Genomic DNA, 143,107 nt, shown 5'->3' with positions numbered 1-143,107 from the left:
TCACCCGAGTTCAGGTCGGGTTCGATCAAGTTGAAATCCGGCCGGGTCATGTTGGGTTACTTTTTTATATCAGGTATAGGTCGGGTTTCGGTCGGGTCTATTCCGGTCGGGTACAATTTTGGTTTCGGGTTTTATCAAGTCGGATTTGAGTCGGGCTTGACGCAGTTAATTTCAGGTACGGGTCAAGTTCGTATCGGGTAATTATCGAGTCGGTTTAAATTCAGGTTGGATTCAATTCACTCTCGGATACGGGTTAAGTTCGGGTCCGATAACTATCAGGCTAGTCAAGTTTTTAACCTATAACTATTTTTTTCATATATTGTAAAAACTAATGATTCATTTATTTCAAATTTGAGTTTTATTTAAACCAAATCATCGTATGTTTTTGTCAAGTCAATATATATATATATAAAGTTAATATGGGATTACGAGTCAATAATCGATTTGGTCATCCCTAATATTTTAAAGCGTAAAATGTATAACTATACTATTAATTATACATAGGCGAAACACATCATGTACAATTTTACATATTACGGAGTAAAAAAAAAAAAGTTAAGTTTAGTCAAAATTATATTAAATTGATTTAAGTTACTACTCCCTCCGTATTTTAAAAAGAGATACAATTTCCTTAAACGACCGTACTTTAAAAAGAGATACACTTTCTTTTTTTGACATGTCTTGGTCTCCACTTTCAATTATATTAATATTGTTCTCTTTCTTGTGGTCCCCATACTTACTCACATCATCTTTTCACTATAATAAATAACTAGTTTGTGCCCGTGAAATGCACGAGACTTTTATAAATTAAGGAACAAGTAAAAGAATGCATTACATTTAATAAAATCATTGTGGAGTACTATGTATAATGGGAATGTCAATAAATATAAAATAGGAAACAATTATGAAATTAATAATACATCAAGGATGTATACATTTATATGATAAATAATAGTTTCTCAATGTTGTTAGATAATTAAATTATTGTTAGTTGTCTAAGATAAATTGCCATGATCTAATAATGTTGTAAACGTATTTCATATACTATTGTTGATAAGATACTTTATTGTATTAATGATATTGTATGATTTTATGGTTGTTAGCTAATTTTTCAAAAAGAAATATTTTTCTGATAATGATTGATCATACAAACTATATGTTTATCTGCTATTTGATTGTTTAATACTCCATATATTAATAATTTTTCTTGATATGAAAGAATTGAAAATGTGAATATGCGAGTCTCGATGTAGATAATTGTCTCACTAATGAGACAAAGATTTTAATTTTTTAGATCTCATTCGAGTCTCACCAATCACTAGTAGAAAAATCGACATGTGCTTCTCTTCAAGTGCGGCTCATTTGGTAAATTGGCAGCACTTGAGAGCATAAAAAAAAAATACAATTTTACAAGTGCGGGCTCATTTTAGAAAATTGGCAGCACTTCAGTTCAAGTGCGGGCTTATTTCACTAATGACCCGCACAAAATATTTCTAAAAATGTTTCCCAATTTTATTTCATTTCCCGCTTCTCCACTTCATCTTCTCTGGTTACTGCTTTTCCCTCTTCTCTCCTCCTTTCCTCTTCTCTGGTTTCTCTTCTCCTCCCCCTCTCTGGTTCTCTGGGTGCGAAACTCAAAACTTACATCACTCACATCATACACCAGCACGACTAGTCGCGTCGCCAATGATGTTCCCCAACCGGCGAATTCTTCCTCTTCTCGTCGCGGCCGCAGCACACAGGCGTCGCTCATCCTTATCTCTTTTAGGTTTGTAATTTAAATTTAATTTTTTTTCCCTATAATCTTGTTACTGTAATGACGAATGCCTAATTTTTCAAGGTTTTTCGATTGCGTGCTCGATTTTGCTTCTACCTACTTCCGGATCGATTTAATTCAGGTTTGTTCTTCAATTTTTTCCCCGTTTTTTGGCGATTCGTGTTTCTGATATGATGCTTTGCATTGAAAAGTTCGATTCTAGTGTTTTTTTTTGTAATTATTGTTAATTTCTCTTAACTTTTGATGTTTAGGGTTTTGTTTTGATTTTTTTAACTTTTTTTTATTGTTCGAATTGCGATTGTGTTCACTGGTGATGTATGCTGGGGTTCAGATTGTTTGATTTTGGCATTTGTTGATGGTTTTGGATTTGAATAGGATTTTGTTAGCTATACATGAACTTTAGTTGGATTTGTATTGGCCAGAGTTGTTCCAAAGCTTCTAGCTGGAAAATATTCGATAGACAGGTATTATGTTCAAGTTTGTAAATCTGAAAATTGACTAGCATCGGGGTGTTGCCGTCCAGGGAATAACTTAATAAGTTTGCTAATTACATCCTTAATTGAGAAACTGTTTAGACGTTGAGATCACTAGGAAACTATATACTCTATCTGCTATATCGTGCGTGATCTTGCAATTTCCGAATATTCTAGGAAAATAAAAATGGCAAAAACTAACTTATACCTGATCATGGCTCATCAATCCCACTAATCCCCATGAAATCAGACCACTCAGTATTGCTATTGTTGACGTTGTTGTTAACATCGTCGTTGTTGTTGTTGACTCTGTTGTTAAGATCGTCGTTGTTGATTGGTTTCGACAGAGAAGGCAGCGCAGGCACGCCTCCTGTTTCGGTGCCAATGTTCTATTCTCCGGTTATTGACGACGGAGCAGCAGTCTGAAACAGTAGTCCGTCTACCTGGTTGGACCGTGTATTCGGTACGTTAAAATCTTGTAGCAAACCTCTGTTAGTTCCAAAGGCAAACATCTGATGCTGCCTCATTTGATGCAATGCGACCAAGGTTGCTGATGTGAATAGCCCCGGTCTATGATTCTGATTTCCTAACAGAAAGTTATTACCATTTCCTACAGGAATAACAGGCGGCACAGCAAACAAATGAGGAGGCTTTGTGGCCTGCTGCATCTGTTGTGGCTGCTGACTAGGGGACGAGGAGGCTCTGTGGCCTGCTGCATCTGTTGTGGTTGCTGACTATAGGGGACGCTATGTCTACCTTGGCGCGTTTGTTCTTACGGAATCCTCCACCTAGAATATTCGAAAATATTCAATGGATAGGTATTATATTAAATGAATGTTCTATGTTGGTGTATATATTGTAATAATCAATATGTATTCATTATGGCCTCGGCTAAGCTCGTTTGTGTTTGCTGCTTTCCATGCTGCGATGCTATTCTACTATTCTTCCTACTGCTATTCGGCTATACCTGCTGTGATTCTGATATGCTTCTTCTGTTTGACTTGATCTCCATAATTTTGACTTGATCTTCTGTTTCTGATCTGCTTTTGTTCTACTTCTTCTATTATGATCCTGTGTTTTTGTTATGATATGCTTATGTTTTGCTTCTTTGTGCAACTAGGTGGTCATTTATGGTAAGAGTTGACCACAATTAACTTTCTGGTGTTTGTGTTTTTTTTTGTTTAGCTTGTGGACATTATGTCCTTAAACAATTTATGTGGACATTTCTTTTCCTTAATCTGTATAATAGGAAGACTTGTTTTGTTTAGTGGTGGAGGCGTGGGGAGGCAATAGAGGATTTGATGTACCCCAGTGGGCTTTGTGTTTTTCATGTGTTATTTTTTCTTTTTATTTCAGATACTTGTTGGCTGAAGCAGGTGACACTTTATTTGCTTCCGTCGTCGGGACAAAGCAGTACAAGTATGTCATGTAGACTCTTTTTGTTTGATCTGTTTTGCATACCCTCCTCCACATATTTTGAATATACATGTTGTCCTTGAACAATAGGGATCTGGTGGCCAATGCTAATATATTTCAAGGAGCTTTATTTGATGACGATGACATGGAGATTATGGAAGAAACAGAGATTGTTGAGTCAGATATAGCCGATGGACGAAAGGGATATTTATATTCTCATGCTAAGACAGAAACTAAACCTAAGCAGTTGAAGCACAAGCTGAGACCAGCTGCTCATAGAGTATGATGACAGTATATAACTTTGTTGTTTAATGTTTCTTCGTTATAGCCCCAGAGAAATTGATATCTGTGCTTAGTTTATTAAATCTCTTAATCTGTTTTTATTCCAGGGGTTTATGGCTCGTGCCAAAGGGATACCAGCCTTGGAATTGTACAGACTTGCTCAGAAGAAGAAGTGCAAACTTGTCTTGTGTGGGCATTCTCTTGGTGGAGCTGTGAGTATACTCGCGTACTTTATTTCATCTTTTGTGTGTGTAAATCAGTGCAATAATGAACCTCACAGTCTCATTTTTATCATAGGTAGCAGCACTGGCCACACTAGCCATTTTAAGGGTTATTGCTGTGTCTTCACCGTTTAAAGACAATGAAAAGTTTCAAGTCAAATGTATTACATTCTCCCAGCCCCCTGTTTTCTTAATACTCCCTCCGTTTTCTTTTGTTCTTCCTGTATTCCCCACTCAAATCTCCTAATGTTCTTGTTTTGAATCTTTCCATTTATTTTAGAAGAAAATGCCCGTAGTTTTTTCTTTTGTGTCCTTGGGTTATTCAATGCCTTTTTCCATTTTTAATGGCACTTTCTGCTGTATTTCAGAACTTCTCGGTTTCTTTGTTTTTTACTGGCAAAGATATTTTCAGGTCAAATATGTGTGTTGAACTGAAGGAACGTTTTCAATCGCATTCAATGAGAGCTTACAGATCAAGATTTCAGAGCTATGTTGTGTATCCTTCATCTGTGCCACATGCTGCTGTTGGCTCATGGTTGGTCTCCTCCATCTTTTGTGCACTATTTTTATTGTACTGACCTTGCTATTTTAGTCATATTTTAGTTAGGAGCGAAATAAGCCATTTTAGTTAATATTTGAACTATAATGAACAAACGAGCCTTAAATGTGCATAACATGACCAAAGTAGGTGAGAATGAGTGTTTGAAACATAAAACTAAGTATTAAACATCCAAAAGGTTTAAAATACTTATTTAGGTTCATTGGTTCAAAGTTAGGAGAGAAATAAGCCATTTTTATTATTATAAGGTTCATTATTTCATTATTGTGAGCAAATTATGTCTTAATTTAATGTACCATACAATATTTATAATATAACTAACATGTTTTTTTTTTCTCGATGATCGATCTTCTTTAGGTATTCAACAATCCGAGGGAGCAGCCTTTGACCATTGAGTAGATAAATGAAGTTCGAGAAAAGTTGGCAAAGTTCATTACCATTTATGTCTTTGATATTTTCTTGTAGTGAATCTTAGATTATGGATGCTAGTTTTTCATAGGATTGTAATGTAATCAATTTTTATAATTATAATTATATACTATTCAATTTAATTATTTATATAATTGGATACTTTTTTTATGTGATTTATGGAGGTTAACTAGTGGGCGTGGTCTAATTGTATAATATATGTAACAGGGATATCAGTTATATAAAAAATTTCTAGATCAATTGCGGCTCATTTATATATCAAGTGCGACTCTTTTTAATGCTTGTGTTGCCCATTTTTATGTCAAGTGCGGGCTAATTTCCAAAATTGGCAGCACAAAATTTGTCAAGTGCGGGCTCATTTTCAAAATTGGCAGCACAAACTTTGTCAAGTGCGGGCTCATATTGCAAAATTGGCAGCACCAAATTTGTCAAGTGCGGGCTCTTTTTGTAAATTGGCAGCACTTGATAATCAAGTGCTGCAGCACTTGAGAAACATCAAGTGCGGGCAAGCCATGTGCTGCACATGTAAAAGCCCGCACTTAACCCCTTAAAATGAGCCCGCACTTGAGCTTTTTTCTTCTAGTGAATGATGATAAGTTTAGTTTGATCTTGCTAGATTGATTTTCTTCTTTAAAAAAAAAAAATACAATAAAGGGGTTTGGATCGAGCTCCTATCCTACCTTGAGACACCTTTGCTCGACCAAACCACCTAGAATCCCTATCCAACTACTACAAAATTCTTCTCACCACCGACGAAAATCTTCAAACCAACCCATATATAACCAACTCAAATGTCATCTCCCACCATCAACGAAAAGCATCCAACCCCATCCACGACACCAAAAATTACCCTTGTAAAAACACATGAAAACCATACCCATCCACCCTGAAATCAACTACCACCACCCCCTAAAGTTCACCAAGAATTATGAACTTTGCCTTTAAATTGTCAAATTCGATCGTGAAAACTTTAATTAAATTAAAGATTAATTGTGGATATCAAATTCAACAATGAGAACTATGATTAAGTACATGAGTAATCGTGGAGGTCAAATTCGACCATGAAATATGATTCAAATTAGAAAATAAATACATAGTAATTATGAAAAAAAGTTTTGTTATCTAATTTCTTACATGTTTCTTATAACAATATATATCTTCTCCTACTGGCATGAGCTGATCGAATGTTTTCACAGTGTGTGGTAATATTAATTGGTAATACAATAATACTTTTTTTTTAAAGAGAGAAGGGGTTTTGAATGTTTTTTTTTTAAAAAAATATATCATTTGACTAAAATTTTCCATGTTATAAAATGATAAGAGTAGAATAAGGTAATTGTAGAAATAAAAAAAGAGAGATGATTCTATATTTATTAGTTGATTAAATTTAGCAAGTTTGAGCTATGTTTGAAAAGTTTCAATATCCAAACGTTTTTTGTTATTCAAATTTACACTTTCTACATTTAAAGATAAGTAAATTGGTTTTATTTATTTTTTGCAAAAAGAATTTATTATGTTTCCTAATTTAACCGGAGAATGAAAGTTGAGCGATTGAGGTTTGGATGCCTCTCATTCATCATCACTTTGCTTTAATAATATAGATTCATCCAATACCCCACATAGATCTTATTTTAATAAATACAACTCACTCTCCTAAAACTACATGCCGGTCAAAAGTGTATCTCTTTCTAAAATACGGAGGGAGTATTTGGTTAGGTCAATAACAAGACGGGTTGTCAATAGGTCGGGAAAAATCATGTAACAGGTTGGCACGGGTGGGGTCAATCATAAGTTTCATCGGGTTATAATCGATTTCTGACAACTGGTCGGCTGTTGAATCGGGTCCGGGTCATTGTTCTCCCGGGTCAATTATGTTATCGGTTATATTCTAGTCGGTTGCCGGGACATGCATTAACAAGTCGAAATTGATCGTCGTTTTTAACGGGCCAGATACGGTCGAGTTACAAGTTAATTTCCTATTTTAACAATATTTCGGGTTTCGGTCGGTTTACTGTTCTTACGGAACAAGTCGTTGACAGGCTAAATCGCACTCCTATCAAAGATAAACCTAACGTTCACCAACTAAAAATATAGCAAGGGAAGCAGGGATCGTATCCACAGGGAAACAACGTTCTTCTACTATTAATAAGCTAATCTAGACTACTCGTAACAAGAATTGGATTGGTTTGTATATTAAACTAAAGCAAATAATCAAATCGGAAAATAACAATATTAGAGGAATCTAGGGCAGCGGTTCACCATAAATGCAGACCGGGATTGGACAACGGACAACAACAATCAATTAACAATCATAACTAGGAAAACATGCATCTCTCGAATCTTATGAATTCCTTAGGATAGAACAACTAGCGGGCTCTCGCTACGTACTAGAAATAATTCCTATCTAATAGCCACAGACCAAAAACATCAGATTTATACCTCTCGGCGCATAATCTAAGGTTAATCAAACTCAAATCAAAATAGTCCGGCCGAACAGAATTGACGAGCAATAATATAAAGCTATAGAAATTACAATCAATCAATCAATTAATCAAGTCCACATATAACCCCAATCATGCATTCATGGATCCCCTAAACCCTAGAAATTAAACTACTCACTCATGATAATAAATAACAACGCAATTAACATAATGGAAAACATTATTAAAGCAATGAATTAAATTAGAGCAAGAAATAATACCGAATTAAGGGACAATAGAATAATAAAGCTTGAATCTTTGATTAAAATTAAAACTGAGTGTTTCGAGAAAATAGAGAGAACTAAAAATAAACTAAGTAATTAGAAACTAGAATAATAGACGTCCTCTAAAATAAAAGAGCTAAGTATATATAGTTTTCCTAAATTAATACTAAAAAAAACGGAAATAAAACTCGCGAATATCTGCTGCAGGTTGGCGTCGCCCGATCGGGCGGCGCTTCGCCTGATCGGGCGATTTGCTCGACAGTCGGCCCCATCAGGTCAAATTCCGCCCGATCGGGCGGTTTGCGAAAAGTTGATATCTGCTTCTGATGGGCGGCCGATCCGGACCGGGCGAACTGCGCCCGATCGGGCGCGTGTAGATGGCTTCAATTCTCTTTTAATTCCGCCCGATGGTCACATTTCGCCCTCAGTTCACAAGGCGATTTGCAATCTTTAATATCTTCGCCCATATTACCAAGTCTAACTCTCGGGGCTCAACCATAAGCATCTAAGGCTCCCGAAAGTCGACGATAGAGGTCCCGAACTTCCTCGGGCTCGTGTAGCGGCCTAAATCAACACGAAACGGGTCTAAAAAGACCAATTTCTCATAATCGAACCTGAAACTCAAGGCACACTAAATAACACATATTAGTACTAAAAATGGCTCTTAAGAGCTCATTTGACACAAAAAAGTACTAAGGGACGGGGGTGAAACACTATATAAAACACACATATCAGTCGTTCAGGTGGGGTTCTCGGGTCAGATCATTTTAGACAGCTCTAACCTACGACCCTACGTACATTGCACGACTCATATCCCATAAGCAATGAAACATTAATTAGGGTGATGATAAAGGTCGCAAGTTGCGACAACATTTAGTTGTCGCAATCTTATGTGTCGGAGTTTAATTGGTACATATAGGTGCCACGTATGGTATGCGTCATCAGAATGTTTTTACTATCAATGCAATATTTTTTACTACTTCCTCCGTTTCGGAAATATTGGCACCATTTTTTTACACCATTCACACTATAACTTTGGACATTTGTTGTGATTCATACGTAAGAAAATTTTAGTCATTTGAGGTAATTTAAGATTCATATAGATAACTATTTTCTAAATATTAATTTTTTATAATTTTTACTTGCACATGACTTGAGATATTAACAGTTAAATTAATGGTTAGATGAGTAAAAGTCAACCATGGTGCGATGTTTTCGGAACGGAGGAAGTATGAAAATATGTAAATAAGGTAGTCGATATAAAGAAGGAAACAAATTGAAATATTAAGATTTTTTTACCTTTTCTTGAAACATGTATAATATATTGTAAAAACTAATTATTCATTTAATTTATAAGTTAAATCATGACACATAAGCATGTCATGTCATCCTTGTGACACGGCTTAAAGGTCGCATGTTGCGACCTTTATCATTTTTGCATTATTTATTCTTGAGAAGATTTTCCAAAACACGGTATGACATGTTATTACTATCAGCTAAATATTAAATTAAAAAAACTAATTAATAAAGTGTAAAAAATTAATTGGTATGATCAAAATATTTGGTCAGAACGACTAACATATGAACCACGTACTCTTTGTTCTTATCAAAATTTTAAAATTAACTTCAATTCAGAATTGTAAAAGAATTATACTCCATACAAATTAAAGATTAAAGTCTAAAGACTCCCAAAATTATTTAAAAATAAACTTCCATTTAAGAAACTAGCCAATTTTTAAAGACTCCCAATTCTCTTTAACAAATATTTTTTTGGATGCGATAAGGTACAAGAACAAGAGTAATACTTCGGACTTGTAACCTGTTGCACTCCAATTCTCGAGCTTGTAGAGCAATCTTCACGCTTGAGCAATTGAACATCAACATTTGTCAATTGGTGCTGATTTGTGGGCACAGTCTAAGGTACGTACTGTCACGTTAATTTTCCATTTTGATGTCTTATTAAATTCATGATTATCATCATTAATATTGTGGGTGTCTTAACAAAACCGTCACTTATGATTTTTTTGAATTTTGTTAAACTAATTGAATCTAATGACTTTGATCACACTCTAATTAAAACACCTTTCCAACCCTAACAACACAACATTATCATGCACATTGTTTCTCAACCTTCGAGTTTTACTTCTGATTTCTTTTTTGATAAGAGTTATTGTTATTATTTTATAGAAAAAGCGCAATTTGTACTATACATTCGGGGGCACAATACTCATTGTGCACCCTATTACACATTTATTGTGTTCCGAGTATGGAACCGGAGAGATGCTCTGCCTGGAGATGGAGACCTGTTAGACATAACGAACGTGAGCTAACCTCGGGGGTTTAACCGAGGAAACCCCCTCCGATGCCTAAGTCAACAAATGAGATAATCTTCTTAGAGAGAGAAAGTAGAGAGGGTTAAGAATTGTACTTGTATTGAACGTGTCCGCAAATGAATGGGGACGGTAGTATTTATAGGCGTACTTTTCAGTACTTTGGCCTATTCAGATGCCGCCGCGTGTACGTTGGCGATGTACTTGTTATTTGTCCTTTTGCTTAACGACGTATCTCTGTTGTCGTCTAGTAGGCCGTTGTCTCGCAGACCTATGGGTCTGGCGGTCCCTTGAGCGTTTGCATTGCTTTCACGGATTATCTTTGCGATTGCTCCGATGGAAGGCTTGTCAAGCGATAGACCGCTCTGCTAGGAGATGGATGGTCTGGTAGGTTATCTTTATTCCCGTACATATTGAAAATCTAATGAACATTGAGAATGATTTCAATGTACATGTACTAGTGAAATATTTAAACTATATGTTCTAGGGATTTGAGCTATATGTTCATTGGCTATATGTTCTTTGGGTATGAACAATATGTTCTTTGTATTTGAACTATATGTTCTTTGTAAAACAGGGTGCACAGTGAGCATTGTGCACCCGACTGCATAAAGCATATTTTGTAGAAAAAGTAGATCTGAAAGAAAATAATGAAATAGGAGTATTATTTTATTCAATAATATAGCAGGTGATAGAAGAGAGTGGAGTATTACTAATTCATTTAAAAATTAACAATATGTAAAGTGAACTTAATTTGTGCAAATAATGTTATTGTTTGGTGGGGGTGTACGTGTAGATATACGAAGAAAAGACAAGATCGACTTATACTACATGCTACGTACAATCTAACCGATCAATTACAAAGAATTGTTTAACTACAATTCTTGGTACCATTAAAGTTTTCTAGAATGTCATGTCAATATGTCATATTATCACGATTCACGAGCAGCACGATAGTAGCCACGGCCCTCGGGTATAGCCGTATAGGTGAATGCATACTTGGCCAGTAGTTAGGCCTGTAATTGTATCATCTGCCTGTGCACAATACTCGTTTAAGGTTCATCCGATCCGGATTAGTAGTCTAGATACTTTAGGAGCAGGAGGAGGGAAGTACAAGAGAAAATCCTCCTCTAAAATGCCCCTAGTTAGTGGGCATTGAATCACTAACCTTTATGTTGAACGGTGATCTGCAATCCTTTCACACGAGTAGGTTAAACTTCGCTTGCTATCTTCATATGTATATGAGGTGCGTAACTTAATAGCGCATACCTCATATTTCTGGTGCAAATTTGCGTTGAAGGTGAACTATTCATATGTGTGGTTGGGTAACAACAAGCTAGAAGCCTAGACGTATGATTTTTAAATATTTGAACGAGCCAAAGGAAAAAAAAAAAAATTATGATCTCATAGCTTTTTTTATTGGGTAATGATATATCATATATGCAACCTTTAGCGTTAAAAATAAGAGTTCAATGTATTTTCTAAATTGAAATTAAATTATAAATACACGAGAATATCGCTGTGCGATATTGGTACGTAGTTAATATTTAATATAAATGTTTTCGGCCAAACAGTTTACAGTAATGCCACAGGATTTTGAACAAGTTATTTGAGTCAATTGGATATTCGCCAAAATTTAATCCCACTACAGAAATTAGAGGTGGAATTCAGCCAAACAGTTGCAAATTTGTTCATTATATCTTCTATAATCATTTTTCATGTATTTCTTCTATAATCATTTTTCATGTACTGTCGATTGCTTAGCTCCGTCAAATCTGCAAATGCTTTTAATAAGTAATTATCATGTTCTTGCTTATAATTATCGGTTTTTTCATGAAATGTCCCTGAGGTTTGCAATAATGCACCAAATACACCTGCGCGTTTCAAAATTCATAAAATACCCCTATTTACTCAAAACTGTTCACCAAATACCCTTATTATGACTTTCCGTTAGTCCTCCGTTAAGTCATGTTTAAAATTCATAAAATGCACATAAATATAAAGGTTTTGCATAGTATACACCTATTTGTAAAGTTCTTTGCACCAAATACCCAAACTTCATAATTTGAATCCAACGGCTAGTTTTAATACAATATAGTCGTTATGTTCATGCTGCCTATAAGTAAGGCTGTTGTTCACTTGACTTGCTCCATGTTTAGCCCTCTATTTCCTAAATAGCCATGAGTTCTAATTCAAAAACCGGATCCTCTTCCATCCCAAATTTGTCATACCTAAGAGTTCCAAATAAAAACTGTAATTGTGGGAGAAGATTTGCAATTAGGAGCTCGGAAACGGCTAAAAATCCGCAAAAGCTTTACTACAAGTGTGATCCTTGTGATAATTTCAAGTGGTGCAAAGGTTTTGTTGAGCAGACATTTGATGAAGCTCAACGCAGGGGAAACAGAGCTGATGAAAACAGGGGAATGCAAGAAGAAAACAGGGGAATGCAAGAAGGAAGCAGGGGAATGCATGAAGAGTTGAAGCTATTGAAGAAGAAACTGAAACAACAGAAACAACAAATCAAGTTTGCAATAAAAATTGGTGTAATAATGTTTGCATTTCTAATTTGGATAGCAATGAAGTAGAGTTGTAACAAATTTCAAGCAATAACATGACTTGTTTAAGCATATGAGCTTTATAAAAACTGATTTCTAAGTGGACAAATGCCACTGAAACTGCACAAAAACATCTTGTCTACGCACTTGTGTTCTTTCCCAAAAGTGATACTAACTGTAAATTGCCTAAGCTATTTTAACTTTGTGCACCTACAATTCACCAAAAACTGACTAACTTTTAACTTTGTGCATGGTTAAGTTGCTGTGTTTGCTCTTTTCCTCCCCCTTGGACCCCCTTGTGATGTACTTGCTCCTGCTGCTGCTGAAGTGCTTGGTCCAGTGCTTGGTCCTCCATTCTTACATGTCCTTGAGTTATGACCAAACTCCCTGCACTTTCCACATTTCACATTGCTGTTCCTCTTCCCCTTCCTGGGTTCATTTGGTCCTCTCTTTCTCTTCTTAGCAGGTCTGCCAGCTTGTCTTTTGATGACTGGAGGCTGAATGGTAGGGAGAGAAAAGTTAGGCCACTGTGTTGGGTCTGACATGGGGTGAATGTGGTCTGCATATGTAAGCTTGTATGCAACAGACTTGAAGAATGGGGAGACAAAATCAATGGGGTTCAACCTTTGGTCATAAATCACCCTGAGTGCATGCTTGCAGGGGATTCCAGAAATTTGCCACTTCCCACACCCACATCTTATAGTTGATAACCTGATGGGGAAGTTCACATGTGCATCTCTGACCTCAAATTCCCCCCCACCACAGGCTGTAGCATAGCAGAACCTAAACTCTCCTGTTCTTTCATCCACATCTTTCTTGGCATACTCAGTCAACTGACCATCCTCCATATCAATTGCCATGTCAAATCTTGCCCCAACTCTCTCCATACACCACTTTCTGATTGCTGTACAACAACACAACAACATACAACATTATACACAGAACATCACAAACATCAGAAAATAAAGGAACAGAACATGAAGTGGTGAGCTATACCTTCCAACAATGAGAATACAGGCATGTCTCTGTATGGTTTTGTGCATGCATTGAATGACTCCACAAAGTTTGTTGTGTTGTGATCACAACAAACAGCAGGGTCAAACATATGCCTGGACCACTGCTCCTGGCATGTGTCCAAGTATGCAGCAGCATTTGGATCATGAGCAGTGATCTTCTCTAATGCTTTACCATACACATACTCATTGTGTGCATTTACAGCTATCCAAAACAGTTTGAAGAAAGCAGATCCACTAAATCCATTGTTTTTGCAATTCATGTACAAGTGTTGGCAGCAAACTCTCCTAGTAGCTCTAGGAAAAGTATCTCTCACTGCCAAGTCAACTCCCTATACAGAATATGTTCATTTTAGGCAAATCATATCTGTTGCAATATTATAAAGTTGAAACAAAAAAGGAGCAAAATGAACATATACCTTCATCCTGTCACTGATGAAGGTCCAATCATCTTTGTTGCAACCCTCTTGCTCAAACATCTGCTTCAAGCATCTCATGAAATATGTCCAACTATCACAGCTCTCAGTGTCCACTATCCCATAAGCCAGAACAAATATTTCATTGTTCCCATCAATGCCAACAGCTGTGAGTAGGATTCCCTTGTAAAACCCACTTAGATGAGCCCCATCTATTCCAATTATAGGCCTGCACCCCCTCAAAAACCCCTTGACTTGAGCAGCAAAGGAGAAGAAACAAGCTCTGAACTTGGGGTTCACATCCCCACTTGTAGCACCCCATGAAATCAGTGCATAACTTCCTGGGTTTGTCTGTTTAATCATCTCAGCATACCTAGGAAGCAACTCATAAGCCTCAGCCCAACCACCATGTATCTTCTCTACTGCCATACTCCTTACTTTGTACAACAATCTCTTTTTAACCCTCAATTGAAATGTCTCCTGTGCATACCTTCTCAATGTCTCAACAGGAATTTCAGTGTTGGCCTCAATTAGACTCATCATGTTCTTACATAGCCACTCAGAGGTCACCACAGGGTTCTCCTCCAATCTCCCACAAGTTTTGTGGCACCTACTGATCCCCTTAATAGCCCAACTGACACTGTCAAATATCTTACTTGCATGTATCCTCCAGTCACAAGTTTCTATTGCACACACTGCAGTGTACCTCTTACTGTCAGCCCTCTCAACACTAAGTCCAAACCCCTCTTGTATGCAAAAACTCCTCAAAACATCTAGGAAAGTGGACTTGTCTGAAAAGATCAACCAAGGTTCTAATTTGATGGACCCATATGGTTGATGAGTCCATATCTTTCCATTCTTGTAGGCCTTATCCATCTTACTAGAACCATCCAAACATTCCTCAAACAATAAGTCAGGCACATCATCTGTTATCACCTCAGCCTCCACATCAGAGTCAACCCAATCATCAAGTTTATCCTCCTCTAGTTCAGAGTCTGGTTCAGATTCCTCCCAATCTGAATCCTCACTCTCCTCTTCTGAACCTATATCCTCAACATCAGTGAACACCCTTGCACTCTTTGACCTCCCTGTACCTTTCCTACTTATGCCCTTCCTTTTGGATACCCAAGTTCCAGCTTTCTTGGCAGTCACTTTGTTCACCCTGAACCCTGTAGGTCTAGTTCTGCCCCCCTTCCTTTTAACAGCTTCAGACTGATTCTGTGGTGGTGTTGAATGGGGTGGCTGATCATTTTTGGTGTTCTGTGGTGGTGGGGAATGGGGTGGCTGATCATTTTGGGTGTTCTGTGGTGGTGGGGAATGGGTGGGGTGTGTTTGTGGTGATGGGTTGGGTTGCTGTGGTGGTGGGATGGGCTGCTGTGTTGTTGGGGTGGGTTGCTGTGCTGGTGGGATTGATTGTTCTGGAGTTGGGGTGGGTTGTTGTGGTGTTGAGGTGGGCTTTTTTGTTGTTGGGGTGGGTTTTTTTGCCTTTGGTGTGGCCTGTTTTTGAGTTGGGGTGGGTTGATGTGGTGTGGGAGCTGATGAAGAGGGTCTCCTCTTAGGGGTCAGTTTCTTGGCTTTAGGAACCTTAGGAGCTTTTGGAGTAGTTGACTTGACTTTGGCCTTTTGTTTTGGTTTAGGAGAAGTAGGTTTTTTGGAGGGTGAAGATTCTTGTGTGGGTTGTTGTAATACCCCGAATTTTTAAAACTCGATTAAGTATGCTTAATTATTTTTATTTAGCTAAAATCATTTTAAATCCTAATTTCGAACTTTATTTTAATTAACGAAATTTTATTTCACTTGAATTTTTAATATAGATTACACGATTTATCTTTTAAATTTTAACAATTTAATTTACGAGCTTAAGCTATTCTTTAAATCTTAATTATTTCGTAATTTATTTCGGATTTTGAATAATTTCGGAACGTTCTTATTTTACTCGGAAACTAAATTTATTTTTCATTAACGATATTTTTATATAAAGAATTATTTAAAAACATGATTTTAATTAAATATTTTTATTTCTAACAATTCCTAAAGTAGAAACCAATTTTCAGAAATTTTGGCCTAATCTTGTGAAATGACCAAAATGCCCTCAAAAACAAAATTTCATTTTCTCTTGTTTTCTTGTTCTTCACGTGTACCAGGAAGAAGACTTCCTTCCCCCTCCTCCCTAAAATCAGTCCCCATGCATAGCCAATTCCAAATTTGCTTCTTTTTCTTCTTTCATTTACAAATTCAAACATTTCAGAATTCAATTTCAATATCAAAAACAAAACCCAAATTCAAATTCAATTTCCTTTGTTTCTCTGTAATTCGAAACACCACCTTCCCAGTTACCCGCACCAACCACTACCACCACCGTCTCCCACCACCACTACTGCCCAACCTCACCTCCAACCACCGTCGACCAACATCGCACCCTCTGTCCCCGCTCTCCTCCTCCTTTATCGCAACTCTCCCCCTCCCCTGCTCTTCCCTCTCACGCACTCCCCTGCTCCCTCCTCCCTTTCGCCTGTCGCACCACCAACGCCACGCCCCACCACCTTCTACCATCACCAACACCAGTGCAACCCTGATGCGCCACCCAGACATTCGCCACCGCCCTTTCTCCTCCCCAAAACCGAACGAAAAACCTCCATAAAACTCCCCTATTTTTGCCCAAGTCGCGCCCCTTTCTTCCTCTCTCTCGCCGTTCTGCCGCCACCAAGCAACCACCACCATCGTCGCCTCGCCTACGGCGCTGCGCCAAACCACCGAGCCACCCAGACCGCCGCCTCCCTTCCTCCTCTCCATTCCCTTTTCGTGCTCCCCTGTCTCACCCCACCCTCTGCCTTGATCCTTTCCAGAAACCAAAATCAATTTTGGTTTTGGTTTTTATTCTCCTTAAAACCCACAAATTAGTTGGGCCACTTTCATTTGGGCTTTTGGTAAGTTAGAACCTAAATTGTCATTTTAGATTTTCTAAATCATTGATTTTCATGTTTTAATAAACTTTTATGATATAATTATTAACTAATAAATTGTTTAATATTTTCAGGTTTTATTATCCATTTTAATAAAATAAATTACTAGCTTGATTTAGCAAAAACCGAATTTATATAATATTTTCATGTAAATCGATTTATGAAATATATAAGTATACTTCAATTAAAATTTCGTTTAATAATAATATTTAAATAAAATTCGAAAATTATACTTTTTATAAAAATTCGTTAATTATAAATTCATTACTTATAAATTTATTATTTATAAAATATTGATTTTAGATTTTTATCGTTGTAGTACTAATTCACTAATTTAATATTCTGAAAGAAATCGGACTTGGGGCTCAGGAAGAACGATCCATCACACGGAAAGTATAAAACTACGGTTGAGGTAACGGCTATTGCTAGTACCCGCAATCCCCTTATAAATATGATTTATGAAAATATGACGTTATGATTGAATTTATGAATTAAATGTTTTGACATGTTTTATGGATTGTGGGAATGAATTGTGATTTGTTTTAATTATTCTTTATAATATGATTTGATTGAGTTTTCTCATGAAACGATATTTATGTGATGCCATGAAAGAAATGATATTTTATTGATTCCAGGATCAAAATGATGTTTTTTGAGTTAAATGAGTTATGTTATTTCAACTGAAATACAAGCCAAGGCTGAGTAAAATACATAAAACATGATAAATGAAAGTGAAAGGCATAGTTTGTCTGGCGGTATATAAACTACCATCTTCCTATCTATCGGTCATGCATGCACCACGGACACCTGTCCACCCATGGATTACGAGCCCAGGCTCAGGGCCCAGGCCCATGTTACGATGATGAGCCCAGGCTCTTATGGGCCCAGGCCCAGTGGAGAATTCCTTCACGGTTCGTACTTGCCGACACCTAGCATGTTAATTAAAAGTTTATGAATGACGTTTTCATTAAAAGTTTATGAATGAATTTAATATGATGTTTTATTAAATGTTTTACTTATTCTGTTCTCCCTGTGTTATTAAATAAAATGAGTTGAAATGAATTTACGTTGCTAGGGTAGTCGTTACTGAGTCTTCGGCTCACCGTTTTGTTTTCTGTTTTAGGTACTGCGGGGAACGATGGAAACGAGTAGTGGCAAGGAATTTCACTATAGTATTAATCACCTAGTTTATGCTTAACGTTCTAATAGTTTAATTAAAGACCTTTAGTAAATTATGTACTTGTATTTTGGGAATATAAAGGATTATTATAATAATTTGGGTTTTGATAGCTTATGTTATGATAGTTGCCTTGTAATTTCCAAGAGGGAATTACGGCAGGTAATGTCCCGACCAAGTTAGGTTAATTCCGCTGCTAATTATGCTTTAATAAGTGATTTAGAGGTCGGGGTGTTACAGTTGTGGTTGAGAGGCTCCTGGAAACACCTCATCAGCACCATCCTTGCTTATAATCCTCACATACTCAGTGCTTAAGTCCTCACAATCAACCACATGCACCTCCACAGCTACTGTGTACTCCATTTGTTCCTGAAGTTCCTTTAAAATGTCCTCTCTCTCCTGTTTTTTCCTCATTTCCTCTTCCTCCTTTCTTTGAGCCCTAAGAAGTTCATCTTGTCTCTCTTTGAGCTTTCTCTCACTCTCCTTCCTATGATGCTCAATTGTGGCAACAACATTTCTAAACACCACTCCTGGTTTGTCTGTACCCTCAACCCATATTTCAGCAGTGTCCTTACCCCAATTCCATCCCCACATTAGCTTCATTGTCTTATCATCTACCAACTCAACTCTACCACAGGGAGACTCAATAAACAGGGCAAATGTACTAGGTAAAAACACATCCTGCCTAACAGATTACTCAAAAATATCCAAAAACAACCTCAAAAGACGATACTTTTCCATGTCTGTAACTCTCACATCAAAGCTATGTGATCCATGATGCAATAACAACCACATTGCAGTCATCCTAAAGGGAAAATTTAAGAAAAAAACATGAATTTCGATTCAACCAACAACAATTCATCAATAAACAACCACAATCATGATCACAATGAAATTCAACAGGTCACAATCACAACTTACAACTAACCAAACAATTATTCACAACAAATCCAAGGAATAACTAACTTCTAACCAATCAACTAATCTCAACTGACAATTTCAAAAAATCACTGACAATTTCGCAAAACCCTAACCCTAATCAATTTCGCGAAAAAAATTGTGCTTTACAAGCAAAATAAATCAGCGAAGAAGGGATTATTACCTTGAAGTATATAATCCAACTAGGAAAAGGGCCCTTGTTCGTCCACTGCACCCGAAGCTCTAAATCGCCTCCAAGTTCCCCCCTTTTTGTCGCGAATTCACCAAACGAACACCCACAAACTCGCCAAAAGAGAACGCAACAAATTTCACTAAATTCTTGAAGATCTACCCAGAATTTTGTCAGTTACAGTAGAATTGATGAGGGTTGAAGAACAGGGGAAAGGAGAGAGAAAGAAGAGAAGTTGAGAAGTTTTTTTTTTTTGGAATTTCAGTCACAGTTGTTACCTAAATCGCGCCAAACAACAATTAAGGGCAAATTGGTAAAACATCACTAACGGCAAGCTAACGTCCGTTAAATCCAGGAGCATTTAATGAACAATACGGAACTTTAGGGGTATTTTATGAATTTTGAAACGCGCAGGTGTATTTGGTGCATTATTGCAAACCTCATGGGCATTTCATGAAAAACCCGTATAATTATTTATGTGGTGCAAATACTTTTTTCCATTACCTCGTATTTATTCATTTATGGTAATGAACAATGATATTAGTACCACTTAGAGTTATAAAATAAGCATTTAATAATATTATATCAAAAGCACGCGTGAATCAGTTTAATTAATTTTTAAGCTTATTTTATTTTTAAGCCTTTTATACATAGCCCTCAAGGTTGGAGCGATTTGCGTCAATAATGCTTAAAGATACATTAATTCCTAAAATACGCCACATTATAACTTATTTTCCCCTCTACTGTCCACGTCAGCATTTGAAAGAGATTTTTTTTTTCCGGTTCAATTCTAAACCGCCATTTCAATTGGCGGTTTTTGTCACAAAACCGCGCGGTTTTAAGATTACTATGGCTATCTCAATTGGCGGTTCATTTACCGTACTAACCACTATTTGAGTTGGTGGTTTTGTGGTGACCGATTAAAAAAAATTAGACCGGTTTTCTTGCTGACGTGGACGGTAGAGTACGTGGAAATAACTACAAATGTGACGTATTTTGGGAATTTACGGATCTTCAAGCAATATTGAAGGAAATCGCATTAGTTTTTGCTTGTGGTCGCATTAGTTTTTTTGTGTATGTGCAAATGAGCCATAATAACGATGATGAGAATCGATCCAAGGATCACCTGAAACCGAGAGGGAAGCTCTAACCAACTGAGCTATCCCCCACTCTCTCGTGGTTGTATTAGTACTTGTAATAAGCTCACTTTAATACGAACACTTTTTCTTAAAACTAATTTCTATTTCGAATATGGTTTAGTAGTTAGTACCTAGACAACATCTAACACACAAAACTTGTTCGACGAGAAACATCATGTTAACACCATTAACCTTCACGCTGACATATCGTTAATATTATTGTCTATCAAACAGGCTATTTAACGCTCTATTATATCTATACTAATATATTAAAAGGCGTTGATAAACAAGTCTATGTGCCACGTGGCACTCGCACTAATCTCATTTCAACGTTTCATGTCATACACATTTATCACAATTATTTAAAAATGATAAATGTGTGGTACAAGTCTTGAACCCGTGACCTCTAATTTGTGAACCAAACAATTAACCACTACTCCAAATCATATTATGTCATTTTTTCATAACAAAATATAATAAATGACAATTTAATAATACAAAGTATTGAATTTGTTTAAAAAATTTATATGTGTATCAACCCGGGGCATCGCTCGGGCCCAAATACTAGTTTTATTTTAATCCAAGGAGTATATAATACACTTCATCATGTGCATACTAATCCATATTTAATTCAAGTTTGGTGTTTAAGCAATCAACATACACCAATCTAGTGAGTCAAATGAATAAGAAATCGAAAAAGGCACAAACTTATGATGGAAATTGTGAAATTGTACAACATTCTGTTAATTTGTTATGCCCCTTTACCACTAAAAGTTGCTCACTTGTCTGTTACTGAAAGGTTTTCAACGTGCTCTTCTCAGAACCTACCAAATTTTACCAGTTTTTTTTCCCTTTTTTTTAAAAAAAAATATAATAATAGTAATAAAGATAATAAAAATCCCCATTTTCAAAATTTTACAAGGGTAGATCTTGTTTACTTTCAAAAACAACAAGGGTAGATCTTGTTTTTTTTGGAAGGTAAAGAATAGAGTTTGTGTTTTAGACTTTTAGTATTTAAAGCTGGTTTTTGGCCTCTTCTTTAACCAATTACTCTCTTCTCTCCCTTTCTTTTATCAATCAAGGAAAACCTAAAAACTTTAGGTACATTATTTATCATTATAATCTTTCATCAAATTCCGTTCTTCAATTCTATTGTGTTTTCATATACTACCCGATCACGATATACAATTTGAAATTAGTTGTCACATTACCAGTTCAAATTACACGGTTTAGCGTGACAATTGATTTTGAATTCAGTGAATACCATTTGATTCGATTTTTACTAAAATAAATTTTCATGTGAGTCCGGAGTTTTGTTGTCACGTCACTAGTATATTATTAACGCGACAACTGATTTCGGACAATTCAGTTCAATTCAATTCAATTCAATTTAATTCAGTTCAATTCGATTCAATTGCACGCTAACACAGTTTTTGATATGTGATAAACACAGGAAAGAAGCATAAAAATGGTGAAGATATGCTGCATTGGAGCAGGATATGTAGGGGGCCCAACAATGGCAGTGATAGCCCTAAAATGCCCCTCAGTTAAGGTTGTGGTGGTGGATATCGCGGTGGCGAGGATCAATGCTTGGAATAGTGATCAACTGCCTATTTATGAGCCTGGACTTGATGAAATAGTAAAACAATGCAGGGGAAAGAATCTGTTTTTTAGTACTGAAGTGGAGAAGCATGTAAGGGAGGCTGATATTGTGTTTGTTTCTGTTAATACACCGACTAAAACACGGGGGCTTGGTGCCGGTAAGGCGGCCGACTTGACCTATTGGGAGAGCGCGGCGAGGATGATTGCTGATGTGGCGGTGTCTGATAAGATTGTGGTGGAGAAGTCTACTGTTCCGGTTAAGACTGCTGAGGCTATTGAGAAGATCCTTACTCATAATAGTAAAGGTATGGTTTTTTTTGTTCATTCAAATTCTGGCTGGTTTCGATCATTGTCAGTTTTTAGTTTTTGGTATTATATTTTTCAAAGTCATATGATATAGTTTGAATATGAACTCAAATTTGTTATCCTTGTAATAGTCCTGTTAATTATAAAAGCTGACAACATAAAACTGTTTTGTGTGGTTTTGGTAGTCTGCTTTTAGTTTTCTGAAAAAACAGAAAATTGGAAACAAAAGACTTGTGAAATATTAATGACATTCAGTTTTGATCAGTAAAATCTGATCTTAATAGGTAATTATCGTGTTTTGTACGTGACAAAAATTCTAGTAAATCAGCAAAAGTAGTTTTTGATAAGCAAATAAGAATGAATTTCATATCTAAAATCAATTTCAATTCATAAAAATCAAAAAAAGAAAAGAAAAAGAGTTATGGTTGGAAAAGTTAAGTAAATTTTACTCAATGATCAAGTGGTCTCAACAATAGAGTTAGGTAGTTTCTGCGGCATGTTAGACTTATTGTCATTTGTCTTCCCAAATAACCTAACCTTACCCTTGGTCCCATCCCATGGCATGGAACACATTTAATGTAATAGACGTTTGTGGTTGAAAGTATTAAATTTTACAATATGGAGGAAAGTTGTTGTGGATGTCTGTCAGCTAATTTAGTTGGTAAAGTTTTAGAACATGGCACCTAAAACTTGAGATTGAATCTCGTCTACACCATTATACCCTGTTAGTTTGTAAGTCTTTATACAACAAATTAAAGCTATGGAATATGGTTACTTGATTGGATTAACTTTCTTAAATGTTATGAATGTTATGCAAAGATCATGAAAAGGAGTAAAATTGAATTTTTTGTACTCAATTTGTTAATGTTAACAACATCATGTATTTTTGGCAACAGGAATAAACTTCCAGATTCTGTCAAATCCAGAGTTTTTAGCAGAAGGGACTGCAATCCAAGACCTGTTCAACCCAGACAGAGTCCTCATAGGAGGCAGAGAAACCCCTGAGGGCCAAAAGGCAGTCCAAGCACTCAAAAGTGTGTACGCACAATGGGTACCCGAGGCCCGGATCCTAACCACTAACCTTTGGTCAGCCGAGCTTTCTAAGCTCGCGGCTAATGCCTTTTTAGCCCAAAGGATCTCATCGGTTAATGCAATGTCCGCGCTATGTGAGGCAACGGGGGCTAATGTAACACAAGTCTCCCACGCGGTTGGCAAGGACACAAGAATAGGGTCTAAGTTTTTAAACGCAAGTGTTGGTTTTGGGGGGTCATGTTTCCAAAAAGACATACTCAACTTAGTGTACATTTGTGAGTGTAACGGCCTACATGAAGTTGCTAACTATTGGAAACAAGTGATTAAGATCAATGACTACCAAAAAAGCAGGTTTGTGAACCGTGTTGTTTCCTCAATGTTCAACACTGTGTCTGGTAAAAAGGTGGCAGTACTCGGGTTTGCGTTTAAAAAGGATACAGGGGATACAAGAGAGACCCCGGCTATTGATGTATGTAAGGGTCTGGTGGGTGACAAGGCGTTACTCAGTATATATGATCCTCAAGTAACTGAGGAACAAGTTAAGAGGGATTTGGCTATGAGGAAATTTGATTGGGATCACCCTCCTCATCTTCAGCCTAATATGGGCCCCACTACCGCGACAACAGATGTCACGGTGTGTTTGGACGTGTATGAGGCTACTAAAGAGGCTCATGCTGTTTGTATTTTAACTGAGTGGGATGAGTTTAAGAGTTTGGATTATAAGAAGATATTTGATGGTATGAGGAAGCCTGCATTTGTGTTTGATGGTAGGAATGTTGTTGATGTTGATATGTTGAGGGATATTGGGTTTATTGTGTACTCCATTGGTAAACCTTTGGATCCATGGCTTAAGGATATGCCTGCTTTGGCCTAAGCTATCCAGCTCCAAAGTGAAGGAAGGGAGATGAAGTTGTTGTGTTATTCTTTTTATTTGTTATAATCATGTTTTTGTTATTGTTTGTCATTTAAGCTTTTGGGTCATCTTTGAATGACCTAGAGATTATATCTATTTGAACCATTTTTTGTTATTAATAATAAACGATTCATTTCTATGTTAAGCTTTTGAATTTAATTTGTGTGATTACTTTTTTAATTCACTTATACTTGTACGAGACTACAAGGTAAGTGTCATCTCATTGATTTTTGTTGTGTTTCTTTTATACGAAGTATGTAGTATATTGTATATATGTAAGCAAGTCACGAGAAATATAATGCTAGTTTATAACTATAACGGGTTATGAACGTTTATATAAAATCATTCAAGAGTACATTCCATGCATATAAGGAATAAGTAATTTGTTTATAACTAACTCATGAATCATGATGTCGAATCCTAAATGTTAGCAAACCTTATGAATAATGTGTGTAAGTGAGAGAGAGAGAGAGAGAGAGAGAGAGTTTCAATGCAATTATTTTTAGACCTTGTCACTTTAGTAACTACGCATTTCTCATGAGGGTTGTCAACCTTAAAGATCAACTTAAGCCGTCTTAAAAAATACGTGTACATGGTATTAAAAGATCCTCCTATCAAGTATCAAGTCCAATGGTTACGTAGTGTGAGACTCTATATACAAGACATCAATTGAGTTGGACTCTCTAAACTCGACAACATAAGATAAGAAGTAAGCACCTAGGATCAAGCCACGCATAGCAGGTTATTTTGTAGGTCAATTGTCTAACATAGCTAACCTAAGTACCTAACGTATATTGACGACTATTCTTACATACCGTGTATAGGGGTATAATGGATCGTGTTCTCAAACAATAGCCACCAGCCAACACATACCCGCAAGGCACATGAGAACTCTTTTTTTTTCTTTTGGTGCAAATGAGTTTTGAAGACAATACACAATATTCGATCAATCAAACCTAAGACCTGAGACCTAGACTTAAGCACTGGACCAAGATTGGTACATGGAAACTCTCTATGGCTCTAAGTTCATGAGATGACAGGGGATAAAGAACCTTAAAAACTGGACTGGAGTAGTAGCATACAAAAGTCAGTCAACCAACGAATAAATCAACCAAATATGTTGTAGTACAACCCAACTTGAGGAGAGAGAAAGCAGATTCCCTTAGACGCGGTATTTCCACATTATTAAATCCTCCAACATTTATCAAAAAAAACCCTCTGTATCATCTTCTTCAAAAACCCAGATATTCAACGTTCAATTTTTTCATCTTTTGCTATAAATTAATCATCATCTCAATTTTTCTTTCGATTTTGTCATCTGGGTATTCTTTATTTTTGCTGCAAACTTATTCTTTTGATTTGTTAATGAGATAGAGAAGAGGAAAGGAGGAGAGAGAGATAATGGGGTGTGCTTCCAGTAAAAAAGCGGATTCTAAAGCTAATAGAGTTGCTCGTTGGCGTTCTACTGGCATTGTTGCTCTTCGTGACTCCAAATTAAAGGTCTAATCTTTTAAATTGATTTGAGGAATGCAATTTTTGTTTGGGTTTTTCCAATTTTTCTATTTGGAATGTTTGTTTTTCTGGGAAAATTTGCTTGATTATGTTTTTGTTTATGTTACACTTATTTGATTGAGATAAATGTAAATGATTTTTGTTTGAGTGTAAACCCATTTGTATAATGATATTATTGAATTTTGTTTCCAATTTGGGAACTATGATTCATGTTGTTTCTGTTTGTTTGTTTTGATTACTTGGTTAGTAACATTAGTGGGAGAGATTAGAAGCTGAAATCAGTGAATTGTGAGGAAGTTTTCGATTTTCCGTGTTTAATTTGTGGTGCTAGAATATTGTAATGTTGCTTGTGTTAGGTGTTTGGACTCTCTAAGATTTAGTGGGTTGTTCCTCTAGGATTAAGGAATGATTGGTTGGTTGAATTTTGAAAATGAGACATTTATGATCATTTTTAAGTAATTGTCACTGAAAAATGTTGTTTATGATCACCTAGGTTTATGATTGTACGGTAGATAGCAATAGTAGAATTTTCATTTGTAACTAGATAATTTGTTTACAGTTCATATTACGGAGTAGGAGATAGCTTAAACACTATGCTGCTCCCTCCGTCACCATTTAGTTGTCAATTTGTTGCATTTGTCACATTGTCTCAACCTCTTATAATTAAGATTGACATGCTAGACAGATTGGCATGCTCAAGCCGTACCAGTAGTTGTTAGCCATATTTGTCTCCATCTTCTTCTCTATACTTTTGTATTTGTTACCAGTTGAATATAGATTATAGACAATTTAGGATTTTGTGCACCTGGTAATATGCTCAAATGCTGTGTATTGTTTTGGAAAATGCATGCATGTGATTTTCTTTCTCCTTATCTGCGCTTTTTTGTTAGTGTTTTGACGTTCTTTAGATTCTCATAGTGCAGTATTCTTTATTGGCTTGGCTAATACATAACATCTAGTGAACATTATTTCCATGAGCAGACATTTCCGGATGAAGTTCTTGAGCTTGACAGAGTTGTACGCACTGTGGACTTAACACACAACAAAATAGGTATACTTTATGGTTGGAAAAGTTTATTATTTCTGTGTTTTGTCAATATTGTTAGTCGCAGAAGAGTGTTCTATAGTCATATTAGAGGACTATACATCATTAAGTTGTATATTTCGAAGGAAATAGTGTTTGTTCAAGAATTAGTTCCTATATCTTCCGTGCTATTTTTGTGGCTTTTGTCTATTACCTCATTTGTGTCTTAGGATACTTCTTTAATCAAATTTCATATCATTGCATTTTACGAGTAGAATTTTAAGAGTTATGTTCCCTAGATTGTTAAGAATTTAACGGCATAGATAAAACATAAGTGATAAAGCTGTTGTCTGCTTGAAGTGGTTTGGTGTCAGGCAGTGTGCAATATGTTTGTTATTGGGGGATTACTTTATTCATATCACGGACTTTAGGTTGCGCCATCCTTAGTGTTAACAAACTTTTATCCCTTGTTTAATTGAACTCCATTTCTAACAATTGAACCTTTTCTTTTCTTCTATGCCTTTTGCAGTTGATGTTCCAGTAGAAATCAACAAGTTGATCAACATGCAGCGCCTGGTAAGAATCATTTGCCTTTTTAAACCTGCAAGCTATGTATTTAAAAAAAAAAAAAATTATTGTTGTTGTTGTGTAGCTGTGTATGTAGCGTCTGGTTAATTCTCGTACAGGGAAAGTAGTAACTTTAAAAACTTAAACCTCGATGGATAGCAACAACAATATGTGCTTTATATGGTTTGTACATAAGCTGTTTAACCTAAATTCCTGAGTAATTGTCACTCTGTCCCATGGATGGTCAAGATCCCTATTTGGTTGGACTATTTCGAATGGATTTGAAGGGAGTAAAAGGTTGAGCTTTTTTGCTATGGAACATGAAGCTAGGGGGTTTCTTAATCCACCACAACAACCCCTACAATCTCATACTTCCAGCACCCCCTAAGATTCTAACTCCATTCCACCCTAGAATCCTAGATTCAAACCTTACTTGATACCCAAGAGAAAGAAGAGAGAAACCAAGGTAAATTGGGCAGCAGTTCTTCAGAATCTGACGAGGCTACAAGTCATCGTCTATATTTTTCCTCTTCAGGCAAGTTTTTTAATTATATGTTTTAAAAAAAAAAATGAAAAATGGGTCTGAGTTTTGACTGATAGTTGCCTTTTCGTGTTTTAGATGATGTTTGATTAAAAAAAAATTCAGATTTGGGGTTGCTTTTTTTTTTTCCCAAGCAAAGAATCTTGATTAGTCGATTTTGATCTTGCCTGAAATAGAACAACCCATCAACCGAAAAAATGAAAAAAAAAAAACGAGGATATGGCTGAATTCAAGTTCTGGGTTTCAGGGTTTGATAATCAACTACACTAATCAAGTGATGTGGTTTCAATTTCTATTTAACAAATTTGTCTAGCATGTCAATCTGTTCAGCTTTTTTCCCCCTTTTCAATGCAAGTTTGTCCAGCATTTGATATGGATATATGCTGTTTGGGGAAAAGCTATAATTAACTTGACAAATTCCCAAAAGAAAGGAAATATGGATACATAAACCATACCAAGAGTGGACCAAAGAGTAGGAATAGGAAAAGTAATCCATTCCAAGATTGAAGCAAACAGTTCCATAACAGTAGGAATATGGGTTTTTGAATCCATACCTCCCTGGCATGGGTTTCCCACTAATCCATTTCATAACATTTTCCGTTGGACTTGGGGTGGCTTAGGCAATGAGGCTTTCTTTACCTGGATTTAAAATTTGAAAACGGAGTATTGTTTTTGCCGCTGAGCTTTAGCAAAGCTTCGCATCTTAACCTGGAGTATCGTCTTTTGCATGGGTCCTTTCCAGGGGTTGTTCAATATATTGCATCATGACCTTATGCTATGGTTACTTATGTGGCTGTGTAGATGCTTCTTCCTCTGCTGAGGGGCAGTGCTATTTAGTTCTAGTTTATTTTCCCAATGTAGACATTTATTTCAATTAACTCATGGCTCTCTTCTCAGATTTTATCAGAAAATCTTATCGAATGCCTTCCAATGAACCTGGGGAAACTTCAGTCACTAAAAGTAATGACACTTGACGGGAATCGGCTTTCAGGATTGCCTGATGAATGTAATCTTCTCCTCCCTATCAGTCTAAGATGCTATCTTCTCATTTTTTTGAAATCATGGTGATCGTCTCTGACAAAGTCTGTCTTGTTAGTGGGTCAACTGGTACGGCTTGAGCAGTTGTCAGTATCTCGGAATGTGTTGACATACTTACCAGAGACTTTAGGGAGTCTTAGGAATGTAAGTGACTTAAACTCATGTGGTTTTGCATACTTTCTTGGTTCCATTGTTTTCCCACCTATGTAATTTGTGCGTCCCAAAACATTGTCTTCTCTATAAACTAAATGCACATCCATCCAATCAACATTCTCAATTTCCACTGTACAAACATACAACTTTTCTATGTTAAATACACTCCTGAATATTAGTGAAAAGTTAACATGGATAAATTTAGTTTGGTGGATGGAGAATTTGACCCGAGTTTAAGTGCTGTACTAACATTTTTCCAACTTGCAAGATATAAAATATCAAACAAATCAAGAAAAATAACAAATTTCATTGTTTTGATCTGATGACCGTTTTGGTTTGACATATGATTTTGTGATGCAGTTAAAGCTCTTAAATGCATCAAACAACCAATTAAAATATCTTCCTGAATCAATCGGAAGTTGCTTTTCACTCGAGGAGCTTCAAGCAAATGGTATCTTTAATATCCTTTCTTTTAACTTCCCGATTTATGTGCCAATAAAAAGTAAATACCTTCAACTTCTATACAATCTTATGATGTGTTTTGTCATATAATCTCCATAACATTGTTAGTGTAACCTCTCCTTTTTCTTTTGTATTCATCATAATTTCATAATATGTTAGCCTAGAACATAGCTGAGTTCATTGATATCTTGTTTTAAAGCAGTCTTCTTATGTTTATGAGAATAAAGATGAGTACAGTTGAAGCATTTACTCCTTTGTGGTAAAATTTCTTGCTCTTCTCATGAATGCACTGCAATTCTTGAAGTATCTCTTTGGAGGTCACTTGCATCATTTAGTTTGAGATAGGCATAGCCGCATAGGAAGACTGATTGATTTCTCCCGGATGATCTAGTAGAGAGGATTGTCTACTCTCCTTAAATAACGACGAGCCTTTGTAGGAACTTGTATCATACTGATTGTCCTATGCGTGCTATACACATACTACATGGCTACATGCTGCAAGTTCAACATTATTTCTTATACTCAGTTTGTTATCTGGCTTAATTATATTTCCTCTAGTGCTAAAAGTATGGAATATTTAATGAACTTGCTTATTGCATTTCCAAACTCTTGTTGCAAACATTGATTGGAATCTCATAAGACTGGTGTCAAAACCTTGTTCTTTTCTTCTTCCCCTGGCCCTCTTAAGCATTTTGATTTTTTTGTGGAATATGCGATTGTGATTTTTTTAAAATCATGCTTATACTTGCAGATAATTCCATTGATGATCTTCCTCCTTCAATTTGTAATCTCGTTCACCTGAAATCACTTTCTTTGGATAACAATAAAGTTAAAGAGGTAAATGCTTCTTTTGCTGGTTGGGAACTGGAGCCGTCTCTGCTGTTTACAAAAGTTTTATTAGACTAGAATTTCCTATTGCTTATTGGCCGACTTCTGTCCTCTTGAATCTTTATTTACGTTATTAAATATTTGTTCTCTTTATGTTGCACGATATGCTGGTTTTAGTGGTCATACACAATCTTACTACTAAAGCCTCGAGAAACATATATTCATATCTCGACCTGTTTTGAGATAGGATCTTAGAAATTCGAGTGGGTAACTTGCCTCGCAGTCTTAATACCGGGTCCAGATCCTAAACGATTTTTAAGCCCTGTTAAACTATTCTTGCCCGCTAAGGTTAGGTTGTGTTAGAGCAATGACTTGACATGTCCATTTCGTTCCGTAGTTTGGGGTGGGGGCTGTGATCTATTAGAAATGCAACAATTTTATTTGGCATAGGATTAAGGTTCGAGAGTTTAGAAAATTGGCTGGGTCCTGAACCACTTTCTCAGTTAGTTTTTTATTCCATGGAACTTTAGTTTCGAAATCTTTTCTCATGAGCAGAAAGATTTATTTTATTTTAAGCGTGTATTAAGTAATGCAAGGTCGGATTTAGTGTAATTCACATTAATAATTTCAGTTAGGATAATACATTTGGGTTAGTGATTTGACCTCTAAAGAATTATCAGATTTTAATCTTGAATCTTTTCATCTATTGTTTTTAGATGCCTGCAACTATACTCAGAGACTGCAAAGTTCTGCAGAGTATTTCCTTGCACAACAATCCCATTTCCATGGATCAGTTCGAACAGGCATGTCACTTCTCATTATTCTTATAACTTCAAATATCTTTCTGTATTATACATGAACTCCACTTGAGTTTAGTGGCTTCGGCATCCTAGTTAAGTCGATTTACCCTAATTTGTACTCTTGATGTTGCACATTAGATGGAAGGTTTCCAAGAATTTGAGGCAAGGCGGAGAAAGAAGTTCGACAAACAAATCGACTCAAATGTGATGATGAATTCAAAGGGTATGGATCAGGGAGTTGATACGTGATCCTGTGTATCCTGTACTGAGTTTGATGAAATCTTGGTAAGATCTCCTGTTTAGGCTAATCTGAACTTTTACTTGCTGCACTTTACTTTCTGATCCTATGTCTGGTTTGAGTTCTCACTCGTCTGTGGGATTTTTTATTGTTAATAATAGTAGTTGGTATTTTAATGCAATAGACTATTGTCTTGGAGTTGACTTTTTTATTTATTACAAAGAGTTATTTTACTATGACCCTAACTTTTAGCAGCATAAGCTGCAAAATCTAAGAGGGAGCCTGTGCTTTCGGTGTGAAAAAAGTATGTTTGCCTAACTTGTAAGTTTGCTAACAAGGAACAAAATGCCCTGAAGTCCTGAAACACCCTTAATGAGTAAACTTTAGGTAGACTCAAAGGCTCTATTGACATCTTTTCCCCATGCCTCCGAACTTTTGGGCAATTAGCCGGGTTTAACAGAGGAATGCTAAACCTCAGGTGGCTTGTGTCCATATAGTGACCCAAATACAACCATCTGGAGTACCAACACAGAATACGTCAGTACCAAAAACGTAAAATTGCTAAAAAGTACCAATACAAGTCATTTTGCGTTATTGATAATAACAAATTCTGTATTGGTACTAAAGACGATTGTATTTGAGTCATTTGTGTCCATATGGACACAAAGCCGCTTGAAGCCAGACTTCCTCGGGTTTAACATAGTGGTCTGAATCTGTGTTTTCTTTAGATCAAAATGAATACACACATGAAATACGCAGTTAACCTAGGAATTTATCATACTCGCTGACGGTGCAATTTTCTCTTGTAGGTTGTCAAACAATGTTAAGCTGTGATAAACCTTTGAGGCAAATAAATATGAATGCCTCGGGTTTTATTTCTCCAGTTAAATCTATCCTGTCGCGTCCAGTCATCTGTTACAACGGTGAAATGGCCCCTGTAAATGACAGTAATTTTTTCGGGTAATTTTCATAAAATGATCGTCTTCTGGTGTTCCAACATCGAAAGCTTTATATTGTGCAGGTGTGTATATAACTATAGGGGGACATAGAGAGAGAGGGCCGAGGGGTACCTTCGTAAATTGTTATCGAGTACTTGTAACCACAGGAAGTTTGAATACATTGAGTTTGCATATTGCATGTTTTTGTTTAAAGTGTTAATACAAGTTTTATTGGCGTTCTTTGCATCTATTACAGCAAGTTTTAAGTAATCCTTATAATGTACGGAGTATGCATTAGGAGTATCCCTCGTGAGGAGGATCTCTTGATATTCTTTTTGAGCAATTGAGCCAGCGAGCGAGAATCAACACTATTAACTTATCAATGAAGACAAAGATGATAATAACTTCTCAATTAACACTTTTATAAAACACTAATTACTTAATTTAATTACTTCTTAGAAAGGAATGCTAATTGGCTTATTACTAGCCAAATAGCCCTCGGTAAAAATAATGAACGAGGTAATCTCTATGTTACTTTTACAATGGGTTAAAACTTTAGGGTCCTACGTATTTTGAGCCAATAAAGATGATGGTTGGTCCAGATTTTGGGTTTGAGGTCCAGGAATATGGGGTGGTGCAACAACATTCCCGGTAGTGCACTAGATGGTTATTCAGTGCTCCAGATGGGGTCTTGGGTTTTGGGCATTCTAGCTTGGTTGTTTCTTGAGTGTTCTAGTTTGGGTGAATCTAGAACCTTGCTTGTGTAGATTAGGGTAAAAGTTTCTAGATACCTCCTTGTGCATAGGATGTTCCATTTGAGGAGGGAACAATCTAGAAGCTTGTAGGCTCTTGTATGTAAAGAGTAGTGTAGAATGTTCTAGTATGTAAAGAGTAGTGTAAAATGTTCTAGAGTAAAAGGGACTTGTGTCTATAAATAGGCTACCTATTTATTTGTACATCTAGTAATCAGATTGGGCTATCCTAGTGATATTCTAAGATATAATTAATTGTGTTAAGTTGTTTAGTGGTTTCAGGAAGCTTATTTAGTTTCATAATAGCCCTAATTTTTTTTATTGTATAAATATGTTTTATTTAACCCAAAACTGTAATCGATACCAATTAAAATCATGGCACAAGATGATGAGATCTTAATTATGTAAGTTTCATAAATTCTCACGCGTTCTGTATCGTTATAAATCCATCAAGAAAATAATTCAAATGGATAATTGTAAAATCAAAATTACCCGACCCGCTCACCCGCCGACCCGGCTTTAAAAAACCGGATAGTAAATCCAAATTTCATGAACTAAGCGGGTCGGTACCCGACCCGGTAAATATGCAGTTTGGCGGGTCGGGTCATGGGTCGGTTGTATGTGCCTAACGGGTACCTGCATAGTTGTATTTTTATTTTCACTTTTAAAATTTTTAGTTTCGAATTTGTTCGATCAAATACTAATGGGCTGTGATTCATTACTCACCACCGGAGAAATAAGAAATTCGAAATTTTATTTGGTCACTTACAGATCAATGGAGTTACTTTATCTACAGTAAGTTGATAGTTTAATTCATTTATAGTTTTTTTTTTTTTAATGATTATGCCGGGTACCTGTGACCCGACCCGAGGTAACCGGGTACCCGTTTTATCTGGGTCGGATCACGGGCCGAATTTTCAACTACCCGACAATCCGAGTCCCCGGTAATAAACACCCCTACCTGCAACGGTTAAATAGCCCTTGCAGAAGATTTCAGGAAATAGAATTGAACCTCTGCATTTTGCTACAAGCATATTTGACACGAGTTTGAGATAGTGATTTACCTCATGAAAGCTTATATCAAATATGTTATGATGAACCAAATGACTGCAGCTGATGTTTCAGGGAGGAGGTAGGGACTATTGTTTGCAGCATTCCTTATTGATTAGATGATGTTAGAAAGTACATTGAAGTGAGTTATTGAGACTGAGGTTGTTTGCGGCGTTCTATATTGTTGTTTCAAGGTATGGGTGATGAAAGAGTCCGACAAGGAGGATTCATACCGGAGTATAGCATAATAAAATATCAACGTTATTTTCATGAAATACTTTTTTTTTTTTTGAATGTTCATGAAATACCCCTTAATCCTTAATAATGTCATCAACCCTAATTAACCCACCCATTAATCCATGTTTTGCTTTTTCATTTTTTTTCTTCCCCCTCTCCCCTTCCTTCTCCCTTGCCTTTTCCTCCAAATGCTTTCTCTATCATCCGCAGAAATTCATTCTACTAGTTTGGTACACCACAAGTTGTTCAATTCAAAGGCAAAAATCAAATTGAAGTTTCAAAAAATTGAAAAATCCCCTTTACCTATATAGAAGAATTGGGCGACAACGGAAAACCCAGGAAAACCCCGTCGTCACCACCATCCTCTGCTCCTCCTCCTCTAGTGTTGTTTCACCACCTCGATCAACAAGATCCAACATACAATGACACCACTCAAGATCCGAAAGTTATAGAATATGATCGAGTTGCAATATATAACAAGTGAAAGTTAGTTGCATGTTTAGGTTGTTAAACATAGAATTTGAATGTCAAGGCCTCAATTTAAGTTCCTACTATATGAATCGTTAAGGGTGAATTCAGTTGTGTTAATTGATTTGGTTTATCAGTTAGGTTAGGAGTAAGTCCAAACAATGCATGTTTTCTTCATAATTACAGACGAATCTTTCATGATTAAGTGAGGAGTTCCCTTATCATCCCACATTCCCAATGAGTCTGATTTGTAAAACTGAATGGTACTCCCTCCGTCTCTTTTTGTTCTTTACGTTTGGTATTTTTCACGCGTTTTAACGAATAATTAATTTGCATTGAAATCCCTTTTTTATTTTAACGAGATAAATTACGTTTATTTATAATGTTTTCACTTTTATCAAAATTCTGATATTGGGAAATGAGAAAAATTTAATGTCCCAATGGAAAAGTGTGAGAAACTAAATGACCCAATGAATTTGATTGGTTAAAACAATGATTGGACACAAATTTTGATAGAATACTAAGTTATTTATGTGATAATATAAAAAAAAATTGTAAAGAACATTTTGAAATACCCAAAAAAGAAAACGTAAAAAACAAAAAGAGACGGAAGGAGTAAGACCTTTAAATATATTAGTTTGGAATACAGTCTTGACTTTCAGATTTTGCAAAACATACAAGTTTCTACAACACTTGCACTTGCTTTCAGTGAAGATATGTCTTCTTGTTTTACTTTTTTGGAAAATTAATTCATTAATAAAGAGTCATACGACATGTACAAGAGAAATATAGATCTAACAAATACATCACAAATTAAATCAAATAAAGGTTTCCTTCATCAAAACTACGGTCGTTGAATAGATCTTGCACTGTAGAACGTCGCCCGTATATAACGCTGGAACATGCATCATTTTCAGAGAGAGGGTCTAACGATTTGTTGTAGCCGCGAGGATGATTTCCACTTTATTCATATGAACGTACTCGAAAAATTGATATTTGTTGCGATCCCGCATAAAACTTTACCAACGAACCAGTTTTACATAAATCCACTACGAGTGAACGACAAACCAAACATACTAACCCTAACTCCACCATAGGGAGACTAACGAATAAGGACGAACTCCGCTCATATGGTGAAAATTTATTGAATTTAAAGGCAATAGCTGAATTAAATAAAGAGAAAGAATCAGAAATAGTCTAATTTCCGAAGAAATTAGAGCATTTCCAGTTTTCCACCCTACAATGACCAAAAGAATAAACCCTAGAAAAGGGGAGGGGAAGAGAAGAGGGGAGGGGAGGAGAGCACTTCTTGTTTTACTTTTCAAGCCTTTATTTTGTGAATTTCCAACTTCAATTCCAAGTTGAATTGGATCTGATTTTGTAATGTTATTGACATGGTCTCACAATAGCATACAAAGTGGTCTCACCCATCTACCCAAGTCTAATAATTATTTGCTGAATACTTCTTTAATTGATTAGGTTACTAATATATGTATACTAATTTCATCTTCTAATTAATCAAAACAATTTCTATTGAATTATTTTATTAGCAATTGTTAATTAGGATGGCACTTGTTAAACTCTCCTGAACATTGGACTCGATTTAGCCTAATGGAGTTTATCATAATAGCATCCTGAGACTGGGTCAAATGAGGCTTAAAGTCAAACAAACATACGTCTGTGTCACATACTCAGAGACAAGTACAATATACCCGTTGTATACTAATATTAATAGGATAACAGAAAGAAGGCGTTCGGGCCAATCGGACTGTATTTGGGCTAAGACAATTGCTTAGCACAATCGCCATCATCAATAAAATCGTCTCAACTTATCAAAAAAAAAATACTAATATTAATAGGATAACAGAAAGAAGGCGTTCGGGTTATCTGGCGGTGGCTTCTTGAGCAAACTCTCTATTTCATCATCTTCATTTAATTTGAAATTCAAAAAAAAGATCTTCTAAGAACGTAATCTAAGAATAGAGCCAGATTTGATGTCACGTACCAAATTATAGGTTTCACATAAACTTGATGCTCTATTAAAAAGTACTCCGTACTGCATTTATGAAACCCATCAACGACCAATCTTTTCTACATTTTCGGCATTTTTTGTAGAACACAAACAAACCATTTTGAAAGTTGTTGCATCTCCAACTTTGATTTTCTTATTGACCACAATATAATAACTTCTCTACTTAAACCTATAATTATGCCTAACTATTCAACTTAGTGCCAAATTTTGCCTAATTATATCGTCATATCTATGAAACTTCATCCTTTTTTTAGTTTTTATTTTCCTCCTTGGGAGATAGATACTTCATTTGGATATTTTTTCCAGATTTTCATTTAAGTTCAGTTCAAGGCAAATAAGTTCAGTTCAGGTCAACTTAGTTCGTTTCAGTTTAACACTAAAATAAGTGCAATTCAAGTCTAAGAAACTCATTTTCATTCAGATTCAAGTAGTTCAATTCAGTTCAGTTTTGATTCAGATTCAAGTAGTTCAATTCAGTTCAGTTTTGATTCAAATTCATATGGTCCAACATAATAGGGCACCATTTTTCAATTTGAGTTATGAAAGGTGAAAAAATTTGTTAGATAATGTTATTTTCTCGTATAGATAGTTTCGTAAACCACTTCGTGGTTTAGAAGTAGAAAATAGTGATTTCTCTTAGAATTTATTGTGATCCAATGGTTAGTTTAATCGCATTAACAACTACTTTAACAACTAGTTTTATCGAACAAGACATCTAAGATACACACATCTCCAAAAGACTTTCCCAACTAAAATCAACTCATATTTTCTTGTGTTCACTTAAAGTAGCTTAATCGAATCATGTTGTCTATACCTTGAAGGGTAGTCCTAACTTCTCTTTATCAACCCTTAAAGGTTTTTTTATTAATAAAAAAAAGCTAGCATAAATAACGCCATAAATAAATACTTGAAAGTAACTACCACCGTCCACAAGCAACTAAGCAAGTAGAGCAAGTGAAGCAACCACTTTGCCTACAATTTCCATCAAACTTTGGTAAATTTTTTACTATTCGCACATCTTTGAAACATTAACCTAATCAAGAAATGCTAAAACAAACTAAACTCATTGTAACAAGTAATTACTTATTTACTTATTACTAAATATTGACGCGACCCGATCGAAACTAATAGTTAAAAATTAAAGCCAAAGCTTCCTACCAAATAATGTGATCATGTAACTTGCAATCTAGTACATAGTAAGTAGTAATGTAACTTAGATGAGGAGAGTAATCAATTAAAAGCAAAGAAAAATTAATTATGATGAGTTAAGTTTGATTAGGTGTTAGTTTGTCAACCTCATTTGTAAGTGATTAGAGCTCATAATTATTATTATTTTAAAAAAAAAAAAGTGGTCCTAAAAATATACAAAAAGTAGAGATGTTTCCAATGAGCTTGGTGATTACTAAGAAAACACCTAGCACAAGTTGCATGCCTAAAAGTATAAGAGAGCAAACGAGAGAAGTGAGATGGGTTGTCATGTACATAAGGTAGGTGATGACTACACAACCACCTCTTACCTCTATGCAATGCTCACATGCTATCTTTGTGTACACTACTAAACTACTATTACTAAATGCTTTACTTGTTCTCTTTCTCTCTCCTTTTTCTACTACTATTTCTACTACTCACTTCCATGCCAAGGAAGTATTATTACCTCAAGAAACATCTTTCATTGAACTCGTGATTTCGCCATCCTTTTATAGCTAGTCGAATCTTGAAGTATATACATATATACGTACCTGAAATTGTAAATTTTAGGCGAGATTGTCTCATAATGGTTTGAACTCGTGAGATTGCAACCCTTTTATAGCTAGACGAACTTGAAGTGTATACATACCTGAAACTATAAGCTTTAGGTGAGACTGTCTCATACTGGTTTGAACTCATGAGGTTACAACCCTATTGTTAGTCGAATCTTCAAGTATAGACGTTACCTGATCGCTGTAATTAAATTTTAGGCAAGATTTCATACTGGTTTTTGTCAGACTCTAACTAACTAACTAACTAGATGTTACACTCACAAGTTTGATAAAATTGTCATTAATTTAGTCTCTTTTCACTTGATCATCAAGTACAAAGTCTATTTTGATTGTAAATGAAGAAAAATAAAATAAGTGTAACACTTGGCCATCCTTGATTTTTCTTTTCTATAGTGCAAATGCGTAAACTAAATGAATCAATAGCGAATTGAAACCTGTACACTATTGAATTGAAATCATTAAACAAATATATTGTACTATTATGAATCAATAATCAATAATCAATAATCAATAATCAATAATCAATTGGAGATTAATCCCAAAAGTTGCTCATGCTTGTGGTGAGAGCTTTCAACACACCAATATGGCTTCATGAACCCAACAAGTGAAGTAGTACTACTAGGAGTAGTAGTAGTAGTAACGGTAGTGGTCGTAGTCGTGGTCGTGGTCGTAGTAGTTTCGTCGTGAACCGGGGCAGGAGGGAAGTTAAGATCAAGCAAATCTCTAGTGATTTCTTTGCTTGATAATCTTTCAACCACATCAGCAATCTTTGTTTTAGCATTTTCGCTCCCAGCTATGAACTAACGAACATAAGGACTCATTTTAACCTTTTAAATGATTAATATGATTAATTTTAACTTTCCAAGACTCGATCCGATCTATTTATTCACATTAGAGACTTGTTTGGTCGTTGTGGTTCATATTTATGATAAAATGAGGCATTTTTGCTCCCAACTATGAACTAAAGAACCTAAGAACTCATTTTTAGGCTAATATGACACTTTCGCTCCCAACTTTGAACTAACAAACCTAAACACTCATTTTAATCCTTTTAAATGATTAATATGATTAGTTTTAACTTTCCTAGACTCAATCCAATCAATTTATGCCATTTGAGACTTGTTTGGTCGTTATGGTTCATATTTATGCTAAAATAAGACATTTTCGCTCCCAACTTTGAACTAAAGAACCTAAACACTCATTTTAATCCTATTACATGACTAATATGCATAGTTTTAAGTTTCTAAAACTCATTCCAACCTATTTATGCACATTTAAGGCTCGTTGGGTCGTTAAAGGTCATATATAGAGCTAAAATGACATTTCCGCTCCCAACTTTGAACTAAAGAACCTAAACACTCATTTTAATCCTATTACATGACTAATATGCATAGTTTTAAGTTTCTAAAACTCATTCGAACCTATTTATGCACATTTAAGGCTCGTTGGGTCGTTAAAGGTCATATATAGAGCTAAAATGACATTTTCGCTCCCAACTTTGAACTAAAGAACCTAAACACTCATTTTAATCCTATTACATGACTAATATGCATAGTTTTAAGTTTCTAAAACTCATTCCAACCTATTTATGCACATTTATGGCTCGTTGGGTCGTTATAGGTCATATATAGAGCTAAAATGACATTTTCGCTCCCAACTTTGAACTAAAGAACCTAATGACTCATTTTATTCTTATTACATGACTAATATGCATAGTTTTAAGTTTCTAAAACTCATTCGAACCTATTCATGCACATTTATGGCTCGTTGGGTCGTTATATGTCATATATAGAGCTAAAATGACATTTTCGCTCCCAACTTTGAACTAAAGAACCTAAACACTCATTTTAATCCTTTTAAATGATTAATATGATTAGTTTTAACTTACCTAGACTCAATTCAATCAATTTATGCCATTTGAGACTTGTTTGGTAGTTATGGTTCATATTTATGCTAATTTAGTCAACTAAGGTCAATTTAGGTCAATTTATTCAACTAAGGTCAATTTAAGCCCGCTCGTTTTGATTTAGGTCATTCTAGCTCAAGATTAGGAGACATGTTAATTAGCGCAACACTAGGAGAAAACGCACAACTCACCAAAAGTAAATACGTGCTTTATTTTCCGATTCTGAGAACTTCTGAAAAGACACAAATCACCGAAAGCTTCTGAAAATTTCTGACTCGGGGATCTCAAGTCATCTGCACAGAAAGTTAGAAAACTTTGGTCAGGAACAAAAGTAAGATGTGGAAGTACAGTAAGAATTAAAGAAAGCTAGAAAAGTATAATCATGAACACAATGGAAGTATAAAATAAGAATTAAAGATGTGGAAGTACAAACTACACCTTCCTAAATGCTAGAAAAGATACATTTAATCTGATATTCAGTTAGCTAGAATTACCTATTCCCAGAAGCCAACTCATCTTATTCATTTACGGTTTACAACCCAAATTCCTTCCCTATGATCTGTGCGCATATGATTAGTATTATTTGCATCTTCCTCCTCCGGTAACGGTTGAACAGCCGTTGGTAACAGGGGTGTTTCATCGTACTTGTCATACTCATCTTCATCCACAACATCATCAATACCCAGAATATTTCTCTTGCCTTGGGCAACTGCACGCCATATAGGATCAACATTGTCTACCACATAGAAAATTTGCTTAGCTTGTGATGCTAGAATGAATGGCTCGTCACTATCACTTAATCGATCAAAGTTAACCAATGTTAAACCAGGAAAAATTTCATCTTGTTTCACCCCATTATGGTTGTTGGCCCACTTGCACCGGAATACAGGGATCGTAAATTTGTTGTAATCAAGCTCCCATATTTCTTCGATAACACCATAATATGATTGTGTCGCATCAACCGGTCTTCTATCCTTGGCGCTTGCAAAGACCCTAGATGCTGCAACATGCTTCACTCCACTATTCTGCACCACACTCTTTTCATCTTGTCTTCTAGTGTAGAATGTGAACCCATTGATATCATACCCTTCATAAGACAGAACACATAGTCGAGGACCTCGAGCTAACCACTGGACCATTTCAGAAACATCTAGATTTTTTTTCATTTCCTCGGCTACTTCCTTCTTAAACCAATCAACAAATGTGCGATTATGTTCTTGCATCAACGCTCTTTCCTTCAACTTAGGATTCTTTTGTTGCAATTCTAGCAAATGCTTATCTATGTAAGGATTGACCTCGGTAAGATGCTGCAACACACAAAGATGTGCCTTATTCTTCCTTTCAGATGGAGGCGAGATCACATTTTTACCAATTACCCCATGCCCTTCAAGCCTCCCTGCATGACGAGATTTTGGAAGACCTATTTGCTCAAGCCTTGTTAAGAATTCAGCTACATATTGAGATATCTCTTCCTCAAGGACTCCCCGAATGATACTACCCTCCGGCCTTGCCCGATTCTTTGTTTTGTCCTTTAAATGCCCAAAAAATCTCTCAAAAGGATACATCCATCTTAAGAACACCGGACCACATAACTTGATTTCTCGAACTAAATGGACAATTAAGTGCACCATAATATCAAAGAAAGATGGTGGAAAGTACATTTCAAATCGACACAAAGTTTCAACAATATCATTGTGCAAAGAATCTAATTTCTCCGGATCAATCACTTTAGCACATATAGAATTGAAAAACACACAAAGTTTTGTTATAACATGTCTCACGTGTTTCGGCAATATCCCACGAAGTGCAATTGGCAAAAACACATTAATCATTACATGGCAATCATGAGACTTCATACCAACCAACCTAAGGTCCGAGAGAGATACTAGGCGCTTTACATTCGACGAATATCCCGAGGGAACCTTAATTCCATGTAAGCACTCACAAAACTGCTTCTTCTCCTTTCTTGACATTGTGTAACACGCTGGAGGCAGATAAGTCTTAGTACCACCCGCACCAGATTTTTCAACAGGCCACAAATCTGGTCGAATATTCCTCTTTTTCATATCTTTCCGCACATTCTCATTGTCCTTAGTCTTTCCAGGCATGTTTAGCAAAGTCCCAATGATAGCATCGCACACATTTTTCTCAATGTGCATTACATCGAGACAATGCCTAACCGACAAATCTCTCCAGTAGGGAAGATCCCATAATGGAGATACTTTCTTCCACAAAACACCCTTTTTAGACTTGGACTTGTAGCACTTGCCGTATTTGGTTTCAACATTTTTTATTCGTTCATAAACCTGTGATCCTGTCAAAGGCGTACGAGCTACTCTTTCCTCGGTGAACCCATTGAATTCTTTCTTCTTCTTACGATAAGGGTGATATCGACTGAGGTGCTTCCTGAAATCTGGGTAAACATTTTTCTTGAAATTATGCAACCATGTGGGCTTCATGTCCTCTTCACATATAGGGCATGCTTGTTCTCCTTTGGTTTTGTATCCAGACAAGTTTCCATATGCCGGAAAATCATTTATGGTACAAAAAACCATAGCTCGCAATGTAAAGCTTGAATTGGTGTGTGCATCGAACATTGAAACACCTTCATTCCACAATAATTTCAAATCATCTATGAGTGGAGCCAGGTACACATCTATGTCATTTCCAGGTTGCTTAGGCCCCGAGATGAGGAGTGATAACATGATATGCTTCCGCTTCATACACAGCCATGGAGGAAGATTATAAATTGCTAGAAGAACCGGCCATGTGCTATGTTGACTGCTTAGAGTTCCATATGGATTCACACCATCTGCACATAAAGCAAGCCTTAGATTTCTAACCTCCTTACCAAATTCAGGATATTTCTTATCAATATTTCTCCATTGAACAGAATCTGCAGGATGTCGAAGGAGTCCATCTTTCTTCCTCACTTCCGCATGCCACCTTAAGTTTTTTGCTTGTTTCTTCAATGAAAACATACGCTCAAACCTAGGTATGATTGGAAGATACCACAAAGACTTAGCAGGCGGGCCCCTCTTAGCTGAATTTGCCCCTTTGCGTTTGTAACGAGATGCGCCGCATGTTGGACACTCATCCAAATGTTCATGCTCTTTTCTGTAAAGGATACAATCATTTGGGCAAGCATCTATCTTGTCGACCTCTAAGCCTAAGGGACACATCAATTTCCTGGCATAATAGGTAGAGGTGGGGATATCATTCCCTTCCGGCAAAAATTCACCTACCCACTCCAATAAGGTGTCAAAGTGTTCATCTCTCCAACCACCTTTACATTTGAGGTTGTAAAGTATTGACACACATTCCAACTTGCTGAATTTTGTACAACCGGGATACAATGGAGTTTCAGCAGCCTTTGATACTTGTTCGAACATCTGAGGTCGTTCGTCCAAGTGATCTTTCAGCCCATCCATCATCTCATTTATTTCATCATCTTCTTCCTCATCATCATCCGTCTCATTATTCTCATAAATATCATCATCACTCTCATTACTCTGAACATCAAATTGATGGACACTAGAACTTAGACGATCAGGTATTGTTTCACCATGCCAAAACCAAACATGGTAATCTTGCTTAAACCCACGGCGAAATAAATGATCCTCAATTTCATCAATGTCACCTAACCGCTTGATATTGTTACAATCACGGCAGGGACAATAGATTTTTTCGGCTTTTGTACTCCGTTGGTGTGCTAAAGCACATCTAATGAACTCTGCGACCCCACTCAAGTATTCTGCCGTAGTATGGTCACCATACATCCAACGACGACTCATTACTAATAACAACAACAAAAGGTTCCACACATAAACACATATATTAAGAAGTCACAAAATCATTAAGAAGTTCCGCAAATCTTTGGTTACATCATTTAAGTTTATCAATGCTTCACTGAAGTGATATTAGAAGTCCAAAAACAGTCATAATAAGTAAAACGGAATGGATACTTAAGCATAGAATACTAATGTACACGTTTTATTATTACACTTACTATACTTATCCAAATTTTATTTATCGTAAAAATGATATGCACTTACTGTACTATTGATTTCAACTTTCAAAAGAGGAAAAGAGAAATTTTATGAAGATAATTAGATATATCAATACCTTATGCAATTGTTGAAATTCGAACAAGCACGATGATAGATTATGCTGGCAGTACGATCATCGCCCCTCTCTTCAACCATATGCGTATCTACCCATCTTCACAATTAACTGCAAATAAAAGAAATAATTGAAAAACAGCCAAAAAAATCAAAATAAAAACGAAAATCAAAACGAAAATCAAAACGAAAATCAAAACGAAAATCAAAACGAAAATCAAACGAAAATAGTTCGAGGGCCAAATTCAGATATTTCTCATAGAATGCATGTAACAGGAAATTAACTATCTACCACATCACCACATAGCAATCACATTATTCAAGTTATTGGCATTATCGCAGCATTCAAGTGCGGAACTAAGTGCTTACGTAACCTCGGGGAAGGAAGAAGGGTAATGCCAGAATAAAATCCTGTAACCTCGGGGAAGGAAGAAGGGAACTAAGGGCCTGATACTACTGATCTAAGTGATGTATTCAACACTTTGAGCATACTTGGAAATTAAAAAAATTAAAAAAAAAAAAAGGTAATCCAAAAGCCTCTTGGAAATCAGCAAAATAACATCCAAACAACAGTCTGAAGGGGTGAGTAGCAGTCAGCAACAGCCTTAGCCCATTCCCCATTACTTGGAAACATAGTGGCTGTGTGCTTTTTAAAGAAATAGATCTATACTCGGAAACATAGCAATCCCCATTTACTTCGTTGAGTCGTTAAGTTTCAAAAACGAAAATCAAAACGAAAATCAAAACGAAAATCAAAAACGAAAATCAAAAACAATAATCAAAACGAAAATCAAAAAATAAAATTGAACCCTAATCTGAAAACGAAAATAAAAAACGAAAATAAAAATTGAACACACCATACCACCGGAACCACGACGCCGAGCAACCACCGGAACCACGACGCGACGGGGAGATGCTGAACCACGGAACCAAGACAGCGACGCAGGGCTGAACCACGGAACCACGGAACCAAGACAGCGAAGCAGGGTTGAACCACGACGCGACGGGGAGATGAGCAACCAACGGAACCAAGACAGCGACGCGAGCTGAGCAACTCTTGGGTTCGACGGCGACGCGAGCTGAGTTCGACGGCGACGCGAGCTGAGTTCGACGGCGACCTTGGATAAGCTTGGAGCTATAGCAGAGAAGGAACAGAGATATGATTGAGCGCGGTTTGTACGTACGTTGCAACTAGGAAAGTAAAAATTTTAATTTGAAACGCGGACTTGTTGCAGCGGGCATTAACATGTACGCTGCAATAACTAAGGTTTGTTGCTGCGGGCTTTTATTTTGTACGCTGCAACAAACGCATTTGTTGCGAACAACTAAAATGTACGCTGCGATAACCCTTTAAAGGGTTTGACCCGCGTTGACCGACTGGTTGTTGAAGCGTATTTATACTTGTACGCTGCAACAAGGGGGCTGCAACAGGGGTTTTTTCTACTAGTGGTGGTTGGGGTTGTTTCCGAGGGGTGTCGCCACCAATGTCGGCCTCGGCCTCCAGTTTCAGCAAGGGAGGGGGGGAGCATTTAATTCCTCCCCCATTCTTCTTGTGACTAGCTCTATGCCCACCTAGAGCTTGATAAGAGTGAAACACTTTATTACATGTAGTACATTCGAATTTGCTCCTTTTACTCATACTGCTGTAGAATTCTGAATCAAATACATCAAGATCACTGCTCTTTTGATCATAGGAAGAGATCCCATTTTCCGAAACCTCGAATTCCAACGTTTTTGACGCTTTTTTACCATTCCCAGAAGCTGCAGATTGATCAATAAACTTCCTCTTACTCTCAGGAGTCTGCTTGTTTTGATCATGTGAAGAAATCCCATTTTCTGAAACTTTTTCGAATTCCTTTATTTTCACACCATCTTTGAAAAACCCAGAAGCTGCAGATTCCATTTTTATGATTTTAGACTTGTTTTTCTCATCATTTGACCCAAACCCATTGACTGTAACGTCTATCCCTTTCATTTTTAACTGTTTCTGCAGACACCCAGATGGTACAGATTCATGTTTTTTATCAGCAGCAGAAACAGAGCCATTCCCCTGAACTTTCTCTCTCCTCTTCCTACTCTTACTACTCTTGCTGGTGTTAGAATCAGCAACGGCAGAAGTCTCGGCGGCGGCGGCGGCGGCGGCGAAAGAGTACGAAGCACCTCCCCAGGACCCAACATCGCGAGATAGCATGATCAAACACATTGCAACAACCACCTCCTCTCCTTGTTCATGGTGTTGTTCTGCCTCAACTACCTCAGAAACAGATGACTGAGAATTATTGTTCCTTGATCTTTTACCATGATTCTGATTCATCTGTCTTGGTTTCGGGTTCGGGTTCTCGGTCTCGGCTGAGGATGAAGAGAAGGAAGAGTTGATGATTGTATTGTGATGATAATCTTCTTGATCATGATCATGTTCATGATCATCAGCAGCAGCTACTGATCTCCATGTCTTCTTAGGATTCTCCCTAAGCTCATACCCTGGTTTTGGCAAATGAGACCTTATATGACCTCCTAGTGATCTTCCACATGGGAAACTCTTCTTGCAAAACTTGCATACATGCTTCCTTTTCTGCTGTTCCATTTTATCAAACAACAAAAATGATAAAAAAAAGTAGCAAATTTTGATGGAAATTTGAGCTAAAAAAAGATTGGAATTTGATGTTTGTTGAAGTTAGGAAGAGGAGGAGGTGAAAGTAGGAGAGGGAAGTTGCTGTTTTTGAGCGAGGTTAAGATCTGAACTACTGATGCAAAAAAAGAGGAGCTTTTTTGAGTAAGGAAATAAAAATAAAATAAAATAAATTTAAAACATTTTTGTTTAATTTATTTTCCTTTTTGTCTCTCTCTAGATTTTGAAGTTTCTCTCACTAATTAGCTATTGGGTAGTTGAAATTAGAGAAAAAAAAAAAAAACAATGAAAAATTGAAAAAAGAGTGAGAAAAAAGAGAGGGTAGATTTAGTAAATAGTGTGTGTGTGGGTGTTAGTTGCTGAGCAAGAAATGAAGCTAGTTTGTAGTTGTAGTGAGTACTAAATAAGTAGTGCTATATTTGGTGGGGAGGAGAAATCCATGCATGGAAGCTAACCATCAAAAGAGAAAAGCGGAGAGGAGTATCATGGAAGCTGCACGTGTTCCCTTCTCACTATCCTTCGCCATTTCTCTTAACTAGGATTTTGATCCATTGGTTCAGGAACGGATCCGCTCCGGTTCTTTTTTCCGGTTTTATACAATTGTTATGTTTAGAGGTGACAATTTTGTCGTTTGGATTCGATTCGGATTGACTTAGCCACTTGGGCTATGTTCTCTTTACTTTAATTTTGTTGTGTATTATTCATTTTTGTTAAAATCATACCATATCAGAACATTTAAGAAAATATCAGGTTAGAACATACCAAATCAGACTAAAAACTAGAAATATTAGATCAGCCTAGATGGAGATAACAAAGCATTATTATGGGAAACAAAAAAATCATTGTTTGACACATTGTTAGTCGGGTTGGTCCGGGTCCGGTCAATTTGGGTCGGGAATTAGACATGGTCGACATTTGTCAGATCTGGTTAAAATTCACGTACTGAAACGGGAAATACCAACAATCGAATATAAATCGATTTTCTTTCTTATTTCTACTAGTTTATGGTGTTGTAATCGGGGCATGAAAACTGAAAAGGAGAAATGAAGGGTTGAGTATAGTTGAAAGACGTGAGGAGATATAAATATCCCATGATCTGAATTAGACCTGATCAAAAGTCGGGCTGGGCCGAGAGAATAAAAAACTGCCCATTGTGTCGGGCCGGGCTAAGGTCCGGGCCAATTATGTGTGCCCAAAACCCACTATTTCGGGCAAAAAATAGCGGGCTTTTCGGGCCATTTTCGGGCCGGGCCAACTTTATAACTACAAATGTTGTTTTGCGTTGCCCAAAACCCGAATTTTTTTAAAAAAGTTCGGGCCGGGCCGGAATAGGCTGCCCAAAACCCGCTAATTTTTGGGTCGGGTCGAGCCGGGCCCATGATGATCAGCTCTAATCTGAATTTTATGTCCAGCCATTCATATACAATTTGTGTGCCACTTTCTATCTCCTATGGTTGGCGTCTAGTCGTTTGGAAAGGGTTTGAACAGACTTAGTCACTTGGGCTATGTTCTCTTTAACTTAATTTTATTGCTTATTGCTTATATTTACCAAAATCAGACCATACCAAACCATATAAGAATAGAAAAATTCGGACCAGATCAGACCATAAGCTAGAAAAAATTAGAGTAGCTCAGACACATTGTTAGTTTGGGTGGGGTTAGTTTGGGTCGGGTCAAATTCGGGTCGGGTAATTCGATATGGTCGGCTTTGTCAGTTCTAGTTAAGATTCACTTAAAAAGGAGTACAAAGTATCAAATATGGATCGATTTTCTTTTTATTTATACTAGTTTAGGTGTCGTAATTAGGACATAAAAATGAATAGTAGCAAATTAAAAGTTCAGTATAGAACTATAGATAAAAGACTTTAGGAGACATCCGATGATGACTCTTAAGTCCGATAATTCATGTACCATTTGGGTGCCACTTCCTACCTCCTATGGTTGGAAAACCAACTCAAAACTAACGGTTATGTGGAGTACAATTATTTTACACTTTATTTTGATACTTAAGCAAGCTTATTGTTTAACTATTTCCATTTGCATTTATTGCACCAAAAGGAAAGGGGAAAAATTAATAAGAAAAGCGTTATCATTTCATCATTTGCATTTATTTCTTCTTTAAAATTTTAAGAAGTTGAGTTTTATAGTTGGAAAAGGCTACATGTAGTTTAGTTTCATATAATCGTAATAATTGAAATTGGTTGAGTAATTGATCAAGAAATAGGGTGTCAGCCAATTAATTTCGTGCTTAATTGTTACGATTTCATTCTGAAACTTGCAATTTTTTAATGACATTTTTGTGATTAGGACATAGTAATACAGTAGCCTAGTAGGCCGCCGTAAGTGTTTAAGTGAAAACCCAGTGAGCCCAACCATCCATAACATAAGGGTTTCTATCATCAAATGAAATTGGCATTGTTTTTATATTTATTGTGCGTTGAGAATGGTTGCATATTTTATTAATTAAATCCTCCTAAACTTGAAAGAATACGATACGGGTACTATCTTCGTTTTATAAAGATCTTTACAATTTTCTATTTACACACATAATAAGGCAAAAGTAAAACATTTGGTTGGATATAATAAAATATGGATTAATTAAAAGAAATATGTAAAGAGGTGGGTGGGTGTAAGAAAAAAATGAATAAAGTGACTGGAGAATTAAAAATATTGTGGGGGTAAGAAGGGTAAGGTGATAAATTTTCAAGTCCAAAAATAGAATAAAATAAAGTGTAAAAGACATTAAGAAACGCACTAAAACGGAAATTATAAAGATCGTTTTGAAACGGAGGAGGCAGTATGTTTTAATTTAGAAAAATCACCTCCTTTAATTTAACTTGCTTACATTTGACAAAGTAGCTGCTCCATCTTTGAGGTTAATTTTTGGGTCTTTATACTATGTGGTAGGGGGCACAATTAAGTTTTAAGGAGGCAATAGAGTAGTACTTATTGACTTGGATTATTTAAACAAAATATTTGGCATGCATGAAGGATTGAAGGTAGAGGAATAAGTTAGCTAATAGACTTGCTAAACACTTATTCACACTTATTCTTATTACCAATACAAAGATTATTGCTCAAGGATGGCATCTCAAGCTAAAATTGAATCACTTGTACAATCGGATTAGCCTAATAAATGTTAATTTTCATATTGGCATTAATTAAAGTATGCAATAAGACGATCGTATTCACTCCATATACCGTGCAATATCACCCTTATCGTGCCTAACAGGCCAACGTTTCATCTACTATATGTGAGTTGTGACCATAATGTCCCTTGTAATAATTTCATTTATATTATCTTATCTGAAATTATTAATTACTCCCTTCGTCGCTTTTTGTTTTTTACGTTTTCCTTTTTGGGTATTTTAAAATGTTCTTTACATTTACTTTTATATTATCACATAAATAACTTAGTATTCTATCAAAATTTGTGTCCAATTATTATTTTAACCAATCAAATTCATTGGGTCATTTAATCTCTCCCACTTTTCCATTGGGACATTAATTTTTTTCTCATTTCCCAATATCAGAATTTTGATAAAAGTGAAAACATTATAAATAAACGTAATTTGTCTCGTTTAAATAAAAAAGTTGAGGGATTTCAATACAAATTAATTATTCGTTAAAACGCGTGAAAAATACAAAACGTAAAAAACAAAAAGAGACGGAGGGAATAACATTTATCTTATTTTATCTTAATGTATAAATTAACATTTATCTTAGGATTAATATCTTAATTTAAAGTAGTGAAAAAAAAAGTGAGGAGAATAGAGTCTTACTCAGTGATATCGTATCATATCAGATGAGAGTAATGTTTATTAATTAATAAAAAAAAAGCTTATTGAATTGGTATTTGTTGTGGAATGAAGCTCATGATTAGCATCTTTTGAACACAAAAATCAGGTAGACAAGGTGTCTAATGTTAAGTGGTTTAATTAATTAATAAAATAAGATGGTAATGAAAATAGACATGAACACATGGATGTTAGCTCATTCTCACTGTAAAACTTGTCCGACCAACTTAATTAGCCAAAGCTGCTTCATCTCTCTATACTTTGCTCTCTGGGCCACTGTGACTGCCTTTGTTGAGCTATTTGACCTGGTTCTACTACTTTTTGCATGGACTACAATCGCTACGTCATTCCCCATCGAAGAGAAAAAGAAGTTAAGTGATACGGAGTATGATAAGTTCAGTTAATTATAATCCCTTCTACCTTAAAACGCGTCATTTTAATTTTACATTATTTACCCTAGGATTTTGACCATTTTTTTATAACATATACGGAGTACTTTTGTATGTAAGAAAATTTGTATGGAGTAATTGTGTGGGATCATGTTAGATTCGTATCGATATATATTTTCTAAATATTAATTTTTTATAAGGTTTATTTATACATAATTTGAGCGAAAATGATAAAGGTTGCAACATGCGACCTTTAAGCCGTGTCACAATGATGACATGGCATGCTTATGTGTCATGATTTAAATTGGAAACTACAATATTTAACTTATATAATCTATTATATACCTTTCATAAAAAGGTAGGAAAATCTTAATATTCTAATTTGTTTCCTTCTTTACATTGATTACCTTATTTATATATTTTTATAGTAAAAATATTGAATTGATAGTAAAAATATTCTAATGACGCATAGCCTACGTGGCGCCTATATGTACCAATTAAACTACGACACATAAGATTGCGACAACTAAATGTTGTCGCAACTTGCAACCTTTATCATCACCCTAATTTGAGATATTAAGAGTTAAAGTAACGTATTAAAGGAGTCAAAATCAAACATGATGCAAAATTTAACAAATGTGGAAATTAATATAAGTCCAAACAAAATTAAATAAACTGCATAGAATAAAGTCTAAACTCAACTCATTGATTTACCTGAATTTTACTAAACTGAAGTTCATTTTTACTGATTGGCATTTGTATTTATTTGAAAAAATCACCATATTTTATTTTTATGATGGCATTGTTTTTACTACTATATGTTTAGTAACAATTTTACATTTTGAAAAAACGCTAAACAGAAAAGTGACATTTGATCAGAAAATTAAACAAAGTTCACACATAACAACCATTGTCCCTCTACGCATTAAACAAGATGAAAGAGTGTTTATGCCAAACATGTAGTACAAGGTCCCTAACGAAAATGACATCAAATCGATTGATTTTCTTGCAATTATATCTATCCTAATTAAATTCCTAATCAAAGTACGGAAATTTGGATAAGTTCTTCAAATTAAATTGCGCTACTAGTATTAGTATTGCATTACTACGTACGTAGACTCTCTAAGATAACTCGACTAACGGACTAAGCGACTAAGGGTACATACTCTCTCCCGGATTAATTTGTATAAGATCATCTCCACAGGGGGCTTAAATAGGCGCTCAAAAGAAGAAAAAGGGTTATAAAAAATGATAACAATTTTATTTTCCAAATTGATAAAGGTGGCAACTTGCGATCTTTAAACTGTGTCACAATGATGACATCGTATACTTATGTATCATGATTTAAATTGAAAACTAAAATAATTAATTTATATAACATATTATAATTGTTACAAAAAAGGTAGAAAAATCTTATTATTTCAATTTACAAATTGAATAATGTAATTTTATTTCAAAAAAATATTTTTGATTTGTATAGGAAATATTTGTTTCCTTTTTTGTATCGACTACCTTATTTACATATTTTCATAGTAACACTACAAAATTATGCATCAATTAGAGATGGATTTTGAGACGGATACAATAAACGTCTCAAACTTGAGACGAGTTACTAAAACTTGGTCTCTAAATTAAAATTGAGATGAAATTGTACATAGTGTTTCAAAAATTCCGTCTCAAGTTTGTAAAGGATTCGCAAAAATTCCGTCTCAAATTTTTTTGAGACACCCTCTATAGAGACGCCCTATTTATGTCTCAAATCCGTCTCTAAGCATCATTTTGAGACGGATTTGGACTATATAGAGACGAAATTCCTCGTCTCTATAAAATGATTATTTTGTAGTGTAAAAATATTGCATTTGTAGTAAAAATATTTGATGACGTATGACCTACGTGGCGCTCATATGTACCATTTAGAATCCGACACGTAGAATTGCGAATTTGCGACAACATTGCAACTTTTATCATTACCCTTTTATTTTTGGTAACTTTTCTCAAATGGTTTTTTTCCTCTTCAAAAGAAAGTTAGTGAAAAGAAAAAAAAATCTGAAAAAATAGTAATTTGTTCATTAATAAATAAATGAAAATTTACTTTCTTTGAGTCTGGCCATTGGATAGTCTAAAAAGAATTTCAATAATAAGGAATTGTCATTGTAGAAAAAGAAAAAAAAACGACGGTGACAAATTTTTGAGTCACAAGGGAAAGCTCGGCAATGCTGATGCTCTAATTGATAATTATTCAAGTGATGGAGGGAACAATAAGCACCATCAAGGTGCCCGTCAAATTAATTTTTATTTTTATTTTTTTTATTTCAACTCGAAAAAAATTTAATTATTTACAAAATAGAAGTATCACTAATTAATCAAGGTGATTAGAGAGAACAACATTAAATTGGTGTTAAAGGCCAACATGTTCTCTAAACTACATGTGCAATTGTGCATTCTTGTCTATGTTAGATTAATGGTCTCTCACTGATTATCCAAATTTTAAGCTATACCCTTTTTTAAAGGTATTTTTAAGCTATACCTATAACTAAGTGGATTAATTAACAAGATTTTAAAATAATCATTTCATTAGATTCTTACCATATTAAAATAATTCCCTTATCATTGATCTTCATAAATTGAATATATTCTCTAAAAATAAAAAGAATTGACAATGATATAACTCCATTGGTTTTATAATACGAAATGGGTGAACGTTGTAAATTTGATTAAATTAATCATATAAAATGTTATAAAATAAAAATCTTACACATGTTTTTATTAAGACAAATCTAATAAATAATGTATTTTTACATCATAAATCTATCGTTTTTTATACACAAAGTCAGTAGAAATAGCAAGTTTTGGTTGACAAATTCAAATGCCACATATTATATGGTGATAGCTATATTGTATGTTAAAAAATCATTCCAAAAGAATTAAAAAAAGTTATATGACATGTGTCACTCTCTTTATTTTTTCTTTATTTTTTTTGTGTACAGAGAGCCAAGAAAGGCACAGCATGCAGCAAATGATGTGGACGGGATTATATCTCAAGTCTTGGGTACCACTCTTTGACATAGAATAAGTATACAGAAAGAGAAAGCAAAATAAACAAAACGTAAAACAACTTAAAGCAAGAAATCTAATCGGGCTCTAGTGGTGGACATTAGAAACGATCCCGTCCCTGACAGCAGACTCATCACACATGTGAGCTTGGTGCCCTGTGTTCTCTCCACCTCGTAGACGATGCATTTATGAAACAATTTGCCTCTCAAAACTTTACTAACTAAATTAGTTGGCATCCAAACTCTTATCTTTTGTTGACTTTCAATTTCAAGCAAAGTGCAATCAATTAAAAACTTAGTAATATGGTCCTTGTAAAACTTCCACAATCTCAAGTTTATATGAAGGCCGGTCTTTTGCCACTGATCTAATCATATTACTCCCTACATGTTATTCATCTCTACCCTTTAAAAAAATGGGAGATTAGTTATTGTTCATTATGAACAGTAACTCTCCATATACCAATTATTTATTTTACTTTTTTTTTTTTTAACTAATTAGCTTAATTTGTCAACTATTTTTATTAAGGGCAATAGTGTTATTGAGACTTAATATAAATACTTCACTGCATATTTCTTAGGTACTCACTCAACTCATACTCCTTAATCTAATAATCTTGCTCCTAAGTACTCCCTCCGTATTTATTTAAGGGATACACTTGTCTTTTCCGGCCGTATTTATTTAAGAGATACACTTGCCAGTTTTAGTAACTTATCAACTCCACCATCTAATTAAATAATACATCTAATTTACCTTATCTTACTTCGCCCCAAAGATGAGACTAGGAGAGTTGCGCTTAGAGTTCGGTGCGAGGATCAACTCCGTAACAAAAAGGTGCGTGCCGCACTCACGAGGGAGCATTTTCGGGGCTTAGCTCATATAAAAGCCAAAAATTTCACGTTGAATATCATCTGCAGTTTGAACGCAATCCCCCCAAAACTGACCCACAATCATATTAAACAAATAATTTCATAAACTCATCCCATCTCCCACCCCACCAAAATGACATGGTCCCCACTTGTTTACTTATTAAAATATCTACCCAACCCCACTTGTTTTATTATTTTATTTCATTCAATTCTCCTTCTTAATACCCGTGCCCGGCCAAGTGTATCTCTTAAATAAATACGGAGGGAGTACGAAGTATATTTAGAGCTGGGTACATGTACCAAATGTCTTTTTTGTACTAACTTTATCGGTTTTGTTTATTCACGATTAAGTACAACCGATCAATAAGATAAAAACGATTTTGAGTACACCTAATTATAAACATAGTCGGGAATAAGATAAAAGTTCTCATATACGTTTGCATTTTTTTATTTTATTCAAATGAAATGTAGAACATGTACTGTATATAGTATCGAGTATCCAATTTTAATTTTCAACTCTTTTTGTTGAAAAGGATTCTCATATACGTTTGCATTTCCTTTTTTATTCAAATGAAATGTATAACATGTACTATGTATACTATCGAGTTTCGAGTATCCAATTTTCAACTCTTATTGTTGAAAAGGAAAAATAAATTGAAATTAGGATAGAATTCTATCATTATTATATTCTAATTTATCTAAGGTAATAAAACGTAGAACATATACTACATAGGGTGATAGGGGTATTTAATTTTCGGATATAGGATCTGATCCGATCGATCTGAATTTTTTGGATCGGATTCCCCAAAATCCAAAATCGATCTGAATTCAAAATAAATAAATAAATAAATAGGGTGCTAGAACACCATTGGAGCCAAATTTAAATATCCAGCCACAGTGCGCGCAACGCGCGCGACCATCCACTAGTATATTACAAAAGAAATAAGTAAATAAATAAAACCGACCATGAGGTTCATGCATAAGATTAAAAATGTTATTGATCAAATTACTCGGGACATCGTCCTAACCCAACTTGCTCTAATTGTTATTGATTAGTTTATTACGGAGTATTGGATTTGTTAGTACCAATAATCATTTTGATACTAACAAGCTTTTGAGGTTGTATAGTGGTTGTTCAGATGTCTTTGAAGTTTTAATTAGTGAGTACTTTTGATTTTTGGTAATATATGAATTAAATAGAGGTGTAATTTGAAGGTTGGAAAAATTTAAAAATTATATGTTGAATAAATATTGGATGTTAAAGGGGTGGAGTGGAAGAGACTAATGAGTATATTACACTATTAATAACTTGATGTTGAATAAGGAAAATAGAGCGGAAGAGGCATTAAAAGTTGTAAATCATAGAAACAACAAATAAAAAAATAAAAAAAATAAAATGATGGATGAAAGGAGAGATGCCACATGGCTTCTAATAATCTATGGTGTTCCTTTTTAAATACTAGGTATAGATTAGTAGTATATTGATAAACTAATAACTTACAAATTTATGCCAATAACATAATTGCTCCGTTCTTTTTTTTGTTGGCACACTTTTCTTTTTATGAAATTCTTTTTTAGTTGATACACTTCTTATTTTGGTAAGTTTTTTAATGTAAAATTTCTATTTCACCCTTACATAGATATGTGGGTACATGGGGCAATATGGTTAGTGTGTTAGTGGGTAGCAGTATTATTGTCTATTACTCCCTCCGTTCCTAAATAAGTGTCATGTATTCCTAATCGGGTGTTCCTATTTAAGTGTCTTATTCTATCTTTGGACATACATTTTTCCTACTTTTCTATTAATCATGATTGGCCTTTTCTTACTTATTCTACATATTTTCCACTTTTTCATCTCCATATCCACTTTTATTATACTCTATCGACAAACAATCATCTACTTTTCCTCTTCCCCATAAAAACACTCTCAATCATTGTTTTCTTACCAACTTCTCGCATTTTTTAATACTCGTATTTTTCACCAAATGAGACACTTATTTAGGAACGGATGGAGTGCCTTTATTTGTCACCTTCTCTCCGTACACCCCACATCACCACTAATAAGCATCATGGCATGTTGAAAAAAAAAAAAATCATGTAGCAAGGATTGAACATCTAACTTCATGGATTAAAGTTTCACTTCTTACCATCTTAACTAGCTACAATGTATGTTATATTTTCCAATATAAATGTAAAATGCAATCTTTTAAAAATGGGCATATTTTTACAAGAAGTAAACCCTACTAAAAGTAAAACCCGAAGCAACGCCCGGACCACACACTAGTTTGTGTTCTAAATGAACGGTTGCAGATATCGCTATAGCCAACCCCGCTCCAGTATACCGTATACGTAGTAGGGAAAATGGATAAAGAAAATATTTGACCCCGATTGAAGTGACTAATAATTAATGAAGATTTGATTCGAGTTGACGAGTATACCAAATACCAGTTGACACGTAAAATCTAATGTGGGTCGATTGGAGTTAATATAAATAGACAGGAGCAATGAAGCAAGTAGCAAGCTAGTATTTGCCATATTCGAATACTATAAAACTCGTTTGCACATGTTAAGAGCAGAATTATGCAAAGTTAATGCCGTAATGTGCATACTAACATGCCCAAAGTTGGTCCATTATCGATTGATTGATTGGCTACAGTCTTACAGATACTTCACTTACGAGTAAAGCTTCTTGTTAGGTCGTTACGTCGTCGCAAAACTAAAAGATGCTCCAATTAAACACTAACTACTTGTTAGAATCATATCATCTACTATTCATTTTGAGTGAAGATAGTAGTGGGTCGTATTGGGCTATGTATAATTCATTTCGAGTCTACATGTTTTGAGGCTGGATAAGTCTAGTTCACTAGGTACGCGTAGTGACAGATCTTATTGAGCTGTTTATATTGGGAGAGCGGTAAATAAATTTAAGCAATGTACTCCCTCCGTCCCGGAATACTCGATCCGGTTTGACCGGCACAGAATTTAAGGGACTTGAATTGACTTATTTAATTTAATAGGTAGTAGTTGATAGTGGGGTATTATTTTAATGTAGTTAGTGGGAGGTGGGTTAAGAGGTGGGGTTGGGGGAGAGTAGGGGTTGAATTTTTAATTATTTTTTGTATGGAGTAGGGGGTAGGTGGGTTAATAGGAGTGGAGTGAGAAATAATATAATATTGTTAGAATATTTCCATTTTTAGAAACAGGTCAAGTATTAAGGGACGGCCCAATTAGGAAAACAGGTCAAGTATTCCGGGACGGAGGGAGTAGACATGTAGTGTAGGATATACGGAGTACTCCCTCTGTATTTATTTAAGAGATACACTTGCCTTTTCCGGACGTATTTATTTAAGAGATACACTTGCCATTTTTAGTAACTTATCAACCTCACCATCTAATTAAATAATCTATCTACACCCCATCCCCACCCCCATCCCCTAAAATGACATGGTCTCCACTTGTTTTACTTATTAAAATATCTACCCAACCCCACTTGTTTTATTACTTTATTTCATTTAATTCTTTTTCTTAATACCCGTGCCCGACCAAGTGTATCTCTTAAATAAATACGAAGGGAGTATACAATTATACTCAAGTGTAGGGTACATGAAATAAAATTACATTACAAAATTTTGCGGTTGGGGGGCACCTCAGGTATAGGGAAGGTTCGCCATACACAAACCTATGCTCACATGCGATGTGAAATTTCACTTATTTTTAGTTGATTTGTAGTCTTGAATCGTGTAATGATGTTCTAGCTCTTCAAAATAAAATGTAGCCTTCTATCTGACGTACACAATTTTATGTCGTGTGATATCGGCCTAGTTTGCATTGACATCTTTACTTCAAAGTAAAGATTGGTACAGTCAAATTGCTTTCGTTTTCCAAAATTATAATCAACACAAAGACAAGATACTCACATTTCTACTTTAATTTGGCACTTTTGTTTTGTATTTTTTAATTTAATTTAATTAATATATTTGCATGCTAATCTAGCTTGCTTAAGCACTCAAAGCTCACTTCCTAGTACAAGTATTGTCACCATCCATTATCTAACCTTAGAAGTTAGAACCACATCGTACGGAGTAATGTGTTAATTAATTGTTTTTTAGTTTTTTTTTTTGAATTAATTGTTTTTTAGTTTATTTCATATTAATTGCTTGAATACTACTCCCTCCATTATTTATATACTTGTACTCCCGCCGTCTTTTTTGTTTTGGGTGTCTCATTTTGTTCTTTATATTGAAAAACTTTCCATTTATATTATTACATAAAAATGTCTTAATATTCCGTCAAAAAATATGCCAAAGGATTATTTTAACCAATTAGATTCACTAGGGCAATTCAATCTATCACACCTTTTCATTGAAGAACATTCATATTTTTGATAAAAGTGAAACATCATAATAAACGTAATTTGCATTGTTTAAACGAAAAAATAGAGAAATCTCAATCCGCATTATCTAGTCGTTAAGTCGTGTACTCGTGTAAATGGTACCAAACGTAAATGATGAAAGAGGCGGAGGGAGTATTAATTTACCTAAATTCTTATATGAGACTGTCCTCACCATCAACTGATGGTGAGACCAGTTTACACTTGCGAATTTAGATATGTTACTTCTATAGTTTAGACATGTTACTTTTTTTTTATATATAATTTTAGAGAAGGTACTTTTTTAGTTTAGGTATGTTACTTTTATAGTTAATACATGTTACTTTTTTTATACGGAGTAGTTTTCGGAGAGATACCTTCTTAGTTTAGGTATGTTACTTCTATAGTTTAGACATGTTACTTTTTTTTTTATATAATTTTAAAGGAAATACTTTTTTTTAGTTTAGGTATGTTACTTCTATAGTTTATACATGTTACTTTTTTTATACGGAGTAGTTTTATGGGAGATACCTTCTTAGTTTAGGTATGTTACTTCTATAGTTTAGACATGTTACTTTTTTTTTTAATAATTTTAGAGGAGGTATTTTTTTTAGTTTAGGTATGTTACTTCTATAGTTTAGACATGTTACTTTTTTTTTATATAATTTTAGATGAGGTACTTTTTTAGTTTAGGTATGTTACTTCTATAGTTTAGACATGTTACTTTTTTTTATACGGAATAGTTTTAGGGGAGGTACATTTTTAGTTTAGGTATGTTACTTCTATAGTTTAGACATGTTACTTTTTTTTTATATATAATTTTAGAGGAGGTACTTTTTTAGTTTAGGTATGTTACTTCTATAGTTTAGATCTGTTACTTTTTTTTATATAGTTTTAGGGGAGGTACGCTATTTGTTTCGCGCTCGTCACACCATCAAGTTGATGGTGTGACTGGTCTCACAGAAGACGCGCTGATTAATTTATATGTTTTCTAACTGCTATAAAATTTGTAAATTAAATGGAATCATCTGAATTGTAAAATAATTTATATGTTTGCTAATTGCTACTAAATTGTAAATTAAATGCAATCATCATGAAATAGTAATGGGCTATACAAAATAAATACTGGTCTAGATTAAATACTTTGTGCATCCTTTTTTTCTTGGTCAAATAAGACCGAAAGAGGAATCGTTCTATCAGACTGAAACTCTATATGGATCAACCAGGCTCGAATTAATTAAGCCTTTAAATTAAAGTAAGAGAAGGTAAAGAAGTCTAGTCTCAAGGTGCTCCATCGGATATTAAACACTCAAATCCGTACCTTAAGGTTAGAATGTGCACTCCTTAACCATCAGGCGAAGCTTGTTACTTGTGGCTCCAAAAGTCATGTTTCATGCACCTAAGCAAGCCATAAAAAAATGAGCAATTATGTGGGAGATATAATCTAAGCATATTATTTCCTCTGTCCTTAAAAAATTGTCACATTTCATATTATTTTTAGTAAAATACAACAACAACAACAACAACAACAACAATAAAGCCTTAGTCTCAAAATGATTTGGGGTCGACTAACATGAATCGTCGTAGGAGAAAGTCATTGTCACCAATCAAATCAGAAAGGAGATTATTTTTAGTAAAATAAGGGTAATTTTTAAAGACGGGAGGAAATATAGTTCTCTCTGCCTTTAGCTGTCCCAAAGGACCTTGAAAGAGCTGTTGTCGGAATAGGGCCCAAGAGGAAGACTTTCAACAACCTCAAGGACCCCCAAAGGGGAGGAAAAGCATGTAGACTTCATGTTAAAATTAACCTTGAGTAATTTTAGTAAAACGGGGTAATCTTTGAAGATGGTAGGGAGTATAGTTAAACTGCGACTTTAGGCATGTGAAGACAAGACAGAAGCCTTAAGGCTGTACACGGGTTCGTTTTTTCGCATATCTGATATGTGTGGAAACATACATATCAACTAAAAGACAAATAGGTAAAAGACAAAAAAGGAAGTACCATTCATGTAAAAAAAAGTACCATTTTGTAAAAAAAGTACCATTCTGTTAAAAAAAAGTACCATTTGTGTTAAGAAAAGTACCATTTAATTAATTTTTTGTCCTTTTTACTATTTTGTCTTATATTCTGATATATATTTCCCCATACATATCTGATATGTATTTGTACTTCCTCGGCTGTACACCGGCTTAGAGCAAAAAGAGCATTGTTTTTCCTAACACGCATAATGGAATAATGGATAGCACATCCTACAAAAATACACAAATAAACAACCCTTCTTTTTGTGTATAAAATTAATCTAAAACTTTAAGTTTAGTTGATTGGTTGGTTAGGATTTAGGGAAGCAGGTAATAAGGATTAAAGTCAAATGATTAGCAAGTGGTTTGCATTAATAATAAAGCATACTCTTCACTCTTCACTCTTCATAATAAGCTTTACTCAACACTTGGACTTTGATGTCTTTTTCACTTTATGAGCGTAACTGTGTAACTTATGTTATATTCACCTGATTTTCGCTTATTTAAACTTATTATTTTCTTAAAACAGATAATAATAAGATGAACAGAATATATCTTTAGTTGGGTACATGCAGCGAATCTAAATGGAAATAGGAAAAAGTATTGTCTTAGCTAAGTAGTGACCAGTTACAGCATTTGTGGCAACAATTTACAGAAAATGATGAAGAAATGTACATATATAAATGGAGAAAAGGAAGCAACTACAAAACCACCTTCTCGGTATCTTATACTTTTGGTTCTAATCATAAAGTTGCATGTGTTTCCCACATATGCGTAATTATTCATCATCTATCACTCTCCTATCCTCCCATCTAAAAAGTCAATACACTATACATTTATACTACTACTTCAAGGGCGGTTCTTGAGGTATGCGGGCTGAGCGACAGCACAGGGCCCCAAATTTCAGATATAATTAGTTTTCTAATTAATATTAACAAAGATAAAATTAAAGTAGTAGTTAAATTAAGTTGTTGTATGATTCTCGAGGTCTTGAGTTCAATTCTTAATAATCGGACATGATCCATAATCATGATGTCATCGTATCCCTGACTCTGCTACTACTCCTCCTTGTTGTCCATTAAGTTCAGATAAGTTAAGATAGGGATTACACTCTTAAATAATGTATCCTAAGTGTCTACCCGAATCTTTATACGAAGTATATATTTCGGTAGAACAATACTTTTTTAATATGTTGCACAATGTTTTTGGATATATGGATGAGGGCATGAGGCCACTATGAGGGTAATGGGTTGGGTGAAGTATAATTAGCACGCAGTGCCGGCAGTGGCACTAACTCATAGCCATATCATGCACTCTTTCTTTATAGTGTATATATAGCCAACATATGCATGCACTTGAAATTGTTAAAGGGCCTAATTACTTGTTTTTGTAGTAAAATAGTTTAGGGTCGTTCTTTATCGTATTTTGTTTTAAGTTTTCCGTTTTTCAGAAAACCAAAAACACGAAAATTATAGCCTGGAAACTTTTTTTTTAACTTTTTTTATCAGTTTTAATAACCGGCATGATTATTATAGATATGACTATCTTTAGATCATGATTCAATTTAAACCACGACTTTGAAAAATATAAAACAAAAAACTGAAAAATTAACAATAACATCGAACGTACCCTATCCTTTCATTTTTGTTAAAAAGTTAAACCACACGAGATAGCTTGCTATAGATAAGTTTTCTCTCAAAACCGTAAGCAAACTTATCGATCTAAAAGTAGAAAGTGAGAAAATTTGCATATTCCTTAGATTGTTGCACTTCTTAGTCTAGAATCATGCATGTGGGCATCAAATCAAGAAAAGGATGTGTATCTACATAGCTTTCTTACATCAGTTGGTCCTTTATACTTTGGTAAGGGTTACATTTTCTCAACTAGAAGCAAAGTGAGAGTTCGCCCAATTCAAACCCACCAACAAATTTGTGTGAATAACTAACTAACTAACTAATCCACCTTTGACTTAACATGAAATTAAAGCATGCCTATAGAATTATTATCATGATAATTATGTTTAGCATCAAGTTTACTTAGATCTTAATTAGTTCCACACATGATCTAATTTCACATTGTTTTAGAAATTTATCATAATTGTGTACCACCATCGGACGTTTCTCCCTTTCCAAACCAAGATACTAAGGAGTACAACAATCGTGTCAAATGAGATTATGAAATTGGGTTCGGTTCAAGTTTATTTATTCGAATGGGGTTGTATTTACGTGTTGAGTGACCGGACTATAATAAACAAGATTGTGAATATTATTTGTTTACTTTGATCGGTAACATGATTATTATATGCTCGGGTATCGTTACACTACGTAAGTTAAGTTTTAGTCTTTTAGATGTCTCTTTAAGTCTAAGTCGACTTTCTTGAACTTAGATGTAGTCGATTATTACTCCCTCCGTATTTATTTAAGGGATACATTTGCCTTTTCCGGCCGTATTTATTTAAGAGATACACTTGCCGTTTTTATTAACTTATCAACCCCACCATCTAATTAAATAATCTATTTAAGATATCTTATGTCCCACCACCCTATTAAACAAATAATTTTAGAACTACACCCCACCCCCCACTCCCTAAAATGTCATGGTCCTTACTTGTTTTACTTATTAAAATATCTACCCTACCCCACTCGTTTTATTACTTTATTTCATTCAATTCTTTTTCTTAATACACGTGCCCGGCCAAATGTATCTCTTAAATAAATACGGAGGGAGTATGTGAGATAAATTACTCTCTTTGTTCCTTAATATTCGCACCGTTTTGACTGGACACGCTTGCCAATGTACAACTTTGACCACCAATATATTTAACTGCAATTATAAAAACTTATAAAAATATTAATATTTTGAAAATATATATTACGATGAATCTAACAATATATTATATACTAACATTTATTTTCATACACTAAAATTAAAATATAGTGAAAGTGAATTATGTGAATAGTGCAAAAAGTTAATCCGGTGCGAGTATTAAGGAACAGAGGGAGTATTAACTTGGTTCAGTTGGTTGTGATGTTATTGATTCAGGACTTAGATTAGTTGGATTGGACGGGAAATCCTCTTTTTTGCATGATTTCAATCCAAATACAATACAAGAGTTACATCATAGGGCCTAGGCCAAAAGGCCACTAACTTAAATTAAAAGTATTTGTGTATTTACCAAATATGGAATAATATGTTTTGGGCCCAAATCAATTATGTTCTAGTTCTAGACTGCTAGCTTGGTAGTTTGGTAGTCCCTCCATCTCAAATGATCATTCTTATTTTCCTAAGGAAAAATTGATATTATTGGTCCCAACTATGGCCGATTTACTTTAAAAGGTCCCAACTTTTGATTATCTCAGAGTGGTCCCAACTATAAAGAGTCCTTTCCAAAAATGGTCCCTTAGTTAAAATTAAGTGCTAAATAACTTAATTAAGACTCATATCTCTTGTGCAATAATCATATTTTTTAATTAAATGAAGTAAATGGAATAGTATGATATGCTTAAATCAACTTAATTAACAGTTTAATTAACTAAAGGACCATTCTGGGATAACACACCTTAAAGTTGAGACCACTCTAGAATAATCAAAAGTTAGGACCTTTAAAAGTGAAGTGGCAATAGTTGGGACTGTCAATGTCAATTGTTCCTTTTCCTAATCGAGACATGTTTTTGTTGTTCTTTTTTCTAACTTTAGCCATGTAGTTTTTCACCCAACCATCGCAAATTCACATTTTGTTGTACTTTTCCCTTTAACAACGATTACTTTTTTTTCCTTTCTCAACAAAAGTACGCTCAATAAATTTTTTCATACACATCTTGTTTTTTCTCAATACTCGTATTTTTCTCCAAACAAGGACAACAATATGGAACGGAGGGAGTACATTGTACATGTGTTTTTTTAAAATAATAATATAATAAAATAATATAACAAAGAAATTAGCAAATAGACCTCTTACAAGCTACAAAGTACAACTAAATTGACTCTATGAGGGTGTTTGTTTTGTGGACGTTGGAGCATAGGAATGGGAAATGAATTTCCCACGCTATTCCCATCCCTAAACAAACAAAGGAAATGTAATATTTTCTTGAATTTTCACTCAACAATTTCCAATTCATATTCTACCTTATATTCCCCAGATTTTCATTACCATGTAACAAACGTCCCTATTAGGAAATGAGCCAAATGTATGAACAATCCTATATGGTTTTCGCCTTTCGATCCTCTTATTAATGCAACAATTATTTTGAAATAAAAAGAGCGCATAATCAATTTGAGAAATTTTCACTTTTCTCCTGAAATTTGATACATATCGAGTACGTAAATTTTATTTTGATATCATGTGGTTTCACTATTCCCCTTAGGTGCCTTTGAAGTTTCTTTTCCTTTGGTAACATGTGGTGTGGGTTAGTAATTCCATTGTGGTGCCTCGCGATTTATACCACAATTAATTTCATTTTAGTGCCATGTGATTTAGTAATTATAGAGTCTTTTGGTTCGGCCAGTGATTTAGTAATTATAGGGTCTTTTGTTTCACTTAAATTACCAGTGATTTGGATGATCTCCCGATAAAAATTTAGTGCCCATCCTTAGTCTGCCTCTTGGCTTGTGAAAAAAAATGTGTGTGCTTGTTTGAGGCGTTAGAGGACTTGTCTTGTAATACGCCTGATTAGGTTTCAGAAACATCCCATTGGGAGAGGTGAGAGAGAAGCTTGAAATTTCAAGTATGAGTCGAGTAAGGGATTGGTGTGACATTTTGAGAAGATATCTTCTTGCGCTCGTCGGCATTTGAGCTCCGATTAAGTGATTTTGGAAAGGATTTCGATTTCAAAAGCATGGTATAAATGGAGTTAACTCATGACCCTTTCTCCAATATATAAGCTAACTCTTGAGGATTTGATGTCCCTTATTAAAATATTGTTGTACCCTTACTAACGTATCAAATTAATTCATAAAATATTAGTTTTCACTACTCCATAAAATATAACTCTGACCACCACGTACTCCAACTATATGCTTATGTCAACAAATTAATTAAAACAAATTACGGAGTATATTATTCATGCGTACTAATTTTAAAAGGAAAGTGATATACGCAATCATAAGAGCTACATATAATAAGCTAAAAATGGAGTCATTTATCTTTTAAAACTAAATATTAATTACCCGATCGATGATAATGATTTTTTCGTGCATTCCTAAATTAGTTCAATTTATGAAATGCATTAATCCTAAAAGTTGCATATATCATTTTCCATTTTAAATTCAATGCTCTTATGTTTTAGTAATTACTAATGATGAAGAATTTATGCCCTGTTTGGCAATTAACGGTTAGCTAATTACTGGTTTGACTAACCATTAGATGTTAGTTGTTTGTATTAACTCGTTTGACTAACTGGTTGAATTAGTTGTTTGTATTAACTCGTTTGACTAACTGGTTGAATTAGTTGTTTGTGTAAAGTGTTTGGTAAATTAGTTATTAGATGTTAGTTGTTTAATGTGTAAATTGACTACTCCGTATTGAGGATATTGACATAAAAAGATGTAAGTAGGCAAAGGTTGTAATTTTATTCAATAATAAGAAATTTTGTCATTTTACACCCACCACTTCAAACCCTAATTGAAATAGCTCCTATATTGAGTCTTTTCAAATTAGTTTTTTTTTAAAAAAAAAATTCTCGAAACTCTCTTCCAAACCTTTCCTAACCAACTTTCTCATTAGCTTTTTGAAATAATCAAATATCTAATTCACCTCAAAAAGCTCATTTTTTCTCTCTCAAAACTTCTCATAACCAAATTGACCATGTATTGATGCAGAGTGTCCTTATTCTTTACTAGTCTTATATGCACGCGATGCGTGCGAGATTATATGAAAACTTAAAATTGACTACAACCACTAAATATAAATATTAGATTAAAAAATATTCACAAAGTTCATATTAAAAAAAATTAAAGTTATACAATACGATCATACATCTAAATAGTGAAACAAAGTAATCATGCCTTTATCTCTTGCGATGACTATGCTTTCATCGTATTGTAATCCCTGTTTCTGAAACTCTTGCATCATTAATTGAACCAGAATTCTGTTTCTCAGTTTCAAGCTCCAAAACAATAGTCAAAGAATCTACTTAAGTTTGGAACATCGCCATGTTAGCTTCACCATATACATGTGTATGCTGACGACACACAGGAGTTCTGGAGGTGATATTGCCTTTTCTCATTGAGCTAAAGAATGAGCAATTCAAATCTTTCCAAAATCCTGGAAACAATAAGCAAGATGATAGGCAAAGGAAAAATCTATCAAAACCACATGAGTGTACTCTAGTGAAATTAAAAATAATAATAATAAGCTATAAACTTCGGGTTCATGAAAATTGTTCAACGCTAGTAAGTGGGTTCATCCAAGCATCATCTTAATATCTTGTATTGAAATTTGAAATAAATCAGGTCATAGGCAAGACCTTTCCTAACTTAACTTCCAAGATTGCACAACATAATCAAACTTCACTCGTGTAAAACATATAAAGCATAATTCAAAATCGGATCATCTTCATGTCTTGCTGGCTCAAAAGCTTAATATGGTAAGGGTAACGATATCACTTATTTCAACACTTAAAGAAGATTGACTGCGAAGAAAAATCAGAACCATCAAGTGTACGAACTTTACAGTATTTTGTCTGTAAAAGACCCTCCAAACTGCACAATTCCAATTGAATTTTTCAAATTTATTTTCAGAATTCAGTTTTGTCTAACCCTTAAATTTCCAAACAAAACTCAATTCTTGACTTAAATGAAGTAATAACACACAAAAGTTGAGAATTAATTTTCGACTGTAATTCAAGGAAATATTGTCCTTACTCACACTTGCCCTCATGAGTTCCCTTCCTTGTGGAAACAAAAGAATTAATGCATTGAAACAATTATGAATGCCTAATACAACCATATATTACTCCATACTATTGTAGGAGATGTGACATGGTTTCGAATTCAAAAATAATATTTGTCCTTAATTCGTTTGTATATAAGCTAAGAAAGAAAATACGGGGTGGCAATACTAATAATTCGTTTGTATCATCTCATTGACATCCCACTAAAAAGACCTAATCTTATCTCTATTTTATAAAGGAAATCCCGAAGTCAATTACTAATTGCACTCACAATTGAATTAATTTACCAAATTGGATTAAATTGTTTTGAATCCAAACCTAAACTAAAAAGATTTCCTCTCTTCCCACCATTCAATTGTTCATTATTTTAGTTTATACATCTTTTGAAAAGATCACACGAATTTAAATATGGAAAAGGTAGTTATAATTTGATTAAATGGTAAAAGAAAGTCAAATTAATAAAAAGAATAACATTTCCATAATTTGCTCCCCTTCTGGTGGACGCGTGGATTAGAAGTATCATCAACAGTCAACCCTTTCTCTTTTTCTCTAACGCGGCTTCTCAACACGAATTTTCTTCCCTAATTCACACCATAATTCATTTTCCCCTCTTTTCTCTTTTTCATCCTTCAATATCAACCAAATCCCACTCACCTAGATTCCCAAATCAATCTCACAACCCCATTCTTCAGTTGAAAACCCATCAATGTTGTAGCTTTTTTCTGGGTTTTTAATTTTAACCAAACCCCATCAAAATTTGAATAATTTCTGGTTTTATTCAAAATCAAAATTCCTTCATTTTTTACCAGAAGATATTTTAATTGTAACTTTACTAAAATAAATAATTATAACTTACTACTTCATATTTTTGAGGAAACAACAATTTATAAATGTAACACAATTAAGAGAAGAAATGATATCAAAAACGATAATTAATTTAACAAAATTAAGAGAACTAATAGTCCTAGACTCCTAGTTATTTAAAATTTCAAACATCATGTTCTTACTTCATCACCAGAAACATCGAATTGAAATTAAACACGATAATCAATTTTTTTCAAAGGAAAAATTGAAAATTTCAGAAGAAAACCAAATCAGAATCAAAACCAAATAGATGCAAGGAAAAGCCAGGGGCACAAAAAGTCATTAACTCGGTTAAACCAAAAGCAAAAATTCAAAGATATTGAAGAGCATTATTTCAGATTTATTTATTTCAGAACATTAAAACAGCAATGCCACAATTGGTAACTCCATAACTTCAAAGAATATCCTAGGAATCAGAAACCTGATAAATTACCTGATAATGAGTAATAATTTTTTGCCTGTAATACTTAAGCTTCTGAGCATGCTAAGAAATTCAAACAAAAATCGGAAAAAAACAAATCAAATCAACAAAATCTCCAGAATCAATTGGAAAAAAATAAAAATTTAAACAAAATTGTTAAAATCTCACCCAAATTCAATTACGCATTATCAAGTTCAATAATCTGCGAGCAATTCGTATAGGAAGCTCTTTATGAAGAAACTGAGCACAAATCAACAAATTACGATCAATCTTAACCTACAACAAAAACTGAAATAAAACATTGGAATTGGAATTAAAACCCTAAAACTGAAATAAAACCCACAAAATTAAAAATAAGAGATAATTACTTTGAATTTCGAGGGTGAATTGGAATTGCAAGATCCTCCGTTGCGTTAGCGGTATTGTAGAACGTTGAAATCGTTGCTCCTATAGTAGTCGTGAGAAGTTTCTAGAGAGAATGAGAAAAAAAATTGGAGGTCATAATTTGATTAACATGAGAAAATAAAGTCATAATTTGATAAACATGAGCAGCGGCAACAAAAGATGATGGTAATCCTCCATCACGCACAAAGGCCAAAACATTGTAATTTTGCATTTAATTAAAAAATCATAAAGCTCGATTGATACAGAACAATAATAATCAATACATAAATAATTAATTCAATGTCATACCTTGTATTATAACCGTAAGAGATCCACACACAAAAAAATGAAATCCAAAATAAGAGAAACCTCAAAACTCCCTCATTTCTAGAACTCGCGAAGATAAGAGGAAGAGAGGAGCTGCAACTGCTTGTAAATAATTCAGCTTCAACTTTAGAGTCAATTAAAACCTATACTTATTGTGACTGCTACTTTGATAGGAGCTGCAACTGTTTGTAAATAATTCTTGTATTGTTTATTTATACGGAATAATAGGCAGAACTTATTAGGAATCCAAATCAGATTTCTAAAGCCTAATCAAAAGCAAAACCTCCTTATAAATACCTTTCAATTAGTAATGAAAATGCAAAAACAGAAACAAAATAGCAATTAAAATCCATGTCCTAAATCAACCAACCAAGTAACCAACTGTCCTAAACAACAACCCAAGTATTTTTCAATTATGGCAATCCGAAATAAAAAAAATGAAGGGAACTAAAACCAAAATCGGATCAAACAACTAACCTTAGACAGAAGGCGGTTCTTTGGAAGAAGTTTTAGCAACTTCATCTCGAAGAACTACGTGCCTGAAAAAAAATCAAAAAACGAAAATAAATTATCAACAACTAATAATAATTATCAAAACAAAAAAAAATCCCCAAATATTATATTATTCAAATTCAAATTCCATGCCTGAGTACAGGATCTGACCCATTTTCACTTCAATCGCACAAATAAAATTTCTCAAAGCCTAGAGATTCACCTGTTAGGGTTTTGAGCACCAAATCAAACCAAATATCAAAATCAATAATGAATCCGTAAATTATGAAATTCAAGGAAAAATTTATGAAATCTAAGGTTTAAATTTCGGACCCCATAACTACTACTACCTTTCAAGTTCTGATGTTAGGTTTCAATTCAGGACTCACTCAACGACGGCGGTGGAGATGAAACATTATGATTCGTTGAAGCTCGACGGCGGCGGCGATTTCGAAGAGAGAGAGCCTAACCACCATCAGAGTCAACTATTAGGGTTTTGGAAATCTCTATTATAGAGGAAAATGAAGATTAATGAGGGGAAAAGATAAAAATGCTAGGGTTTACCTCTGCGCAGCGTTCTCGGCCACGTCGCCGTCGCAAGAAGTGCCTGGCTCCGCCGCTTCCCCGATGATTGTGCTATCCGCTAGGTTAATGGTCAAGAATTTGCAGGAGAGGAGAGAGGGAGGGGAGAGATTTGAGGAGCGGAAAATTTAAAAAACTAACATGTGAGAGGAGAGAGAAAGGGAGAGATGAAGAAAGGGTTGAATGTGAAGAGGGAGAAAGAGAAGAAAAGTGAGGCGGGAGAGAGGCAGGTGGGAGGAGAGAAATGAGGTAAACGAAATGTCAGAAATCTAACCCTAGAAACGAAGGCTCATCAATCCGAATGAGGGTATTTTAGTCTTTTGCGTTGGGGACACGAAAAGTTATTTTACGAAAAAGTCCTCAGCTGTTCCTTTATATAATAGAGATAAGTAAAATTTTATGAGCCTGCTAAAGGGCGTCCATGGGTGCTATAAAAAATATACAATTTATTACGAAGTATATAATTATTACACCCATCTTTTAGTGGCTGATCATTAATTATGATCATATGTATACGGAGAAATTTTCCACTCCAACCTAATCAATGTGTCCTTGGAAAATATATAAGAAAATATTTTCATATACTACTACTTTTTTTTTTGCTTTAATTACAAAAGTGTTGCATAATTCGCCAATTGAGGAGATTACATAATAGTAACTTTTTAGGTTGTTACTATCCGGTTCACCCAGTTGTTGTTGCAGGGAACGAACACGCAACCCTCCACTACTCTCCCTATCAAGTTCAACCCCAATCGCCACTAAACCAACTAGACCTGTCAAACGGGTCGGTCGGGTTCGAGTTGTAAAAAATTATTTTCCGGTTCGGGTTGAATCGGGTTGGTCACTTTCGGGTTCGGGTTTACAAATGCTTGTTCAAGACCCAGAACTTTCGAGTTCGGGTCGACCCAACGGGTTGAGAGATTTTAATACGCGCATTATATTTTCATTAATTTAGGTGATAAATGTACAAATTATGAGTAAAAATTAACAAATTTTCCTACACAAGTTTATATTTAGTCAAATTCAACCATAAAATGGCGTATAATTCTAATTAAAATTATATTACACACAACAATAGTAAAAATAACGTGTTTATTATGCTTAACTTTCCTCAAAATCTCATTTTTTTAGTATAAATACAACGGATATTTCATGAAATACCCCCGAGTTTTGCCTTAATTCACCAAATGCCCATCAAGTTCCAATAATTCACCAAATATCCCTCACAAATGACTTGATACCCCAAATACCCCTCCATGACGTCATCATCCTCATAATCAACCCATTACGATCTAATTACTCACATAATCCCTAATTAACCCCCTAATTAACTCACTCATTAACCCATTAACCCACCCATTAACATATTAACCCACCCATTAACCCATTAAGTCACCCATTTCTTTTTCTTTTCTCACTCCCCTTCCTTATTCCATTAACCCACCACCCACCTCAAGGATTTCCATGGCTACCCCCTTCTTCACTCTCTCTCCTCACCACCTTCTTTCTTCCCTGACCTTCCCAGATCTTTCTCTCTCCCTCCTTCCTTCTTCCATTTACGGATAATTCACACACATCAATTGCAAACCCAACATACAACAAATCGGGTGAAGAATAATAATACCCAAAATCGAGCATTGAAGAATTGGGTGAAGAACATGGCTAATTTTGATGAAAATGAAAGGGGGTTTATGCGAAAACAGGTGTTTTTTGTTGAGGAAATTGAGTTTGGGATTGATGGAGGAAAGAGAACCCAACTTCGTTCATGTGGGTTGTTCTCTTCAATTCTTCCGCCGTCGATTTCGGTTGCTTTTTGTGGTTCTGGATTTGACGACGGCGACGATTGTTCTTTTTGATTCTTCCGCCGTCGATTTTGGTGTGGTGTTGTCGGAGGAGGCTGATGGTGTTGGTGTAGTCGGAGGAGGAGATCCGGCGTCGATTTTGGTGTGGTGTTGTCGGAGGAGGCTGGTGGTGTTGGTGTTGTTGGAGGAGGAGATCCGGCGTCGATTTTGGTGTACGTGATGTTGTCGGAGGAGGCTGGTGGTGTTGGTGTTGTCGGAGGAGATCAGATGATGATGATGATGAGTGGCGGCGGTGGTGGTAATGTAGGGAGGTTGGACGTGAGGGAGGAGGAAAAGGTGAGGGGCGACAAATGGTAAATGGGGACGAGGTGGTGGCGGCGGTGATGGGGTCGAGGAGGGAGAAAACGGGGGTGATGTGGTGGCGAAAGAAGGGAGATGAAGAAGGGGTGGTGGCGGAAGAAGTCAGAGGAAGAAGATGAGTTAATTAGGAAAAAATGGGTTAATTAGGAAAAATGGGTAAATGAGTGGGTTAATTAGATGGTAATTGAGTTAATTGAGGATGATGACGTCATGGAGGGGTATTTGGGGTAATAAGTCATTTGTGAGGGGTATTTGGTGAATTATTGGAACTTGATGGGCATTTGGTGAATTAAGGCAAAACTCGGGGGTATTTCATGAAATATCCGTAAATACAATGATTTTCAATCGGTCGGCTCCAAAACGGGTTCGGTCGGGTTTTGACCCATTACTTTCGGGTTGCTCGAGTTCGAATAAAATTAGGTTACGGGTCACAAAATCTTGTTCATGACCCATTACTTTCGGATCGGGTTCGGATCGGTTTTGGGGTCGGATCGATTTTTAACAAGTCTAAAACCAACACACAATAGGCTTTATAATTCGCAGCAAAAACACACGTTTTATCCAAGTGTTCTGAATTTTTCTATTACTCCGTACTACGAGTACCATTTCATCGTCATACCGATTAGCCGGTCTTCTGATTCTTCTTCTTCTTCTTCTATTTTGCCCAGATCTACAGTACCGCCATTGTTCCTTTCCTCTAAAACCCCAATTTATTTCATCACTTCACTCCCAAACACTAAAATGTATGATCCAAACAATCAATTTTCATACACCAATAATTCTTATTATCCCACTCAATCTTTGCCCCCTTCAATCCCTAATCCTTCGTTCTCACACCCTCATCCTCATCCTCATTTCCAATCTCTCTCTTTTGATTCTTCCTTGACCTTCCCTTGTCCTCCTCCTCCCGGGACAAATTCATTTCCTGTTTCTGAACAATACCCATCTAATTATTCGGGTTACGGAGCCCAACCCGTTAGTTATTCGGATCCTACTGCTGTTTCGGCTAGTTGGGTAGTCAAACAATCCGCCCCTGTTAAGTATTCTCCTGTATGTTTCCCCTTTTCTCTGTTTTTAAGGTTTCAATTAAGTGTATTTCTTGTTGAAATTTTGTGATTTTTTTAATTGATTATTAATAATTTATTTATGTTTGATGACAAGTTAAATTTTAATTTTGGGAAAGTGTTGTAAATTAAGCATTGGCAACAATGATCGAACGTGTGATTTTATGGAAATTTCCGAGTTTAATTAGGAGTATTGTGTTGAGAATTGTGCTTATACTTAATCCTTAGGGCTACGAACGCCACTTATCGAAAAATCCATAATTTTGACCTACCCAAGTGGAATCTTGCATTTGTTATGTTGGAGAGCAATATTGTGATTTTGGTGGTTTTTAAGATCATAATTTGGCCCATTTTGAAATGTATGTTGATATCCTTGACAATGTGCAGCTATTATAATTTATACTCCCTCCGTCCCTTAATACTCGCACCGGTACTGGTGCGGAGTTTAAGACATTTGAATTGACTTATTAATTTAATGGTGTTAGTTGATAGTGGTATTTTTTAATATTGTTAGTGGGAAATGGGTGAGAGGTGGGGAGTGGTGAGTGGAGGATGTGAATTTTTAAATAATATTTTGTAAAGAATAGAGGTGTAGGTGGGGTAGTGGGTAAGTGTGAGAAATAATATAATATTGATAAAGTTTCCATTTATAGAAGCGGTGCAAGTATTAAGGGACGGTCCGAAAAGGAAAGCGGTGTGAGTATTAAGGGACGGAGGGAGTAAGTACTTATGCTGAGTTATCCACTTATAGGGTTATAGTCTGCAATGCAAAGTGGCGATGTTGTTGGATGTGTAGTCTTGTTATTCATCTTTACTTGTAATGTAAGTGATATGTGATTGTATTGAGGTGTGATTACTCGAGGATGACTTTAACCGCGTTGCAGGCTATCCAGCCATTGAGGAGTGATGCCGCTGTTTCAACGAGTTATGTGGCCCCACCGAACTACAACTTGATGTATCAAAACTCGGTGAGCAATGTCCCAAAGAAAAAACTAAAACGACACCAGGTGATTCCTAAAACTATTCCGGCGAATCAAAGTGTACGGTGTCAGGTTTGTAATATCGAGTGCGACACTGTTCAAGTTTATGAGAAGCACTTATCTGGGAAGAAGCATGCGAAAGGTCTTTTGAAACTTTATGGTTCTGCTCAACAGTCTGAAGTTATGCAAACATCTCAGTCAATTATTAGTAAATGCACTACTTCTGGTGGACAAAACATGCCAGGAGTTGCAACTAAGCCCGTTAATTTGGAGGTCAAGAGGCAGAAACTTTTGGAAGGTGGAGCTGCAGTTCAGTCTGTGAGGGTATGCGCTATATGCAATGTAGCATGTAATGGGGAAATAGCATTTGCTGATCACCTTGCTGGAAAGAAGCACGCTGTTCAGGTGATTTTTTAAAAATATTTTGGTTCTTCACTATATTATTGACCTTGACCTATACTATTTTTTTTCCGTGCGGTGCTGCAATGTGTTAATTGCTTGTCTCAAATGATTACATCATAGGATATATAGTGGAAGAACTAAAGGGTTAGAGTTTTGGGCCGTCCTATAGATAAAATTTAATGTCATATTTTGAGTCTTCCTTGGTTTGTTTGGTTGAGGAGTAGTAATTTCTTAGTCATGTCTTCGTATTTATGACTTGCTCATTTAATCTTGTATGATATAGTCTGATCTATGTCCCTCATCGGATTTGGATATAAGGATGTTTATTTTTGTCCATTTTGCCCAATATATTGTGACATAAGAAAGAGTCATTTCTAAATTCGTGTCAAGACGTACTTGTCCTGTGATAGTATATACGCTTCTTTAACAAGGGATTCAACTTCTTATGTTTATGAATGAATATAAATGTTTCTTCAAGTGTTAATCGAAGGTTCGATTTTATCTTGGGTGTTGTTAAGCTCAACTTGAAGTTGCTTAAGAGCTAGTTGTGCCTAAGTCGAGAGTAATGGTGGTCATAGGAAAAGCAAAGACTAGCTAGTTAGCAGTTATTTTGCCCTTGGTTGCAACTCATTTCTTAGGGTCTCTTGAGTTGAAAGGGACATCATCTCTTACTAATTTCTCCTTAAAGTAACACGAAGCATGAATTAACTTTGACATCTTATTAGTAACCAACTTTAAGATTTTACATTTACTTCTTTAGTTCTTTTACAATGATCAGATGATTAGCTGGTTTAAGTTGTCTTACTTGCTAATTAGTATAAAGAGCTTAAGTTGTCTAACCTTGTTTTTTTGAGAGCTTAAGTTGACTTTCCTCCTAAGAGCATGTTTGGTATAGTGTTTTTAAGTGACGAAAATGGAATCACTTAACTATTTCATTACCTAATGTTTGGTATGAGAGGTGTGGTAACACAATCCCTTTCCTAAGGGTAACCATTATCACCATTTGTTACCTCTCCCAACCCTATGGTAACAACATTGTTACCCTTATAAATCCCTATTTGTTACAAGTGGTTCATTTCCCAAGGTATATCAAACAACTTATAATGGTAATAGTTAACATTTCCCTTTCCCCTTCTTATTTATTTTCTTTCCATTTCCTTTCCTAAATTTATACGAAGTACCAAACATGCCCTGTCTTAACTAGTATAAAAGCTAAAGAGCTTACTTTAAAGGTTACGTTCGTGTTCGAACTCCACTTTAGCCCATATCATGGTCTCAGAATGTTGCTTATGTCCAACGATTTAATGTAACTTCATATAAAATATAGCAACTTCACTTAAGAACTCCCACATTTGTGGTCAAGCTCACAACAATAACTTTATATATCCTCATTTTCTTCCTCCACATAATTTTTCACTATCTTGGGTAACAACTAACTACTAGCCACCTCTTTTATTTATTTCGCAATGGTGAACCATGAACCTACCACCATTCCATATTTCTCTGAAAAAGAAAAAGCAAGTGGGTACTTGACGCAAAACTGGTGAACCGCCCGGATTCGCGCGTCAGATTTCAGTCATTTTTTTTTTCACACCAAACATTGTTGTTTGGAGTAAAAACGGGCAGAAAACCACCATCTTCTTCTTCTATGCGTCTTCTTGCCATTGGAGCACGACTCGTGGGCGAGGTGTCAGTGACCCGGCAGGGAGACCATCCTTTTTTTCTCACATCATGGGGCAGCGCATGAGCACAACCTACTAGGCTACTATGGTAAACTTACTCATAAATAGCAGAGAGAGGGAATTGTGAACAACTACAGCTCAACATTGTATGTACTCTAATAGGTCAGTGTAGTCAGGAAAGGGGGCTCTCTTAAGTTCTATTGTGTGGATATTCTTGCGTCACGCCGTCACCTAGACATATTTTTTCCTCCTGTATGTGTAGATAATTGGATCTAGACTTCTAGTGATTGGAAATACACGCTCTAGCAGTAGTCTAGTCTAATATAAAGGCATAATTTTGAGTTTGAATCTTGGGTTCCTTATGACACAAGTCCAGGTAATCATCCAACTCTTCGAGCACACATAAGAACAAGGATATTCATATACCGTTTCTTGGGTGGGCGGAGCAGTATGGGACATGTACCATTGTGATCAAGGTATGATAGGTCAATCTAGCTTGTCTTTCTAGCAAAGTCACTCATGTGACAATGAAGAAATAAAGAAGGGTAGCTAATTTTTCCGCCCTTTATACTCCCAAACAAAGGTCACATGAAATTTGCAAATGGTCCAACAGTAGCAGAACACACCAGCACCCCTCAGAATAATCCAAAGAGACGAATCCATGTGAAGTAAACCAATTTACAGTTTATGGACTTACAGCAACTTGCCACACCCCACTAGCAAAGCATAAACCATTTACATCTTTTGACATGCATTATTGGGTCTCTGTAGCTTTAGCTATCTAATTTTTCAGATGAAGTTACCAGCACAAAAAGCTTTTACTTGCTTTTGGACTTTAGCTTTCCAGCAGAATGTGGATATAGGAAAAGGCTGTGAGCTTGGGGGTATATTAGATGATTGTTGAAGGATTTACAAAAGTGAATTCCACAAGGTTCTTATGTATAAATACACTGAATAGCGTTGAACAGTTTACTGACCTCTTCCATCTCTATCTCCATTATTGGGGTGGTGTTTAACTCACCTGCTTTTGAGAAGTTTAAGATTGCTCAGACTCTTTTCAGATTTTTTAGTTGGTTTCAATTCTGAAGGTAAAGTTTTTCCTAGTCCGTTGATTTGATGAGGAATTTAACTTTCTTGAAGATTTTTCAATTGTAGCCTACTGTCTTATTCCAAGTCTCCGGTTAACTTGTGCATCACTGTTCTGGAGGTAATTCTTAGATTATCTCTTTTTGAGTTGCCGTGGTTGGAAAATTTTCTTGAAAGTTGGATGGTTGAAAAGGGACCTTATTTTTTCAAGATCAGATTATTGTACTTTGGTCTTCACTTTAGCACTCCTCTATATTTTTGGTCCCTTTTAAGTTTTCTCAATTATTATTTGAACTCTATATGTTGAAGTACATTCTCAAGATCATACGGCTCCTCATTCCAGCCAAAGTTGTACGAATTTACGGAATCTGTAACTCTTCTGCTGATGAGTAAATTTGTTGGATACACGACATCACCATCAGCCTCATTCTTCTAATAAGGCTCCCGTCCTGAGCGGTTGGAGAGAGGAGCTTGATGTCTAGCTGTAGGCTTACCCCTGCAACGGTAGAGATTTAAAATTTAAATTGACCCTTGATCCAATATATAACAACCTAGTAACTTCATTTTACGTATTAAATAAGAAACGCCCACAGTTTAGTGAGTCATTTCAATTTATTCCCTATGAACCGGAAGCCAAAAGATATTAAACCTATGGACTTTGACATAGCAGTTTACTGAATCTTCCCTAAATTTGGCTGTGTGGTATAACTGGATCTACCAGAAGTTTCTTGTGAAATATGCTATTGCATCCTTCTCTTATGTTCGTTTTTACTATGAGATATTACATACCCTTGTATGGCCATAAATTGTTTTAGTATGTTATGCTCGTTCATATAACTGCATATTCCATGCAACTGTCTTTAGAATAAGATTGAGACTTGACAATATGACTTGTCATGACTCATGATAACTAGTGGCAATTATGATGCGTGTTTAACTATAATTTTAGTTTTACCTTGATTGAGATTCTGATTTACAGCTTGAGAGGCACTCTTAGTTTTGTCAATTGCTGAATATACCCTTGTTAGTTGTTACTACTTCCTTTTGTCCTTGTTTTAGCTGTCTGTGATATACTGGTATGTGTTGCTCCCAATGTTGCCAGATCAAAGTAAGTTTTGGCCAGATATTATGTCTGGGTCAGTTTTCTTGTGTGTGTCTGCTCGGGTGTTCAGCTTAAGCTCTCTATGAATAAAATTTGGATAATATGTTTTTATCCGTGTAGACTCTAATTTCTGAGGATTTTGCTTCAGGAACATGCTAGCAAAAAATTGGTTGATTCAAACTCTGCTTCAGTGAGTATTGGAGAATCCAATGCACAAAACACCTTAACCAAGAAAAGGAAAAACGGGGAACCTGCTCCGGCATGGTGTGATGTTTGTAAAATCAGTTGCACAAGCAGTGATTCTCTCAATATTCACTTGGTGGGGAAGAAACACCAAAAGAACTTGCAGAAAGTAAGTTCCAACAACATTGCTCCTGCCTCAAAAGCTGCTCCACTTCCTTCAACAAACCCATGTACAGGAGGCGAAGGAAATACAACTGCTGCAAAAACACCTGTGCCCAAACCACAACAGGCTAAGCAGACCAAAGACGTGGAGACAAAGAAACGAAATGTTTTGGAAAGTGGGGCTTCTGCTAATGCCGTGAGAGCGTGCACTATATGCAGTGTGGTTTGTAACAGTGAGACTGTCTTCAATTCACATCTTGCTGGCCTGAAACATAAAGCTATGGTGAAAATGGGTGAAGCTGCAAAAGCAAGTAGTGGTCTCCAAGCTATGTACCCAGCTGCTACATGAAGATTTTAAACAGAATTGGGACTCTTCTTTCATTCTTTTAAACTTGTACATACTAAACAGTAAACACCTATCCTTTGAAGGGCTCGACCGAAACAGAAACAGGGGTTTTATGGGAATTACCTCAAGTGGCAGGTAAAATGCTGCCCTTTATTGTGACAAGTGGAATTTTTTGCCAATGTCTGGACTTACATTCAGCTTTGCACACTCTAAAAAGGGGTTATCAGAAAAAGCCCTTTAATTTGGACAGACAAATTGCGAAGATAATTTATCCGATCCACAATCAGGAAGAAGATGTGTTTGGAATTGGATGCATAGTTTGGGTTGGCCATGACAGTGTATTACTGCTTTTCGGAAGGCTGGAATGTCATAATTTTAAGAGAACAATGTTGATTTGCAAACCCGAAGAGAAGCTTCATGTATTGGATTATGGATGCTGGACAAGTCTATATGAATTTCCTGGTACTCTTGTTTAGAGGGTTATTTAAATTTTTTTAACTGATTGAATGAGATTTCTTGTAACAGAGGTAGAAACTGCCATTATGCTATGGTAACCTGCATGGTTATTAAAATCGCGATTTAAATCGTAGAATTTTACAATTTTACAATTTAAATACGGTCTTACGATTCGATTCACGATTCTATGATTTTTTCTTGACTAGCGAGAACCATGTAAATTTGAATCACGCTAAAAAAGTTATTAATAGGTAAATATTGCTAATAATTGCTTATTTAGCTAGTACTCTGTAAACAACTATATATTTCAATGTTAAGTTTTTTCCTCTATAATATAAAGCACTTTCAATGAATTTGAGAATAAAATCTTGATTATACTTGTTCGATTCGATTTTACGATTCGATTCTAAAAGTCATTTCCGATTCAAAGTAGAATCACGATTTTGATGGCCATCCACTTAATACCCTCCCAGTCTCGACGTGATCGGGAGGAAGAACGGTGGAAGTGCTCAACTTCATAGTTTGTATTGATGGGTCATAAACCTTTATTTTGGTAGTGAATCAGCAAGATACAAAAAAAATATATACGGTGCCTTACACGGCAATACCCTTTGCATACAACCTTGTTACATGCTACACAAACAATCAGACATTTGGAATAGAATTGACTAGACTCGACTAGACTCAACTCAATCTTTTAGAGCCCTCAAAAGCGAGTGTGGCGGCTAAACTCTTTTCTTCCACGGCACAACAAAAATTACAATCAAAACCAAAGTTAAACAAGTGTATATATATTGCAAAAGTTTTTTTTTTTTTATAAGTATTGCAAAAGTTTAATTGTTACTAGTATTTTAAAATAAAGAAATATCCATTTCTTACTACTCCGTAAAAAAGTTAAAAGACATTAGGTGTTTGCTTGGTTGATACAGTAAAAATATAATTAGCTAAACTTTTTTTTGAAAGTAGAAGTATATGACATTATGACGTTGTTTGGTCGAAAAAACATATAAAGTTACATAACTAAAAAAAGTTATACAATATCGCATCTAATATTTTCTACGGATTTTTCATGAAATGCCCCTGAGGTTTGCTTTAATGCACCAAATACCCCTAAACTTTCCAGAATGCACCAAATACCCCCGAGGTTTTAAACAATAACACAGAATGCCCTTAATGAGTATTTTCCGTCTATTCCGTTAACTTTTCCGTTAACATTAAATTATTATTTTTTTCCCTTTTTTTTCCTTTATCTTTATCTTTCTCTTTCTCTGTCACTTTCTCTTTCTCTTTTCTTTCTCAAACTTCATTGTTAATCCCCACCTCAATCAAAATAAATAATTGCCAGCATTCTCAATCAAATAATTGATTCATGAATACCCTAATTTCAGCACCAAAGACAACAAATTTCACAATTAAAAGTAACACCCAAACAAATGAAAACAAATGAACTAAATGTTCCAAATATAAACCTTGCGAGCATAAAGATCAGTGAGAATGGCGCCCCAGCCGCCATTACTGAAACTGTATTGAACAATTGATGACGCAAAGAGCACGAACCGCATAACTTGCTTAACTGAAAAAAGATTGAGATGAGGAGTAAACGGCCAAAGACAAGCTGTTCCAACATTCCATGTTGAAATAGTGAGATCAATTGCTAAATTGCTCCATGGTGATCTAAAAAACCTCCGACTAACATGCAAGCGATGGCGGCGCTCCACCGCCATTTCAACAATCTTGCCCCTTCCTATAAACAATCCACCTTTCTTCCATCTTCGAAAACCCAGATTAATGAAAACCCCAAAAATATCAAATGGGGGTAATTGCAAAAAAAAAAAAAAAAAAATCAATTCTTCCAAACAAAATATTTGTAAAAAAATCAATTTGAAAACCCAGATTAATGAAGTGTCGTTGTTGATGTTGCTGTTATTCGGTAATAAAACGGATTGCAAATCCACCATTGTTGTAGCTTGAGGAGAGAGAAAATGGTGATTTTTTTTAGGAGGGATGAAAGAATTGAAGGAAAGTGACGGTGAGGAGAGAGAAAGGACCGACCAAGGGCAAGTTAATGAAATAGGGTTTTAGTTAGGGATGATGATGGTGGAAGAAGAAGAAAAAGAACAAGATGATAATTGATGGCGTGAAGGAAGAAGAAGAGCCCAGAAATTGCGTGAAGGAAGAAGATCCCAGGGAAAAAAATTGGGTTTTTTTCATATTAAATAACAGTAGTTAATTAAATTTTTGGATTTAATTAATATAATTAAAGGTTAGTATTATAATTAGTAGAGAAATTGGTTGAGTAAGGGCAAAAAAGTAATTTCATGCTAACGGAGACTTAACGGATAGACGGAAAATACTCATTAGGGGCATTTTGTGTTATTGTTTTAAACCTCAGGGGTATTTGGTGCATTCTGGAAAGTTTAGGGGTATTTGGTGCATTAAAGCAAACCTCAGGGGTATTTCATGAAAAATCCGTATTTTCTATGTACAAACAAACAACCACTTAATACTTCCTCCGTCCCGGAATACACGTACCGGTTTGACTTTTTGTACTATTCACATAATTCACTTTGACCCTATTTTATTTATAGTATATGAAAATAAAAGTTAGCATATAATATATTGTTGGCTTCATCTTAACATATATTTTCAAAATATTAATATTTCATAAGTTTTTATAATATGTAGTTAAAGATATTGGTGGTCAAAGTTGTGCATTGACAAGCGTGTCCACTCGAACCGGTACGAGTATTCTGGGACAGAATGAGTACTCCCTCCGTCCCGGAATACTTGACCTGTTTTCCTTATCGGGCCGTCCCTTAATACTTGACCTGTTTCTAAAAATGGAAATATTCTAACAATATTATATTATTTCTCACTCCACTCCTATTAACCCACCTACCCCCTACTCCATACAAAAAATAATTAAAAATTCAACCCCTACTCTCCCCCAACCCCACCTCTTAACCCACCTCCCACTAACTACATTAAAATAATACCCCACTATCAACTACTCCCTCCATTCCTTTTTGTTGTTCCCATTTCCTTTTTTGGCATTTCTTTTTGTTGTTCCCCTACTGAATCTTTACTATTTTTGGCCATAGTTTTTTTACCAATTTACCCTAAGATTCTCCACTATTTACCAAAAACCCTAAGATTCTACCATTTTCCCAACCTAAATTTCACCACTTTCATTATTTTATTCATCCAATTGACCCGTCACTACTACAAAACGCGTCATTTCTCGACGCTTTTTTGGCTATTTTTCGACGCCTAATGGCGTCGAGAAATATTTTCTCGACGCCCGGAGCCAGCGTCGAGAAATTGGCCGTAGAGAATTTCTCGACGCCCTGCTGCGTCGATAATTTCGACGGTTTTTGCCGCCTTCAAAATATTTTTGGCGCCTTTGTGCGTCGAGTTTCTCGACGGTTTTTAGTGTAGCTATATATTTCTTGACGGTCATCTGCGTAGTAATAGTTTTTGCGGGTTTACCAACAATTTTTGCGCGAATCATGTTTTGACACTATATAGCGTCGAGAAATTAATATTTTTTTTTAATCGTTCATTTTATCCCAAAGCAAAATCAACCTGAAACTAATTAATTAAAACCAAACCAAACATATGCAATTAACTACCTTTAAAATTATAAATGACAAGATTATATATTAATCTATATATATATATATAATAATACGTATTAGCTCGCTCCAAATCCTCATATCATATCATCAAATTAAGTTTACACATGTCCAAACTATTAAATTAGCTAGCTATATATCTCCAAAACACAAATTTAATACCAAAAGGTATGAACAAAAGTATCTAAACAACGAAACAGCAGAAAAAGTTAGAGGAGTACAGACCACTCCCTAACAACCAAACACAACAAACGCAATAAAAGGGTACGCAACATAAGATTGCACACAGCAGCAATCGAACACCACACTCCCTGTAGACCTGACTGCAACACCTGGACTCCCTGCAGAATAGCCTGCACACATCAGGAGCACAACCCACACCCTGCAACAGCAAGAAGCAGCACCTGTGCAGCTGAAAACAACACCAAACACCTGCAGAAACAGCATTGCAGCAATAAACAAAGAAAAATTATTGGGGTTTCAAAGAAAAGGCAGAGGATAAAGTAGTTCTGGAAGTGAAACATGGTAGTTATTGGGGTTGCACAAATCTCAAACTTACAACTACACGAGAATAGAAAGAAAAGTTCGTCATATCTGCTGCCGATCTGAAGAAGTCGGAGAAAAAGCATCTCCTTTCGATAAATTCAAACTAGAATACCATACTCAAGAAAACACATGAACATGAAAATAATGAGCTTAAAATGGGAAAAAATCCATTCAATACAGTTCAAATTTAATCAATCAAAAGGCAACATTTCTGGTTAAGACGGTCAATTCTAAACTTGCACATACATTTCACTAATAAACAAAGAAAAATTAATTGAAAAGTACCCAAAAAAGGGTTGAACAAAAAACAAAAACATAGAAAAATTACATGCTTGGCAGCGTTAACAAAAGCAAAACTAGTAATTTTGGGTTCATGAGCAAAATTGGCAGTAGCATCCGGCTGCTGCTGCAGTTGACCTGGTTACAATATAGTACTCTACAGCAGTACAACATACATGATAGAACATATTTTTTTTTACGGATTTTGAAAGAAACACTAAGGTCAAAGTTTAGTCCATTTTCTCAAGTGTTCACGTGAGATAGGCTCAAAGTCTAGTGATAGATTCGCTCCTAGTTATCCCACCTAACATCAAAGGAAACTGAAGGAAGCAGACACAACATGCAAATAAAATATGACAGTGATCTCTGTTACAGAGTTCACAAAATACATATCAAAGTAATTAGTTATACTCTATTTTCTTACAGTGTCCTGCCTAGTAAAGGAAACAATTGGAAGCTCACTGAAGACAATTGCAGATTTGCAGCATTTCTAAAGAAATAAAATTCGAGAAATGAAGTAGCTTAATTTATAAAAGCAACTAAATGTAAGAATATACCTACAAGTAAAGAAAAGAGGTACTCTAACATAATTGTGAAAACATTAACTAATCAAATGCAATCAAAAGTCTTGACTTATTTACTAATTGTATTCTTCTTGAAATTTAGTTTCGGGAAGTATTATGTTTTGGGTCCTAAATTTTGAAACAGTAAAACCTGAATCTAATCTAATTTACAATACTCCTTCTTTACAAAGTTAAATTTCAATCCTACTCAATTTGACTATGAAATTTCCCTGAGCAAAAAATTTAACCAAATATACTAATCTAAAACAAAAACAGAGAAGGGGGAAAATTAAGTTACCAGCGACATAGTAGAATCAGATGAAAAATTGTAGGTACCTAAATAGGAGTAAATGTAAGAGAAATTAGCAGACTGTGCAAATAAATAAAGTTACGGGCAAAGAAATTTCCCAAATGATCCGAATTGAAAATATAAACAACGACTTTTAAGAGGTAATTCACAAGTGTGAATAATTTCCTAAATGTTACGAATCATAAACAAAATATATTAAAAGCTGCAATTTCAGAGAATAATTGAAAGAATACAAAAGAGAAAGAGAGCTTGAGAGGGGCGAAAATCAACCTGTAATTGGCGAGAAAGTTGGTGGCCAAACTTGTGAATCCTTGAACAGACCTGGAGATGGGGGTGACGAATGCTAGATCCGAAGGAAGTGAGAGTTCAATGTCAAACGAAAACACAGTTCAATGGCAAAAAATTATGATAAAAGAAAGAAAACCTAAAACATACACAAATCAAAATTTTAATTATCCATACCAAATAACAACTAAACAAATGAGAGAAGAAACTTGAAAAATAACCGATTGCTAACGGGATTTGAATCAAGAACTTCAATAACAAGACCTGAAAATAAATTCGATTCGACATATATAATTAACAAAAATAAACCCTATAAATTGAGAACTTCAGATGAAAGATAAAAACTTGAAGATACTTCATACATTATTCGAGCAAGAAATTAACTCTCAGATCCTGAAAATTAGAAGAAAAATAATGAGAACTGATTTAAGGGTTGGGATGATTTGAGAACTGATGAGAGAGAAGATTTAATGCGGCTGTGGAAACGAGGGGGGTTCTTTTCCCCCAAAAGTTGTAGTCATGAACGGTTCAGGTCACGTGTGGAGCACATGGGGAATTGTCGACGCTGTTATAAGTAGACAAATTGTTTCAACGATATAAACCGTCGACAAAACACGCGGACTGCTTTTCCTTCCAAGCGGTTTCCCACAGCGTCGACCCCATCGCGTCGAGAAAGCACGCATTTTGTAGTAGTGCGTCCCTATCTTCATCTCTCTCCTATTTTCGACCGTGTCCTCCTTCCTCTCTCTGTTCCTCTCTCTCCTCCTTCCTCTCTCTGTTTCTCTCTCTCCTCCTTCCTCTCAAGAACATTAGTTCTTCATTTTCCATCTTTCTCCTCTCACTTTTCTCTCTCTCTCCTCCTTCCTCTCTCACTTTTCTCTCTCTATTTCTCTCAAGAACACTAAAATGTTCTTCATTTTTCATTCTTGTTCGCCGCCACCTATACCACCACACATCCGCCACCGCCACCACCCTCCTTCCTCTCTCTGTTTCTCTCAAGAATGCGTATTATGGCTTTAAATGGTGAAATTCGACCATAAAAACTCTAGATCTAGAGTTTTTATGGTCGAATTTAACCTCTAAATCCTTAAAATCGTGAGTGATAGCAAGGATCAAGTGAGTATTAATTTTTTTTGTCGATTTTTCTGGTTGAATTTGGTCGAATTTCTCGGTTGATTTTCGTCGAATTTTTGGGTTAATTTTTGTCGATTTTTGGCTGAGTTTTTGGGTTGATTTTGGCCGATTTTTGGGTTAAATTTCGTCGAATTTTTGGGTTAATTTTGGTCGCTTTTTGGCTGAGTTTTTGGGTTGATTTTGGCCGATTTTTGGGTTAAATTTCGTCGAATTTGGTGGTTGATTTTGGGTTGAATTTGTTCGTATTTTAAGGGTTGAATTTGTTCATATTTCTGGGTTGAATTTTGCTAGATTTTTGGTTGAATTTGTTCGATTTTATGGGTTGAATTTGTTCGATTTTGGTTTAATTTGTTGTTCGATTTTCTGGGTTGCATTTGCTCAATTTTCTGGGTTGAATTTGGGTTTTTTTTTTGTTGAATTTGCTCGATTTTTTTGGGTTGGTATCTTTTCTGGGTTGATTTTTTCTCAATTTTTTGGGTTTCTATCTTGTCGAATTTTCTGGGTTGCTATCTTGTCGAATTTTATGAATTTTCTGGGTTGCTATCTTGTCGAATCTTCTTGGTTGATTTTTTCCCAATTTTTTGGTCGATTTTTTGTTTGATTTTCTTGGTTTATTTTGTGGAATTTTCTGGGGTTTTTTTTAGTTATTTTTCTTGATTATTTTTTTGTTGATTTTCTGGTTTGAATTTTCTTGATTTTTTTTGTTTAAAATTTTGATGATTTTTCTGGTTTGAATTTAATCTGATTTTTTTTTTGTTATTAATAATAAAATATCTCCCATTTATCTTATTTTTTTAATATTATCTCTCACTTAACTTTATTTTTATATATATAATCTCTTACCCCCAATTATTATTCCTACACCCAATCATTACTCATATCCCAATACAACCCAAGATTCCAGTTTTCTTAAAAACCACCCAACATTCCTTAGGGGAACAACAAAAAGGAATGGAGGGAGTACTACCTATTAAATTAAATAAGTCAATTCAAGTCCCTTAAACTCTGTGCCGGTCAAACCCGCAAATACGATTGTGCAGGGGTGTGTATGGTGCTCTTGGTGCACTAGTGTCCAAACGACACGCGTCAAATATAAAACGCGGATATCTTGTTGAATCCGGAGAAGAAAAGAACAAACGTTAATTTTTTGATAAAAAAGAACAAATGTTGTTCTTTTGTTAAAAAAAAGAACAATGACTGCTCTGTCCCTTTTTTTTCGTTCTTTTGTTTTTCACTCAATTTTTCTGGTATATATACCTTCTTTTTTATAATTTTCGAATCAGAATTTGTGAAGAGGAGAGAGAAAAACTATGGAAAGGAGAGAGAAACTGTGAAGAGGAGAGAGAAAGTAATGGAAAATTCTCAGATATTGGTTGATTTTTCTACTTCAATATCAAATTCTATAGATTCTTCTTCTTCAAATTTAAATTCCTCTGCCGATAATCCGATTTGTGAAGGTAATTTTTCAATTTTTTAAAAACGAATTACTTATTTATGATAGATTTTGATTTTGATGTTCATTATTTTGATAATTTCCATATATTTTGATTTTTTTGATCATTTCGTTTCTGCATTTCTCAATAACTTTGATTAATATATTTTGATTCTATATTTTGATGATTTTGATGATTAATGTATCTTGATTATATATTTCTGATGATTTTGATTTCTGTTCTTTTTCGATTTTATATGTTCTTTTAGTCTTATCTTTTGTTCTTTTATATATTGGTTCTCATATATGTATTAAGAGATTGTAATAATACAGAAAATAATTATTGAACATGTTGTTCTTTTTTGCTTTAGCTTGTTGTTCTTTTATGCTTTAGGTTGTTGTTCTTTTGATATTACACTTCAGATCAAATTGTTCTTTTACCATTTTTGTTGTTCTTTTATCTTTTTTCTTGTTCTTTTTTCACTTGGTTAAAATAAGTGTTCTACATGATATGTTCTTTTCTGTTATTTATAATGTTCTTTTTCTTTACTTTATTATGTTCTTTTATACTCTATTGTTGTTCGTTTTTTTATTGGTAATGTTGTTTTACATGATTAAAATAAGTGTTCTACATGATATGTTCTTTTCTGTATTTATAATGTTCTTTTTCTTTATTTATAATGTTCTTTTATTTATAATGTTCTTTGAGGTTCATCCTCTTTTTGTTCTTTTGAGGAATTGCTCTGTTTATTCAGCTTCTCTTCTTGTTCTTTCAGCTGTTTTTGAAGATTTAACATCATTTGTTGCTGGTCAAGTAAAAGCTTCCTTTGCTCTTCAATACTGTACTTTTTGAAAAAAGAACAAACATAAAAGAACATTAAGATTTATATCTAATAAACATAAAAGAACTGAACAACAAAACACAAAAAAAAAAACAAGTGCACTGTTCTTATCATGAACATGGCTTGTATTTCTTCTCCTTCCCCCCTTTCTTTTTTATTTCTTTTATTTTTCATTTTCTATATATATAATATTTCTCCTATTGGATTCATAACTTCTCATTTTAGAAACACATTCTTGAGAGAGAAAGAGGAGAGCTTTTAGTTTCTCCCAACAAAAGAGAGATTTTATGAGAGAGAAAGTTCAAAACCAAATTTATCCTCCTTCTTTCTCTGAAATGTGATTTTAATTGAATTACGTTTACAAAAAAAACTAGTTTATTAAGCGAAATACTATTTCAATTTCACTATTTTTTGAATTTTTTTTATTCATTCAAAGAGGTTTATGTTGTTGATGAAGGTGCATCGGGTGATTAAGGTAAATTTTCTCGTTCTTAATTCTATGTTCTTTTTAAATTTTAATGTTCTTTTCTTATAACTTTCTATTTTTGTGGCATCAAAATAGTGTGTTCTTTTTTAGAATCAGCAATTGTTCTTTTTACATATTTATAGTGTTGTTTTCAAATATTTTTTGATAAATAAAATAACGGAATTAAAACATATTTTTAATCTTAAATAATAATATTTAAATAAAATAATATTAAAACATATTTTTAATCTTAACGGAATTAAGTAATATACATCAGAAGTGCACTAACGACTTTTAAAATTCTACGTCGTGTTATTTTTTTAATTAGAACATCAATTGGTTGAAAAAGAACATTTCCAGAACTTAAAAGAACAAGAAAAAAATATAGATCTGGTTTTAAAGTTCATCAAAGGTTCGTCGTTTTATTTTTTAATTAGAACATAAATTGGTTGGAAAAGAACATTTCCAGAACTTAAAAGAACAAGAAAAAATATAAATCTGGTTTTAAAGTTCATCAAAGGTTCGTCGTTTTATTTTTTAATTAGAACATACTGTAAATTGGTTGGAAAAGAACATTTCCAGAACTTAAAAGAACAAGAAAAAATATAACTGCTTTTTATATTTGTACCTTTTGTCTGATTTGTCAATATTAATGTTCTTTTTGGTTTTTTGTTAATGTTCTTTTTGTTAATGTTCTTTTGTTAATGTTCTTTTTTTTTTTGCGGTTTTTATTTTAGTTGCGTTTTATTGTTATTTATGTGCGTTTTGGGACAGGTGCACCAAGAGCACCATGCACACCCCTGCACAATCTGAGCGTTGAGTCAAACCGAATCGAGTATTCCGGGACGGAGGGACGGAGGGAGTAGTTAATACCTGGTATTATCAGACATTTGACTAATTTTGTGACCCAATTGACTAGTCTAATGCTCAAAATGAGCTGTCCCATTCTCAATTCAAAAAATTGTAAAGTAGCCAGAATGATTGGTTAACTAGTCTGACAAAGATTAGTGAGTATAGGTTTTCAATTTTCACCCTTTTTTTCATACGGATTACTTTGTTAGATTGCACAGATATTCTGGGCGAAGAAAAACATTGTTCTTTTCTCATCAAATTCTTTACAATTCTTCGTCCCAATTTATTTCTCTACTTATTCGCATTATCCATTCCCTTGGTTTTTTACTTTTTTATTTCATCTAAGCTGTCTTAAACAATTTTTTTTTTTTGAAGAATTCTTCAATTTTCTCAAATTTCCAATCGTGGTGCTCTATTACTTTGTGGGTACTCTTCTGATTGAGGTGATAATTTGTACTATTCAAGGTAATTTGTTATTTCCCATTTATTCAATTTAATTTCTATTGCAGAAATGAGAAATTTTGGCAAAAATCTGTTTGAAAATAATGAAAATTTGATGGTTTTATTTTGGTTATGTCTCTTGGAACTAACACTAGTTGTTAATTTTGTGGTATGATTTCTGGGTATTTGTAGATTCATCGATCTTGATTATGAATTCATGTTTGTTTCTTGTGCAATTTTTGCTCATTTTAATTGTAGAGAACTTTTCAAAGTGTATGCAGCTAGGTTAGCTTGTTTTCTGGAATACTCTGATGTAGAACTTTGAATTGTTTCTATATGAGGCTAAAGGGGTGGGTGTTGGTGGTGGGGACCGGAGCGGTTGCTGGTGCTATATATGTTGATAGTTTTAACTGTAAATCCCTAGTAGAAGGTGTATGATGTATATGATTTATTTTCTCCCAGTTGAAGGTGCTCAAGAACATTCTTGTAAATTAGCTTAATGCTTTGTCCTTCTCCCCTTTTGTAATTAGCTCTCCCTCGAAAAACAATACAAGTACTCCATATTACTCGTATACACTAATTTGTGTTGTGATGCCCTGAGAAAGTTTCCATTATTTCCTAAAATCGTATTGATCGTTTTATTTTTGGTTAACCGATATGTCTGACTTGAGTTGAGTTATAGGATGAGTATGGCTATTATAGTATTATCCAACCATTAGAGTGCCTTTTTAGGGAAATCATGTATTCTTAATTTTGAGGGTTTAGACAATGCACCAATTATTCAGAAAGGAGTGGTTGTGTTTTTGTTTATCAATCAGAAGTTGGAGAGGTTGATATGAATGTGAAGTGGAGGAAAATATATTTTCTCTTGTATGTTGGTTTTCTGTAGGCCGGAAAAGTTGGAGAACTCAGGTTTTAGGAGCTTAATTTCCATTCAGATTTTCTTGGGAGGAAATGGATTTGATTGTTCCCCTTGGAACTTTATTTGGAGGGATTATGAGTACGGCCAAAGAAGTTAATTCTCTGATGATTTAGCAGTGATAACTCTGGTAACCCATGTGCGCCTCTTACAAGCCGTTGAAAATTCATTCCTCAGATATTTTCTGTCTTCTTTCCCTTGATCAAGTTCTATGGATGGAAATGGAAAGAAAATAGGTTTTGTAGGAAGAAAATATTTTAGTCCTGATTCCCCACTGCATAAACTCTCTACACAGTGCACTGATTTCATTTTCAAAGCTTCTAAGAGGGAGTTTCATTCTATTTTTTAAAACCAACTTGCTAGAGAGTCGGTTGTTTGCATCACAAGTTTGATGAATGTGTTATAGACTCGTGCCTTTATGAATCGTGTTGCTCACCGAGTTTGACACTAGATCCTTGAGAACTTCTCTCTTGGATTTTTGTACATGCACATTTACAAGTTATATAGGTCCACCATCCACCATCCACCGTCCATATCCAAATTCCTCTTCCCAGTCTTCTACTAATCATTAACTTGTTGAGTTGTCTTTGCTGATGAATGAGATTCTGACTTCAAGTAATCAAGTTTGTTGGAAGTACTTTGGAAGTTATAAAAAAACACAATTTGGGTCTTTCAGAAATAACATATATTTCTGAAAAAATGGACAAGGATTAGCTTGTGTTGGGACTGCCAAACCTGCCGATGCATACCGAGTTGCAGGGAACTTGCAGCATGATGGCCAAGTTGTCTTATGTTTAGTCATGAACCTTAAGGAATGTTTTAGCCATGTTTACTGTTAATCTATTATGTGAAAGTGGAGAGTCAAGTTTCTTATAATAACACGTCTACGACTCTATGCTGATATATTAGAGTTTAAGCTGTTTAGCGGTTGATATATTAGACTTATTTCCATACATCAAATAGTTTAAATCATGTATATGTATCTATTTGAATTCTTGAAACAACTGATGGGAACTTTACAAAAACATAATTTGTGATGTTTATGATTGTTGCGATTGCGCATCCAGACAAATAATAACTGTTTGTGGTGTTTGTTTTGTAGATGTCCACGAGCTCCAGGAGTGATACTACTGATGACTCCATTTTTGATCTAGAGGAACTATTACACATTGAAGCAAGATGTAGAGAGGTATCTTTCAGTGCTATAATACTATACTTCTCGTGGGTTACTAGTGCATAACAATGTAAGTTTAAATACCAAGTTGACGTAGACATAGTCTACATAGAAACACATGACATACAAAGTGCTGCATAGAAGTTGATGGGGGGGGGGGGGGGGGGGGGGGGAGGATAGGGAAAGTGGACAAAAGAGACTCGCTATGATGCACAAGAGATTTTACCGGATTACCCTGTGACCTTGGTCAGTTGAATAGCATTGATAGATCCATGCAGCTCATGTCTCTCTCCTCTTCCTCTAGTGGACTTATTGGTTTATGCATTAAATTGTGTGTTAAACTGATGGACGGGATTTGATAACACCTCTTTCCTCCCCAAAAAAAAACTGACAAAGAAAAAGTGAAAGAAGTTAATTCTCGTCTGTTAATTTCTATTAAAAATTCTAAGGTGTTAGCGATGTCCAAGAAGGAATATAAAGATTACATCATTCTCTTTTCTTGGTTCTTGATTCAAAATCAACCTGCAAATACCTGCCTCTTTTTAGCTATCGCCTTATACTCCAGCCCTTTAGCATCAACTACATTATTCGAAAGTGTCATCCGACTGGAAGGAATTAAAGACAAGCTAATATCACCTTTTCCTTTATATGCATACAGATATGAGATGCATTTATGCATGCAATTATCATCTGCAGAGCACAGAAGTAGTAATGATTTCCAACAAAAAAGCTATCTCTTCTGTTGAATCTGATGCAACAATTTTGAAATGATGATAGATTGATAGGTGCATCCCTGGTCATGAATTCTCAATATATATACCATGAGAACATTTCCATTTCCTACTTCATACTTCCTCCGTTCTTTTTTAAATGACACAATTATTTAGGCACGTTTGCCAATACATGATTTCAAAACATTAATATCTCAAATTTTGGAAAAGAAAAAAATTATAAAAAGTTGATATTTAAAAAATATTTATTGAGACGAATCTAATAAGACCCCACACGACTATGTTTTTTCTTAAGTATAAACCACAAAATCAAGTCAAAGGAGCTTGTGTGAATAGTGTTCAAAACTCAACTGTGTCATATAAATAAGAACAGAGGAAGTATTTATTAACTCATGTTCCTGATCCTTGCTTATGCCCTCATTGTAGCAGCTTCAAGTGACTTAGAGCACTTTTAGCAACATCCAAACATTTGGTTCTCAAGCAATATTATCTATTTTCTCTCTCCTAACACCAAGCATTCGTTCTTCGAAAAATGTTTTCGTGAAGTCATTTTCTCTCTTGGCCTTCATGTCTCTCTTCTTTTCTCTCTCCTCTCTCTTATTGCTTTTTAATATCTTAATCGATTCTCTCTCCTCAAATTCAAGCATTTGGATGCTACTACATATTCTCATATTGGGTCTTTGAAGTTATATCCTTTCTTTTCTAAACCTGTGAATTTCCTAGCAGGCAATAGGCTTGCGAATTTCACTTACGTCATCTATAGGAATTGTTTTGCCTATAGTCAGGACCGTTCTAGTTAGTCGAGTAAGTCTATTTCTCCTGACGTTGTTACGCTAAAGATTTTTTTTCTTCTATAGGATAAATAATTTATTCAAAATGTCAAAGGTTATATGCTTAGTTTTAAAAAGCGCGAAGCGCACTGAAGCGCAAAAGGGCCCTGGAGCTTAAGCGCAAAGCGAAAGCGCACGCTTTTCGTAGGCGAAGCGCATCCGGAAAGAAATAATAAAATTTCAAAAGTTCAGAAAATATGGAGAAAATATGGAAAGAAAAGATGAAAAAATAAAAGAGAAATTAAAACGATGAAAGAAAAATTCAGAATCCGATGGGAGAAATCCGACGACAAGGTAGAGAAATACGGCTACGGGAGAAAATCGCACTAGGGTTTTCAAAAACTTCCCAAATATTCGCTTTTTTTAAAAAAAGAAATCACGTGATACTTTAAAAAAGAAGATTAGAGTCACGTGGCTTGATTTTTTGTAAAAAAGAACGGTCTGATGTGCCCAGACGGAAGCGCAAAAGCGCTAGGAAACGCAGAAGCACCGAAGCGCTAGGATTGTATGTCGCTAGGCTTCGGCTCGCAGAAGCGTTTTGCTGTGAGCTTCCGAGCTTTAAGCGCAAAAAAGCGCGCTTTTTAAAACTAAGGTTATATGTATACTACTTCATTTAATTGGTTTATCACTGTTGAGAGGAATTTATGACACCTTTATTCAAAATGCGCAAGATTAGAATTTTTTATGGCAATGCTAGTGCTGTTACTGGACCTTGTTGTTCTAGCCTAAGCATCCCGTGGAATTCACTTGTTGCCAACATAATAACACAAGGTTGGCAAATCATGAGCACTTCCTCCAGCCATTGTTAGCTATCTTTCTAGCAACTAAGTCATATGCTGGTATCTGAACAAAAGCCTCTATGGAAGAGGGCAGTATTTAGCCCGAATACCGCAAATCAGGGTTAAAATATGGTTGCAAAGTAAACGAGCCAAACTGAGTAGGTGAATGTCCATATTCATTCTTTTGATTTTAACCGAATTCTAACCAAGCCAAGTTTTAGTCAAATACTCAACTTCAAATAGTATATACTTCGTATAATTTAGCTAATATATACAATGGAACTAGCTCAGTTATTGCGTGAGCTGTAGGCTGTAAGGTCTAGATTTGTCTTACTATGAGTGTATGAGGGTGTTTATGAAAAAAATGGCAAAGACGGGAAATAAATGTATTCAAAATAATAAAATCATAGTTTACCAATCAAATGTCATAGTACATATTTTAAAGAATTTTTTTATTGTATGCAAATAGTTATGAAAATTGCGCAACCAAATGAAGTAGTTTACAAAGTCAAGTGTCTGGTATTTTGTGTACGATTTCATCTCGTTTCTTTATCAAGCCTCAAAATGGTGTTCATGTTCGTTCCTTTAATTTACAAAGGAGCTTTATCCATGTTTGATGCGCTTGATCACGAGTTATTCTAAGTCTTACTTCTAGTTATTTTTTGAGTTTCAGGAGTGCCTACTTCTTTAGAAGTCTGCATTCCTGTTATTGGAGGAGAATAAAAGGGCAGGGGGGAGGCTTTGTTTTGCTCGCACCTATTAATTGCTACTGCTCAGCGTCTATAACATTAATGCATCATTTGCTTAGCTTTAATGAAATTACTTTTGCCTGTAAGGAATCTTTCGTAGATTGCTAACTTTGTTTTTCTTGTTTGGCTGCAGTTAAGAAAAGAGAAGGATTTGCTAAAAGAAACACAATTCCAAAGTTTTGACTTGATCAAAGTAATATCTTAATTTCCATTTGGTCTATCTTATAATACTGTTACACAGCTGTTACTGTTTATTCTCACCATTTTCTTAGCTATAGAATTGGTACTCTTAAAGTCTTCGTCCTCCAACCTCCTCTACCCCACAACAAATAAAATACTAGTGTTGTGATTAGGGGTTTAAATTGGATGGACTGGATTGGACTTTGCCAAGTCCAAATCCAATCCAAAATTTTTTGGACTTGGATATTTGAGTTCTAGTCCAATCCAAACTTTTTTCGAGTCCGATTCATAAAAAATTTATTGAGTCCGAATCCTGTCCAATCCGATCCGAATAAATTTTAATTTTATTTAAAAAATAAATTCAAATTGTTCGAATATAAATGCAAATAATATTGTTACCAAGTAACTATTCTGACACATAAAATAAAACATACGAGTATTAAAGATTGGGTATGAAATGCTTTAACACCTATAACTACAAGTTACTCTTCCATAAAGGGAAAATAAATAGCCATTAAGTAATAGATATAATTGCGAATAACAATAAGTCTTCATCTAAATACTTAGCTAAAAAAGGTTCCACTTCCTACCAAAAATACAAAATATTAGAATGTATTAAAGCTCAATAATCAACCATCACAGTAGACGAGAAAGCAAAAGAGAAAGAGGTTAATAGAATATTTTTGAGTTATGGGTTTTATATGGAGTGTAATATTTGGTTTTTTTTGTTGCGCGTAGTAAGTAAAGGCCCAAAAATCACATATTTTACAATACTCCCTCTGTATTTATTTAAGAGATACACTTGTCTTTTCTGGCCGTATTTATTTAAGAGATACACTTGCCATTTTTAGAAACTTATCAACCCCACCATCTAATTAAATAATCTATATAATATATCCTATGTCCCACCACCCTATTAAACAAATAATTTCAGAACTACACCCCACCTCCCACCCCTTAAAATGACATGGTCCCCACTTGTTTTACCTGTTAAAATATCTACCCAATCCCACTTGTTTTATTACTTTATTTCATTCAATTCTTCTTCTTAATACCCTTGCCCGACCAAGTGTATCCCTTAAATAAATACGGAGGGAGTAGCTTTTAAATTACATATGTTTATCTATAAATAAAATCTTATAACTTTGGACTTAATTGGATTTTTGGACTCCAAAAGGTTGAGTCCAAGTCTAGTCCAAAAATAACCGGGCTTGGTAATTGAGTCCGAATCCGATCCAATCCACTTACACAGTTACACCCCTAGCTGTGATAGTGTGGTGCGAATCTGCTGGGATTATAATAATTCGATAAATTGGCGTGGCTGTGTCTTAATCTCTTCAATCAAAATTTGGAATACTTTTTGGAATCTTAGATGGCCATTTGGCATCTTTATGTACGAAGTATTGTGTTAGTGTATTGTGTATGTTGTATTAAATAGTATTGTGTATGTTGTACTAAATAGTGATAAAAAAACCTGTTGATGTGTATGCCTTGTATGTTGTAGTAAATAGTAATTAAAAAAACCTGTTGATGATCCGACCTGGACTATAACAGAAGATGATGTATAGTTGTGTATGTTTCTGAAAGGATACTACAGAATGAATGATGCATGACTTCGTTTTGGTGACTTTGATCTTTAGAAAGGATAGTCAATGTTCTTTTTGCAGTTCCTTACGATTGAAATATGTTTCCGGCTGTCCATTGAGGATATTAGAACAAGTGTAGACTCTGCATGTTACTACAATGCTTGGTTATATTCTCAGACTTCTTACTAGGTTTCATGTAATGCAGAGACTGGAGCTGCACGTAAGGAAATTGAATGATGCCCGCTTGGAAGATAAGAGGAAAATTCAAGATTTAGAAAAAGAGTTGAATAACTGCCATCAGGAGATAGGTAACATATTATATCATTTGGTTCAATTTGCATGATTCGCTTCACTATTTCTTTGTTTTGGGGGATTGGGGCATGCTAAATGTTGTGAAATCATGTGCACTATATATATATTTTTTTTCTCCAGCTCTGAGATCGATTAGTGGCTGCTTTAGAAACTCTATGCTGATTGTTTGATATCATCATTAGTCATTTAGTGAATTATTGTGTCAACTCCAGACTATTTGCAGGACCAGTTAAATGAAAGGAATGCAGACGTGAATTATCTGGAAGATCATGTTGGGAGCTTTGAGATTAAAATGGCGGAGTTTGACCTTCTGCAGGAGGAAGTTATCAGTCTAAGAGAAGAAATGGAGAAATCAAACTCGGAATGTGAGTTTTTGATTCAGGAACTAGACAAGAAAGAAACACAACTACAACAATCAAGATTTCATATAGAAAAACTAGAAGAGTCTATTGCCTCTACTGCATTGGAATACCAGTGTGAAATTGAGAGCTTGAGGCTCGAAATGATGTCCTTGGAGCATAACTGCTTCGATTCTGAGAATTCCGAGGAGTACTGTCAAGAAACTTCCGGATTAACCGAGTCAACTGGTGAATTCCAGACCCAGTTTCAGGATGCACAAACAAATATTGAAAATTTGGAAAAAGAAAACAAGCGAATGAAGCTGATGCTTAATGCACACGAAAAGGAATCCAGATTATTTTTCCGGATAGAAGAGGTTGAAGTTGGTGGTAGTGCAGAAAAAATGTCCCATGAACTCTATGAATATAAAACCCTAGCTAAGCAGCTAAAGGAAGAACTGAGGGCCGAGAAATTAAGAGCAAAAGAAGAAACCGAGGACCTTGCTCAAGAAATGGCTGAATTGAGATACCAAATGACTGAGTTGCTGGAAGAAGAGCGCAAACGTCGTTCTTGCATTGAGAAAGCATCTTTACAGAGAATAACCGAGTTAGAAACACAGCTTCGGATGGAGGAAAGGAAATCTGTCATCGGCCCTGTTCAAAGAATTCGCGAAGCTTAATAGTTTTTATGAGTTCAATGTTGTGTTGTTTTGTAAGATCACCAACCAGTCTTGTGTGACTTAATTATTTGTACAGATGTATAGAATGTGAACTCTCATCTGGTAGAGGTTAACCAAATATTTGCCCACCAATGGTGCAATACATTGTGTATGTTTGGCTCCCCCCCACACAATAAAAAGCTCCTTTGAGATGACAGTTTGATTACATAGCTTTGTTTTCTGTAACGTTTTATTGAAAATCAAGCTCTATTTTTCTCTTTGATACAAAACTATACGTGAATAATAAATATTAGAAGACATAATTAAGTGTCTATAGGATACTTTTTATAAAAAGAAAAGTCTACACTGCATACGATTTAACCATGATGTATAGTGAGGGAGAATGTTGTATTTAACCATGATGTATAACGAGGGAGAATGTTGCAATTCGTGGACTATGGACCGTGGTGTACATAGAGCTACGTGCACCAAAAGAACATGTGTGCATAAGTAAAAGAACACGACACTACGGCAAAAGAACATGCGATAAAATATTTCACTTTTTTATTATAAAAATAATTTATTATTTTACTATTTATTAAAACCAAAAAAAAAAAATACTCATGTTCTTTTCTCGTAACCAGATGTTCTTTCAATTATATACTGTGTTCTTTTGGTGCACGTAGCTCTATGTGCACCATGGTCCACCTTCTAAATTGCGAGAATGTTGTGTAGGGATGGTGATTGGTGATAGAAGGAAGATAAAAGTAATTGCTTTTATTTCATTTTTTAAAATAAGATTAATCGAGGTCGGTCATATTATTTTCATCAACATCTTAATAAAATGGCAGTTATCTATTTAAGGTTCATTAGGTAAGTGTAGAATTTCAAGACAAATAAAGTATTCAAAATTTTCATAATCATCTGGAAAACTGACTAACATTAAAATGTGTCTAAAATGTGTCCGATAAGTGTCCACCACGTATTCGGTTTGTGTCCTCGTGTCCTTATTCACTTGATTTTGCGTGTTTAACACATATTTTTGCGTGTCCACTGAATATCCGTGTCCAATACGTGTCCGACACGTGACACACCACCTGATCCGCGTGCCCGTACTTCCTACATTTTATACTTTAACTCTTGACTCATCTCTATTCTATAACCCACCTCTATATGAACCAGAAGTAGGTCCAGAACCAATGCCCTAAAATCAACACGAACTCAAATCAATAGTGCTACAAAAAAAAAAGGGGGCAAATAGCCAAATAGAGGTGGTCTTCTAATAACGATATCGAAAGTCGGTCTCATATTAAAAATTGAGTAAGCCGGGGTAAAGCGGATCAATGTTTTGACCTCTCATTTTCACAATTCAAGTCTGCCATCCCTTCCTCATTTCATAAACCACACTCTCTCACCTTCAAACCTCCGTTACCGCCGCGGCGCCGCCACTCCTCACTCTCTTACCAACTTCGTCGGCGCTTCCCCATTATCGCAACCGTGCTAAGGTACTTGTTATCGGCATTCTCCGAGCATTTTTCACATTTCAATTTTTCCAAATTCTGCTTTGATTTGAGGTTTATTGGGGGGTTTTCAATAACAAGATTTTAAAAATATTGATTAATTTAGTAAGTTTCAATTGCTTGATTTACAAAGATTCACAATTTAGCAAAAATTTCGATGACTTTTTTTATTTTTATTTCTTTTAATTGAAGCTTGTGAAATTCTAATTCCGTATTGGTTTGTTTTTTTTTTTTTTTTTGTAAATTTGATTGAAGTATTGTGTTGTGACTAAATTTTGATGGATTATTATTTTCAAAGTAGATTAATTTTGAGTAATATACTGATGGTATGATCTTGATTTTCTATTGATCTATTTTATTGCTTCGGTGCCTTCAATTTTGATGAATGTATACAACTAATTGTGATAAAAAGTTACCCATTTAGCACAGAAAACTTGCCCCTGGAACTAGATTATGGAACCGGAGTGAATAAAACCCTTAGGATGCTTTTATTACGAGGGATAAGGGTTTTGGGATAAGCGAGTACAGTGTAAAGGACAGTGACCTAAAATACCATAGGCTTTTCATTTTGGTTGTTTCATACTCTGTCTAAGAATGCTGTAATCCGAGTGCATTTATATTCGGGTTTCTAGTTTTCATGGAGAGACGGATATGAAAAAAAACATAAATTATGCGGAGGGACATTGGCGGACAGGGGTAAAAGAGAGAACTAAGTGAAGAGATGTAAAAAAAAAAAAACTCATATAACTGGTGTTTGTCTAACTAAGAATAACTGTGGTTTGCAGAGTATCCAGTCCTCTGGTTGCTGGTAATCCTGGTATAAGGATGGAGAAATCTCAAAATTCCACGAACATCTCATGACTTTTGGTTTATATTCTTCGCGGTAAATTACCCATTATCTTATTCCTTATCACCTTCTTTTTTCTCACTTCTCACTTCTCACTTCTCACTTCTCAGTTCCTTCATTTCTCCTTTATTTTCCTGGAGCTATTGGTCCTTTGATCTTTCTAAAGGTTGATGTCTTTTATTTAGTTCTTGCTGGGCATTGGGGAGGGAGTTGTCAAGCTTCTAGGAGTTTAATCGTTTTTGTTGTGAGAAATAATTGCAGACATTTTCTATTGGTTTGTATTGGACGTCAGTCCATTGGTGGCTGATGTTGGAGCAATAATTACTGAATTCGAATGTTTAAATGATCGTTTTTATCCTCCTTTCTATTTCTTCATCCCAATAGCTTCTTTTTTTTGTCTGCATCCCACTACTTTTTATGTCTGTTTTTTCTCTTTCTTTATATGTTTTCAAACTTAATATGGATCAAACAACTGTTCTCAATCTTCGTGAAACTTATTTTGGGATGGAAAAAACTCAAAAGTATTTAATTCTCTAGTAATCTGTATCACTTCATCTTGATTGTTTTCCCCAATATATGCAAAAAAATTGCGCTTCTTTCTTTCTAACATATTTCAATGTATGATCTTTCAGGAATTGCTTCAGAAGCTTGACAAGCAGACTTCAGTTCAGCCAAAGGTGAACATTTTTCTTTCTAACTGGATGTAGATTCTCATTTCATGTTTTGATTGGTCATAAACAACCGTTTTTTTTATGTAGTAACACATTTTGAACCCTGTATTCAAAATTCCATACTTATCTGTATGTATCCTTAATTTTTTCTATTTTTTTATTGGCATATCAAATACTTCAATCATATAATTGCTACTCCATATGTACTTGTTTCCCTTGTCGAGCTAAGTCGCACATAACATTGCATGTTCTATTATTTTCTTTTGCTTTAAGTACTTTGTATGCTGGTTGTAATTGACTTTTTAAAATATAGGGTCTGACCTTAACTTTCATTTGGTTCCATCTCACTCATTGCATCCTTCAAGTCAAATGACCTGGATTTATAATTGTCTAGACTAGGACATTCGTTGGTTTGTTGATTTCTCACGTGCACTCCTCCGTTGATTACCTTAAGAGATTCATTCTGCGCTGGCTAACATGACAATTCTAGTATTGCATGATTTCCATTTTGTATGAGATGTAAATAGTTTTTTTTGTTTAAGTCAAATGGGTTTAATTTTTTTATGATACTTTATTAGAGGATAATCATTCTTCTGTAACAAAAGGTGTTTAACCTTGCTGGTTTCTTAATGCTCTCGTTATTTGCCATAGTTAGGTGAGCATGTGATCTAACTGAAGGTAGTACCTATATTTTTCTTTTATAAAACGAGATTTGGAATTTTGCAGGTTTTTAATTTTATTAGTGGCAGAGAATAGCAAGTTTAAAGTCATCTAATCTAGTAGTTGGTGTTATATGCTGTTGAATGTTGACCTTTTTATTTGCATGCTGACCATGCTGCTTTTTACTCTGATGTCTGACTCCGTTTTCTTGCAAATATTCATTTTTGCTTCCATGTCAATCTTTTACCCTTTGTATGTGGAGAATTTCCTTCAATTTCACTGTTAAATTATTGTTGTTAACTTGTTATATTGTGTGAAACAATCTTGTACTTTTTGTAAGTAAGTTTCTCCAGTATAATTTGCGGAAGAATAATATTCCAATAATGATTTTGAGAAGCAAAATACTCCATCTGTATTTAATTAAAAGATACATTTCTCATAATCGGCCGTATTTAATTTAACGGTACACTTTCTATTTTTGGCATGTCATGGTCCTCACTTCCAATTATATTATTTTTCTCTCCCTCTTATGGTCCCCACACTTACTTACATCCTCTTTTTATTACATTAAATAATTCACCCACTATCAAATTATCAATTTCTTACAATAAATAATAACTCAATACCCCACTTTCATCTTACTCCCTCCATACCACATTACTCGAATACTCGTTACACTTAGATTTGCACAAAATTTTAGGTGATAAGTGGTTGTTTGGTTATCAATTGTTATTTTATTGAAAAAGTAGATGTAATAAGAGTTAGTGGGTTATTTTTTCAATTGAATGAGAGAGAGTGTAGGGACCAAAATTTTTTTTAGTGGGAAGAGAGAGACAATATAATAATTGTGGGGTCATTCCAAATTTAGAAGTGTAACAAGTAATCTGGGATGGACGGGAAAGGAAAGTGTAACAAGTAATGTGGGATGGAGGGAGTATTTTAATAAATTCAACTTACCCTCCTAAAACTACGTGTACGTCAAATTGTATCTTTTAATTAAATACGGAGGGAGTAACACTTATTTGAGGCAGAATTGGTATGTATAGTTTTATTTTATGTTTTTGAGGGAAAAAATATGGCGTGTATAGTTAATCAATGCATAGTGTTCATAAAAACTTTCTTTGTCCAATACAATTTTACTATTACGTACTGTTTAAGAAAGTTTGACTAATTGGTCATCTAGAAATTGTTGTTGCCTTTAGTATCACTGAAGTTCTTTGTTTTTTTTTGTTTTTTCCCCTCTGTGTAACAGTTTCTGCAAGATTTCTTCAAACATGGCTGAGGGTAGTAAAAGCTTTGCTAGGAGAGATCGCTTGCTTGAGATAGAGTCAAAGGTCCGTGTTTGGTGGGACCAGAGTGATGTATTTGCAGCTGAGCCTGGAGAGAAGCCTCCTGGCGATGGAGAAAAGTTCTTTGGGAACTTTCCATTTCCATATATGAATGGGTATTTGCATCTTGGACATGCATTTTCAATTTCCAAGGTAGAATTTGCTGCAGCTTACCACAGACTGAAGGGAGCAAATGTACTGTTTCCTTTTGGTTTCCATTGCACCGGTATGCCCATCAAGGCAGCAGCAGATAGACTTGTGAGAGAAATTCAACAGTTTGGAAATCCACCTGAGTTCCCATCTGCAGTGGAAGAAGAAGTTAGCCAACCATCAGAACAAGTGGATACAAATGCAGGATCACAGCCACCTCCTGATAAGTTCAAGGGTAAGAAGTCCAAGGTTGCATCCAAGACTGGTACACAGCTGTACCAATGGGAGATCATGCGGAGTTTTGGCCTTTCAGATGAAGAAATTTCAAAGTTTCAGGACCCACGCAAATGGCTGACCTATTTTCCCCCCTTGGCAGTTGAAGATCTTAAAGTTTTTGGCTTGGGTGTTGACTGGAGGCGTTCTTTTGTCACCACAGATATTAATCCGTACTTTGATTCTTTTGTGAGGTGGCAAATGAGGAAGCTAAAAGCAGCTGGAAAGATCGTGAAAGATAAAAGATACGCAATCTTCTCTCCACTAGACGGACAACCATGCGCAGACCATGACAGGGCTTCTGGTGAAGGGGTCCAGCCCCAAGATTACACAATAATAAAGATGGAAGTTGTTCCTCCGTTTCCTGCAAAATTGAGCAGTTTAGAGGGGAGGAAAGTTTATTTGGCTGCTGCAACATTGAGGCCAGAGACCATGTATGGGCAAACAAATGCGTGGGTATTGCCTGAAGGGAAATACGGGGCCTTTGAAATTAATGAGACCGATGTTTATGTAGTCACCGAGAGGGCAGCTCTTAATCTTGCATATCAGAGCTACTCAAGGGTCCCAGAAAAGCCAACTTGCTTGGCAGAGCTTACTGGTTATGACTTGATTGGTTTACCTTTGAGGTCTCCTCTTGCACAAAACGAAATTATTTACACTCTTCCCATGTTAACTATCTTGACAGATAAAGGTACTGGGATAGTAACCAGTGTCCCTAGTGATGCACCTGATGACTACATGGCCCTACATGACTTGAAGGCAAAACCAGCTTTACGGGCGAAATTTGGTGTGAAAGATGAATGGATCCTTCCCTTTGACATCATACCCATAATTAATATCCCTGAATTCGGAGATAAGCCTGCTGAGAAGGTTTGCACTGATTTGAAAATCAAGAGCCAAAATGAAAAGGATAAGCTTGCGGAAGCAAAGCGATTAACTTATTTGAAGGGTTTCACTGAAGGGACAATGCTTGTTGGTGAATTTAATGGGGAGAAGGTCCAGGATGCCAAGCCAAAAGTCAGACGAAAGCTTTTAGAAACGGGAGAAGCCATTATGTATAGTGAGCCTGAGAAAAAGGTCATGTCTAGATCAGGTGATGAATGTGTTGTGGCTTTGACAGACCAGTGGTACGTCACATATGGTGAACCTGAATGGAAGGAACTAGCTAAGGAGTGCTTGGAAAACATGAATTGCTACTCTACTGAGACACTTCATGGTTTTGAACACACCTTAGGTTGGCTTAATCAGTGGGCCTGCTCAAGGTCGTTTGGCCTTGGCACTCGCATCCCTTGGGATGAGCAGTACCTTGTGGAGTCCCTCTCTGATTCAACCATCTACATGGCTTATTACACTGTCGTCCATTTTCTGCAAAATGGGGATATGTATGGATCTGATACCGGTTTGATAAAACCGGAACAACTGTCTGATGATATCTGGGATTACCTGTTTTGTGATGGTCCGTATCCAGAGTCATCAGAAATTGATCCAAATGTGCTTAGCTCGATGAAGCGAGAGTTTGAGTATTGGTATCCCTTTGATCTCCGTGTGTCTGGCAAAGACCTTATCCAGAACCATCTGACATTTAGTATTTATAATCATACAGCAATTATGGACAAGCGTCACTGGCCTCGTGGGTTCAGATGTAACGGACACATTTTACTAAATGCTGAGAAGATGTCCAAGTCAACTGGGAACTTCAGGACTTTGCGCCAGTCCATTGAAGAATTCTCCGCAGATGCCACACGTTTTGCTCTTGCTGATGCTGGTGATGGTGTTGATGATGCAAATTTTGTATTTGAAACTGCAAATGCAGCGATTCTGCGTCTCACAAAAGAGATCTCATGGATGGAAGAAGTTCTTGCTCCTGATGCAGTTCTAAGGTCGGGTGAGCCATCTACTTATGCTGATCGGGTGTTTGAAAATGAGATCAATTTAGCAATAAAGCTGACTAAGCACAACTACGAGACCTATATGTTCCGAGAAGCTCTTAAGACTGGGTTTTACGACTTGCAAGCTGCTAGAGATGAATATAGGTTCTCTTGTGGGTCTGGTGGTATGAACAGGGCTTTGGTGCAGCGTTTTATTGACATTCAGACACGGCTTATTACCCCAATTTGTCCACATTACGGAGAGTATATATGGAGGGAGCATTTGAAGAAGGACGGCTTTGCAATAAAAGCTGGCTGGCCTGTTGCAGAGGCACCTGATATGACCCTTAGAAGTGCCAACAAGTATTTGCAAGATTCAATAGTGTTGATGAGAAAACTCCTACAGAAGCAAATGATGGGTTCAAAGAAGGGTAGCAAGAAAGGAGCAGCCCCTGTTCCACAACTTACAGAGGACAAGCAATTAACTGGCTTGATTTATGTCAATGAAACATATGATGGCTGGAAAGAAGAGTGCTTGAAAATACTTCAAAGCAAATTTGACTCAAGTACTTGCAAATTTGCTGAAGACAGTGAAATTATGACAGCATTGCAAAACAGTGAGATTGGAAAGGCTACCAATTTCAAACAAATTCAGAAGCAATGCATGCCTTTCTTGAGGTTCAAGAAAGACGAGACTGCTTCTCTGGGTCCACAAGCCTTGGAGTTGAAGCTTCCTTTTGGCGAGATGAAGGTCCTTTCAGAGAACTTGGATTTGATCAAGAGGCAGCTTGCGCTTGAGCATGTGGAGGTTTTGTCGTATCAAGATGAAGATGCTTGTGCCAAGGCCGGACCGCTTGCATCAGTGCTGAAACAAAATCCTCCGTCTCCCGGTAATCCCACTGCCATATTTTTGACAAGCTGATGAGACTAAGCATTTAATTTTTCTGTGGTTTCGGTTATGTTTAGGCATTTTTGTTGTGCAATTTGAATTTTAATATCTGCTGTAAACTTTTTGAATGCGGATTTTTGTTTTATCTTGAATTCTTGTGAAGTCTTGTTTAGTTCCAGACTTCCAGCGACAACATTCCTTCTGAGTTTGCCATACATGTTTTTGAGTCAATCATTTTACAGTTCACAACAGTGTTCATTCACAGCTATTGATATCAATTGATGCTAAAACAAATGGTACTTTTGTTGTGTTTGACTAGAGTTGGGCACGTGTTGGGCTGTGTAGGCTTACGTGCTAGGCCTTCGTGACTAGTGGCTCGCGCACTGTGCTTGGAATGGGCCAAGGAAAAGTCGTTTAGTACTGAGCTCGTGCCTCTCTTCCATAAATAAGGCCTCGCACAGCCCGTCCCATGTGTTGTGCCGTTTTAGACCGTTAGCAGGCCCCTTACTAATTTTAAGATTTTTTTTATTGGTTAAAGATAGGGATGTCAACGAGTCGAGCCGAGCCGAGTATTTGCCTGCTCGAGCTAGGCTTGATAAGAAATTTTCGAGCTCGAGCTCGAGCCAAGCTTAACCAAGCTTTCATTTTTCCTGTTCGAGCTTGGCTCATTTAATTTTTCGTTGTTCGAGCTTAGCTCACGACTCACGAGTAGCTTTTTTAAGTTCAAGCTCGAGTCGAGCCGAGCTATTAGCGGACAAGCCTTAATAAATGAGCATTTAACAAACGAGCCTTAATAAACAAACAAGATTGAATTTAAACGATCATATTAATAAGAGAAATATTATTTACAAAAATTATAAAACATAAAAACATAAACTTAAGGGTTTAAACCTTTAAGAATATTAATATATCCTTGATTGAAGAAATAAGAATAGTAAACATATACGGTTTTGGTAGTTTGGGTAGTATACTAGTATTTAGTTAATTTCTTACCCTTAATTTTAGCATAATTATATGAATAATATCATAATATATTATTTGTTAATATTTTATTATATTTACTATAGAAATATTTTTGTAGAAATTTAAAGTAAACGAGTTTTAAATGAGCTTATAAACGAACACAAACGAACTTGGAAACGAACATGAACGAGTTGTTCGCGAGCCTAAACGAGCCGAACAGTAGGTTGTTCGAGCTAGTATCATTTATTAAACGAGCTTAAATTATTTGTTCAAGCTCGTTTGTTTACTAATGAACTTTGACCGAGCTTTGACTGAGTTTGTTCACGAGCTGTTCGCGAGTGTATTGACTCATTGACATATCTAGTTAAAGATAAGCACACTGACTTATGGGTTGACCCCTCGTTTTTGTGCCAAATTTATCACAATACGTAAAATCTTTTTCCCATTTAGGATATCTGCCAACGTTCAGCTCAGTTGGACATCAGATTCATTCCTGCCATTCTTGAGATCAGTGATGAGGTTTGGGGAATTTGTGTAGATTAAATGGTGATACTTGGAAATGAAGAAGCGATAGTCCATTTCATCCCTTGTAGACATGCAAAAGCTTCAACTTGAATGGTTGCGTGAGCCATTCCTAAATCACATCCACCTATAATGTCCCCATTAAGAGAATCCTGTTGATCAAAACCCAACCCATACCTGCTCTTTTAGGAAGTTTCTTTAATGCTCCGTCTACTTGAATGCAAGTGATGTTTGTATTTGAACATTGTTGCTGACCTATGTGAATGTGAAGAAACCCTGAAGGATGAAAATACCCCACCAATTGTTAAATATGTAAATCTTGAGATCTCGTGCTAGAGAAAATATGAGTGTTCCAATGCCACAATTATATTAGCTAGAACTGACGCGTAGTCTCTAGCCTAACCTCTAAAAAATTGGTTATTCCTCGTGACCCATAAAGCCCACAAACAACCAAGAAAATAAGACAACATATTCTCATCATTTCCATCATGGCTTACAAAAATCCGAATATAGTGAAAACTCAATATGTTAGAATATAACGGTTTACGATCATACTATTGTTAATCATTTGACTTTTGAAAGGTTGATTTTAGATGTTAGACTAAAGTTTTATTTTGATAAAATAGGAACGATTTGAATTCTGTCACCATCTGACCCGAGTGGTTTTGAGGTGCTCATCGTGTCTCGGTTACGACAATTAACCATAATCACTCGCACAGTCGCACCAAACAACCAATAACAGTAGTAAAAACGCGAACAATTTCAATAAACTCTTTCAAAAAATCAAAACTCCGAGCTTGAACACATTTTCATCAATGGCTACATCATTAATTTCTCCCTCAAAATCGATCTTATCCCCATTTTTCACTACCCCAACTAAATCATCAACTCCGTTTTCATGGAAATTGAGCCCAATTCAAAAACCCCACAAAATTTCCGCACCTAAACTGGTTTCTGGTGGTGGGTTTTTGGAAAGAGAAAGTAGCAAAAGTACCTTTAAACTCAACTCTTATTCTGCCTCTTCTTCATCATCGTCTTTTGGTAATGTTGATAAGAAAAATGGGAATATAACGGTGGATACTTGCTTGGTAGTTCCTCCTCCAAATTCCAGGAAACCTCGTGCAATTATTAAATTTCTTGGTGGTGCTTTTATTGGCAAGGTTTCTCAAGTTACATACAGGTTTGCTTATGTTAATTTTGTTTGTTTTAGGAGATTTTATCACCAATTTCAATTGAATTGGAAAATTGTAATTGGGTATGTGGCTAATGTGGTACAAGGAGTTTAAATGTTTATTGGATCAGTAATTTGAAATAAAGTTTCTAACTTTAGAGGAGAGAACCACGGAAAGGCAGTGATGTAGACGGGATTTGATTCCCCACCCACAAGACTTTAACGAACTAGGCTACATAATTGCTCGTGTATTTGTTTGTGTGTTAGTGTAGGATGAATGTCTTGTTAAATTATGTTAGTTAATCACGAAGCTGCTGCTATGCTAGTTCTATCAGAGATTCTGAAAGTTTGATTTGTGAATTTGGTTTGTGGGTTTCGGAGCATAAACAGGGCAGTAACTTTGAGTCCACCTATTTTTTTGCTTAGATAGAAAACATGAATACTGAGTGTTGCTGTTCTTTGTGGTTTTTTGTTTTTGTTTCAGCTATCTAATTGAGCTATTGGCAAAGGAAGGATATCTTGTTGTGTTGGTTCCTTATAATGTGACATTCAATCATGAAGATGCAGCTAGGCAGGTTTATGAGAGATTTAATGCCTGCTTGGATATCCTTCTTACCTGTGGATTGTCTGATGCGAAACTCGATGCTTCCCAGCTTGTTGGCCTCCCTGTTTTCTCTGTTGGCCACAGGTTAGTCTTTGAAGTGCTTAATCTATGTTCATGCTGTGTTTATAGATTGTCATTTGCAAAAGTAATGCATTTGATGTAGTATTGTGGAAACATATTGCTAATCCCGGGCCAAGCAATCATCCTTTGTGTCTTTGTTGATTATGGTAGTTGTGATTTCAACAAAAAGTTGAGCACTTTTAAACTAGTTCAGATAGTTACCATACATGTTTGCCAAGTAAGAGGTGAATGTGGAGAAAATGTCAGTCTGCCGATCTGCCCAAACTTGTACTCGGTAATAACTATAGGTTTAAGTCATCCTGATTGTGATTATTATTGAGGGCACCGGCGTCAATCTAATAAACATATCGGTTTTTACCATTAAAGTTGGATGTGATGTGCTTTGGTCCCCTCAATCAGTATATGTATTGTATTGGTGACTGGTAACGTTTACTCATTGACTTTGATCCAGATGGTGCTTGTGCAATAGACAATATTTCATAAAGTACTTGTTAATTTCTAATGGTAAGTTGTACTCGCACCATTGCTGGAGATTGTGGAATAATTGTTGGAAATTGTTTGCTTTGACTTGCCATCAACAGAAAAAACTATACTATGGAGTATTTGCCACTGATTACTTCCTTTTTTTTAAACTTCCGTGCAGTAATGGGGGACTTCTTCAGGTGCTGACAGCAAGCTACTTCTTTGACAAAATACCAAAGGTATATATTTCCTTTCTTTTCCTTCATTTTCTAATGTAGAGGTTGGAATATTTTAGCAAGAATTTCAATTGTAAAGACTTGTACCATATATAGGAGAATCAAGACTTTAAAGTATTAGTTTTATTAAGTTATTAACTTCGGCAGTTTGCACAAAGTGACGAAGAATGTATCTCTTGTGGAAGGCTAATGCTGTGGTTTCATTTAACAACCGACCAGCAACAGAGGCAGTGCCGTACTTTGAACAGGTAATAGTTTTACTTTTAACTCATAATTTTAGTTTCAAATTTGAAATTCCTAATACAACTGAATATATTTGCATTCCATTAGCTTTTTGTTGAGCTAGAGTTATTCTTAAGATGATACGTAAATGAGTTGCTAGTTAGTTCCTTGTTAGTTGTGATACAATCCAACTAGTTTACAGGACTTGTCATCATGTACCAATGTAAAGTTCTTTTAAAAGTGGCTCCGCACACAGTATATTCTATACGAAGTGTTCTTTCTTTTAAAAGTGGCTGCGCAACTCTTGTGATTGGAGGCCTCCGATAAATGTACAGGATTCATACCATAGGTCTTTAAATGAGGCTTCTTCATATGCTATAAATAGTTGCTACCAGGGTCATTTCAGCTAAGTGGACCTGGCGTATTAAAAGCAGGATATCATGATTTTATAGTATTTGGTCTCTTTTAGAAAAGTACTTCACCGTTAAATGCTGCTGGTTGCATCTGCGTCACCAGCGGGACATTTGACCTGACCATAGCATTTTTTTTTGGTGCGAATGAGCCACAAGAGAAATGCAAATTACAAATAGGGGATAGGGGATTCGAACATGAGACCTATCGTACACAGGTCCTCGGTCTTAGCCATTAGGCCAACACCTCATTGGTACCTGGGCGTAGCATTTGATGCTGACACTACTGGTCATATCACTAAACAGCTGACCTGAAAGTGCAAATGGGATTCTGCTATGGTGAAAATTCATGTCTGTTAAGCCTTTTAATTACAATTGTTTGATGTGTTTAACTTCTACACTCCCTTTTTCCCCCCTTCCATTTTGTTTTTCTTTTCATTATTATGTATTTCCAATGCTGATCATTATGACTTGGAATCTTGTGAATCGATTGTTGTGACCCCGACAACGCAGCAGCATGTGAAATTGATGGATTAGCTTATGGACTTCTGTTTTCTTAAACTCTTATGGAGTATTATCAGTTGAATTCTGTTAAAGGGAATTTCCACTCTCCTACTGAAAACACAGTGATTTTTTCATAACTGATATCAAGCTCATGTCTGAGATCACTTTATTTGGTCTCAGATGTTCTATTTTTTATGTCTTCTTTTTAGACTTTTATGGACCTTTATCAGATTATCCTTTTATGTCTGGTACTTTGGTGTAGTGTTTCTTGCATGGCATAGTCGGAGAAATTCAAAAAATGGGGTTAACCGTTAGCCCCTTGGACATGAGCTTTCCACCTTCTGTAATTGATAGTATCAGATCTCTTGTCTAGATGGTAACTCTGGAATTTATTTTGCAGTTGGGCCCTTTAATGAGTCAGGTTATACCAATGGTGGAAACAAATCCAATGTATTCAATGGCTACCAGTGTATCAGGTAGTATTCCAATAATCGCTTCTGTATTTCAATTGTAATATTTTTGTAGATTTAGAAACATGCTAGTTTAACTTTTGATCTCTTTGGCAACAGCTTTATCTCTCCTAGGCTCTGACTCTCTGTGACGGAAAATTAGGACTTGATATTACTGTTTTGCATTTGGACCATATGAACTAAACTGCTAAAAACTTGACGGGATTTAAATACTAGAATATACAGAAACTTCTGTAATACTAAAACATCTATGACTCTTTTTCACTGTTAGAGGTTAGCTTTAATTCTAGTGTCTCGTGCTCAGACGACATATCACATATGTTGCTTCTTTGCCCAATAAAGATGACATTATTTTTGCTTAGTATTTGATGTCTTCAGTCTCTTCACTATTTGAATAGGGATGATGAGTGGGTTCCCCTGTCGGAACCCGTTTATATCATGAAGCAGAACTGGAGCTAGGTCATTCTTCGGTCAAAACATGTCAGCTTAATTGAACACCTATGATTGAGTGTGTTACAAAGTTTGCTCCTTTGGAAAAAAAAGAGAGTACTCCGTATCTATTTCTCGTCCAATATGTGTTGGATTCTCATGTCTAGTCAACTTTAAACAGGATATTGCCGAACACTTAACAATCCTCGGTTTGGCTAGTTGGAAGTCTTGGAATGATTGGAGATGTGACATTGTGGTATAATCACAATTGAGTTCCCCTTAGGTTAAAGTTTTTCTTAATTGAGGACGATAAAAAGTTGGTAAAAAATATGCTTCTGGAGGAATAGGCACAACTAAGGATGCATTCAATTATGCCCTCTGATAAGCATGTTGATTTCAGAAATGTGAACTTCCTAACATAAAATAAGGTTGATAAGTATCGATATTAGGGAAGGGGTACTTTAGGGAGTATCATTATAAAGAAGTTGTTAATTTGTTATTACCTTTAAGAAGATAGTTAGTTTGTTAGAGTAGAAGCTCTACAAATATGGCAGATTAGAGAGAGGGAAAAGTTTGTTGAATATTGTGGAAAGTGATTAGTAATTATAGTTTTGGAGAGTGCCATTCCTCTCGAAAGATGTGATTGGTGATTAATCACCTTGGTTAGCATTAATTCAGTCATATCTTGCTTGTTCTTTCTTAATCATCTTCCTCCTTTCATATCTCTCTGTCCATAATCTCTCTGTCTTGTCACTCATCTATGCTATCTAATAGCAAAAGTGTCTTGAAATGTGAACTTCTGCTTCTCAAAATCCGATGTACTTCGTATATTTATTAGAACATAATCTTTAATTCTTTCAGAAACTATCCTATCCTGGTAGAGCTTCTAGAGAGACCACAGGAATGATTTTGTATATTTCTCTACAACCTTGTACGTAAAAATGCAGTGAAACAGGGAAAACTGGTTGAGTAACATGTTATACAGGCCACCCTGACACCCTGTAGTACCCTTTAAGAACTGTTTGCCAGCGAAGTTGCTTATTGCTATGTTCATTCTCAGACCTTATTTACTTCATGTGATTTGTTTCCCCCTTAACGCCATGGAAGTCCTTTACATATAATTTTTGAGGTATGGGATCAGCCTTAACGAGTATGAAATTATGAACAGTCGAATACCATTCAAACCTTAATTATCACTGTGTATGACTTGAAATATTCCTGGTTATGGCATCAGCCTTTACATGGAATTTTTTACCTATCCATGGACCATAGAATCAGCCTATTGAGAATCTACCACTTGAAAAAAAATTATTCACTATTTTTATGACTCCAAGGACTATCTTTGTAATGGGAAAGATTTTCTCCTCATAGTTAAAAGTGCTTAGTTATATTTTAGATATTTGATGTCACGTCCTCATAAACATTTCTGACAATTTTTTCATGCCATACTGACTATCTTTTCTTAGGAAATTAGGCAGTTCATTTTATTCTTTGCTGTTATTCTTCTGAGTAGAAGTCGTAAACACGAGTCAATCAAGAAGTTGCTTATCTATAGAAAATTTCTTGAATTCAGTTCTGTATTTGTCAATTCTGTAATATATAGGAGATGCATGGAAGGCGTTGCTAGATGGAGCTGGAGCAGTAATGTCTCAAACTGATCCCGAGTTGTTTTCATCAGTTAATCAATTTGTTGATCAGTTGCCCTCGGTGCTAAATGAGGTATACATCTTGATCTAAGTATCCATTTCAATATCTCGGTTAAATCATTCATCATCTGGAGCTCCATTTCGTTTCACGTGTGTTTAAAGTTGGTTTCAGAAAATCAGAACTATTAGATTACTAATATTGGTACTCAGATCTAAGATTCTGATTCGGCATTTAAAATGAATTATCAGGTTAGACAAGGAGTATCAGAGTTCAGGCCAACACCTGCAGAAAATCGTGAACGTTGCAAGTGTTCATACAACGTCCCACACACATTGCTGGTAAGTTAGGGTTCCTTTACCTTCTTCTTCTCCATAACACCATGGCTTTGATTTTTTACATTCCAGAAGAGTGTCTATCTCAGGTGAAGTTCAGTTCTGATGCAATCGACGAGACAGATCTCCTTGAAGAGACACTGAAGCCCCGCGTTAAGTCCATTGGTGGGACCCTTGAGAAGGCCCAACTGAGTGGTAACCACCTTACACCATGCATTCAGGTAATTTTCTTTGAGAAGTCCAGTTTCTTCGCATGTTGAATGACTTCGTTAAGGCTGGGTACATACTGTATATTAGTATTGTTAATTTTGGTAATTATCCATGGTCAATGATGACCCTGAACTAGGGCCAAATTCCAAATTAAGCCCTAATTATTTGACATTCTCCAATATGCATCTAAACTCGAAAGCTCCCTGATCACTGTTCTTTTTACCTGAGAATTACTTAAGAATGTCAATTAAAATCAAGGAAAATGTCCTATGCACTATAAATTGGTATTATTATGGTAATTTATAAAAATTTCTGAAGACGCGTTATTTGGCTATTTACTCGTCAGGATCCAAAATGGCAAGTGGGTAACCTGTACACACCTGTGGATGCTATTGCCCAAGGCTTGAAAACTATTTCATTGAATGACACCAAAGTTCTTGCTCAAACCATAACCAATTGGTTCAGGCGTTTTGAAGAATAATATGATCAAGGCGTTTTGATGCAGGATGATTCGAGCTTTCGTGTCTTTTGGTCCATTGTCAGAATTTCTAGTAATATGACATGCTGTAATCACTGGGGAAAAGGAGGGGGTTGATTATTGCAGAGGGACAAGTTTGTAACTTGTAAGTGTACATGTATGTTATTTTTAGAAATATTTGATTGCATTCTGGTAGATGGAAGCCTAGCTGCCGTTGACTACTAGAGTATTATTATGTCAATATAACAATCCTTGGCTTTGGTAATCCTTCTTAGAGTTTTCATTGTATTAAAATTCATAAACAAGTGGAGTAAAAGAAAAAGAAAAAAAACAAATTCAACAGATGGGTGCGTTCTATTTATTTGATTTTCATTTATTTTTTATGAACTTATTTAAATTTGTCTTAAGTTATTTTAGTTATTAATTGTACTTAGGTACCACTTGTTTTTCTTAAAACTTAAATGAACTTCTTTTTCTTGACATAAGCGAAAATAAGGTGAATAGAACACGACTATGGTGGTATTGATTTTCATTTCGGTTGGAATAATAGTGAATAAAAGGCAAATAAGCATGCAACTTGGGTTTGGACTTTGGAAGGTTGAAGGATTCATACCTAGCAATCTAGCATGGTGGGTTATTACTTATTGTACTTTGCAAGGTTGAAGGATTCATACCTAGCAATCTAGCATGGTAGAGTTTTCATTGTATTATAAACCAGGAACATAAAAGAAAAGAAAAATATACATTGTATTTGATTTTAACTTATTTTTTATGAATTTGTCTGTATTTTAACTTGTTTTATTTATTGATTGTATTTGGGTACCATTTATTTTCTTAAAACTTATCTAAAGTTATTTTTCCTGAATATAAATGAAAAAAAAGTTGAACAACACAAGTTGGTGTTGTAGTATTAGGCCATGTTCTGTTCACCTTATTTCCACTTATTTTAGGAAAAATAAGTCAGATAAGTTCAGTTAAGTTTAGATAATTTCAGATAAGATAAGTACAGAAAAAATAAGGGTTGGTCAAGTACAATTTATAACCTAAATAAAATTTGATAAGTTCAAATAAGTTCAAATAAGTTCAGTTAAATTCAGTTAAGATAAGTTCAGGAAAAATAAGTGAAAATCGAGTGAATAAAACCCATCCTAATTATTACTCTTCGTTTCGCTTGAAAAAAAAAACTTTAAAATGACTTTCGCCCCTTTGTTTATGTAGAAGCTTATAATGGCAAATAAGCATACAACTTGGGTCTGGACATCGGAAGGATGAAGAAGTACTCCAGTTGATTTTTATGGTGGAGTACTTCTTAATTAATTAACTTTAATCTTTCTTTTTAACATTGTTATTTATAATATACTAAGTCAACTCAAAACATCATGTTATATGCACATCCATTTCTAGATGACTACGTTCACATTTATACTTGCCGAGTAAATCAGCAAGAATTAATACACCTTTTGTAGGTACAACCAGAGCCAGCATTTTAGCATTTTAAGCGGGTGGGTGACGGACGTAGATCGAGCCCGATATGATTTCAAGTCTATCATCCACAAGTACTACACTCCATTATCTATACTCGCCTATTACTTACTAAAGTCATATTGTTAGTAATTTGGCCTGAATGAGCCACATGAACATTACTGTATTACAAAGTACTCCGTACAAATACCGAGGTAGATTAAAATATGTAACTATCCTTCATAGAGCTCAATATTTACTAGTTACTACAATGTCGATCAAGACCTTTATTGTAAAGATTTAGTATTTATATGATTGTCGGGGCTCATACATGGTACAATTAAAGATATATGTTTCGCTCATTTGCTAATTTAGAAGGCAAATGATTTAAAGAGAAAAGTAAATAAATTTGGTTGTACCTTTTTACAAGGTACTTCCTACAAACGATTCTATTGGAAAATTCCGAGATCCAATCTTTGATACTCAGATGTAATTTTGAAGATAAACCTCCTTAAACTTTTTTGTAACCGTTTTAACTATTTAATTTAGCATACAATGCTTGCATAAAATAAACAAAAATATTACTCTGTATAAGTATTATTTTAAAGTATACCACTTATATTCAACATTTTTGTTTATCAATTTCCCTATCCAAATATTTAAACTCAACATGGACCTTAAAATATAAAAATATATATATATAAATTGTCACGCTCCAATTTGACGTCCGCCTAAAAGTAAAGCCCCCATCTTCAAATGTTTGATTTGTTCAACAAAAGCAAAAATCAAACAACCCCCAAATCCCAAATACTACGTTTAAGTTTGGAAGAAATAAGATGCCGTGTTCTTCAATGCGGGCAATTTCTTCTTAACTTCCTTCAACTTTCCTTATTACTTAACCCCGAATCAATTATCCTCCTAATTGCCCATTTAATTTCTTTCAAGTTTTCAGGTACTCATTCTTTCTCATCTTCTTCACCAGTTTATGTTTTTCTTGATTTTGCTTATAAATAGAGTAATTAAGTGTTCTCATTCAGGTTTTCAGTGTTAATTTCTTCTGGGTAATTGCAATTTTCCATCTTTTTTTTCTGGGTTTTGCTGCTGTTATTGATTTCTTCACTTAAAATTTGCGAAGTTACTGAAATCTGAATCTTTGCAGCATATATTATTACGGAGTAGAAGTTATTTTCAGTTTGCTGCTTTGATTTTCTACTGAACTGTTGATTGAAACTATGAATTGAAAATTAATTTTTAAAATTTTCAGTTTTGCTCTAAATCAAAACTTTGATCATATTGTTTAGTGGGTGTTGGTGATTTGATTGAAGTCATTTTAAGTCGAATCTTTTGATTACGTTGGTAATTCAAATTATTTTTTCTACTGTTTGAGTGTGTGTCTGTTTGTTGTTCTGATTCTGCCTTTATTAGGATCCGTATTTGAAGTATGAATTCTGTAACCGTATAGTATTACTATGATGACAGGTTATTGTTATAGCCTTGGATATACGATACACTCGGGTGTATAATGAAAATTGTCGAAATCGTTGATGTTATGAACTGGTGTTTCCCTTTATTGGTTTTTAGTTATATATTTTTTGGTGGCTTGGATCTTTGATGAGTCTATGGAATCTAGAGAAAGTTCAAATTAAAGTTAAAGGAACACTTTTATGTCGACCTTTCTTGATTGTTTAATTTTCTCACTATTGAGATCTTGCCTTGACCAAGTTGAAGGGTTTACTGATTCTTGTTTTTGAAGTTTCAATAGGAATCTGATGTTTTTTTATATATTTACTTGATTCTGTAATTGGATGCTTGTGTTTTGTATTTCGGGTTTAATGATTATTTTGTCATTGATATCCTATGGTTGTTACATCATATGCTGTTTGCTGTTGCTGATTCATTTTGGTATTGGGATAATTTGCAGAAATCTTGTACAGTCGTTTTGCCGTGTAATCAGATTTTCTTCATTCGGTAATTTTTCTAGGCAGCATACAATTTCGAAAATGATTGGTATAAAGAACTCACCATTACATAGGTTTACTAAGCCTACCTCTGCTGGCCGGAAAGTTCCTAGTGATGAGAGCTATAACCCTTTTGATTCCGATGATGAGTCTGATAAGAAGCCACCTACTCACGGATCCTCTACAAAACAACCTTCTGGACCTTCGAAGAATTTACCAAGTTCCTCCATGAGCAACCCTTTTGATGATGACATTGATAATCGAGAGAGAGAAGTGACTCCTTCCACCTCTAAATACGCTTTCACCTATGCGCAAAAAAACAAATACAAGAACGATTTCTATGACTCAGGAGGTGTGGACAATCAAAATATGGAGGAACTAGAAAATTATTCTGTGTACAAATCTGAGGAGACAACAAAGGCTGTTGACAACTGTTTGAGGATTGCTGAGGGCATAAGAGAAGATGGTACTAAGACATTACTCACTCTCCATCAGCAAGGTGAACAAATTAGAAGAACCCATGATGAGGCTGTACATATCGACTATGATTTAAGTCGGGTATGAAGCTTTTAATTTTTTACTTTACCAATAAGAATGTACAAAGTATTTCGTTTAGGAATATACTCTCATTCTGAAGTGCTATTACTCCCTCAAATTGTTGCATCTGGATCTAAGTTACCATACTTACTGCATCATATTATCTCTGTTACCAGTTCATAAGGTTGTTGAACCACTGGTCATATAATGTCTATCTGTTTCGGTTAGAAGTTAAGAAGAGTGTCATAGATGAGTCAGAGGAATATATCTTGTGATCTTCGTTGTTTGTGCGTGTGTCTCTCTATCTCTGATAATCAACATTCTAATAACTCCCCCCCCCCCCCAACACACACATACAGGGTGACATGCTCACGACCTTTTCCCTCGTATTCGAGAGAGAGATTTGCTTATTTATCAAGCATTGAAATGTGAATAATATGATCTTGTTTTTCTTTGGCTTTTGAACTATGCACTTGACACATTAGACGCTAGTGGTTACTAGTAGGATTTAACTTTGTTGCTGTTTCAATGTGGATTGGTGGATGTCTTTGAATATTCTGCATAATTCCTTCGATGTATTAGGATTCTGGTTACTACTTCTTTCTGGTTTCCTGAAACTTATCAATTCCTTTAGTTTAAGCATTTAAGGAGCCAAGAGTAAATTTTTGTTTGATGATTGCAGGGGGAGAAGCTTTTAGGAAGTCTTGGGGGGTTGTTTTCTAGGACATGGAAGCCAAAGAAGACTACTCCAGTTAAAGGCCCTGTTATATTCAGAGGTTTGTATCATTTCTTTTTGTTTTAAAAAACGAAGCTGTAGATATAGCTCTGCCACTGATTAATCTCATTTTCAACAGATGATCCTATCCGCAGTAAGGGTAACCACTTGGAACAGAGGGAGAGGCTTGGATTGACAAACTTGCCAAATGGGCGTTCTAAATCACGGACTCCACCCCCTGAACCCACTAACGCGTTGCAAAAAGTCGAGGTTTGTATTTCTTACTATGTACTATGTATAAAGCTTACTAACTTCTTTAAATTTGGTGGGAGCTTTATCAAATGCTTTCAGTCTCACCAAGTTACCTTTATTTAACGTCGACATGTATGATGTATCTGGTTCTGTATTCCCTCTTCGTACAGATTTAAATAGTAACTTACTCACATCACATAAGTACTATCTTAGGTTGTTTGGAAAAAGTTGATACCTTTCCTAACACTCCCTTTGTTTTTTGGTTGGTTAGACTAACCATATATTCTCACCATTACAAATATCAAATCAATATGATGTAGGATCTTGATAGGTTCGTGTCAATATATGTTTTCAAAATATCGACCTTTTTTAGTTTCTATTTTTAGTTATTGGATACACTAATGGTAAAAGTCGAGCATTGAAGACCGCAAAAATTGAAATGTAACCAGCGTAAAAGGAATGGAGTATATACTAGGTGGAAAATTGCCGTTATTGCACTCCCCTAGTTGAGGTGGTTTTCATACCAAATGCCGCATTCACTCAACATGGGCTTTTTCATATTAGAGGAAAATGGTTTATATTATACTCCATACTCCATAGTATTAGACCATTTCCATCATCTGTCATCACTTTAACTTATGGCATATCAGGAGTACGGACTCTAACCTTTATACTATTGTTTTTTATTTCTCCTGTGAAAACATGTCGACCATGTCCTGTTTTTTAATTATAGGGTTGTGTGGTAGCCGTAATTCGACCACTAGTTCCCGACATCACTAAATCATGTTTCAACTATAAACTTGTTGTTAAGTACTTCCGTAATTGATTTGATGACTTTTCTCCCCTGTAAATGTCGTTTACCCCCTAACTGTTCAAACCCCACCTTTGGCTCTTGTGTTACTTGGGCTACTGCATTTCATAGTATTAATAAGCGATTGCTCTTCTACTATCTTCGTTGTAACAGGTGGAAAAGGTGAAACAAGATGACGCCCTGTCAGACTTGAGTGATATTTTAGGCGAGCTGAAGGTTATGGCGCAAGACATGGGAAATGAGATTGAGTGGTTAGTCTTGCTTTCTTTACGCCTTACAATATCTTGTATTCTCCATCCTCGGACTCGAGCCTTGCAAATGCTACATTGCTACACCCCTCAAAAGACCGAGGGTTAGCGACATATGTTGTTGTTACTGCCAATTGTTGTGTCAAATTAAGCCTGTTTTTAAGATGAAATTTTACTGGAATCATTTCAGGCAAACCAAATCACTGAATGGCCTTGATGATGATGTGGGAACCTTGGCTGGTAGAGTCAAAGATGCCAACCAACGAGGGCGCCGCTTGCTTGGGAAATGATAATCTCGAATGGCCATTTTACTTTGGATGGCCTTGCTAGATTTCATGTTCTAACTACTTTGATTGTTGGTTGGGTAATTCTGTTAGCTCAAGAGTTTGGGAAATAGGGAAGAGAAACAGGAGGATTTGAACTCCCATGAAAATGTCTTGTGTTTGCACTTGATCTGTATTTGATGTTATATTAGCAATACTGAAACCTTTTTAGCAATTTATCACATACTTTAATTTGAAAAGAGTATCTCCTGGATCTATCAACTGTCCTTTCTTGTACATATTATGTTTACTTACTTCAAATTTACATATCAACTGTTTTGGGTGCGTCTATTATTTTATTTTATTTTATAATTGTTTGCTTGTTTTATTATATTAGGCGGCTAAGAAATGCCGAGAAGATAATACAATAAAACAGTAGCATGCAATGTACATGCTTAAACCCAAGCTAAGAAATCACTATTCCTTGTAAGACCTTGCCTTGCCATGGAATCAGCAACCATGTTGGATTCTCTGCTTTTGTAAACAATGGTGATGCTTGGCCCTTTCGCAAGTGCTCCTCTGAAGAAGTTGATTGTGAAATTGAGATTCCAGGGTCCTTTGATCTCACCATTACACCATTTGACTGCATTAGTAGAGTCAGACTCAATGATAATGCTTGAATTCTTTACACTGTCAGACATGCGTGTGATGCTTAGTGCTCTTTGGATACCTAGTGTTTCCGCATGATTGATCTCCATAAGAGGAATTGGGCTTGAGAAGAGACACATGAATTTTCCATCAAGATAGGCGGAGGAGAACAAGGTCATGTAGCTGGTTTGGGGAGTTGGATTTATTTTCAAAGCATCGAGCATTTCTCTCCTTCCATATTGTCCATATGATTACAAAGAAACTTGATGCCCAAACCTTTTTGAAATGTGCGCCACTGAGGGGCGAAACCCATTGATCATAGGCCGCTCTTATCGTGGGTGGAGTTGACCACTTTAGGTCCCATATATTGGTCCACAATGCCCATGCTTTCCATGAAAAAGTACAGTGGATGAAAAGGTGGTTGGTACTTTCTGGGTGCAGACCACATAGCACGCAAGTGTTCTCCTGTTGGGGTATGATATTTGCGAGTTTTTCTTTTGTGTGTAGTTTACCAAGTAGTGCCAGCCAAGTAAACATCTCAATCCTATGCGGTACAAGGCCTCGCCATAAACCTTTGATTACATCAAAGGAAGGTTGTGATTCAGATTTTGCAAGCTCTAGAACAAAAGACTTTACTGAGAATTCAACTTTATGAGGGGTCCATATAAGATGATCAGAGTCAAGAGGTGAGATGGAGGTCTGCTGGATAGCTTGTAGTAAAGTTTCATGCTCTAGGATGTCTTGCGGGCGTAGTTCACGCCTCCATGTGAAGCTCCATTTCCATGACCATCCGTCCCAAAATCCATGAGAAGCCACACTCGCATTGCTAGTGGTACTCAGCAAGTAGAGTCTTGGGCACAACGCATATATCATGCCAGAAAAGTGCATTATTTCCATTGTCTAGCCTCATTTTAATCTTTCAAGATATTGCTTCCTGGGCTCGTGGGTGACGTAGAAGAGTGGAGCATATTGCTTTCCATGGCCCTCCGTGGATTGGGATTTTGAAGTCCCGTGCTGTAGTACATGAGTTATACGTGTACTTGATTTGGATTATGTTCCTCCATAGTGAATCCGGCTCAGTGAGATATCTCCACAACCATTTGAAAAGAAGGCCAAGGTTCTTGTGTAAGGGATTCCCTGTGTTTATACCGCCATAAGCGTGTGGTGATTGAACTCGGCTCCATGAAACTGGTGCCATGTATTTTTTTTGTCGAGAGACCCGCTCCAAGAATTGACATTGCAGCTTTGTTATTTCTTTGATCACTCCAACAAGCACATGAAAGATGGACATGTAGTACAAGGGGAGATTTGATAATGAGGTTTTAATCAAAGTCAGCCTGCCGCCAATGGAGAGAAGGCTCCCCTTCCATGTTGATAACTTGTTCCTCATTCGATCAAAAATTGGTTCCCAGTGGGCAAGACGGAAGCCGTTTCCGCCTACGGGGAGGCCCAAATATGTAAACGATAGGGAGCCAGTTTTACACCAAAGTGTTTGTGTCGTGGTTTGCATCCATGGCTCGTCAATGTCCAGCCCTATGATGGAGCTTTCATGAAAATTAAATTGTAGCCCAAAAGCTAATTGAAACAGGATGAGTGCCCTCTTGATTATTGCTAGGTGGGTTTGGCTCGGAGGACAAAACATGATCGTATTGTATGCGTATTGTAAATGAGTGAGTTTTGGGCCATTTTTACACACCTCAACGCCTTCCCATAAACCTATATTCGTTGCCTTGAGTATTATGAGATTAAGGGCTTCAACGACTAGGTTAAATAAGAAGGGGGAAAGCAGGTCTCCTTGATGGAGGATTTTTGGAGCTTGAAGGGCGGTGTGGATGATCCGTTTAGAAGTATCGAGGCCGTAGCTGACATTACACATGATCGTATCCATCCTCTCCATTTGATTGGGAAGTGTATTTGCTCCATTACCCAGTCCAGGAAACTCCATGAGACACTGTCAAATGCCTTGTGAAAGTCAAGTTTCAGTATTGTGGCTTTGATATTACTTCTCTTGCAAGACTCGATTATCTCCCCCGCTATTAGGGCTCCATCAAGGATTTGTCGTCCTTTAATGAAGCCCAATTGATGAGGCCCAATGATGGAACTCATTAATTTTTGGAGGCGACAGACGAGTAGTTTTGTCACGATTTTGTATATGCATCCCACCATACTTATTGGCCTGAAATCTTTTAAGGAGTGAGCATTATCAGTTTTTGGTATGAGAGCAGTTCTTTCTCTTCCTGATGGAGGCTATTGTGTGGAAGTATCTGGTGTTTCTGTCCCCCTCTTTGAGCCACTTGGACCCGGGTTGTTGGGCCCAATACATCTCTTTGCGCTTCATCCAACTCCAGAGTTCCAATTGTGTAGTCTTATTTTCGGTTAGTTCTTGCTCATTTAGGTCTCTCTCGCTTGCAATTTTATCAAAGCAAAGCAGTTTGTTCTCCAGCAAGTCAATGTTCATAACAATTTCCCCGAATTGGTTAATGTTCCATGATTTCAGAGATTGCTTGACTACTTTTAGTTTCTCGGTGATTGGCAAGTTTTGGTCCTGGGCCCATGATTCTTTTACAGTCTTCAAACACCCTGGATGTGTCAGCCAACATTTAAGGAAACGGGACGGTTTCGATCCCCGATTCTGGTCAAGAATAGTCACAAGTAGAGGGCAGTGGTCCGAGACATTGCGCTTGAGGAGCGAAAGTTTGAGCCCTGGGTAGAAGCCCACCCATTCAGTGGTGACAAAGAGGCGGTTTAGTTTGCTTTTAGAGTTACCTCTAAACCACGTAAACTTCCCATTTGCATAGGGGATTTCAAGAAGGTGAAGGTCCTGCAAAAAAGATCTAAAATCATGTGTGCCTGTACTTGAAATAATGTTGCTACCTCTTTCACAAGCATCAAGGATTTCGTTGAAATCTCCTATTATGAGGCAAGGCAAACGAGCGGTGTTTTGGAATTCGGCAATGGCAGCCCATGTTTGAGCTCTTTCTTCTTGGCTACATGAGTTATAAATATTGACGAGGGAGCATTTTTTATTAATGGCGGGGATGGTGTCAGTCATAGCAATCTAGTTTATTTCGCCCAGGAAGGATTCCATATTGAAGAAGATGTCTTGCCATAGAGATAGAAGTCCTCCTGAGTTCCCAATAGATGGGCTAGCAGTCCATTGGACATTGTTGTCCCCCCCACAAAAATTATTGGATTAAAATTAACGAATCTAATCAAAATTTTAATCCAATAATTTTTAAATACTGCCACTTTATATGAAATTATATATTCTCTTTCCTAATTAACCAAATTTCCAGATCTAAATTATTTAAAAAATCAATTAGCGATCTAAAATTTACGAATTTGGGGAAAGTGAAATTAGGCTTTATACTTAACATTTATGGCCGAAAATTTTACCATACTTTTAAAACATACCCAACAGCATTAGTTCAAAATTTCAATCAATTCCGAGTAGTTTAGATCGACCAATTAATTGAAAAACTTTCCGAATTTGTTAATTTTAATTCGTTAATTAACAAAAACGCCCAAAAACTCATACTTCGAGGCCTGTTTTTGCAATTCCGTTCAAATGAGTTGATCTTAGAAAATCGTTTTCAATCAGATTAGGGTCAGAAAAATTGAAATTTCGAAACTTTTTGAATTTGGAACTTATTATACGATTCATCCAATAATCCATAATAATTCGAAAAATTCAACAAAAGTCCAAAAAAGTCGACAGCATACAAAAACAAATAATCATGCTAAAAAATGCTTTGAATACATAAAGCTCATGATACCACTGTAGGGGAATACAGTTAAAACATATAACATGTGCAGAACATCCCCAAAGCCAGGAAACATGTATAAAGCACAGATTAAGCGTACTTACATTCGAAGCGTATTTTCCCGAGTTTATTATCAACGAACACGAACAAAGAACTTCAATTGTCGTTCCTCTATTTGGTTCACCGACACGTTCATATTCGTCTTGATAATCGTAGCTTAGACAATATTCAAGAGTGTTTGCTTTTTCGGGAAGAACAGTTTTGAGTAGAGAGCAAAACTGAAACAACGTAATTTCATAATTAGGTTTAGGGTTGTAAAAACTGACTTAAGAGTGTGGAATATAACCTAGGTTATATTATATGTAACCGGCCAAGGCACAAGGCCTTGACCGGTTGTGCCTTGGCCGGCCACACACACTCACACTCACCGAAACCACATAGTCACGCAAGCCCGGCAGCAGGCCGAAGCCCACAGCAGACGCGCAGCAGCGATGGGCCGTGGGCCTCTCGCTGCGCTGCTGCCCTTTGTGCGCGCACACTCGTGCCGCGGGTTGGCTTGCTTGCTGCGCGCAAGCTTGCTGGCTCGTTGGGCCTTGCGCGCATGCGCGCTTGGCTCGAAGGGCCGACAGCTTCGTTGCGGCTCGTATTCGCGACTAACGCCTTACGGATATTATTTATCGTATCGTACACGACGAATCACCGTCGTACGATACGATTATTCGTTTCTCCCAGCTTACGGATATTCGCGATACGATATACAATTCCGATCCAACGTCATATCGTATATTATGTTTTTCCGAACTAATTCTCGAAAAGCTATTAAATGAATTTACGATTTATTTAATCCGGTGATCTGTTACATGCCATTGTGTGACCTTATAGTAGGGATGGAAATATTTAGTGGATGATCCATGAACCCGGTCACCCGCTATAATTAAACGGATGAAAATCCGAATTAAATGGATGAAAAGCGGGTGATGGGTGAAGCGGGTGATGGCTGCGGGTCGGATGCGGGTGATGAGTTTTTATCCATCACCCGGTCCATCACCCGTTTACCACCCGATACGTCACCCGTTTATTTTAAATATATTATTTATATTTATTATATTTAAACATAAAACGTGTTGATAAATCCATTACTTATTAAAGTCAATGCTTGTTTTATTTTTTATTTTAGTTATAAGTTATGCGTAATAAGAAATAATTATATGTTTCGGAGATGAATGTAGGTATATAATTTTTTTTCTTTTGGTTAATTATTATGCATATTATTAGGTGGTGATTTTTTAATGGTTTACCATTTTCACCCGAATATCACCCGATCCACCCGGTTCACCGGCGGTTAATTGATGGATGGACGGAATGTGGGTGATGAGTAAAGCGGGTGATGGATGGACCGGGTGGAGCGGTTGGATGCGAGTGATGGATGCGGGTGATGCTCCACCCGATCGAAATCCCACCCATTTCCATCCCTACCTTATAGGTTCAGTCAAGAGTAAGTTGTGAGCCTAATATAGATTAGAACTCACTGATCGGAAGCATTGCTCCAGCTAGCTGTTCCGATCACTTGATCACTGAATTAATTGTTCGTAATTAATCTGAACCTTGGTATTAGACTAATGCACCTTGGGGAAGAACATATTTCCTTCAAATTGAGCATTAGGGTTTAATTTCCCATGAGCCCTTGGTATTTATACAAACCCTTACTTGGTCCTCTAGTAAGGTTTAGGAACCCCAAGATTATTAGGTTTGCCATACTTCCTAGCTAATTTTATTTCTTCATCTTTTTATTTAAAGTTGTTTCCGTTTAAGGAAATAATTAAAATCTTTTCTTTTCTAAAATACATTTAATAACTTTAATAAATATTAAAAGCACTTAAATTTCCTTTTTATTATTTATATGATTTAATAATCATATAAATACTTTTAAGCTTTATTAAATTATAAATATATTAAAATTATATTTAATAAAATAATAAAAATACGTGGTATTATAAGTCTCGACCTATCGAAACCCACCGCCTCCATAACAGCATCCAGCTGCACCTCCACCACCGCCTCCTGTTGTCATAAAATCGAAAAATCGATAATCGAAGATTCAATCAGGGATTAGATGGAACTTGAAATTGAAACTAAAAGGAGATCAAAAGGCGTTGAACGTTGACATCGGAACCTGGTGGACATGATTGTGGTGATGATTTTCTCCGGCGATGATAGATGAAGGCAAGATGAACGAGAGACATGAGAGAGGAGAGAGAAAAGAGAAGAGAGGAGAGAGAAATGGCTGAAAGAATGCGTGTAGGAAACAAGGAGACATAAAAAAATTGATTTTATATGTGCGTGACTTCACGCGCGCGTGGGCGAGTGAGTTGGTCGTACCCCCACGCACCTGTCAAGAAGCCTGACACAAAAGTTTTTGAAAAAAATTAAAGCTAATGAGTTACTAGGTTTTTCTCTTTCCTACCACATAAGAATATCGATCTTGCGACGACTATGACACTTATTACAAATTGGCTTGCATATCATGACATTTCTACTAATATGAGCCCCGGTACAACAAAAACTATACTCACCTGGGTTCTTCAGAGCAATTCTTTCGGATAAAAGTGGGAGTAGTACTCACATTATCCTTTTAGTGGGCGGGGCGTGGAAGAAATTCTCCAACAAATCAGGAATGGGTTGGGTAGTGGAAGGTGACGGGACAAAAACTGAAGGGTGCAAGGTGGTTCCAACTATGGTTAATTACATTGAATCTGCAATTCAGGCCGATGCTTATGCATGCCTTTCAGGGATCAAATGGGTGTAGTTGCAATATCACTTTTATTACAATCCTTACATATTCTTATTGTCTTGTTGATATGCTCCGGGAGGGAGGAAGTGGTTATTTGCAGTTAAGTTGGACTATGGCAGGGCTGGTGGACGCAGCTGACTACTTTGTTTACTGCTCCATCAACAAGGTCGATAGGGCAAGAATTCACCAAACTCATTTATTGGCTACTGGAGCATCGAGAACCCTTATTGCTTTTTCTAATGATGTTTAATTAGTTTTCTTTAAGCCGTTATAGGAAAAAAGTATGCGATGAGATATATTTGACTAATACTAACCAAAAAACAAGTATGGCAAAATTCAAAATGATAGGCTTCAAGAGACGGAGTGAGCTGAGCAAAATATTCTACACTAAAATCCACTCCATTGAAAAAAGTTACTACGCATTATTAATCAAAGTGTTTGATTTAAGGCTCCGTTCTATTGAACTTATTTTGACTGAACTTATATTATCTGAACTTATTTTATCTGGAAAAAAACAATTATTTTGTCTGAAATAAAATTATTTGTGTGTGAAAATGTCTGAAAAAACTTATTTTTGCTGAACTTATATTATCTGAACTTATCTGAATTTAACTGAACTTATCTGAACTTATATGAAATTAACTGAATTTATCTGAACTTATTTTGTGTGAAACAAGTCAAATTAAGTCGAACAGAATAGAGCCTAAGAATCTCATGCATCCCGAAACATTAAAAAAAAAACCATGGGTTCTTTAATTTTAAATCCTTTAAGTTACTAAATAAACTTACGTATTAATTATTACTCCAATATTAAAATTTCTTGCTAAGAAAATAATAATTTTTTACCTCCGTTTTAAAAACATCTTTACATTTTTCGTTTTAGTCTGTTTCATAATGTTTTTTACTGTGTTTTATTCTATTTTGGCATGAAAATTTACCATCTTACCCCTCTTATCCAATAACATTTACAACTTTCCACCTACCCTATCTTTTTTTTTTCTTTTTTTTTCTTGCAACCACCCACCTTGTTACCCTCTTACTTCCATATTTTATTATGTTCACCTACCTTTTTACCTACTCTTTCACTTTTGTCTTAACTAGTTGTTGGACCGCGCGCTAACGCGCGCGGTCCCCCAAGATATCAGAATTAGTTCGTAGAATTAATTAGCGTATAAGCAAAATTTGTACAAGGAAAAACCGAGGGAATTAGGTAGTCCAAAATAACTACAAGGGATAGCATTCCTTATTCCAATATCGGGTGCTTGATCTGTTCAAATAGCAGGTTAATGCAAGCTAGATAGTACATTATAGGAGTTCATGTTAGAAAAACAACATTAATATTCCTGAAATCAGCATTGCAAATCAGAACATAAAGAACTCGGCATAGTGCCCGAGTCATAATATGTACAAGAGTAGTTATGTTCATGTTACAAAATATTTAAGGGGTATTTGTTGAGAATACTGCACTACGAGCTTGTTCCCTTCAAAAATATCTAGGTAATGAGCCTACATTCCCACCTTCTATACTATCGCAACAGAAACTAATTTTGTTGGCAAGAAGTGTAGGAGCCATAAAAATATTACGTGCAAATACTAAAGGGTTCGATTCTAGGCTAAGCATAAGGCTACCTATATCTTACAAGTACCGATTTCAAGCACCATTCAAGAACACCGTTCTTTGAAAGGCTCCTTTGGGCCAATTTCCAGCAGAAAGTGGGTGGACTTGAGCATCTCCTGGACCTTTTCAAAGGTCGCTCCATCATCCTAAAAATAGAGGTGTTTGTTAGCTTACAGACTGCATAGATCTATGCTTTAGCAGAGAAGAAATTTTGCACAATCATGAAATAATGACTTCTGCATAGATCTGTGCTCTTTGCTCTTTTAAAGCTACATTTTATTAGTCTTAAATTCTACATAAAATGTGTCTCAGATTATGTCAATTGTTATGACTGTAACCTTCTTTCTTTTAGCTTGATGATTGACCATGGATTTTATTTACAACAAATGAATAGTTAAAATGTAGATCAAGCTCTCTAAAACTATGCAGTTGAGAAACATTGATGAATAATTCAAACCAGCGGATTTTTTTGCAGAGGGACGAAATCAATCCTGATAAACACAAACAAACATATATTAATCCTTTGCAAAAGGCATAAATTATCAATATTGGTGTTAACATAATAGATCATCCGAAATACCATTCACAATTAACAATGTTTTTGCTTTTCCTGATTCCTGAATTAGTTATTGCCCCAACTAATGAATCTTGACAAATAACACTACAGTTTCACAACAAAAATTGGATGTTATACAAACAAATATCCAACAAAGGACCAAGTAGTGCACATTCAGTGGTCAGCATCACATGTCCATAGATCGTAGGAGAATTTTCGTTAAAGGCAAGCATTTTTTATAGTAGATCATATGTCTTGGGATACGAAATAGAGAGTTTACATTAGATTAGAACACAAATGGGCATCGAGAAGCAACATACCAACCACTCTAATTATGTGAGTTAACATGAACACATATCTAATCTTAACCTTGGTAGTAGTAAAAGGGAGAAAAGTAAAATGTCTACCTTTCCAAATAAAGAAAACGAAATGGTGAAGCAAAACTCTAACAAGGAAAGATAACCCCCCTCCCTTTATATAGAGCAATGTAATTCTGGAAACAAGCAACTCTACAAAAGGATTTTTAAAAAAAGGGAAAAATAAAATAAAGTACAACTCATAAAATCCTACAACACACAGCCACAAAAAAAAAGGATTTTTTTAAAAAAAAAGGCAGTATGGTTTGATTTTCTGTAAGGGGAAGGTTGTACTATCCCAGGAAAACAGGAATGTGGACAAGGTGAGCCCAAAAAATAGGGTTGCCTTATAAAGCTAATTTAGGGGAAAAAAGACCACAGTTAACAACCCAAACAATGCCTAAACATGTAATCAACCCATTCAAAGCAAATTTAAAGCAAGCAAACATTTTTACAAGCACCAACAAAACGAACCTAACTTGATCAACAAAGCAAGAGGATTAATTAATGCACCACAATTAACAGTTTACAGATGCTATCAAAAAAGAACTACTTCAATTGGAGCCGAAACACAAAAACCCGATGTAAGGATGGAAAAAAAATGATAAGAATACAACATACCTGCTAACAGGCTACTTACTGGCTGTCGATCAAACCTCCATACTAACCGGAAATCTTTCAAGCATGTGGAAAAAAATGAATTATTGACCCATTGAATGATAAATTAGGAATTAGGATTTGCCTAACTAACCAATTAATCACAGAATAAGCAATTCAATTCTTCCCACAGACAGGAAGGGTTCCGGTCGTCGTAGAGGAACACCGGCGCCGCACAAAAGTAAAAACGGGGTAAGGGGAAGACGAATAAACGAGCGGAGAAGCAGAGGCAAAAGGAAAAAGGAAAGGAAAACCAGAGGAGAGAGGAATGTAATAAATTAGGAGAAAGAAACAAATTTCTTAGGAATCAGAAAACAAAAAAGAGAGTAAGTGAAAAAATAAATGTGGAAATATGCAAGCAACAAGGTTTGAACCTTGGTTGATTGAACAAGCATTATAGAGCTTGCAAAGGGAAGTAATGCAAAAAATTTCCTTAGGAATAGTGAATTTCATGTATTTGTGACTCAAAACACTATTACTAAGCATAGTGTTCAAAATGTGAGTATTTTAAAGGTTAGAGATACTTATGCAAATAGTACTGTATAGTTTATTATGAAAATGAGATATTAATTCGTAAAAAAAAATTATGTACACGATTATTTAGTTTGTATTTCTCGTAAATAGTTTCACATAATTTGTTAATTTTTAACGTAGTACATGGTTTCACTTACATTTGTATACACTAGTTTCACGTAATTTGTTAATTTTTACGTAGTACATGGTTTCACTTACATTTGATTTGTATACAGTAAATTAGTTTCATGTAAATTAATGTTATTTTGGATTGAACCATTGGACAAATTATATTTTTGATTTTAACTTTATAATATACGGAATATCTATTACAATTGATTGCTTAAGGAAAAAGAAAAATAAATTTTGTAGATCAAATTAAGTTAAACAAAACCGATTAGATCATATTAATAGTTAGGGTTACATCAACACAAATAGTTAATATTACCAGAGTGGAAGTAGAATTTACAACTTCATATTATACTAGAATAATTCGTTGTTCAGATTATTAATGGAAAGACCTTGCTACATAGTTAAGATTAATTTATATGAAAATTTTCATTATTATCTTAATATTATATGTTATTAATTTTTTTTATGTTATTAATCTTTTAACGTTAAATGCGTAATTATAATAAATTTTTGATGTTACCAAATTGGTTGGAAGCAACTTCTTGAACCGATTATTCCTGATGTCACTATTTGAAAACATAAATAATTTATATTAGTAGTTTGACGATACTGGCCCCGCGCAGCACAAGAAATGAGCTTCATAATAAATAATGCAATAAAAGATATTTAAATTCAAGCAAAACTTAGAGGTTGATAAATTTTTAGAAGTTGACATATTAAAACTTACATATCATTTAAACAAATACTAACTAGACAAAATAAAATTAATATGGACCTATTTTCTTGCAATATTTCAAATTAATTCAAAAATTTATGTTTTTGCATTTAATTAATTAATATTCATGTTTATATTTACAGTGTCTTCAGATTATCCAATGATGACAACAAACTCGGCAACTCTCTAATTTTTATTTTTTCAAACCGATGTTTGTTGTAAAACTTGTTGGAAATTTTGTTTTTTATTTATTTGAAGATATAATGTACATACTTCTCTCCGTAAGTATTTTTCATGTAGATATTATTATGAATTTATGAGTGTTTTCCAAAGATCTTTAGACAAATTTTAAATTCATAATGTGATAAACATACTTCTCTCCGTAAGTATTTTTCATGTAGATATTATTATGAATTTATGAGTGTTTTCCAAAGATCTTAATTTAGACAAATTTTAAATTCATAATGTGATAAACAATTTGTCTCGTAATAAAATCAATACTAATTATTAGATTTTTCTTTTTGCATAATATATATTAATGCTAATTTTGATATTCGTATTAGGAATCACAACTTAGAAGATAAAGTTTTATTAGAGGTATTATTTCGTCATCATATGAATTAAAAATGTGAGATTTTTTAAGCCTTCCTAGTCTAGAGAGTTCCCACCTCTTTTGGAACTCTTATACACACCTCTACACTAATCTGATATAATGCCTCAATGTAGAAGCTTCTGGATAATATAGATAACGATAACAACCTAACATAAACTTATGTATCAATGATTAATATCATAAATAGATTGAATTATGTGACGAAACAACTTAACTGAATTAACGGCATTTGTCTTATGTAATTTACTACTTGTAAAAAGTTTCATGTAAACGTCTATTTAGTTTGTGTTTAATTTGTAAATAGTTTCATGTAGTTTATTATTTCATACTCCGTAAATGTTTTCATTTAATCGAATTTTGTATAACGTAAATGATACATGTAAAAAAAAAGTCCATTTTGATTATAGTTCCTAAGCGGGATTATATTACTAATCTTACACTTTCTCTATTCTTAATAGATACATCATATTGTCTTTTTAAACTATTTATTTACTAAGTTTGACTGCATTTGTTACTAATATGTAAAAATAACTTTTGTGTTTAAATTTATTATGGGTTAATCTCATGATATATTTTCAAAATATCTATTTTTTTTATTAATATGTAATTAAAAATATTGTGGTCTTGATCAATCATCTGTGACCATGATCTTGAGTTGTATTTCAAGTGTATCCTCTTCTGTTTTTGTGAACGGTATTCCAACGGATTCTTTCTCCCCCACTAGAGGTATTAGGCAAGGAGACCCCCTGTCTCCGTATATATTTATCATCTGTATGGAAATCCTGTCAATCCTGATTCACGATGCTACTAGCAAGGGTGTCTGGTCTCCGTTTACCATGGGTAGAAAAGAGGTTCCCATCTCTCATCTTCTTTTTGCAAATGATATTCTGCTTTTCGGGCAGACTTCCATGGTTAACATTTGGGTCCTTAAGGGGGTTCTAGATCAGTTCTGTGAGATATTGGGTCAAACTATCAGTGTAGAGAAAAGTAGGATTCTCTTTTCCAAAAACACTACTCTTGAAGATAGACAACTTTGTTGTGATGCTTTGAATATAAAGGAAACTACTGATATTAATCCTTATCTAGGGTTCCCTTTATCGAGTTCGAGACCCTCCAAAAACAAAGGTTATTTTAGAAAATGGGAATTGTCGGGGTGTTACAAAGTGGTATCAGAGCTAAGGTTTTACTTTAATAAAATTTTAGGCGCCTAACTATCTAGTTATTTAAAATTAATTTCTTAAAAAAAATCGAGCTTCTACGTATTATAGTGTTCAAAAAATTGGTACTTTTTTTTGGGGGGCCGATTTCCTTTTATCTTGTTTGAAAGTATATAATATTTCTTATTTAAGTTCGAAATCAAATTATTTATTCGAATTAAAGTGACTTTCGAAATTTTTATTCTTTTTCTTATTATTTATTATTCAAAAAAATGAGTACAAATTTTTTTAGAAGTTCAAATTTTTTTAAGTTCTTTCAAGAGTTAGAATTCGTTATTTAGGAAATATAAATCTTTTTCGAATTCATAACTCTATTTTCGAATTTATTCGCTACGCATTTCCTTAATTTATTTTACTTTATTTATTTTACATTTACATTTATGTTATTATTTTATGTTATAATTTTCTTATATTATCGTTCTTTTACTTTGTCATTTAAATTATTTCAATGCTTTAGTTTATGAGAGATGGGTAGTATAAGAAGGGCATATAAGATAGAATTATATGTGCATTAGTAGCTAGTCAATGCTAGCATAAGAAATTGATTGTTATGTACGTGCGTGTGCTAATTGTTTAATGTTACATTTAAATGTGCATAAAAAAATTGTTTGCTTCCAACAAACTTATTGCATTATTGAACTTTGTTTATGATTTGATTGGAAAATCGTTAGTGAGACATGGAATTGTTTATTTCAGGAATAAAATGTTTCTTTCCAAGTATACTAACATAGGATCCTTCGAGAAAGATCGATATGGAGACCACTGATATTTTTGTGAGAAAGTGGTGTTTAGATGTGAATATCTTGTTAGGATTCAAGAGAAACCCAATTGTACTAAGTGATCATGAAAATGAAATGGATTATGAGTCTGACATTAATAGTTACACCAGCTTTGAACGCACAATGCGTCATATATTAAGAACAGGAGATCCTAATAGGGATGAGGAAACCCATCGTGAGTTTGACCGTGCTAGAGGGCATACTAGAGTTGATATTTATAATGTAGTGATACTAAGATAGAGGATGACAGAGAAAACTAGCTTAATATTTTAATACTGAGGATGAGGATTAATTTAAATACGAGCCCTTTTACTCCAGAAAGCTATAAGAAATCAAAGAACAAGATTGATAATGTTTCCCTCTAAGATTGTTTCATTATTTATTTATGTTGGGAATAATGTGGGACAAGTCGTCCAACGGTAGTTTAAATTTAGTGCATAACGCTTTAATTTTATTTTGGGACAAGTACGTTACTATGGTTTAGAAATTGTTATTAATATTCTTTTGAGGAATAAAAGTTTCTTTTGAGGAATACAAGTTTCTTTTGAGGAATTAAAGATAAATATTTAATTATCCAAGTGGTCAATGATTTAGTTTGGGCACGCGAAGATGAATAATTTCTTTTATTGTTATTATTTGTGATGATTGAATTTGATTTGTTTTCCCTCGATTGGATGTCCTTTATGTGAATGTCGTTCACGAATGATCGAGGAGGATTATTTTGCAATGATTATTGCACCTTCGTAAATGATTGTTGCACTTTCGTAAATGATTTTATGTGAATATTGTTTATTGAGGCGATCTCTATGGTCAAATCAAATATTGCTTGATATAGAATGACATGTAAGTAGTGTTTAGAACCTAAGATAGAGTATATTACTTTCAGGTCGTGTTATAGAATGGCCAATAATAATGACTTAGTTGTTGCTATTCGCCTCTTGGCGTAAAAGCTGACCCAAGAGAGAACTGAGCGTTCTGATTCTGCCGGGGACATGTTCGAGAGACTAGCCAAAGTTAAGTTACCATACTTTAAGGGGAAAACTGATCTTACCTTTTTAGAGAACTGGGTTTGAGAGTTTGAGAAACTGTTTGGGGCTGTGAACTGTCCTAAAAACATGAGAGTGGGTCAAGTTGTCCTGTACTTGAAAGATGAAGCTGATTTATGGTGGAGAGAGAATAGAGTTAGGCTTAGTGCTGCTGAGAGATTCAATTAGGATTCAATTGTTACTGCCTTAAAGGGAAAATTTTACCCTATCTTTTATGAGAAAGAAAAAAAAAAGCTTAGGAATTCATAAACCTTAGTATGGGGAGCATGACCATAGCTGAATACTATGCAGACTTATAGCATGACCACCTTAGAATTAGGTGGGGAAACCTTTACGTCTTTATATATTGTGTATGGGGGAGCTGCTCATATTTATGGTCCGTAGTCTAGAAGGGACAAGAAAAATATTGTTGTTGGGGAGAAAAGAAAAGAGTTTAATGTTGGGGAAAACCAAGGGAAACCAGGGTTTAATCAATCCGGAAATCGGAGTTCGAAGCCTATAGGGTCGCAGAATAACCTAGGGAACCACAGTAAGTCTGCCAATGAAAACAACAACCATAATAAGGCACCGGGTAAACTATTCTTGATGAGTCGAAATGAAGCCGAACATTCTGCAGGCGTAGTTCATGTTACTTTTCCTATTAACTTTGTGCTAGTTGAAACGTTGTTTGATTTGGGAATTACTCATTCTTTTGTTTTGTCATCTGTCATTAAGAGTCTGAAGTTAGTAGATTTTGAATGATTGATTTACCTGTTATTATGCCTACTGGTGTAACCATAAGGTGTATATTATGGAAGAACTTGCCTTTGAAGATAAAAGATTGCGTTTTCCCTTCTGATTTGATAAAAGTTTAATCTGAGGGACCTGGATGTAATTCTGGGGATGAACTGGCTAAGTTTGTACAAGGCTAAGGTAGACTATGAAATTCAGAAAGTAAGTTTAAGGAACCCTATTGAAAGCTTGAGCTCATGTAGATGTTTTGAGAAGTCCAAGAATCTTAGTTATTTTTGTAATGCAAGTGAGTAAATCGATGAATAGAGAGTGTGAACGATTTTTCTGTAGTGTGTTAGAGGTGAGTAAAGAGGTTGGAGTTAAAATCGAGGATGTTGCCATTGTGAGTGGATTCATTGATGTGTTTCCGAGTGAAATTGCAAGTATGTTACCAGCTAGAACATTTGAGTTCACTATAGAGTTAAATCCTGAAACGACACCTATAAATGATCTAATTAGGACACAATTGCAAGAGTTGTTTCGTTAAGGAGTATGTTAGGCCTAGTGCGTCACCGTGAGGAGCTCCTGTGTTGTTTATTAAGGAGAAAGATAAGAGTATGGAATTATGCATCGAATTTAGGGAACTAAACACATCAAGAACAAGTACCCTTTGCCTAGGATAGATGACATGTTGGATTAATTGAATTGGGCGAGTGTGTTCTCGAAAACTGATTTGTGTTTGAAGTACCACCAATTGAGAATAGCTGATAAGGGCCTAAGACCTCATTAGGATTCGTATTGTCATTGTGGGTTTAGAATAACGTCTTTTAGGTTAACCAATGCACCTGCATTAATTATGGAGTTGATGAATGAGATTTTCTAGGAATTCCGAATTAAGTTCGTTATTATGTTATTGATGATATCCTGATTTATTCAAGGAATGAGAAAGAGCATGACAAACACTTGAGGATTATTTGGAGATGCTTAGGAAGAATCTAGTTTTAGGTAAATGAAGTATACAAATCTTGAAGTCATGTGTGTAAAAGTGACACCGACGGAAAAGTGGTTGTAGGATTAAATTGATTGAAAACTATGTTACGTGAGGGAATAAATTTAAGAGAAGATTCGAGTGGTCCAGGATCGTTAGAAATCATTTGTTGTCTTGAAAAGGTGGGAGGAATTATATGAATTGGTGAAAGAGCTAAGAGTTAAGCCCAAAAGTTATGCATCCATGAAAGGAGTGATGAGGTTCGGTAGATCATGCTAAGATTCAAGCTGTGAGTGAGTGACCTACTCCAAAGAACGCATCCGATATTTGAAGTTTTCTAGGCCTAGATGACCATTATAGGAGGTTGTGAAAGACTTCTGGAAGAAAGAAAAACCAATGACCAACCTATTTGAAAAAGGAATCGAAATTAAAGTGGAGTGAGAAATGGGAGTAAACTTTCCAAGTTTGGGAGACCATCTAGATTTGATTGAATTTTCGTGCATCAATAGTTACTATGCGAGCATTAAGAAGACACCTTTTGAGGCATTGTATGGAAAGAATTGTAGAAATCCCACTTGCTAGTGAGTTTCGTAAAGATATTGTATTGGAGACAGAATTCGTTGAAAGAGAAATATCCAAAGTTATTCCTGAGATGAGTTACGAGGGCGTAACTCGTTTTCTTTAAGGGGGTAGAATGCGTTAGAAATTCGCGCTTTTTACCCATTTTTTTATAGCAATTTCATGCATTTTATGGTCATTTTTAGCGACTTATACATGTTGGTGCAAAGTAAATAGATTCACTGCATAAGAAAATGTGTTCATGAGTAACACAAACAACTTTAAGTTGGCAAAAGAGTGCACATGAGTGGCACAAGTACTTTTCCAGTAAGAATAATTTTAAAACTTTTGTAAAATGGGTGAATTTTCGTGTCAAGTTTCGGGACGAAACTTCTTTTAAGAGGGGTAGATTGTAATCCCCGTAAATTTATAAACGTTATTTATATATTTTGATGTATAATTAATTATGTTGAAATAGAATTTACGAATTTTAGAAATAAAAATGTAATTAACGGATATTTATTTTTATACTTTTTAAATATTTCAACTATTTATGAAATTAAAATAATTTTAGAATTTTACGTTGAAAAGAATTCGAATTACGAAAACACGTTCAATTGAATTTAGAAAACAATCCTATTCGGTTTTGGATTCAAACATTAAAGCTCAATTCTAATTCTAGCCCAACTCGTTAAAGCCCAAAATAAGTAAACCAAAATAAACCCAAAACCCCCCTTCACGTGAAACCAAATCTCAAACCCCCCTTTTTTTTCCTTTGTTTCACGTAACCCATTTCTCCTTCACGTGAACTGCTACCCTCAGACTTTGCAGCCGCCAGCCACCACACACCTTCCGAACCGCCGTCCCTGCGCCACCGCTGCCCAACCGCCGGTAACTCCTCCTCCTTTTCCTTCTTTTTCTTTTCTATTTCATTCGCTCCTTGCTGTTTCGTTCTCGTTCTCACGATTACTTCGCTTTCCTCCTCCTCACTCGGTTCCGTTTGCTGCGACAACCGCCACCACCACCTGATCGCCGCTGCTGAGCCACCCCCTTGCCATGCCGCTGAGACGTCGCCCGGTACTCTCTTATTCCTCCTCCCTCTCTTGTTTCATTCTTCCTCTTGTTCGTTTTTTTTAACAACGGTTGTTTATGTTTTCGCAAAGCCACCACCACCACGCTGCCACCAGCGCACCTCCGTGTGCAACCCTGCCGCCCAGCCATGCCTCCAGCCGTGCCCTCGTCCGCTGGCAGACCTCCTCTCTCCTCTTTACTTGGTGATTTCTTAAACCCTAAGTAAACTAATTTTTTTAATTATATTTTTTAATTTAATTTATGCTTTGATTTAATAAATTTATGATTTTTATAATTTAATTAGAATTTTGGAATTTTATATTATGTTCAAATAATATGTTTAATTTTCAGATTATCTAATTACATTGAAATATTAATTTTTAAATATTTAAAGTATGAAATTCAAGGTTTTTATGATAGTAAATCATGGTAGGACGAGTATGGATTATTAAAAATTATTGTTTCAACGTTCTAGGCATGTTAAATTGGCCTTGGCAAAGTTTTGAACGAGTTTATATTGCTGAAATTTAAAGTATGTCTTTTGCGAAAAGTTTTCAACGAATTTCAATCACTAATTCAATAATTATGAT

At 35.3% G+C, this 143,107-nt stretch overlaps 12 protein-coding genes and 2 long non-coding RNA genes across 22 annotated transcripts in view; 9 read left to right on the top strand and 5 right to left on the bottom strand.

Annotated features, from left to right (window-relative positions):
- Positions 1–1,505: 1,505 nt before the first annotated feature.
- LOC110789837 (uncharacterized) lies at positions 1,506–5,291 on the top strand. Of its 5 annotated transcripts, none has more exons than XR_008921850.1 (9): positions 1,512–1,768; positions 1,841–1,898; positions 2,598–2,713; positions 2,867–3,068; positions 3,607–3,669; positions 3,757–3,946; positions 4,056–4,160; positions 4,582–4,704; positions 5,086–5,291. XR_008921850.1 is itself a non-coding variant. In XM_056830151.1 (8 exons), the coding sequence occupies exons 4-8, from the start codon at positions 3,061–3,063 to the stop codon at positions 4,414–4,416; spliced, it is 537 nt and encodes a 178-aa protein (XP_056686129.1). In that variant the 5' UTR covers positions 1,506–1,768; positions 1,841–1,898; positions 2,598–2,713; positions 2,867–3,060; the 3' UTR covers positions 4,417–4,575. The 5 variants fall into 5 exon arrangements, 3 of the variants coding, with proteins under 3 accessions (XP_056686129.1, XP_056686130.1, XP_056686131.1); XR_008921851.1 differs by having other exon boundaries at positions 2,571–2,713; XM_056830151.1 differs by lacking the exons at positions 4,582–4,704; positions 5,086–5,291 and adding an exon at positions 4,246–4,575 and having other exon boundaries at positions 1,506–1,768.
- A 7,709-nt stretch (positions 5,292–13,000) lies between these two features.
- Positions 13,001–13,767, bottom strand: LOC110789851 (uncharacterized). Its single transcript, XM_021994546.2, has 2 exons — positions 13,743–13,767; positions 13,001–13,650 (listed from the first exon to the last, which is right to left on the bottom strand). Exons 1-2 carry the CDS (start codon positions 13,765–13,767, stop codon positions 13,001–13,003), a joined length of 675 nt encoding a protein of 224 aa, XP_021850238.2.
- Positions 13,768–21,504: 7,737 nt separating this feature from the next.
- LOC110789869 (UDP-glucose 6-dehydrogenase 3) lies at positions 21,505–24,560 on the top strand. Of its 2 annotated transcripts, none has more exons than XM_021994567.2 (3): positions 21,505–21,663; positions 22,016–22,469; positions 23,367–24,560. In XM_021994567.2, the coding sequence occupies exons 2-3, from the start codon at positions 22,031–22,033 to the stop codon at positions 24,374–24,376; spliced, it is 1,449 nt and encodes a 482-aa protein (XP_021850259.1). In that variant the 5' UTR covers positions 21,505–21,663; positions 22,016–22,030; the 3' UTR covers positions 24,377–24,560. The 2 variants fall into 2 exon arrangements, with proteins under 2 accessions (XP_021850259.1, XP_021850260.1); XM_021994568.2 differs by lacking the exon at positions 21,505–21,663 and adding an exon at positions 21,673–21,861.
- Positions 24,561–25,509: 949 nt separating this feature from the next.
- LOC110789868 (plant intracellular Ras-group-related LRR protein 7) lies at positions 25,510–32,769 on the top strand. The gene is made up of 10 exons (XM_021994566.2): positions 25,510–25,915; positions 26,909–26,978; positions 27,481–27,527; positions 28,957–29,065; positions 29,156–29,241; positions 29,611–29,701; positions 30,464–30,549; positions 31,257–31,343; positions 31,479–31,625; positions 32,388–32,769. Exons 1-9 carry the CDS (start codon positions 25,817–25,819, stop codon positions 31,587–31,589), a joined length of 786 nt encoding a protein of 261 aa, XP_021850258.1. The 5' UTR covers positions 25,510–25,816; the 3' UTR covers positions 31,590–31,625; positions 32,388–32,769.
- A 7,726-nt stretch (positions 32,770–40,495) lies between these two features.
- Positions 40,496–47,938, bottom strand: LOC110789850 (uncharacterized). 2 transcript variants are annotated; one of them, XM_056830216.1, is made up of 3 exons: positions 45,705–47,938; positions 44,847–44,954; positions 40,496–41,014 (listed from the first exon to the last, which is right to left on the bottom strand). In XM_056830216.1, the coding sequence occupies exon 1, from the start codon at positions 47,424–47,426 to the stop codon at positions 46,128–46,130; it is 1,299 nt and encodes a 432-aa protein (XP_056686194.1). In that variant the 5' UTR covers positions 47,427–47,938; the 3' UTR covers positions 40,496–41,014; positions 44,847–44,954; positions 45,705–46,127. The 2 variants fall into 2 exon arrangements, with proteins under 2 accessions (XP_056686194.1, XP_056686193.1); XM_056830215.1 differs by having other exon boundaries at positions 40,497–41,014; positions 45,700–47,938.
- A 26,705-nt stretch (positions 47,939–74,643) lies between these two features.
- Positions 74,644–81,736, top strand: LOC110789867 (uncharacterized). The gene is made up of 3 exons (XM_021994565.2): positions 74,644–75,137; positions 76,036–76,536; positions 80,552–81,736. Exons 1-3 carry the CDS (start codon positions 74,829–74,831, stop codon positions 81,095–81,097), a joined length of 1,356 nt encoding a protein of 451 aa, XP_021850257.1. The 5' UTR covers positions 74,644–74,828; the 3' UTR covers positions 81,098–81,736.
- Positions 81,737–85,249: 3,513 nt separating this feature from the next.
- On the bottom strand, positions 85,250–87,637 carry LOC110780045 (uncharacterized). 2 transcript variants are annotated; one of them, XR_008921005.1, is made up of 5 exons: positions 87,531–87,637; positions 87,346–87,432; positions 87,154–87,204; positions 86,872–86,909; positions 85,250–85,617 (listed from the first exon to the last, which is right to left on the bottom strand). It is a non-coding gene; the product is annotated as an uncharacterized lncRNA (long non-coding RNA). The 2 variants fall into 2 exon arrangements; XR_008921006.1 differs by lacking the exon at positions 87,346–87,432 and having other exon boundaries at positions 87,531–87,633.
- Positions 87,638–92,016: 4,379 nt separating this feature from the next.
- Positions 92,017–100,818, top strand: LOC110789866 (uncharacterized). The gene is made up of 5 exons (XM_021994564.2): positions 92,017–92,359; positions 94,357–94,443; positions 97,651–97,710; positions 99,489–99,591; positions 99,808–100,818. Exons 2-5 carry the CDS (start codon positions 94,357–94,359, stop codon positions 100,611–100,613), a joined length of 1,056 nt encoding a protein of 351 aa, XP_021850256.2. The 5' UTR covers positions 92,017–92,359; the 3' UTR covers positions 100,614–100,818.
- A 1,120-nt stretch (positions 100,819–101,938) lies between these two features.
- On the top strand, positions 101,939–109,047 carry LOC110789865 (leucine--tRNA ligase, cytoplasmic). 2 transcript variants are annotated; one of them, XM_056830351.1, is made up of 4 exons: positions 101,939–102,097; positions 102,898–102,995; positions 103,592–103,636; positions 105,543–109,047. In XM_056830351.1, the coding sequence occupies exons 2-4, from the start codon at positions 102,970–102,972 to the stop codon at positions 108,829–108,831; spliced, it is 3,360 nt and encodes a 1,119-aa protein (XP_056686329.1). In that variant the 5' UTR covers positions 101,939–102,097; positions 102,898–102,969; the 3' UTR covers positions 108,832–109,047. The 2 variants fall into 2 exon arrangements, with proteins under 2 accessions (XP_056686329.1, XP_056686330.1); XM_056830352.1 differs by lacking the exon at positions 102,898–102,995 and having other exon boundaries at positions 101,940–102,097.
- A 1,936-nt stretch (positions 109,048–110,983) lies between these two features.
- LOC110789864 (uncharacterized) lies at positions 110,984–117,883 on the top strand. The gene is made up of 9 exons (XM_021994560.2): positions 110,984–111,463; positions 111,939–112,142; positions 112,783–112,840; positions 113,023–113,085; positions 114,374–114,449; positions 116,476–116,591; positions 116,768–116,857; positions 116,941–117,072; positions 117,408–117,883. Exons 1-9 carry the CDS (start codon positions 111,099–111,101, stop codon positions 117,540–117,542), a joined length of 1,239 nt encoding a protein of 412 aa, XP_021850252.2. The 5' UTR covers positions 110,984–111,098; the 3' UTR covers positions 117,543–117,883.
- Positions 117,884–119,716: 1,833 nt separating this feature from the next.
- Positions 119,717–124,049, top strand: LOC110789862 (SNAP25 homologous protein SNAP33). The gene is made up of 6 exons (XM_021994558.2): positions 119,717–119,952; positions 120,922–121,516; positions 122,178–122,271; positions 122,350–122,480; positions 123,427–123,524; positions 123,712–124,049. Exons 2-6 carry the CDS (start codon positions 121,001–121,003, stop codon positions 123,809–123,811), a joined length of 939 nt encoding a protein of 312 aa, XP_021850250.1. The 5' UTR covers positions 119,717–119,952; positions 120,922–121,000; the 3' UTR covers positions 123,812–124,049.
- Positions 124,050–125,351: 1,302 nt separating this feature from the next.
- LOC130461316 (uncharacterized) lies at positions 125,352–126,377 on the bottom strand. The gene has a single exon (XM_056829363.1). It carries the CDS (start codon positions 126,375–126,377, stop codon positions 125,352–125,354), a length of 1,026 nt encoding a protein of 341 aa, XP_056685341.1.
- Positions 126,378–126,635: 258 nt separating this feature from the next.
- Positions 126,636–127,484, bottom strand: LOC130461315 (uncharacterized). Its single transcript, XM_056829362.1, has one exon. The coding sequence runs from the start codon at positions 127,482–127,484 to the stop codon at positions 126,636–126,638; it is 849 nt and encodes a 282-aa protein (XP_056685340.1).
- A 15,033-nt stretch (positions 127,485–142,517) lies between these two features.
- LOC130460591 (uncharacterized) overlaps positions 142,518–143,107 on the top strand; it is a 2,015-nt gene continuing 1,425 nt past the window's right edge. The window contains exon 1 of the long non-coding RNA XR_008920440.1: positions 142,518–142,720. This is a non-coding gene — a long non-coding RNA (uncharacterized lncRNA). The remainder of the gene's footprint in view (positions 142,721–143,107) is intronic.

Source organism: Spinacia oleracea, chromosome 5 (genome assembly GCF_020520425.1).
Source record: "Spinacia oleracea cultivar Varoflay chromosome 5, BTI_SOV_V1, whole genome shotgun sequence".
NCBI classification, from domain to species: Eukaryota; Viridiplantae; Streptophyta; class Magnoliopsida; order Caryophyllales; family Amaranthaceae; genus Spinacia; species Spinacia oleracea.
This window is presented reverse-complemented; position numbering and strand designations above follow the sequence as displayed.

Excerpts from the sequence above, each read along its gene's own strand:
- LOC110789837 (XM_056830153.1), top strand. Across the intron at positions 3,670-3,756 it reads GTCGGGACAAAGCAGTACAA|GGATCTGGTGGCCAATGCTA; the intron begins GTATGTCATGTA and ends CTTGAACAATAG. Across the intron at positions 4,161-4,245 it reads GGCATTCTCTTGGTGGAGCT|GTAGCAGCACTGGCCACACT; the intron begins GTGAGTATACTC and ends TTTTTATCATAG.
- LOC110789862 (XM_021994558.2), top strand. The coding sequence starts at position 121,001 with ATGATTGGTATAAAGAACTCACCATTACATAGGTTTACTAAGCCTACC. Across the intron at positions 121,517-122,177 it reads TCGACTATGATTTAAGTCGG|GGGGAGAAGCTTTTAGGAAG; the intron begins GTATGAAGCTTT and ends TGATGATTGCAG. Across the intron at positions 122,481-123,426 it reads ACGCGTTGCAAAAAGTCGAG|GTGGAAAAGGTGAAACAAGA; the intron begins GTTTGTATTTCT and ends TCGTTGTAACAG.
- LOC110789866 (XM_021994564.2), top strand. The coding sequence starts at position 94,357 with ATGTCCACGAGCTCCAGGAGTGATACTACTGATGACTCCATTTTTGAT. Across the intron at positions 94,444-97,650 it reads TTGAAGCAAGATGTAGAGAG|TTAAGAAAAGAGAAGGATTT; the intron begins GTATCTTTCAGT and ends GTTTGGCTGCAG. Across the intron at positions 99,592-99,807 it reads TAACTGCCATCAGGAGATAG|ACTATTTGCAGGACCAGTTA; the intron begins GTAACATATTAT and ends TGTCAACTCCAG.
- LOC110789868 (XM_021994566.2), top strand. The coding sequence starts at position 25,817 with ATGGGGTGTGCTTCCAGTAAAAAAGCGGATTCTAAAGCTAATAGAGTT. Across the intron at positions 29,702-30,463 it reads CGAGGAGCTTCAAGCAAATG|ATAATTCCATTGATGATCTT; the intron begins GTATCTTTAATA and ends TTATACTTGCAG. Across the intron at positions 31,344-31,478 it reads CCATGGATCAGTTCGAACAG|ATGGAAGGTTTCCAAGAATT; the intron begins GCATGTCACTTC and ends GTTGCACATTAG.
- LOC110789869 (XM_021994567.2), top strand. The coding sequence starts at position 22,031 with ATGGTGAAGATATGCTGCATTGGAGCAGGATATGTAGGGGGCCCAACA. Across the intron at positions 22,470-23,366 it reads CCTTACTCATAATAGTAAAG|GAATAAACTTCCAGATTCTG; the intron begins GTATGGTTTTTT and ends TTTTGGCAACAG.
- LOC130461316 (XM_056829363.1), bottom strand. The coding sequence starts at position 126,377 with ATGGAGTTTCCTGGACTGGGTAATGGAGCAAATACACTTCCCAATCAA.
- LOC110789867 (XM_021994565.2), top strand. The coding sequence starts at position 74,829 with ATGTATGATCCAAACAATCAATTTTCATACACCAATAATTCTTATTAT. Across the intron at positions 75,138-76,035 it reads CCCCTGTTAAGTATTCTCCT|GCTATCCAGCCATTGAGGAG; the intron begins GTATGTTTCCCC and ends ACCGCGTTGCAG. Across the intron at positions 76,537-80,551 it reads GAAAGAAGCACGCTGTTCAG|GAACATGCTAGCAAAAAATT; the intron begins GTGATTTTTTAA and ends ATTTTGCTTCAG.
- LOC110789864 (XM_021994560.2), top strand. The coding sequence starts at position 111,099 with ATGGCTACATCATTAATTTCTCCCTCAAAATCGATCTTATCCCCATTT. Across the intron at positions 112,841-113,022 it reads TCTTTGACAAAATACCAAAG|GCTAATGCTGTGGTTTCATT; the intron begins GTATATATTTCC and ends CTCTTGTGGAAG. Across the intron at positions 116,592-116,767 it reads TGCCCTCGGTGCTAAATGAG|GTTAGACAAGGAGTATCAGA; the intron begins GTATACATCTTG and ends ATGAATTATCAG.
- LOC130461315 (XM_056829362.1), bottom strand. The coding sequence starts at position 127,484 with ATGACTGACACCATCCCCGCCATTAATAAAAAATGCTCCCTCGTCAAT.
- LOC110789851 (XM_021994546.2), bottom strand. The coding sequence starts at position 13,767 with ATGCCTGTATTCTCATTGTTGGAAG. Across the intron at positions 13,651-13,742 it reads TGTATTCTCATTGTTGGAAG|CAATCAGAAAGTGGTGTATG; the intron begins GTATAGCTCACC and ends GTTGTTGTACAG.
- LOC110789850 (XM_056830216.1), bottom strand. The coding sequence starts at position 47,426 with ATGGAACAGCAGAAAAGGAAGCATGTATGCAAGTTTTGCAAGAAGAGT.
- LOC110789865 (XM_056830351.1), top strand. The coding sequence starts at position 102,970 with ATGACTTTTGGTTTATATTCTTCGCG. Across the intron at positions 102,996-103,591 it reads TTTGGTTTATATTCTTCGCG|GAATTGCTTCAGAAGCTTGA; the intron begins GTAAATTACCCA and ends ATGATCTTTCAG. Across the intron at positions 103,637-105,542 it reads AGACTTCAGTTCAGCCAAAG|TTTCTGCAAGATTTCTTCAA; the intron begins GTGAACATTTTT and ends TCTGTGTAACAG.